Source organism: Pygocentrus nattereri, chromosome 14 (assembly GCF_015220715.1).
Source record: "Pygocentrus nattereri isolate fPygNat1 chromosome 14, fPygNat1.pri, whole genome shotgun sequence".
Taxonomy (NCBI): Eukaryota; Metazoa; Chordata; class Actinopteri; order Characiformes; family Serrasalmidae; genus Pygocentrus; species Pygocentrus nattereri.
Genome location: NC_051224.1, coordinates 31,553,724 through 31,697,902, shown reverse-complemented (window position 1 = coordinate 31,697,902; position 144,179 = coordinate 31,553,724).

The window sequence follows — 144,179 nt, the reverse complement described above, 5'->3', positions numbered from 1 at the left end:
GGCTGGAGGTTAGGGACCCAGCCTCATGACTAGAAGGTTGCTGGTTCGATCCCCAGAGCCGACAGCACATGACTGAGGTGTCCTTGAGCAAGACGCCTAACCCCCAACTGCTCCCCGGGCGCTGCGGATAGGGCTGCCCACCGCTCCGGGCAAGTGTGCTCACTAGTGTGTATGTGGTGTTTCACTTCACGGATGGGTTAAATGCGGAGTTGAAATTTCCCCATTGTGGGACTAATAAGGGTCTCTTAATCTTAATTCAGTCTGCTTCCAGTTTTGTAAATTGTATATATTTCTATCAACATTTATTCCTGCAATATTATTGAAGAAAAATGCATAATTCAGCTGAGGGACGTCCAAGACAGACTGAAACTGCCTTATACAGCTGCTTTGGAAAAGGGTTAATACACTGTTAGAAATAAAGGTTCATTCACAGGTGCAGGTACATTTTTCATTCTTCATAGTACAAACTATGTAAATGCACCCTCAAAGATACAATAGTGGTTTTAAGATCCAATTTTGTACCTTAAATACATTTTTCCCAGGTGAAAAAGTACATAGTTGTATGTTTTCATGGCCTAATGTTTTAAAATAAAACAATAAAATAAAAAGCCTGGCGATGAGACAGGGTGTGTGGAGTCAACACAACTTAGAAAATGGAATTTCAATGGATTGTGGTACAATTTTATTCTCTGACACGAGGTATGGTTAGTAAAGAGTTTTCATTGAAGGTCTTTAATAACTTTAAGCTAAAATGCCCCAGACTGTCTGAGAACAGGCAAAAGTCTAGCTTCTGAGAGTAGTATTGGACTAACTGGGTACTTTACGCATTACCTCTACAATCTCATCCCTCACTGACTTCTTGAGTTCAGTCATAACTGGAAAGTCAATTAGCTTCTTGATGTCATTAAAGGAATACATTGGTGAACACCATAAATCCATAATTTATCTTGTATTCTAAATGGAACTGATCAGCCAAGACATGTTTGGTATCTGACATTTGCTTTTTTAGCTTTGCATTGGAGCTGTGAAGCTAATATGGATAATGCTATCTATAAAAACAAACAACAAGATGGATGCGATAACTGTTTGTTGGCTACCTGACATAATTTTGTCCATGCATTTTTGTAGGCAAGTCTATTTGACATTATTTAACAACTCAACAGAGTTTATAGTTTAATAATTCAGATATGCAGTTAGCGCAGTGCTAATCAGTGAGGTATAATCTTCCATTGCCTGTTAGCAGCATTAGCCTCATAGCTCCAGAGCAAAGCTGAAGAACCAAACTTCAGACACCAAATATTGCTACCCTACATTGGGTAAGAGGACAACTAGGTACATTCGATTTTTGGCCAGATTATTATTATTTTAAGATGTCTCCTCACTGCTTTCTTTCTCAATGACTGGGTTTGGAGTCACTCTTTTCCTTCACTCTTTCCATAAGGCCTCCAGCCAGAATGCCTGTGTTTGTAGGCTCGTTTCTCGCTCGGCGATGACTCTGCCGGATCACCATCTGACTCAGCTCCAGACTGCCAGTGAAAGCCTTGTGAGAAACACCCTGTGAGAAAAGAAATACAGCAGCACATTTTTTGCCGGGTTCCCCTCTGAATGAGTGGGTGGTGATTCATGTTTTCTGAGTAAGCTCGGTCACTGGATATAAATAACGCCAGAGAAAAAGAAAGAAAATGGGGGAAAAAAATAAGTGCCAACTCATCGCTAAGCATTTCCAGTTGTGGTTTGTTTGGAGTGAGAGGGGTGATGCGGCCAATTGGACTGCCAGAGATGGCCAGTCATGGTCATTGCAATGACTCCATGCGAGAAGACTGTGCACTCCTTTGCCACTTTATTAGAAACCCTGACCTTGAAGCTATACCTTGTCGATGTATCATTAGAGACTTTTGTGAGCTTAGCACTAGCATATCATTGGTAATCCTATAGAGGTGCTAGTAGAAATTTGCATCATCATCATAGAGGTGTTTTTTCCTTGTTTTCGACTCATGTTTTCACATTTATGACAAACAGAAAGCTCTGTTCTAACATTCTAGAAATTAATATTCAGGGCTTGACACCGTAGCCAATGTCATCAATCAGCCAAGACATGTTTGCTGTGAGTTTTGCCCTCCAGCTATGATGTTGATATAGTACTACCTATTAAACTGGACAAAATACATTGCTTCACTAAAAACAGATGTAGCAGCTTGAAGAGTCTTGAAGAATAATTTTTTGTCCATATTTATTGTAGCATAGTGAAACTATCATTTTATCTTCATTTTGCTATGCTAGCTTACTAGCATTTCTAAGTTTTACAAGGGTTTTTTGGTAAATCATTCAAAATAGCAACTGCTAACAATTAGTACTCTAGTTCAGCACTGAAAGCACTCAAACTTTGCTTCCTTACTTATACACAAACCTAGGCTGAGACACAGTCGTGGGCTGGAGGTTAGGGGACCAGCCCTGTGACTAGAAGGTTGCTGGTTCGATCCCCTTGGCTGACAGTTCATGACTGAAGTGCCCTTGTGCACATAACCCCCAATTGCTCCCCAGGTGGATAGGGCTGCCCACTGCTCCGGGCAAATGTGCTCACTGCCCCTAGTGTGGGTGTTTCACTGCACTTTTGGGTTAAATGCAGAGGTCTAAATTCACAATGACAAATGGTTGTAAATTCTAATTCTAGAATAACAGTGTCGGAAACCATATAAGCAATTTCTTTTAGAGGTTACTTAACAACTTGATGTGGTTTGAAGTCCATGTATGAGGACTTAAGCATGCTCTTTGTACAATGCTAATTAGCAGTGGTGATCGAAGTACACAAATAATGTACTTGAGTTAAAGTAGAGATACTCAAGGTAAAATATTACTCCAGTAAAAATAGAAGTCCTCCCTTCAGACCTCCACTTGAGTAAAAGTATTTGCCCTCACATGTACGTATAAGTATTAAAGGTAAAAATGTCCAATTACCATTTTTGTAAAAAGACTTATTTCATTACCTCATTTTAAGTGAAAATACTCCAGTGTCTCTCTTGGTAAACCAATATTTTAATAGAGTTTCATTAATTAGTGACGCTGATGTCTATTAAAATTATTATAAGCACAAAACACTGAAGGTAAACAGTTTCCATCAGGTAGAACCGAATGGCTCTGAAATCACTTTTTGCGAAGAAGCAAAGTTTCAGAATAAGATTTATTTGTAAGTTACGAGTTTAAGTTTAATAAAAACACTTTAAACTCAGGATCACAAATCAGTTTCCTTTACTATATTGATCTCTGTTCATAAACATAAACTAGCCAAAACTAATTTACTATAAATTGAAATAGTGTTTGTATAAATTCAGAATAAAGAAACATGACAGAAACAACTGCATATGTGGACATATTTCTATATTGTGGTCTATTTGCACAAAGTTAGGTTAGTTCATCATTTTGGTTTAAAAATGTATAAATTTTATCCTGTTGCACTACCATTGAACTGTATGCTTGCACTGGGTAGCTGTCCAACAGGTCAAAACAAGCTCAAAACAAAGTGCGTGCTGTGCCCTGATTGGTGTTCTTGCTTCATGATTCTTTTGTTTTGACATTACGTTTTTATGCTCACATAAACTGAAAGGAACGACAGGTTATGCATAATGTAGTGGAGCAAAAAGCAAGATATTTGACTTTGAAATGTAGTAGAGTGAAAGTAAAAAGTCACCCAAATTTGGAAATACTTAAGTAAAGATACACAAAAAAACTACTTAAGTACAGTAACAAATTACATTTACTTAGTTATTGTCCTCCACTTCTAATTAGTGCAGCTATCTTTCATTACTTATTAGCTACATTATGGCCAGCATATAACAAATGCACCACGCTGTGACACATAGTGTCTACAAATTCACTACTTTTGCTTTTAACCCTCTCAGACCTGATATCATATGTGACATCAAAGGTCATCATAGATAAAAGAAAAAAATATATTTTGTGAATGCTGCATGCTAGAGCTGTTAGGAACACCTCTGATTGGTTGACAGACTCAACCCAAGGCATTGGTCAATGGCTAACAGCCCTGCTGACAGCAACAATAACTCTTTTCAACACAGAGAAACATAAATAATCACAAAAGATATTCAGTGTTGGATTTGTCCTTATGGGTTTTTACACAATCTTCAAAAAGACAGTGCAGTTTAAGGCTGGATTACAAAGATTCTGAAAGGGATCTGATTGTAACATAGCCTTTATTGAAATGGCAAAATGCTAGCCTTCCAGAAAAAATGAAGTCAGTGGCATGCAGCATTTATTCTTTTATGTATGATGTCCTTTGATGTCGCATATGACTTTGTTGACCTGAGAGGGTTAATGAAGGTATGAACACTGGCACCCACATTCAACGTCAAGGTGTGCTAGTGTTCAATTGCTCAATAGCAATGCAGCTTGATAATTTGTTAATAATCTGACTAATAGCTCAGCGGCATGGTGGCGTGGTGGGTAGCGCTGTCGCCTCACAGCAAGGAGGGCCTGGGTTTGATTCCCTGGCCAGTCGACCAGGGTCCTCTCTGTGTGGAGTTTGCATGTTCTCCCCGTGTCTGCGTGGGTTTCCTCTGGGTTCTCCGGTTTCCTCCCACAGTCCAAAGACATGCAGTCAGGCTGATTGGATGTGCTAAATTGTCCCTGTGTGTGAGTGACTGTCTGTGTCTGTCTGCCCTGCGATGGACTGGTGACCTGTCCAGGGTGTATCCTGCCTTCCACCCGAAGACTGCTGGGATAGGCTCCAGCACCCCCCTGTGACCCTGACGGAGAAGCGGCTTAGAAGATGGATGGATGGATGGATGGATGGATAGCTCAGTGTATACACCTCAATCAGAATACTGGTCTGTAGAGGAGACAAAGTTTATGCTTTGAACTTTAAAAGATGATAGTGGGTCGGGTGTCCATCTTCTGTCTCAGAACATGGTGTCTTCCTTTCACCCTTCTTCAATAAGTACATGTGAGGAACACTTTCCTGAGTCTGCCATCATTTTAAAGAATTCAAATGCACAAGTATTACTTACTGCTGCTCGTCTCACTCTGACTGGACTGCACTAAGTGGTTCTCTATGCATGCACGGAATCTGGATCAGATTACTTGTAGTGTGCATGTAAACAGAGATTTTGCCATTGGACTGTTGAGTGGAATATGCATGTAAACACCTCAGGCTTACTCTATACTTGGAATGTTTTCAATCGGATTCAATCTATTTATTTATTTTTTTAAAGTTACCCTTTATTAGTCCCACAACAGGGAAATTTACCTCCACATTTAACCCATCTGTACACCCAATGAATGCACACACACACTAGGGGGCAGTGAGCATCACATGTGCAGAGCAGTGGCCAGCCCTATCCACAGCACCCAGGGAGCAGTTGGGGTTAGGCGCCTTGCTAAACAGTACTTTAGTTATGTCCTGTCAGCTCAGGGCATCAAACTGGTGACCTCCAGCCCACAACTGCCCCAGCTTGTGCCTTTCAGCTTGAAAACAACATAAACAACATATTAGCAAACCAGGAGTAAACTGTGCTAAATTTGCTAAATTATATCATAATTTGTAAAGTGTAAAAGTGAACTTATACTTGTCCTTAATTGTGCTTTCATTATGCCACATTATGCGATGCTATGAGGTGCAGTGCAGTCAGTGTGTGGTTGCCTATGTGTAGTTGCCTTTAGCCATGTAGCTCCAGTCGAGAAGCAGTCTTTGGTTACCCAAAATATCTTCACTACATTTGGAGCTCAAAACTGTCTGAATTTGTTTTTTCAGCAAGCCATTGTCTTAATCCTTGGTGGAAACTCAGCACAATGAAACAGGGGTACTGTAAGGTCAATCGTTTTGATGAACAGACATGTTCTTGCTCATCCAACATCTGGAATTCCAGTCTTAAACAACAATCCCTTGGTGCATATCCATCACTCATGCTCCAAATCAATGTGAAAATTTGACAAATCCCAATGAGATTTATTTAAAATAGGCAGATCCAGCTGGTGCTCGATTTGTTAACACTGTGATTTGTGAGCCATAACCATTTTGATGAAAATACTCACACACCTGTTGGGAAGGCGTGAGGGTTTATCCCGGTGGTTTGGATTTCTGGAATTTCGGCCAGTGCTATTGTATACAGCAGGTGGGCCTATGGGCTAAATATTTGAAGAAGCAGAGCGTGAGATTTATTCTTAGAAAGGCAGGTGAGCCCATGGCCCGACCCAAAGTTTGGTTGATCTGACCTGGGGTGTTGTGATTGTGTGAATGTGAATCTGAGGGAACATTTATGTTTCACAGCATTCCTTCACATCATCCTGATGTATAGACTTGGAAGGAGCTTGTCAAGAACATCAGCTTGACCACCCTCTACAGCATCCCCTCCCTCTTAGTGAGGGATAAAAAAACAGTTCTGTGGAAATATAATCAACTGTTACTCTTACAGAGAACAGACTGAAATACTTCACTAACCCTAGTTCCAAAAAAGTTGGGAAGCTGTGAAAAATGTAAATAAATGTATAGAAAAACAAATCTCATAAACCTGTACTTTATTCACTACATAGTGGTGGCACTGCATTGAAAACAGGCATGATTATGTACTGGAAATCACTGCATAGGCTCAGACTTCCAGTAATCATTGTCTGTGAACACAGTTCACTATGCAATCCACACATGCAAGTTAAAGCTATTATGCAAAGAAAAAGCCGTATGGCAACACGATCCAAAAACACTGCCTCTTTCTCTGGGCCAAAGCTCATTTAAAATGGACTGAAGCAAAATGTAAACTGTTCTGTGGTCAGATGAAACCATGGACGTCCTGCAGACTCAAGAGAAGAGGGATCATCCAGCTTGTTATCAGTGCACAGTTCAAAAGCCTGCATTTCTGATGGTCTGGGGTTTCATTAGTGCCTATTGCGTGGGCAGCTTACACGTCTGGAAAGGCACTATCAATGCTGAAAAATATACCGAGGTTTTAGAACAACATATGCACCCATCCAGACAACGTCTCTTTCAGGGAAGGACTTGCATATTTCAGCAAGACAATGCTAAACCACATAAAACAACAGCATAGACGAAGAGTTGAGGTGCTGAACTGGGCTGCCTGTAGTCCATATCTTTCACCAATAGAAAAGATTGGGCACATCATGAAACAAAAAACCCAGCAAAGAAGACCCAGGGCTGTTGAGCAGCTAGACTCCTACATCAGACAAGAATGGGACAACATTCCTCTCCCAAAGCTTCAGCAATTGGTCTCCTCACTTCCCAGACATTTAGACTGCTGTTAAAAGAAAAAGGGATGCTACACAATGGTGGACATGGCCCTGTCCCAACGTCTTTGAAAGTGGGATTGTTCTTTGAAAAACTGAATACAATGACGTTCAACATTTAACACTGCACTGCAGCAAATCCAACTAAAAAGGATTTCTTTGCAATGAAACATACTGTTGTTCAGTGTTGCTTGGATACAGAACATATCCATGAAGTATAATGTGACGAACTAAGTCATGATTATGATAATATTTTGTCATATTACGCACTTAAATTTCCCTCCTCTTTGCAGTTTGATGTTTTTTGTACGAATGATCTCTCTGACATCTGCATCAGCAGTGTTGATTAAGTCCCAGACGCTCTGACTGCATAAGCAGGGCTCACCAGCCTTTCTGTATGTGTGTGTGTGTGTGTGTGTGTGTGTGTGTGTGTGTGTGTGTGTGTGTGTATTTGTGTGTGTGTGTGTCTTCCAGGACGGAAACGGGTAAATATTTAGTGTTCCCTCGGCATGTGACCCTACCAACCTCCTGACTGAAGAGTAACAGCCACCAGAGAACATTTAACTACTCTCTCTCTCTCTCTCTCTCTCTCTCTTACTCTTTCTCTTTTTTCTCATTCTCTAACTCTCATTCTCTAAATCGGTCTCTCTATTTCTCTCTGTCTCTCTTTCTCTAGCTCTCATTACTTTTAGCTCTTTCTCTTTTTTCTCATTCTCTAATCGTCATTCTTTCTCTCTCTCTCTCTGTCTCTCTGTATCATTCTTTTTCTCTCTATTACCCTCTTTGTCCTTTTCTTTTTCTCTTGCTCTCTCTTTTGCTCTCTTCTATTCAGTATTTTACCCCCTCTCTCTCTCTCTCTCTCTCTCTCTCTTTTCTCTTCTCCTTCTCTTCTTGTCTCATCTTTTCTTCTCTTTCCTTCACCTCTCTCTCTCGTTCGCTCTCTCTATATAAACAGTATGTGTTTATGTCTGAGATAGAATATGCGTCATGTGTCAGAGCTGAAATGATCCAGTATATAAAATGTGGAAATGTGCTTGTTTTGGCCTTGTTCTTTTCTAAGTCCATTTTAGGTTAATAGAGTGTTGGTTTATCTTAGAGAGAGAGAGATAGAGCGAGAGGGAGAGGAATGCACTTCCGTTGAGGTGATTTAAAAGGCCCTCAGTGACGCATGTGCAGGTTTGGAATTCCTGGGCATTCCTCAAGCGCGCTGACCCAACGCACGCACACAGGCTTTCTCAGAATGAGATGCTTCAAAGCTGTAATCTCTGTAAAACGCTGTAAGAGAGGAAGAGAGGGGCTGATTTACAGAGAATACCAACATTACCGTGGATCAGTCTCATCTATATCTGTGTCCTCTTATAGCTGACAGTATGTAATCAGGGCAAAACCACAGAATCTTCTTTTCTCTCACCACAAATGTAGCCAACAGCCAAGATGTGTTTGCTTCTTTAGCTTTCCACTAGAATTATGAGACTAATATAGTAAGTAATGGGAGCTTGTACTGCACCGTTTAGCATTGTGTAAACTGCACGCCTAACTCAGCACACATTTGTCTCAGATGGTGCCTCATTTCTCTTATAACTGCAGTGCAAAACTGAAGAAGCAAACATGTCTTGGCTCTTTCTCCTGAAATACTGCTATGAGGAGAGATGCAGTACTATTTCATAGAAATGTTAAAAAAAAGAAGCCATGTGGAAAACTCCCTTCTCTTCTCTTCTCTTCTCTTCTCTTCTCTTCTCTTCTCTTCTCTTCTCTTCTCTTCTCTTCTCTCTTCTCCTCTCCTCTTCTCTTCTCTTCTCTTCTCTTCTCTTCTCTTCTCTTCTTTTCTCTCTTCTCCTCTCCTCTTCTCTTGTCTTCTCTTCTCACCTTCTTTTCTCTCCTCTTCTCTTCTATTCTCTCTTCTCTTCTCCCTTCTTCTCACCTCTTCTCCTCTCCTCTCCTCTCTTCTTTTCTCTCCTCTCCTCTTCTCTCCTCTCTTCTCTTCTCTTCTCTTCTCTCTTCTTCTCTTCTTTTCTCTCCTCTTCTCTCCTCTCTTCTCCTCTTCTCTTCTCCTCTTCTCTCCTCTCCTCTTCTCTACTCTTCTCTTCTCTTCTTCTCTTCTTTTCTCTCCTCTCCTCTTCTCTTCTCTTCTCTTCTCTTCTCTTCTCTTCTCTTCTCTTCTCTTCTCCTCTCTTCTCTTCTCCTCTTCTCTTCTTTTCCCTCCTCTCCTCTCCTCTCCTCTCCTCTTCTCTTCTCTCCTCTTCTCTTCTCTTCTTCTCTTCTCTTCTCTCCTCTCCTGTTCTCTTCTTTACTCTCCTCTTCTCTCCTCTCTTCTCCTCTCCTCTTCTCTTCTCTTCTTCTCTCCTCTCCTCTCCTCTTCTCTTCTTCTCATCTCTCCTCTCCTCTTCTTTTCTCTCCTCTCCTCTCCTCTTCTCTTCTTCTCTTCTCTCCTCTCATCTCCTCTCCTCTTCGCTTCTTCTCTTCTCTCCTCTCATCTCCTCTCCTCTCTTCTCTCCTCTCTTCTCTTCTCTTCTTCTCTTCTCTCCTCTCCTCTTCTTTTCTCTCCTCTCCTCTCCTCTTCTCTTCTTCTCTTCTCTCCTCTCCTCTTATTTTCTCTCCTCTCCTCTCCTCTTCTCTTCTTCTCTTCTCTCCTCTCATCTCTTCTCTTCTCCTCTTCTCTTCTTTTCCCTCCTCTCCTCTCCTCTCCTCTTCTCTTCTCTTCTCTTCTCTTCTCTTCTCTTCTCTTCTTCTCTTCTCTTCTCTCCTCTCTTCTCCTCTCCTCTTCTCTTCTCTTCTTCTCTCCTCTCCTCTTCTCTTCTTCTCTTCTCTTCTCTCCTCTCCTCTTCTCTTCTTCTCTTCTCTCCTCTCCTCTTCTTTTCTCTCCTCTCCTCTTCTCTTCTTCTCTTCTCTCCTCTCATCTCCTCTCCTCTCTTCTCTCTTCTCCTGTTCTCTTCTCCTCTCCTCTTCTCTCCTCTCTTCTCCTCTCCTCTTCTCTTCTCTCTTCTCTCCTCTCTTCTCCTCTCCTCTTCTCTTCTCTCTTCTCTTCTCTTCTCTTCTCTTCTCCTCTTATTTTCTCTCCTCTTGTCTTCTCTCCTCTCTTCTCTCCTCTCTTCTCTTCTTTTCTCTTCTCTTCTATTCTCTTCTCCTCTCTCCTCTCCTCTTCTCTCCTCTCCTATCTTCTCTTCTGTTCTCTCCTCTTCTCTATCATCTTATCTCCTCTTCACTTCCCTTCTTTTCTCTTCTCTTGTTCTCACCCTCTTCTCTTCTCTCATCCTCTTCTCTTCTCCTCTTCCCAGTTTCCTTTATTCTTATTTCCTTTATTGTTAAATAAAATAAAACAAATCTTCTCCCATCTTCTCCTTCTTTTTTCTCTCCTGTTACGTTTTCCTCTGTTCTTTTCTTCACTTTAACTCTCTGCTCTTCTTCTCTGCTGCTGTCTTCTCTTCTCACCTTCTTTTCTGTTCTTTATTATCGTCTTTCTCTTCTTTTCTGTTTACATCTTCTTATCTCTTGTTATCCTTTCTTGCATTCCTCTCTATTCTCATCCTTCCTCATCTCTTCACTTCTCTCCTATTCTCATCTCTTGTGATTTATTTCCTTTCCTCATTTCTCTTCTCCTGTGCTCCTCTCTTCTTATCCCATCTTCTCTTTTCTTCTCCTTTATTCTGTAAAAGTATATATTTTTATCAACCATGCATGAAAATGCACAAAAATACTGTATGTGTTTTTTTTAAAAACACATTTTGGAATTTGGATGTATTCCCTATATATGTTCCCAATATATTCCCCATGTATGTGTTGTTTGGGTGACATCTAAGCGCATGATTTAATTACCGTTCACCATCATGGAGCCTCAGTTCATGGTAGATCTGTAGATTAGCCATGCTGGAAACCAAACGCCAGCTAAATATCAGCATCAACACACTGCCAGGCCAACACTGGTTAATCGATTTCCCACAGATCACCATAATAATATTGACTCTGTATGTTCGGCCTCGGTTTGGTTTACACCAACAACAGCCGCAGGGTCAGGAGATGATGGATGAGGCTCTAATGTAACGACCCCTGTAATGTATATTTACTCTCGAATGACATAAAACACAGCAGCATTGTTTCTTTTAATCTAAACAATGCGCCGAAAGAAATATCGTATCCTGTCCTACTCAGTTTAGCCCTGTAAACTTGCACCAGCTTATTAAACACAATCTACACAGGCTAATGAAGTTAAAGCACAGAGATCGCTTTCCATAAACATCAGGGGAAAACTCAACAAATCCGAGCTTTGTGCAATAATAGTGCGGATTTAATATTTAAGCTGAGAGTGAAGAAGTGATTGAGTTTGGAAGCAGTTTCGCTCTAATCAGTGCCGCTGTTCATCATGTTGAATAAACAGTCCGAGTCGTTTAGATAAACGTCACGTTTTTGCGAATTTAAAGTATTTAAAGTTTTTTTCCCCCCATCCAACACTGCAGGACTATCCAAATCAAATGGTGCAGGCATGTGCACTCTCAGTGACCTCTGTCCTTTCGGCAGAGGGTTGGTGGACAGCACATACATAAAGTTAACTGAGAAACGCCTGCTGTCTTTCACCTCTGCTCAAACTCTTCACCCCTCTGTTCCTCTAAGCAGAGAGATGTGTGTATGTTTTAAGCTTGGTTTTGTGTGTGTTTGTGTGACTCTGAGTCTGTTAGTGTGTCTCAGGAACATAGCTATGGTGGGACCTGAGGGGGCCTAGGCCCTTGCACTTGAAAGCCAGTCCCCTCCATATTTCTGATTGCGATGTCAATGAAATTGTTACAAAATGTAATTTGTCTTGTCCTCATGCCTTTATTTCCATCTTGAACAAATAAAAGTTTCTCCTTTCTCCTCAATTTCTCATTAAATAAATACTCAAAATAGAGAAAACTTACATTTTCTCACTCTTGAGAAGATAGCAAACAAACTGCAACTCAGTGTATTTCAACAAAGTTTCACTAAGCATAAATATTCATGAAGGCCGATCTCTGATGTGTAAGTCATTAAGGGACCGTCTAGAAAGTGCACAATTCTTGTTTCCAAATGTTAATAGGATAAAAAAGCTCATCTTTTCTATGTTACTCTCTCTCTCTCTCTCTCTCTCTCTCTCTCTCTCTCTCTCTCTCTCTCTCTCTCTTGTTCGGGTTAGGTTCAACTATCAAATTTAACAGTACCAGTCGGGCCTGGTTGAGTCAGATAGGGTCTCAAATTCACTGCTATGGGTTGGATTTGAGCTTCAATTTCATGCCCGTGCGGACCCCTAGTGTATGTGCGTTTAAGTGTGTGTGTGTTTGTGTGAACCATTATAGTTCTAAATCAAAAGTAAGTGTGTGTGTGTGTGTGTGTGTGTGTGTGTCTGTGTAAGCCTATGTGCGTGTGAACCATTCTAGCTCTAAATCAAAAGCTTCTGTAAGCTGAACTACAAAGTAATGTGAGATTTATAAGCGCTCGGCTTTGTAAGTGTTAAAAGGGTGTGTGTGTGTGTGTGTGTGTGTGTGTATTTAAACGTGTCGAGACTGTTAATGGCAGCTTTTGGTGTGGTGTAGATCTAACACTTGCGCAGAACGCGCCTGCATGTATTTGTTATTAAAGTTGGAGACATTAAGCGCAGTGCACCATCACTGTGCATTTGTTCTCAAGATGTTTATCTACAGTTACATATATCAGATTACTCACTTCATCTGTCGCTCTATTAACACTTCTATTATCTTCATATCCAACAGAGCTACATCTGATATCTATGCACAGTTTATAATCCCTACATTAACACAATAGATATCTTTTCACACCCAAGAACAGGGAAGTGCATTGAATGGCACAGAGTTCTGTGTTCAACTCTGTTCCTTTTCTCTGGGTATCTACAGTGACTTTTTGTTTCTAGCAGTATCTGAGCTCAGGACTGTCTTTTTCTCTAACCTATTGGTAACTAGCAAAGACACTTTCTCTAGATAGACAAAGCACTTCTTGTAAGTCGCTCTGGATAAGAGCTAATCTGCTAAATGCTGTAAATGTAAATGTAAAGTCTGACGTTTGCTTCTTTAATATTGCACTGGAGCTACGAAGCTAATGTTGGTAACAAGTAAGAACCTCATAGGCCAATGCGTATTAAGTAGACTACTTCTTTCCCCTACCATTAAATAGGCTGCCTGTAAAGCATTCCATTTCCATATTAACTGATATAAATCAATCCAAATGACAAAAAGACAGCCCAAGTAAACACAAAATACATTTTTCATAATCATTTCATTCATTTACGGAAAAATAATATCCAATGACATGTGGCCATACGTGAAAATAATTACGTATCTACTCAATCAATCTATTAATCAATGGAGAATAAATAATGTAGATCAATTAAAACTAGACACACCCAGGCTTGATGATTGCTAGTCCAGTTAAATCTAAACATCACTTAAATAGACCTTTTTCAGCAACGTGAAGTACACTCTTTTAAAGTTCTTCAAGGGTTTTTTAGTAAAGACAATGGTTCTATATGTGAACAAGAACACTCAAAGAACCATTTTCATGCCTAAATGTCGTTTTTACATCATGAAACTGTTCTTTAGATTGATGGAGGGTTCTATATAGCACCAAAAAAAGTTCTGCTATTGTTATGATGTCAAACTTGTAACGAAAGCATACAGAATTCTGCTATACAGAACTTTATGTAGACCCACATATAATATTTTCTCCCTCAATCTGAAGAACCATTTCACGATACAAAGAACCTTTTATACATGCAAATGGTTCTGTAAGAGTTCATGGCTCTATGTAGAACCATTGCCTTCAGTAAAGAACCCTTGAAGAACCATTTTTTAAAGAGTGTATGCTAAAAGATCTCGACAAAGTACACTATTCAGCAAGCAAAGGAAATTCTGGAAAGGATTTTCCAGCAAACTGTGGGGGTCCAGTGAACCAGAGCAAGAACTGTCATCTTCAAATTGAGAAACTTGGAACAGTGGTCAATCTTTCCAGAAACACAGCAACAAATCATTTGAGAGGTCACAAAAGAACCCAAATGAATATCTAAGGAACTGCAGGCCTTGCTCACCTCAGATAAGGTCAGCATTTATAGTGCCACCATTAGAAAGAGAGTGGTCAAAAAAGAGTATCAAAGGGAAAGTTGCAAGGCAAAAATCATTGCAACGAGTTGAAAGTAGAACTTTTTGGAAGATGGAAGTCTCATTACATCTGATGTAAAGCTAACACAACATTCCTCAATAAGAATATCATATCAACAGTGAAACATGGTGGTGGCAGTGTTATGGTGTGGGGTGCTTTGCTGCTGTAGGACCTGGGCAGCCTGCCATAATTGACCAAACCATGGATTCTGTTATTAACCAGAAAATCCAGCAGGAGAATGTCCGTTCATCAGTCTGTGATCTGAAGCATAGGTGCAATTGGATTATTCAGTGAGACAACAATCTGAAGCAGAAGAGCGAATCCACCTCAGAGTGGCTCAAAAGAAGCTAAATTAAGGTTTTGTAGTGGCCTAGTCAAAGTCCTGACTTGAACCCTTTTAAGAAGCTGTGGCCTTAAACGGGCACTTCACACTCGAAAGCCCTTCAAAGTGGCCAAATTAAAGCAATTCTGCAAAGAAGAGTGGGCCAAAATTCCTTCACTGCAACGTGAAAGACTGAAGTTGGCATGACCAGTTATAACGTCCAGGTGGAAAATATTTGTCAAACAGGTGATTACAGGCGTTACAAAAGTGTATGTAGAATGTATGAAATAAATGCAATCAAAACTCTGTTTTGTGTCTTCTTATGTTGTTAATGTCATATTTTGTATGAGGATCTGAAACCATTTAATGTGACAAAATAAAGACCATCAACTGGGTGTAAACACAACCCCACTTCCAAAAAAGTGGGGAAGCTGTGCAAAATATAAATAAAAACAAAATGCAATGACATGCAAATCATTTAAACCCTATATTTAATTGAAAGTAGTACAAAGACAACAAATCAAATGTTGAAACTGTATTTAATAGACAGAAACTGTATTTTATAGACAGTGGTTTTCAGAAGTGTTCCTGATCCCATGCAGTGATTTCCACTGCAGAATCATGTCTGTTTTTAATGCAATTCCACCTGAAGGCCCAAAGATCATGGCCAGCAAATACTGGTTTTTGGCCTTGTCCCTTGCTAACAGAGATTTCTCCAGATTTTTGGAAACTTTTAATGATATTATATACTGTAGATGATGAAAAACAAATGTTCTTTGATATTTTATGTTGACAAATGTTAATCTTGAATTGTTGCAGTGTTTGTCCAGATAGTCTTGCACAGAGTGATGAACCCCTCCCCATCTTAACTTCTGAAAGCTCTCTGAGATGCTCTTTTTCTACCCAATCATGTTACTGACCTGTTGCCAATTAACCACCAGGTGTTAGCATTACACAACTTTACCAGCCTTTTGTTTCCCCAGTCCCAACTTTTTTGGAAGGTGTTGCTGTCATCAAATTCAAAACGGGCATACATTTTTCAAAAAACTTCAAAAATTCTCAACATTCAATATGTTGTCTTTGTACTATATTGATTGAAATATGGGCTTTAAATGATTGGCATGACATTGCATTTTGCAGTTTGTATCCACATTTTGCAGTGTCCCAACATTTTTGGAAATAGGGTTGTGTTTTTCACAGGACTGTACAGCAGTAGAGCCTTGATTTATGAAATAGATACTGATAATTTTTGCAATATGTATGATTTCAGAAGTGTAAAGAATATACCATGTTGCAAGTAGTGAAAGATCCATTATTTTGGATGAGCTCCATTATGACTGGCCTGTGTGTGTAGTGTGGATAGAAGCTAACTGGTGAGGTGTGTTGTTAAGAAATCGGATCTATGAGCCATGAGTGTACAGTATGAGTGTGTCAGTAACTATATGACAAGTATGATTGTGCCCTGGGCCACAGTACGACTGGACCCCCTTACAACACTGGCACTTTCCCCTGTAATTGCTTTTTCACATCCCTCTAGAACGTGCATCATGTGCGTAGACTGACCGTTCGGTTCTCAGTCAGACTGTACCGATCGTCACGGCGACTCCGGGCTTTTCCCACTATTGTCTTGGATTCGGATATCCATAACGACAGAATAAACACGGAAATGTTCTTATAGCGGAGGATGTGACCTCCTATGTGGGAGTATTCTTCACAACAACCGGACAGAACATTACTCACTCATATCCAGCAGGCAGACTTCATCTAATGCTGCCACATCACATTCAGAGACTGAGGGCACTCAGGGACATTTTGCATTTAAGTAATCTGTAATTTAAAAATTGCTACATTAATTTGCCCTTTTACTTTTTTTTTGGATTGGTGGTCAGTTTGTCACTGGAGCTCTCTCTCTATTTCTCTTTCTCTATCTCTCTTGAAGTCCCCCACTCACTCACTCTCTTTCTTTCTTTCTTTCTTTCTTTCTTTCTTTCTTTCTTTCTTTCTTTCTTTCTTTCTTTCTCTTCCTGCTACTCTGTGTCTTTTTAATTCCCTCTCTCTCTCTCTCTCTCTCTCTCTCTCTCTCTCTCTCTCTCTCTCTCTATCTGATCTGACAGCAATATATGGTGCTGGCGCAGCTGGACTTTCTGCTGAATCAGACAGGTCATATCAATGTGTGTGTGTGTGTATGTGTATGTGTGTGTGTGTGTGTGTGTGTGTGTGTGTGCGTGATATCAAAGACACGTGTGATGTAATTCTGCAGTTCACCGAATCGAAATCAATATTTCACAAACATTCTCCAGGCTGAATGCTAGCCATTAACAGATTCCATGAAACCAGAGCAAACAAGCATCTGCAAGCCAATCGGCTCTCTGCCTTTTCGTGTCTGAAGGGATCAAGGGTAACAGGATCGGAAGTAAATGTGCGTGTGTGTGAGGTACAGGTCAACTTCAGGAAGGAAGTAGTTTATTCAACTGCTTTTAATGTACAACTCCATGTTATCTCTTTCTAGAACACACACACACACGCACACACTGTGTGCTGTTGCCTCATATAGTTAAACATTACAGGTACGATAGGGGAAATAATCAAGTCAGCAGGCACGGCCCTGAAGCTAACACAGTAGGGCCTTATTTTTAACATGTCCTTATTAACTTTAACTCACCATTGGGAAAAGCATCAAACTGGGGCAGTCATGGGCTGGAGGTTAGGGAACCAGCCTAGTGACCAGAAGGTCGATGGTTTGATTCCCAGAGCTGACAGCACATGACTGAGGTGTCCTTGAGCAAGACACCTAACCCCCAACTGCTCCCTGGGCGCTGCCGATTGGGCTGCCCATGGCTCTGGGCAAGTGTGGTTACTGCCCCCTTGTGTGTGTGTGTGTTTGTGTTCACTAGAGTGTATGTGGTGTTACACTTCACGGATGGGTTAAATGTGGAGGTGAAATTTCCCTGTTGTGGGACTAATAAGGGTCTCTATGGTAGTGAGGGGGCCACTCACAGCCAGTGATGGAGAGTAAATATATACATGCACTTCAGTACTGTTAACTTACTGTGTTTAAGTACTTTTTAAAAAATATCTGTATGACGTAATTAAGTCAGGGCAGCGCAGCCTTAATATGGTAAATGCACAAAACATATGCCTTAGCACTTTATTGCTGAAAAACCTTCAATAACAGATTCAAAGAAAGAAGGGCTAAGGATTTAAAGGAAACTATATGGAGTTTAGGAGTCTAAACTATATGAATCAGTTGACTAGGACATACACTATATGGACAAATGTATTGGGACACCTACACATTACACCCACAGGAGCTTGTATGACATCCCGCTCTGAATCCATACTCATTAATATGGTGCTCCCCCGTTGCAGCTATAATAGCTTCCACTTTTCTGGGAAGCTTTCTACAAGATTTTGGAGTATGTTTCTATTCATCCAGAAGAGCTTTTGTGAGGTCAGACACTGATGTTGGCTGAGAAAGTCTAGCTTGCAATCTCCATTCTAGTTCATCCCAAAGGTGTTAGATGGGGTTGAGGTCAGGGCTCTGTGCCAGCCAGTCAAGTTCTTCCACACCAAACTCACCTAACCATGCCTTATGGACCTCGCTTTGTGCACTGGGGCTCAGTCATGCTGGAACAGAAAAGGGCCTTCCACAAACTGTTCCCACAAAGTTGGAAGCGTACAATTGTCCAAAATGTCTTTGTCTGCTGAATCATTAGGATTTCTCTTTGGAAAGAGGCCATTAAGAGGCCTAAAAAACAACCCCATATCATTATGCCTCCTCCACCACACTTCACACTTGGCACAGTGTAGTCAGGCAGGTAAGGTTCTCCTGGCATCCACCAAACCCAGACTCTTCCAACAGACTGACAGATAGAGAAGAGTGATTTGTCACTCCACAGAAGACATTTCCACTGCCCCCGAGTCCAGTGGCAGCGTTCTTTATATCACTTCCTCCAACGCTCAGCACTGTGCTTAGTGATGTAAGGCCTGCATGCAGTTGTTTGGCCATGGAACCCCATACCATGAAGCTCTCAGGGCACACTTTTTGTGCTGATGTTAATGGAGGTATGGAAATCTGCAGTTACAGAGTCAGCAGAGCATTGCCGATTTTTATGCACTACACGCTTCAGCACTCAGTGACCCGCTCTGTAGCAGTACATGATCTGTCACTTTGTGGCTGAATTACTGTGGTTCCTAAACGCTTCCACTTTATAATACCACTCACGGTTGATCATGGAATATTTAGGACTGAAGACATTTAGCAAACTGACTTGCTGCAATGCTGCAAATTTTTAATTTTCACAATGAATAGACTAAAAGAAATGGCCCAAAATGACTTGGAAAAAAGTCCGGTTCCATTGACTTACATTCAAAGTACAGTAGGTTTTTTAGTCTTCTTCTGTAAAGTTACCTTTTCAGAGATACGAGGTTTTCTTCTGACAACAGTGATGTGTTTGCAAAGGCAGACTGCATGGCTAGATGCTTGATTTTATACACCTGTGACAATGGAACTGAATGAAACACTTGAATTCCATGATTAAGAAGTATGTTCCAATACTTTTGTCCATATAGTGTAGTTTGGCTAACAAGTATACAGGTTTGCGCATTAGCTATTATATTTGTCAGCTAATCTAGTTGAAGTTTTAACAAGTTGCAGCTCACGTTGCTTTAAAAGTTACTAAAGTTTCAGCTGGATTTTTTTGTGTGCTAGCCAGTTTAAACTGTGGTACAACCAACCATTCAAAGCAATTTTGCCTAATTCCTTTAGACAGTACATTTACTGAGTGTAGGCTATCAGTTCTCTCCTTGACTTTTGACTTTTTAAAACTTTTTAAATGGACTTTTTAACTTTTTTTTGAGACTTTTACTTCTTCAGCTTTCCCAGTAAAATCTATTATTTTTTATGTCACTACTTTTGGCAAAATACCGTTAAGTAGAGTCTAGATTTTCCATAATATACAACAGAATAGTTTCAGGAGTAAATTGAACCACTCATACTGCGACTTTGACAATACCTCTCTTAAATACTGCATGTCCAGTCGCAGCTTAGCACCTGCAGCTAGGTTCTCTGACATGCATTTAGAATGAAGGAAAATGCCGCAGCATTAAGTATTTTTAAATCAGTTACCCGGTATTCCAGCAGCTCTGATGGGGAGTGAAATTCGACCAATTTCCTTAATCGAAGACACAAGCTGGATGGTGAGAATAACGGACTATACTTTTACAGTACTTTTGTGCTTTGACTTGAAGAAAAATATAAAGAGAGAACTTATAGTTTTACTTTTACTGTATGTGGGTGCTTTGTCCACCACTGCTGACATTGGAATGCAGCCACCCTTAGCTAGTTTAGCCTCAGAGAGCTAATGCAGAGAGCTAGTGATACAAATGCTGTAATATAGAACATTTTTAAAAGATCTGGACATATTGTTCATAATTTTTTAAAATAATTACTTCTGTTATGCTTTGTTTAAAAACTGTGGGGTATTGCCTTTATTGTTTGTCACTGCTAGCTGTGCAGCCTTTAATTTACTAACTAGCAGGCTAGCAAAGGAAAGCTATGAAGCTGTAACAGCAGTCTTGTATAATGGAGTATATGAACATATGAACGGAGTAATTTGCTTCACAAATCTGAGTTTGAACATAGCAAATTGAATATTATGGTATTGAAATATTAAGCATTTCAAAGTAATATACTGCTATGGATTAGAAATAGATTTGTCTACCAATTTTTCAGGTTTCAAAACAAAAAATGGATCTGATCTCAATGATTTCTGGGTAAGTTCTGCTGCTGAAGTCGACACGTGTTCACTCGATCCCTTGTCCCTCCGAGAGCTCATCTAACAAACTTAGACCTAATATAGAGTAACACTATATGCATATCTTGCATAATCAAATCTATTTCATTTCTAAAATGAAAATATCTACGTATCTATTAATTTCACCTTAATTTTCTCTAATTCTAAACCTGGCCTTAATCCTAACCCTAAACTTAACCTCAAGCCAAAACCTAAACATAACCCCTCACCTGGTCCTAATCCCAACCCTAATCCCAGTACTGCGACAGATAGTTTGTCAATAATTCCAACATCTGTAGATCATCTGTTTGGGGCTGTCTAAATAAAGTAAGTCCTAATATAGTAATGAAACGGCCTTTAAGGTGATGCTGGGTGTTCCCCCAAACGGGAAATGGCCACATTGACGAGGGCTTGTTAAAAACAGTATTAGAACAGGCAGAAGCAGAACACACGTACATGCTTCACTCAAACACACCAATGCAGATACACACACACTCATTTACATACTGAAATGCAAAAGGATTATAAATATGCGCGTGAGATGATTAGTGAGTCTCTTCTCTTTCTTTCTCATTCTCTCTTTCTTTTTGACTCATAGAAAGGAATAGAGTTCTGTTCTGTTCTGCTCTTACAGCTTGGTTAATGAGTTACCGTGTTGTAGAAGCCCTTTGTCAATTCTCTCTCACTACACACACACACACACACACACACACACACACACACACACACACACACACACACACACACACACACACAATATATTACAACTTTACAACTACATATTAAATATTAATCTTCAGGCCTTCATCCAAAACCACATATTGCTCTACTATAAGTTGTGCACCACCATTAGAAGTCCATTCACTGTGTGCATTCACGGTATATGGCCTAGTATAGTAGTATCGTAGTAGATGCAGCCACTGGGACTCATTGTTTGTGGCAATGGGGACGAAAAATGATACCTAGCCTGCATCCAAAACCCAGTAGTATGTGGTTTTGGACGCAGCCTGGTTATCATTTTTTCCCCCTATTATACAGTGGCGAACCATGACTATTCAAAGGCATGACTAGTCAAAACTCAGTCAAAACATGGCCAATCTCTCAAGCTCCACCTCAACAACAATGCTCATTTTTGCTAACATCCCTTTGGTATTGTAGAAGTTTGTTAGTGTCAAGCTAATGATGATTCGCATTAACATTTTTTGGCTGTTTTGGATTAAATTCAGACATTTGAAACTTCTAAAAGACATTCTGTCTTACTTGAAGCTTGAGAAAAACATAAGTGCATATGTATCAGTGTCATAGTGATTCTTTCAGTATAGAGCTGCTGCTGCTGCTGTGATATTTTTGCTGTGAAATTTTTCTCATGAAAGCGAATGGGTTGATTCTTCTGGTGCTTTGTAATTGTGCTAATAGTTAATATAGCACATTAGGGTTTCTTTTCAGCTCCTGAAGTCCTAACCAATAGGACCACTTTTTGATATATTGGCCTAGATACCATGGCAATTTTTCTCTCAGTCTTTGAAGAATGTGGAAGGCCCTGAGGGTTACTCTCTGTTGTTATATTATGCTTTCTCTACTAATGAATGCACTTCTAATGGTGGTGTACTTTTTAGAAATACTATTTACTTTGGTGGTATGCCAGCTTTAGATATATTTAGCTGAAAGTAGAATCAGTGGTTGCATCCAAAACCTCATATAACCATACTAAACAGTATGTTGTAATAGTATCACCAGTTGGGGTGCATTCAGCAATGTAGTATGTGATATGTGGTAGCATTTGGTTTTGGAGGTTTCATTATTTTTTCTTTGGCACAGACAGTAAATCTTATTGGCTGCATTCCAAACCACATACACCTCTAGGTTGGGATGCAATGCAATATTTGTTATGGGAACATGCATTCAGAATACAGATATTGAGTATCTGCATTCAGTCCAAGAGTTTTGCATTTTTAGGAGAATACTTTTGGAATACTTACCCAGTCTTCAAAAGAACCTCCATCAATGCTTGAATATTTTAGAACAGATATTTACACTCGCCAAGCATTTGATTAGGAACATCTCCTTGTATCTTCACTTTCTGTCATTTCATCAGCTCCACTTACCATACAGGAGCACTTTGTAGTTCTACAGTTACAGAGTGTAGTCTGTTTCTCTGCATAATTTATTAACCCTCTTTTAATCCTGTTTTTCAATGATCAGGACCAGAGTAGGTATAAAATGGGTGGTGGATCATCCTCAGCACTGCAGTGGCACTGATGTGGTGGTGCTGTGTTAGTGTGTGGTGCACTGGTATGAGTGGATCAGACACAGTTGTGTAAATGCTTCAGGACTGAGAATAGTCCAGCAACCAAAATTGTACAGCCAATGGTGTCCTGTGGGCAGCGTCCTGTGACCACTGATGACCAACACCATCTGTGCAGTAGCAGATGAGCTATCATCTCTCACTTTACATCTACAAAGTGGACTGACAAGTTACGTCTGTCTAATATAGTCTAGAGTGAGTGGACAGTGTTTAAAAACTCCAGCAGCACTGCTGTGTCTGATCCACTTGTACCAGCGCAACACTAACACACCACCACCATGCCAGTGTAACTGCAGTGCTGAGAGTGATCCACCACCCAAAGTACCTGCTCTGTGGGGGTCCTGACCATTGAAGAACAGGGAGAAAGGGGGCTAACAAAGTATGCAGAGAAACAGATGGACTACAGTCTGTAAATATAGTGCTCCTATGAAATGGACATTGAGTGTATCTCCATTTTTGTCATTTTGTCATTTTCCAGTTTTTGACAGAATTTGAAAATACATGTTGTTTACATTGTTTGTAAATGTCATGAAGAATAGCCTACAGGAAATGGCCCAACATGTCTTGGAGAAAAGTCCGGTTTCATTGACTTACATTAAAAGTAAAGTAGGTTTCTTCCTTCTCCTCTAAAGTTATAATTTTGGAGATACAAGGTTTTCTTTTGACAACAGTGATGTATTATATATGAACACGCTGGACAATAATGATGGCCCAACTAAGGGACTTACCACCAACAAAACTATACCTTGGTTGACACACTATTTTTTATTAGAGATCCTTTTGTGAAGTTACGGTAAAACTAGGTGGAGTTTTGCTCCATTGGCTCTTAAATAAATCTCATTTTATGATAACAATATTCACACAGTTCAGTAGAAAGGACACATTTTTCCTTTGGGAAATCTTTCTGGTTCTTTAAACCAGTTAAAGTTATGAGAACGACATTTCGTGCCTTGCCTTTCAAAGCTTCCAAGAATGGTTTGTTTTTTGGTAGGAACAATAGACCTCCAAATTTGAGGATTTCCTGCAGTTTATTTATCCTGTCTTACAACAGAAAGTTAACACAGCAGTGCTGTCTGCCCACTGTCACGCTAAAGCCCGCTACAAATAAGTTAAAAATAAAACGCTAAATGGCTTCCAAGGATGCAGTATCTGCCTCCACCCCCCTATCAAACAACCAAAAAAGCACAAATAAACATGAACACACTCTCTTTTACACCCAGAGCCACAATGACCCACTTATATGGAATTTATCAAACACACACAAGCAGACAAACATATTGAGCTAATGTACTTATAAGGCAGGGCGAGTTAACACAAATCACTGAGAGGCCTTGATGTCTGTGCAAAATGGAGGTTTACAGGGCCACACGCACACTATATATTGCTGTACATAAGGAGTATGTAAGACGGTTGTCATGGCAATGGCTGCTGTGAACCACAAACTTTTATTAAGACCCAGCAGAACAACATTATCCAAATCAACTGTGTAAAATTCACATTTTATACATGTGTAAAGTCTTATAAACCTTGTGATGCTTAATATGTCATGAAATTTAGACTTTTTTACACTTCAGTTACAGCCTGAGGCTCAATATATACTTTGTGAAAATTAAAAGCAACTCTCATCTAATTAGCTTCGATATTAACCCACTATTGCACGATGTTGCCTTGGGGCAACAAATTCATTTCCTCACTTTTCGAATACATTTACTGACTATCAAATTGGTGGAAGTTTGAATACACAAAGAAAGCGGAGTCTTCCTAGTGTGACCTCGTGGTAGGTATTTTTAAATCTCTTTCTTGCATGATGTGGCTTGTGAATGATCCAGATCTCTTACGTCAGCTAACAGACGCCTGCCAGATCGCTTACATCAGCTAATAGACGCCTGCACTGAGCAGTGAGTTTATCACAGTATACATTAGAATAAAGTCATTTTCATAATTAAAATAAACATAAAAACAGTGAAAAGGAACAAGAATTTCTTGGGTCCATATTTTTCCTTGACACCTTCACAGCCGCCACAGAGACTTAATATGATCAATTACATCATGAGCACAATTTACTGAAGCACTGACTGGTCAATCCAGGAGTTGCTTTTTAACTACATATAATACTGGGCTTCCTCAAGGAGAGCTTTGATGGTTAAACTAACACACTAACATCCAGGAAAAAAAACAAACAAAAAAAAAATATATGTATATATATATATATATATATATATATATATATAAACAGTATTAATTAATATTCAATAAATTTTGTTTTTTGAAATATTAACATTTTTCTAAGCAAATAAACACAAACTACACAAATAAATAGATTAATATATATATATATATATGAAACATGGAATATCTTATAGAAGCATCACATGTCTGAGAGTAATCTAGAATGGCCAAAACATGTTGGATGAAAATGAAAGCCACTTCTGACTGCTTGAAAACCATTTGATTCGTTCAGTATTTTAGCATTGTCTTATAAAATATAATTTGGTGCAGTTGACGGTTAATGCCATTCGAAGTTCATTTATTCCAAAATGCAAATGCATAGCTCACTGCTAAAAACCTGACACCTTGAGTGGATCAGACCCAGCAGTGCTGCTGGAGTTTTAAATGCCTCAGTGTCACTGCTGGACTGAGAATAGTCCACCAACCAAAACTACCCAGCCAGCAGCGTCCTGTGCCCACTGATGAAGGCCTAGAGGATGACTAACACAAACTGTGCAGCAGCAGATGAGCTACTATCTCTGACTTCCCATATCTACAAGGTGGACCAACAGGTTAGGTGTGGACAATAAGTGGACACAGTGTTTAAAAGTGACTGAATATCTAAAGGAAGTAATCGCCTTCAATTCTGTCTAACAAATCTGCAATATGTGACCTAAAGGTCAAACACGTAAATCTCTTTAAAGCACGCTCTTACTACTTCCACATCATCCACTAGGACCTTTGCTTCTTCTGTGACCTCTGACCTTTTCTTCGTCTCTGCATGAGGGACGCATCTGTCTCCCCCTGGCAATGACCTTCGACCCTTGGCCTCGGAGGGGAAGCGCATACCTCAGCTTGATTAGGGTGATGTAATCCAACACCTGCGCATGGGGTCACTAACTCACTAACTCACACATGCAGGTGGTGGGAGAGCAACAGCAGAAGAATGAGGGTCTTGCAGTGTCTATTGAAACTGGAAGAGAGTGCACAAAAATGTTGTCTTTGAGAACTTAATTAAAACTGAGGATGAATGGGGGTGGGTGGGGGGTCTGGTGGGGGCGGTGATACTGAATTATCTTATTGATTTTCCAAGGAAAAATAAGTTGTCATCATCTACAGTGAACAAATTAATTCTTTAATATTTTAATTATTTAATATTTCTCAGCTTATTTTAGTGCATATTTCTATGTCTTTGCTTTTTTTTAATGTGCTGGAAAGAATAAAACATATAATATAAATTTGCCATAACTTTTTGCACTGACCATATTCTACTTTTTATTTCTTTAGCATGTTTAAATCAGCAAACAAGCTGTGATTGTGCAGTAAAGTGTGCAGAATTGTGCTCTCTGTAGAGGATGTGTCCTCATTTTCACATACAAAATCCAGAAATATCATTTGACTGGAGTGCCCAGTGTAAGGGGGAGCGAGGAGGCGGACGCACGTGCTGAGATAAGCGAGATTTATTAAGGGCAAATCCAGGGTCATAGTCGTAACAGTCCAGGTTCAGAGATCCAGACACCAGAATCCAAGAAGCAGAACAGTACAAAGACTACAAGTACAACACAACCAAAATACATCAAACAGAGATTCAAACAAAGACCAGTGAATACAAAGGGCAAACATAGCGCTCATATATGACAGACGAGCGACAGGTGAAAACAATCAGGGGCAGGGTCACAAAACAAGGGGCATGAACCAAAACAAATGCACGTGGAAGACTAAAACAAAAAGCACATGGAGTGGGAGGAGCCAATCGTGACACCCAGACTTTTCCTTATGTCAGCACATGCTGGGCTTATTATGTGTATTTATTATTATATAATGCAGGACGGATTATATGTATCGATAATATTAGTACCTGAATATTGTACCAGATATTTAGTTGATTAACCAAGCAATCTGAGTTTCTTTTAGGGGAACAAATCGAGCAATTACAAAATACTGACTGGTAAAAGATCAAAACCTTACAATTACATTTTAATTGCATTTGGAAATATCAATATCATGTGTGCAAAAGTCATGATAAAAAAACAAAAACAACAGAACTCAAAACCCATGCAGCAGACTGGGGTTCAGTTCCCCATTTAGGTAGCACCAATATAGGCTACACCAATAAGAGTCCTTGGGCAAGACTCCTAACACTATATATACATAACTCTGTAGCTTGATTAAACTGTAAGGTGTTATAAGACGCTATTAATTTTTCAGGAGATATTTCTGAGAGATATGAGATACAAGACAATCCACCGTAGGGAGGTGAAAATCAAAGGTAAGTGAAAAAACCATGAGTTTCCAAAAGAGAGTTCAAAAGAAAAGTTCAAACACATCTGAAACAAATCCACTGTTGGTGTTCTCTGAACAATGGACTGGCCACCCAAGAGTCCAGATGTGTTTGGGATTACTCAGATCATGAAAAGCTGTACATATATATGGACATACACAGAGCAGGCATAACTTTAGGACCACCTCCTTGTTTCTTCGCTCATTGTCCAGTTTAGTAGCTCCACTTACTGTATAGATGCACTTTGTAGTTCTACAGTTACAGACTGTAGTCCATCTGTTTCTCTGATACTTTGTTAGCCCCTTTTTACCCTGTTCTTCAGTGGTCAGGACCCCCATGGGCCCTCACAGGTACTACCAAATAGAGTAGGTACTATTTGGGTGTTGGATCATTCTCAGCACTGCAGTAACACTGATGAGGTGGTGGTGTGTTAGTGTGTGTTTTCCTGGTAGCTTATCTACTTCTGCACAGTCATCAGTGGTCACAGGACGCTGCCCACAAGATGATCTAGGCAGGATATGTTTAGTTGGTGGACTATTCTCAGTGTTTAAAAACTCCAGAAGCACTGCTGTGTCTGATCCACCCAGACCAGCATATCACACCATTTGACAGGTGTTGTCACAAAGCAGCTTTACAGAAAAAAACAAGGTCCAAGCCTCTATGAGCAAGCCAGTGGCAACGGTGGCAAGGAAAATCTCCCTAAGAGCAATCAAAACGATGGGTTGGGAAAAATGAGCTTAGCCCAAATATATTCAATTAGTCAATACACAATGAAAAATGAAGGGCCTTTAGTTTTGTAGTGAGAATGCAAAGCTAATGTAGCAAATACACCTTTCTCAAAAAGGGTCCTATACAGTATAACAAGGGATTCTTTGACTCTTTCTTTGAATGTGGCATATAGACCAATTTTTAAGTTCCTTTAAAGAAATTCATCTGGTTTTCCATCAAAGAGAAGAACCAATTACCCATGTAAAGAATCATATCTGTATTTAAATTGTACTGTAAGTGTTCATGGTTTTATAAAGGATCACTGTCTTTCTAAAAAAAACCTTGAAGAAGCTTACATGTCACTAATTTGCATCATGCAAATGGCCTAAAGGGCAGTCGTGGGCTGGAGGTTAGGGGACCAGCTTTGCAACCGGAGGTTCGCTGGTTTGATCCCCTGAGCCAACTATATGTGACTGAAATGCCCTTGAGCAAGGCACCTAACCCTCAATTGCTCCCCAGGTGCTGCGGATAGGGCTGCCCACCGCTCCGGGCAAGTGTGCTCACTGTGCCTTAGTGTGTGTACGTTCACTTGTGTGTATCATTCACAGATAGGTTAAATGCAGAGGTGAAATTTCCCTGTTGTGGGACTAATAAGGGTCTCTTAATCTAAAACATTGCACATTTGCTTCAAACCACATCAGGCTGTTAAGTAATCCTAAGATGCTTATCATTGCTATACAAAGAAAAACATGTATCTCCTAAATGGCAACTTTACAGAACATTCATTACTTTTAATGTAAGGTAATATGATAAGGTTTTATTCAAAGCTGTGTTTGAGCATTTCTATTGGTCCATTCATGGAATTCATGAAATTGTATAGAACATGTAAAATAGAAATAAAGTTAAAATAAGTTAAAATATAAAAATAGAAATAAGGTAGAAAAATAAAATTCACAAAAAATTCAGATACATATTTGGGTCAGGCACTTTTTGTGGTATCTGACACTGTTGATGATATATTGTTATGCAATTGCTAATTACTGGGATACAAGCTTCTCTTACTTATTAGCAACATTAACCTCATAGCTCCAGTGTGGAACTAGAGAAGCAAAAATGTCTTTGCTGATCCACTACATTTGGGGTAAAGAGGGAGCTGCTCCAATTTCATTCCTGGCTGAAACTTCACCCAAAAGACTTTGAGGAGGTATCGGTATTGTATAGGACTGGAAAACATAGCTGTGGATACTGCTGCCTTCATTGAGCTCAGATGTCTCTCTTTCGTTCTCTCTCTCTTTCATTCTCTTTCATTCTTTTCGGCAGACTCTTTTATTTTGGAGGGGAAATGTGTCTCACTATCATCATTACAGGGCAGAAACATCCTGTCATCTTTCCAGACATCTACACACATGAGGGGAAATCCAAGCCTTGCATCCTGACACACACATACACACACAAGCACATATATTTCAGCAGTTGCCTTTGATCCCCTCCCCAGTGCATTCGCCTGTGGGGTTATAGCCTCATCATGGATGCAGCCCTACCATCAAATCTGCGATCCAGCTGAATAGTTGGCATTCTCCTGGCACTGACGTTTAGCAGGGCATGTCGCTCCCTGACGCCGCTTTTCCTGTAAATGCCCCTTAAACATGGGCAGTGCTAGTTTAAGCTTTCAATGAGCACAAATCAAAGCATGTTTGATAGGAGGCCCACACACACACACACACACACACACACACAGACACACACACACAGCCTGCCCTCTTGAACATGCTGTGTGTGTAATTCTGCTTGGTATGCACAGTTCGGTTTTCACAGTGTCAGAATGTGCAATTAGAAAAATCCCAGTGTGGCCTCCCACCTGCAGTGCATAGCTTGTTTTCTCTGTTCTTAACACTTGTGAATATTCACTATTTTCTTGATCAGGTACATGTAAGAGGCCAGGGTTGAGGGCCTGATGTATAACCATGAGAAGAGCCATAAAAAAATGTACCTGGCTGAGCAGCCTCATCCAAGCCTTACATCACCAAATGCAATGCAAAGCGTCGAATGCAGTGGTGTAAAGCGCAGCCACTGGACTCCAGAGCAGTGGAGACATGTTCTCTGGAGTGACGGATCATGCTTCTCCGTCTGGCAATCTGTTGGACGAAACTGGATTTGGCAGTTGCCAGGAGAACGTTGCTTGTCTGACTGCTTTGTGCCAAGTGTAAAGTTTGGTGGAGGGGGGATTATGGTGTGAGGTTGTTTTTCAGGAGTTGGGCTCGGCCCCTTAGTTCCAGTGAAAGGAACTCTTAATGCTTCAACAGGCCAAGAGATTTTGGAAAATTGAATTCTCCCAAATTTGTGGGAACAGTTTGGGGATGGCCCCTTCCTGTTGCAACATGACTGCACAACGGTGCACAAAGCAAGGTCTATAAAGACATGGATGAGCGAGTTTGGTGTGGAAGAACTTTACTGGCCTGCACAGATCCCTGACCTCAACCCGAAAGAACACCTTTGGGATGAGTTAGAGTGGAGACTGTGAGCCAGACCTTCTCGTCCAACATCAGTGTCTGACCTCACAAATGTGATTCTGGAAGAATGGTCAAAAATTCCAATAAACACACTCTTAAACCTTGTGGAAAGCCTTCTTAGAAGAGCTGAAGGTGTCATAGTTGCAAAGGGTGGGCCAATATCACATTAAACCCTATGGATTAAGAATGGAATCTCACTCAATTTCATATGCGTGTGAAGGCAGATGAGTGAATACTTTTGGAAATATAATGTATGATTTGCTCATTTTTGAGAAACAAGTCAGAATTGTTCATAGTGATGGTCAAAGCAACCATGGGCCAGAATCATGAATGCTTTCTTAAGAAAAAAACTTGTGAACATTCTTAAGACAAACACAAAGAATATTCATAAGTTCATAAATTCATAAGTTCTCAAAAAAATGAAGAAGTTCTCAAACATTTTTCTTAAGAAATTCTCCATTGGGTCTATCTATGCATGTGCCTGAAGGAAAGATCCACATGTTTCCCAGTTTCAAAAAACTTGGGATGGGTCAGTTTAAGACTAGGCTCTCACATACAGCTATACTCTCTCTGTCTGCTGTCTTCTTGTTTGCTCTTGGGATATTTGGCTTAAGACAGATGCTTTAAATCTGACTCAGAACCCCAAAGGAAGCTGAAATGGTTGGGCTGTAAACATTAAATAATCAAAACGTTACTAACCAGTATTCTCACAGTTGATAAAAGTAGGCCAAGTTTACTTTAGCTCGGCTGTATTAGCAAGATACATCTGTTTTTGGAGAACATGAGAAAAGCTTTAGGTGTGTTTTGGTGGCTGATCCACATTGATTGCTTTCACTTTCAGGTTCATGATTATAATACCTCTTTGACCATCTGTGCTCATTTTTCCACTCTCCTTTTATTTTTTACACTTCCTACATGTGTATATCTCTCTCACTCTCTTAGTCTTCCTATCTCCCACTATCGTTCAGGCAGAAGTACAATACTTCAGTTATTTAAGTACAAGTACAAATATTTAGTGGACATTTTAACTTATGTATCTTGTGCTCTCTCTCTCTCTAATCATATCTCCTGCATATTGTTTAACCGCTTAAAAGGGCCAGTTTCATTTAAAGTTAAAGTTTTATTACACACTTCTATAACCTAAGAATAGCCAGTTTGCATTTAAGTTAATGTAATTGCTAAATAATAAGCCTTAGTATGTAATAAACCTGGGATTTGTAATGTGGAGCGAGGAGGCGGACGCATAGGCTGAGATAAGTGACTTTTATTGAGGGCAAATCCAGGGTCGTGGTCAAAACAGTCCAGGGTCAATGAGCCAATACAAAGAGCAGGAGGGACAGACATAATGAAAATAAACAGGTTACACAAACAACAGGGCCGGAAGATCAAACAACGTACAACACACCAAACCTCAAACCTGAAACATATCAACCAATCAGTACAAAGACCAACACAAACCAGACCAAACACGGGGCTTATAAAACACAGGTATAACGAGGGACAGGCGGAAAACAGATGGAAACAATGAGGAGTCACGAAACAAGGGGGCAGGACTGTGAAAACCAAAACAAATAAGCACGTGGACGATCAAAAAGTAAACAAAAAGGAGGAGAAGGAGGAGCCAATCGTGACAGTATTTTTAGGGCCTAAGCCTAGTTTTCAGCAATACGACAATATTTATAATGACTTACTGATGAAAATCCTGTCTAGTCTCAGACCCAAAAGTCTGGAACTAGTCTGGAGCTCTGGCTATAAGAATATTTGTGCTACACAGCCAGATGGAAAACTTCCAGACTCTAGTTCAAACGTTGCTCAATCAGTTCTGAATTCTGGACAAATATCGGCTGAGTTCGTCAGTGTGACGCTCATGGCCTGCAGCCTCTGGCAAACACCCGACCCAGGATGTGATGGGGCTTACTGGCTGGGATCATCCAGCATCCGGGAATAATCCGGCCCGGAGCGCTGGTACTGTAAACAGAGCAGACAAAGAGAGCCGGGACTGAATGTTTTTCCATTGGGTGAAATTCACCAGAGCACTACAGCACTGTCCCACTGACTGAGAGAGACAGAGAAAGAACAAAAATAGATCAAGGTTAGAAATGAAAGGTGGTGGCCTCATACAGACATTACATTGCTATTGATCAAAATTTAATTATCAAAATTTGGGTACACTCTGATCGATGAGATGGTACACAAAGTCATTCAATAAGTTTTGATGAAAAATGGTTCATTGGAGAAACACATCAACTCTGATTTTTTGCAGTGGTGGTGAACCAGGAGTCATATCTACAACACAAATATAGCCTTTTTATTTACTAGCCAAAACCACCAGGTAACCTACACATGCCTTCTGACTTCTTGTAATGCTGTTAATGATAAAATAGTGGTAAATCTGAAATATATGTCTATGTCTATATGTCTGCTCTGCATGTAGAATGTGGCCATAAATTAATTAAAGACAAATATGAGCCAAACCTTTCTCAAAACTATAGTAAAACAATGTAAACACAAAATATTTTGTAACCATTTCATGTAATACCGTTCTGTGAGGGAGCTTTTAGATGCCTTAAAACTTCAGACATGTGGTTCCTATCACCACCACTGTGAACAATTATCACATAGCATATTCTAGTAATCTAGCATAATGTAGTTTATTAAAGAAAACATGTGTTAGCACTTTCATTTTGAACTGTGCCATTAGACATAAAGGGGAATCCCACCAATTATTCAAAAGGTCTGCATAATTTTATCTTTAAACAAAATGATTCAGAGCAGTTTGATGCAAAATGTGATCTTTTTTGAGTTGGTTTTGCTCAGTAAGTCCACATTTGATCCATCAAAACAGTTTAGTCACTTTGCATTAAGCTTCATTCATTATAACCTATTAGTACAAGGTCTTGGAGGTCATTAACTGTAATAATGCACAATAAATTCTTGGTTAAGACTTTATTACTCAAATCGATGAGCATGCATTAACCAGTTAAATTTGTTAAGCACTTTTAATCCTCTAATCAATGATGAATAAAATATATTTTTTTATGTTGAACTTATTAAACCTATTAAACTATTATTAGTCTAGCTGTATAGTAATAAGCTTCAGAATGAGAACGCCTAAAACATATTTATGAATAAAATGCTGATTCATGCTCAGTGCTTGCATAATGAAGTTCTAAAGTGTTTGCAATTAATAAGGCAGTGATTATTAATTTGATATAGCAGAGAGGTACATACAGTGTGCTAAAGGCAAAATAGTCCCCAAAGAAAACTTATTTCAGAGATCTTTTAATTGAAAAGATTTGTTCTTACGTTCTTAGATCTGCAAGATTGGATGGTTTAAAAAGGAGGATATCGCTGTTGTCAGAAGAAAATCTCATATCTCGAAAGTGATAACTTTACAGGCAAAGGGAAAAACGTGCAGTACTTTACATGTAAATCAATGGAACCAGACTTTTTCCCCCCAAGTCATTTTGGGTCATTTGTTTTGGTCCATTCCTCATGAAATTTACACACAATGTAAAGGGCAATAGGCATTTTCAAAATATGTCAAACGCTGAAGAATGACAAAAACAGAGATACAAAGTTTTCCTCCCATTCACATTGGTGTCAAAACGATGATACTGATGAAGTGAAATGCAAGATTGTATTAGGTGGTGCAAGCAAGAGCCAAACAAACTGAAAACCAATGAACATGTTTGTGATTTGAATAAGCATATGTAGGCTAGCTTTTGCTTAGACTCTTAGAAATCATTCAGCACTCATATTTTCCACTGAAGAATCTTTTTACCAAATCTGTCTATGGCAAAGACCAACTTCTGCCTATCATTTCAATCAAATGTACAACATGGGCGCTGGCCTCCCCACAAGTTTATAAAGTATAAGATCCAAAAAAAGAAGTAACAGAAATTGGTTGGCATAAAAATCAAATAGACAAGTATGTTGCATAGTTAAATCATTAGCAGCAGCCATCTTGAAGCTTGAATGTTGCTTGTACTTTTCCATTTTTAAAGTCTATAAATCACAAAATCAAGTTTAATTGGGATTACTTAACAACTTTGAGATTGAAGTGGGTTTTGGTTTAAACATGCCACTTTTTGGAGTAGAAGCTTTCATTACTTGTTATCCACATTAGCTTTGTAACTCCAGTACAAGACTAAAGAAGCAAACTTCAAACACCAAGCAAGTATTTCAGGGCATTTGAGGTAAGGAATATTAAGTACATTTAGTCTATGAACTCTTCGATTTAACACTTTTCGGGCAAGCATGACCTACTGAGCGTGTGAGGAAAAAAGCAGGGGAAATTAACACCTTCCTCACGTTCTGGTTTTGTGCGTAAAGCCACAGTGTGTTGGTCTGATTATGCTGAAGCCCATTGAAGCCTTTGGCTGGCTACAGCGCCAGAAGGCTTCATAAAGTAAAGCCTCAGTTACCTTCATGAACATGTGCAGTATTAGCATTGTTTAGTGTTAGTAAACTGCCAGCATATTTGCTTAGATTTGCCTATGGTAAATGGTTTTTATAGCGGCCACAAGTTTGCTAAGATAAACAGCAAGCGTTATGGAATAACTCCCTCTCTCCCTCACTTTGTTTCTCTTTCTCTCTTTCTGAGTGGCAGGTTTGTGTGAAGCTTGTCAGTGCTGGTATAGGCCGTATGGGGGACCCTGCAGTACATGCTAATAGAGTTATTCAGCCCAGCGGAAACACACACTGAGAGAGTCATAGAGATGCAAATAGGCCATTAACACTGGCAGAGAGAGAGAGAGAGAGAGAGAGAGAGGATGAAGAGAGAGAGATCGGAGAAAAAGAGAGAGAGAGAGAGAAAACGACCCCAGGCCCAGTTCAAGAGAAGCATGCACTCCCTTTGCCATGTGGCGTTTGATACAGCAGGTTGGTGGGTTAGTGCCAAGCTTTTTTTTCTGCTGTCCTCATGCAAATGACCCCATAGAAACGGACAAGGGTGCAAGTGAAAAAGTGTGTTTGGAAAGTTGCAACTTTGTGCCAGACAGTAATACTCAAATTAGATGTTGTTTTTCTGCTCACATCTGCTCAGAGGCGGCTGTTTAGTGGCTGAGATGGCAAACAAGTTTATGGGATTGGCGCATTGGTTTATTAATATGGGACAAATCAAATGTAGTTTCTGGAATGTATTATACATATTTTGTTAAAACTATTTTTAGGAACATATCGCTGCTGATGGAAAAAAACTTTACAGGAGAAGGAAAAAACATACTTTACTCTTTACTCTATACTTTAATGTAAGTCAGTGGAAACAGATGTTTTTCTAAGTCACTTTGGGCCATTTCTTTTAGTCCATTCATCATAAAAATGTAAACAAAATGTAAAGGGAAATAGGCATTTTCAAATTATGTTAAAAACTTAAAAATGACAAAAATGGAGATACAAGGTTTTGTTCCGATAGCTATATATTGGGAGCTATAGCTATATATTGGGAGCGTGGTAAGTTCTTTGCTCACTTTGCTCAGTAAAACCAAAATTAGACACTTCAGTTACATTTTGTAATAACAGTAGTTTATTTAAAATGTCTATTCGCTTGTAAAATGTATATATGAAAAGTATTCACAAAACCTGAAAAAAAAATCTACCGGACATACTGCTGGCACTCATCAGCCTAATGTGTCTGAACAGTCAATACTGGCTGTGGCTTCTAAATCAAGATTTCAAGAAAAGTTTTGATTGGAGGTGTTGATCTGTAGCAAATGTATACTGTAGCAAAGTTATATTTTACATATATATATTTTATATTTTACAGACATGTACATTCATATACATTCACACTCAAACCTAAGGGGTCATGCTAATCTTCTCTGAGTATATGTGCTACCGTAGCGAAATTATGTTACTTAAATCTTTTGTTCGCAAACTCCAAACAGAAGGTTTTACAATTCATCGCTGTACCAAGTAAACCATGCATCTCTTAAATGATTACTTTTCAGGAAAAGTCAAAAATGTTCTTAATGTTTAATGTAATGTAAAATGACTTTTTTTGTTCTGAGTATATTTGTTGGTGCATTCATCATGTAATACATTTACATATAGAAACATATATAACATATATGGGACATATTAACATGTATAGGTAAAGGTAGAGGTCCAGAATATATATATATATATATATATATATATGTATATATGTGTGTGTGTGTGTGTGTGTGTGTGTGTAGGCAAACAGCAAAGTCCCGACATTGTACAAAAACAAATGTGTGTGTATGTGGGGTGGGGGGCGGGGGGTGCTGAGTACTTTTCAGCACCTATCTAAGTGCAACCTGCAGTTTGAAAACACAACAGCAACGCCTTTCCTCCATGCAAGGCCCAACATGCTGCATTTGGACACAGTTCAATACAGCACTGATCCAAGAGAAAGACAGAGGAGATAGAGAGAGAGAGAGAGAGAGAGAGAGAGAGAGAGAGAGAGAGAGAGAGAGAGAGAGAGAAAAGCTGCAGGACGTTAAACGGAATGTGCTTTCACAAACCTGACAGCTGGCAGCATTCTCTGTGTTTTTCAAGAGTGTGTGTGTGTGTGTGTGTGTGTGTGTGTGCATGACAGATCTCTACTTGAACCTTTTTACTGGCGCACACATAGACACACACACAGTGTAAGCACGTCAATCCCGCCCTGCTCGATGACAGATTTAACCTGGAGCAAGGTAACACGTTACTAAAACAGCCTCCGGAGAGGAAGAGAGAGGCCTGAAAAAACACACACAGCTGTCTCTCTCACACACGCACACTGGCAAGTGTCAAAAACATGACACAACCAAGGAGAAGTTATGTGTTATTGTTTCTGAAGAGGTCACACAAACCTAGGAGAGGCGCTCATCCCGGACGTATTGTGAACGTACTCCCACGTATTAGAGTCTGTGTTTCTATTTTGGTTCCATAACAATAGACACGAGCTGATATTTAATAATGAGGTACACTTTCAGAAAAAGTGGTAAACTGTTACTGGGGTGGGACCCCATCATGTCCCTGGGGTGGATACGTCTTCAGGCCCTTTACTTAGAGGAAATAATTGGGCCCTATTCCACTGCTGTTTAGTTGCTTTGGCTTCATGTGTCTTCATTCGACACCAGGCTTCCTATTTTTTTTTTAATCATTATTATTATTTTTTTTTTCTATTTAAAACATTAGACTAAGACCCAATCCCGTTTATTAGTTTACTCCTACCCTTTGTTTTCGAGTGTCTTGCCCCTTGGAACTGAATTACAATGAGTAGTGGAAACCTTCCCCTATGAAATGGAATAGCCCTCAATTAAAAAAGCACTTCATTACTTCATGAACGGGCAACCAGTGGTGCTCTGTAAGCGACCATGCCAGTCTGCAGTCATAGCAAAGGATTGTAAAGTTCAGCAACCTCACTGCTGGGTTTTAGGTAATCTAGAGCATCATATGCCTTCATCCACCTTTAATTCTTCAGTGATATGAAACGGAAGTCCGCCAGCTTCTTTGAATTTTCCTGTTCCACCTTAAATGAAGCTGCAGTTACATTCTGGCACTTCAGGCATCAATACTGGACTGTTTAAGGTGGAATGGGAACTTTAGCAAGCTATTTATGGAGACATTAGAACATTTTTTATGTTGATTTTTATGCTTGTTATGAAGAAAAGGACCATAATACATTGAAATGACATTAAACTAAGATGAATGCAATGGTTGTCGTAACTTTTTAGCGAAGAACCCACATTTGTGGGTTTCTTTGGTCGCTTGCGCAACCATCTTATCTGTTTTTATTCCCTGTTTGAGGTGTGTCTCTGAAAAACCTGTTTGGAGGGTCGTGCAGCCCTAACACTTCACCCTACCCCTCCATCTGAACAAAAATTGGTACACCCTAACCTTAGACATGAACAGGCTAAATGGAGGTCTAAGAGGTAGGGGGCAAAGGGTGAGATGGGACTGGGTTACTGTCCATACTGTCATACATTTGTGGATATATAAATGTCCCTGTACTATACCTTGTTTTCTGTGTATAACACGATATTCAAGGTCTTCAAATCCCTAAATCCCCCAGCAAATCTGTATCAATGGTTATGATCAAGTTGAACATTGCTGGTGAATGTGCTGTGCCATTTCATCTAAAAGTCAAAAAGGGGTTGATGAGCATGTCTTCTAGGTTTATTTAAAATTTTAAAAGACATTTGGATGTTGTAGCATGCACAGTTGCTGGAAATGGGTCTTGCTGCAAACAGCTCTTCTGTCCTATCCCAGAGATGACCAATGGAGTTGAGATTCAGGGACTGGGTAGGTCACTAAGCTGTCCATGTTTAATAAGCATATCTTATATCTTTTTTAGAGTTTTAAAAGACCTTTACATGTTGTAGCGTGTCATGGCATGGCACAGTTGGTGGAAATGGGTCTTGCTGCATACTTCTCCTCCGTCTCATCCCAGAGATGCCCAATAGGGTTGAGATTCAGGAACTGTGCAGGTCACTAAAGCTGTCCAAGAACCATTTGGAGATGTGACATTGTGCATTATGATGCAAAGTGTCCATCCAAGGGTATATAAACTGCACCCATGAAAGCAGGGACTCAGCAATGATGTTCAGAAATGCCATACCATTCAAATATTCTTCAGATATTATCGGGACCCTAAAATGCCAGAAAAACATTCGCCATATCATTAGACTACCATCACAGGCCTGTACTGTTCACACCATAAGGGATGGGTCTATGTACCCATGTTGCTTGCATCAAAATCTGTTTTTTTTCCAGCACCACGATGGAAAAGAAACCTGACCATTTTACTTATTTCCACTCTTCATGAGTGATGTGACATGACATGATGTGCTTGATTGTGGGCCACTGTTTACCTGGGCAGTTCTCATTGATCTCGGACACAGTCTGTTTACATCTACAGGACTGTTGATCACATAGTCATGCATGAGGAGCCAAACATGATGGCCATTCGGGAGATGCAAGAACTGGTACACCTATCTTGCCATGTTCGTGGGTAGTGTTGGCTGTTTGCGTGGTTTTTAAAACAGAGTCTACATTTCATCTTTTGACTGGAAGTGTTGGTTGAGTTGTTTAGTGGTGTTAGGGTTGAGAACTCTTGCCCACCATGACTTTGCCAGTAGTATGGGGATCTTAGATTAGATGGATGGATGGATGGATGGATGGATGGACGGACAGACAGACAGACAAACAGCCAGCCAGACAGACAGATACATAGATAGATAGATAGATAGATAGATAGATAGATAGATAGATAGATAGATAGATAGATAGATATTTTATTGATCCCAAAGGGAAACTGCAGTGTTTTGATAGCAGAACATCTAACTGTACATCAACTTGTGCTTCACTCTGGAAACTGGTTGGTTTTACATGTGTGTGAATCTGTTTCTGTGATTAATTCATGTGAAAATTGATTTGTATTCAAACCGACTTCCAATCATTTAAAGCAACATTTAGGTAAAAAGTCAAATTTCCATTGACCACAAATGTTGTCAACCAGCCAAAACAGCAAAGAGTCTGCTTCTCAAGTTTGCTTACTCAGCTACACTTGAACTGTTGGCTAAAGCACAAAACAAGCTTTAACCCCACACACTGCCATTTTATAACACTGCATACCCAATACATCACAAATTGAACTCAAACCACATCAAGTAAGTCAGACTTGTTGGTGTGGTTTCTGACACTAAATTACATCTTCAGTTTGTTTTCATATTGATGAAAATATGTCATGTAATATCAAAAAGAACATAAAAAATAATTCAGTAATCAATAATTCTATTTTTTGTTAGCTACATTATCCTTGTGGGTTCAGTGCAAAACTAAGGTACTTGAGAGATCAACTATGCCTTGGCTTGTGTGGGGTGAGGGTGAGAACTCTGGCAGTTTGATGGCAAGAAACATCTCTTTATATTTACAGCGAGAGCAAAAATGGGCAAACGTTAATCCTTTTCCACAGTAGCCATAAAATGCAATTTCCATCTGTTTTGGAGGTTGGACTTTTTAAAAAGAAGTGTGTCTGTCTTTGTGGTGAGGTATGATTCCACATTCCACTACACAGCAAAATTGGCATCTTATCAAATTGTATTAAATATAGTGAATATATCCAATATTTCTCCTGTTGAGATTGTTATAAACTTAATTTAAGATTAATGACCTAATTTTGACATTTTTTACTTGTTTTACATAGTTTTATAAAAAACACATCTCACTACATTGGCACATAATTTTACTTGTTGTAAGAAATGTATAATGCCAGTAATTTTACTTAATAAAATTACTTCAAACAAGTAAATAATGTGATAATAATAATAATGTAATAAAAAAAGTGCACAACCATTTCAAAATGAGAATTATTAGATATATTGATTAGATTTGAGATCAAGATGTAGCGCAAGATGCAGTGTAGTGGTCCTGCAGGAAAAAGGTTAAACATCTAAACAGGCCTTTTGAGATCTAAATTCTTTAGATGGCACAGTCCTGTTCAACCCTTACTGCTTGAAATCTGAATTTGTTCTGAAAACTAAAAATCTGTTTAAGGATTCTAAAGATTTTAAAGATTCTAAGTATTTTTAAAAATCTGGTCTGCTGCTCAGTGCACTTGTAACACTGGGTACTGGGTAAGATTTGAGTTGGGTTGGAGTCTCAATATAGATGTAGCTCGGCTGTTGGAACATAAATCTGTGATCTTGTTGGACTGTGTAACCAGCAACCCCAGCACTCTGGACTGGGCCGACTCTAATCAGACTCTGATCTCTGAACACCGAGCTCAAACATTGCTTTTTTTCAGCTGTCTCGGCCAAGAGCATATCTGGAGCCACTGGATTTAATTGATTGGCTGTAGATCTTATTTACGCTAACTGATTTCTGTCTGTGTGTGTGTGTGTGTGTGTGTGTGTGTGTGTGTGTGTGTGTGTGTGTGTGTGTGTGTGTGTGTTTTTGTGAACTCTGAACAACCCCAGCAGAAAAACAAGAATGGTTTTAAGAGCCAAAGTGCCATGGTAAGCTTTAAACATCAAGACTCCAGACCATTATTTGAGCTCTAAATACCCCAGATGGTAAAGGGCTCTTGAAAACCTTCATTTGTTTCCGACAGCTCAAGAACAGTATAGAGCTGGACTAAAGATCAAGTAAACTCTCATAAGTCTGGAGCTAATGTTGTGTAGCTATGCATTCAGTTTACATAAGTAGTGATTGCAAATAGCAACATATGTTTTTTTTCTCATAGAAAATAAACGGTGGAACTATGTAGGCAGACGTTTGTGCGCCTCACTTGTATCATTACAATACAAGTACGCTTGCAATATCATAGCATTGTTGTGGAATACCATAGTAACTGCCTAGGAACATCTTAGCAACCATCAGGAATACTATAAAAACTACCTTGCAGCACCCTAGCAACCATCAGAGATACCATAACAACCAGCTAGTGACCACCCGGGATACCACAGTAACCACCTGGAATACAAGGGCAACTACCTGGAATACCACAGCGATCACCTGATACATAGCCTCCACCTGGCAACACCCTAGCAACCACCTGGGAGTCAGGAAATGAACTATTCTACTTATTTCAATGCAATAACAAAGTTACATAGTAAACTACATTTACGTATGATTTACACTCAAATCTGCATTTCTAACTTTTCTGCTTGTTTCTATCTTAAAATAATAACTTTTCATCAAATTAAAATGATAGAATCAAATATTCTAATATGTTCTACTTACAGACACATGGTGTAGACTGAAAGTTTCTTCCTTTTTGACAGAATTTCTTCATTTCTTGAGTTATGAGTAACAAAAATGTACATCTTGTTTTTATCAACAGCAATTACTGCAATCTACCATGAGTTAACTGTATAAGTCACTCATTACATCTACACCAACCTGTTCTTGAGTGCTTAGCAATTTTTGAGCTTCTCCTTTGGTCTCAGGAGGAGTTCTAACATTAGATCTCAGGTGCCACATTTTAGGCCTTGTATACACTTGGCACTAAAACACATCCTGCATGTGGATGATGACCATATACTCATTTAAAAGACAAGTGTAACCATGTTTGTGAATGTGATTGGATCTGTGCATAATTTAAATGTAGTCCACTTGTCTACATTTATATGCTGACATCACAGCTCTTCCCACAATGTAGAATATTGTTTACCGCCTTTCTCTATTTTTAGGCATATGAGTATGTACTGACATGTATGTTCATGAATGTGAAGGGTGAGTACACAGTTCTGCCACCACACCTGGCTGCAATTTTAACACCTATTTTCCTTTAATATTACGAACTTCACATGTGTCCTCTTAGCAAATGCGCCATCTTTTCCTTTTCTTGATCTCTTGACTAAAAAAAAACCCTCTTAATGTGTATAATTTCATGGTGCATTATAAACTTGGCTTTTCTCACTAAAACACCTTAAGTCTTATTGACTTAAGCATCACAGCGAACCCCCCCCCCAAAAAAAAAAAAATTAGTAAGAAACTTGAATATGATATAGCAAATGTTGTGTTTTTTCTCTATTCTTTTTCTGTATTCCTATATTCATTTTTCCTTTTTTTAAATGAGAGAAAATAGTTTGCATTGCTTTTAATATTACTTTAAGGTATTCCCTTAAAACTGTAAGCATGTGAACCCAAACAACAAACTGTTATGAGGCACAAGTAAGAAAAAAAAAATATATATATTAATAATTAGCTTTAGTCTGATGACAGCTTGTGAAAGGAAAAGTCATGTAAACTGGAAAATGTTACTCAAAATAATCACACAGGTAATGAGATTATTATATCTAACATTATCTGTTGATTTCTGAATTACTTTGTATAGCATCATCATTGTGGTAGTTAATGAATATTCATGCACACAGGTTATGTTTACGTGCAAAGAGCCAATCTGATTGAATATATTCTGAATATAAATTACACATGGGGTGTTTATATGCTCACTACTGTATTCAACAATCTAAAGAACAAATTTACATTTACAGTATTTAGCAGATGCTCTTATCCAGAGCGACTTACAAGAAGTGCTTTGTCTATCTAGAGAAAGTATCTACTTACCAGTAAGTTAGAGAAAAAACTAGTCCTGAGCTCAGAGTCACTGTTGCTACCCAGAGAGAAAAGAACAGAGTTGAACACAGAACAGTGCAATACAATACAATACAATACATAAGTGCAGTGCAATACATTACAATCAATACTTAATTCACTGCTCATTTAAGTGCTGTATAAAGAGATGGTTATGGACATGGGTAGAGTACCACTTTGTGAACATGTTACCATGACAATGACCATCCCATGAATACAGTCAGAGTGAGATGAGCAACAGTAAGCAGTGCTTATTTTTCTAATTACTTTAAAATGATGGCAGACTCAGTAAAATGTACTTCTCATGTACTTATTAAAGCAGGCTAAGAGGAAAATGTGTTCTGAGACACATAAGCCGGACGTCCCACCACCATGTTTTAAAGTTTAAAACATAAACTTTGTCTACTTTTAAGTACTTTCTGATAGGGAATGTAACCGGATACAGACGTTTACATGGTTATTATTCTTGTACTTAACTGTTTATTTACAGGATTACCCACCTCATTCAATCAGATAGAAATTGTATTCAGAATGGCCTCAGTCAGACTAGTCTATTTGAATATGAGGTGTATGCATGGACTTACTAGACCTGTAGCAAATACTGATCAGTTATGAGTTGCCTTTATAAACGCTTTGTTTTATATGTTCTTGCAGAAATGCATAGTGTTGCTATAGTCTATATTGTCTGGCTGTTTGTCTTAAAGACGTCAAAGTCTTATGTTGAGCTAAAAAACCCATCCAAAACTATCCTGGACCTTATAGCTGGTTATGGCCATGCCAGTAGCTTCATTTGAAAAGGGAACATGTAAATGCATTGTCTGTTCACTGGATGTTGATCTCAGCAACCCAATTGGATCATGGAGAATGGAGGTTTATGCCAAGTGTAAACAAGGCCACAAACATGTGGGAAAAGTACGTTTGGAAGTCAGCAGCTTTCTTACTCAATTACTTTCACATACACTTGCAGCGTAATTGCACTTATTTAGGTGAAAAGATTAATATGTTTATGTTGGTTCATTGCAAATACCTAAAGGCACTGGCGCAAATTCCTACTAACTCTAGTAATGGGGCAGCGAGTTTTCTTCTCCCCATTGCTCCAAAGTTTTGATGTTGTTGGTCTGGATTTGCATGTAATCAGATGTAATCATTTAGCATTAATCAGTGCTGGGCCTGCGGTTTCTGACAGATAGAGGATTTAATACGTACCAGCTTGAGGAACCAGTGCTCTGCCAAGACTATAGAGAGGGAGATATACTGAGAGATATGGGGAACAGAGGACTAGAAAGAAAAAAAAGAAGAGAGAAGAAGGAGAGATAAGATGTATTTGATTAGATGTGTAATGTTAAGGTTTCTTTGCCTGATAGTGGTTTCAGTTTTTACAGTATCACATCGCTGTCCAAAGAAAAGCTATGTATCTCCATTTTTGTTGATTTTTATTATTCTATATTACTATTATTACTATTATTCTAATTTTAACACACCAGCTGTTCTTTACATCGTGTGAAGATTTCGTGATGAATAGACCAAGAGAAATGCTCTAAAATCACTTCTAATTTACATTAACTTGCATTGAAAGGTAAGAGTGTTTTTGCTTTCTCCTGTAAATGTATTATTATTATTAGTAGTAGTAGTATTATTATGGCGATACTTTTTTTTGGACAGCAACGATATGTTGGTGTGGTCAGTATATTTATTTAATGTTGTTCACTATTAAATCGAGTTTTGCATTGAGTGTGTTTTATTGTTAATGAGCGTAGTTAGTTATGGTGGTTTTGTGTTGTTTCTAGCTGTATTAGTATTTGTAGTATTTGTAGTATTTAGTATTGTATTTATTACTAATATGCTACTATGAATACAAGGGAACCCTACACTTTAAACAATTATGGTTCTTCAAAATTTCTTTAGTAAAGAAAGTGGTTCTGTGTAGAACCTGGAAGGCTCAAAGAACCCTTTGTATGATTAAAGGCTTCTTTGCACTGTTAAATGGTTCTTCATTTTGAAGAAGAATGTGCTACAGCTGTAAGCATGTAACAACAGAAGAACCTTTTTTGGTGCTATATAGAACCCTTTTCAAAAGGTTCTCTATAGAACTATATAAAACACATTCTCTATCAGTCCAAAGACACGTTTAATCATACAGAGAACTATTTAATCATACAAAAGGTTCTTTGATTGTTCATGGTTCTATATAGAACAACTTCCTTAACTAAATAATTTACTAAATAAGTATGTAGGTTTTCTAAAACACCTTTTTTCACACTGAATTGCACCTCTAAAATGGCTTTTCCGTTCATACATTTTTATAACAAACCAATAAATACTTAAATCCTGTGCATTTCCTGTATTAAACATAATAGTGTATCTCATAAGCTGAAAGTTGTTTCTTAGAAGCTTAGAAGCTTGAAATTACCAGTGACCTTATCTGAAAGAACAAAGCACTTCAATTGAATTGATTGTTGCAAATAAATCTTGGTCTTTGTTGAGCTTTGGTATTTTCATTCAGACCTTAAAAGGCTGGATTCCCCAAATAAAACAGTTTATTTTAAGTGACTTATTAGTAGAAATTTCACTAAGGGGCAGTGAGCACACTTGCCCGGAGCAGTGGGCAACCCTATCTGCAGAACCCAGAGGTTAGGTGAATTGATCAAGGGCACTTCAGGCACCTACTGTTGGCTCTGGGGATTGAACCTGCAATGTTCCAGTTGCAAGGCTGGTCCCCCCAATCCCCCAACTAGCCTATGACTGCTCCCAACTAAACTGTGCAACCTATTAAATATTATTTTAAAAAACACAACATCACTTATAAGGAGAGCAAGAACATTTATTGTCGATTATATCTAAAATGGAACAAAACCTGGCTCTTTGAATGCTTAAAGAGGGGCAGTTGTGGGCTGGAGGTTAGAGAGCTGGCCCTGTGACCAGAAGGTTGCCGGTTCAATCCCCAGGGCTGACAGTCCATGACTGAGGTGTCCTTGAGCAAGACACCTAACCCCCAACTGCTCCCCGGGTGCTGTGGATAGGGCTGCCCACCACTCCGGGCAAGTGTGCTCACTGCCCCCTAGTGTGTGTGTTCACTAGTGTGTATGTGGTGTTTCATCCCATGGATGGGTTAAATGTGGAGGTGGGATTTCCCCGGTTGTGGGATCAAAAAAGTATCACTTAACTTTATATATGTAACATATTCATAAGCTAAGAAGTATAGACATTTTCTAAGAACAAAGTAAACTAACAACAGCACAGAAACATCTTAAAATTTGTCGCTCTTTTGTTGAATTTATTGAGATACCTAGCTAGCTTAGAATGGAAGGCTAACCTTAGCAGGCTAGCTATGTATCTGTCAATATTCTTTCAAGTAGTGTTAACTAGCACTGTGTACAATTTAGAACCAGAACAGAACCATTCTGGCTTGACTTTTACATCTAGAATGGTACATTCCAGCCCATTTCCCTGGATATTGAGGTAGCTGAACAATGTTCCCTTCAAAAAACTCCCTTCACTGGCTTCCTGTAGCTGCGCGCATCAGATTTAAAACCCTAATGCTGGCCTACAAAGCCAAAAATGGACCAGCCCCTACCTACTTGATGGCGATGGTGAAATCTTGAACTGTACCACGAGCCCTTGGAGCTTCGAGTACAGCTTGGCTTGACACGCCATCCTTCAAGGTGCACGGAAGACAAGCGTCGAGAATGCTCTCTGTACTGGCACCCAGGTGGTGGAATGAACTCCCACTGGCTGTCCGAACAGCAGAGTCTCTTGCTGTCTTCAAACGTAGACTGAAGACTCAACTCTTTACACAGCACTTAAATGAGCACTGAATTATAAGCTGCACTTATTTTATTGTACTGCACTGTGTATTGTAGTTTACTGTACTGTATCTTATTGTTATTTTATTGCATTGAATGGCACAGAGTTCTGCGTTCAACTCTGTTTCTTTTTCTCTTGGTGTCTGCAGTGACATATTTGTTTCTAGCAGTATCTGAGCCTGATCTTTTTCTCTAAGCTATTGGTAACTAGCAAAGATACTTTCTCTAGATAGACAAAGCACTTCTTGTAAGTCGCTCTGGATAAGGGCGTCTGCTAAATGCTGTAAATGTAAAATGTAAATGTAATGTTGTAAATGTTGTTGGTCAGCATGGTGTCCATATAAGCATTTAGCATGTGGTTCATGTGGTTATAGTGGTATCAGCACTGTTAGTTATTACTATAGACAATAACTGTAACTGTACTATAACTATAACTGTAACTGTACTATAGACAATAATCTATTTCCTGTGTTAAGTCAATGCTGTAGTGGTAAACTGTGGTATAAAGTTATATGTTTTTAGGCAGGGAGTCAGAGAGGAAGGATGAAAGGAAGTTCCCTGATTAGCTCCATGATAGCAACACTGCATCTGTTAATAGAAGTTTCAGATTTATTGTGGATGAATTTGTTTTTACTCCACTGTTGGAACTTCCTGAGTGTTAAAATCATATACGGTTGAATTTCACAACATATCACACAACCACACAAACAGCTTGCACCCGATAACCTCCAAATCGCTGGCTCCTATCCAGTCACCCTCTCTGCCCACCTCTTCATCATCATATAAAGGGTTTTATTTCCCTACAGGTTGCTGCTTGTGAAATGATGAATGATCCAGTAGAGGCAAACTTGCAAATATTTGTTGATGCAGTAGTGATAATGCTGTTTAGAAAAACAGGACGAGCACCTTTTCTTCTCTCTGTCAGCGTTGATGTCCTTTCAGGACAGTGTTTGCCCAGTTCAGCAGGACAGTCCAGCACACAATAGGTGTGGACTGGCTTCTGTTTCATCACAGAGGTTATTAAAGCCCATGAGTCCATGGCCAGTGGTGGTGTTGACATCTTCCTGCTGAGAGGTATTAAAAGACTACAGGGAGACAAATATCATCATGATGACACTTTTATGGTGGTGTCTATTGGAGGGAGGATTGGTGGCCAGCCAGTTGGAAGCTTGTGTGGTGGGTTAGTTCGAGTGAAGTTAAATGGTGTGGTTAGACAAGTTGACGTGGTGAGATTGTGTAATAAATTAGTGTGAAATGTTAGCATGTTAAGTAGGCCTTAATACATCCATACACCATGAACAGATTAGAATACATTGATTAAAATACATGTTAGGCCAGAACTACTATATAGTAGTATATAACTATCCATCCATCCATCTTCTAACGCTCCTCTGTCAGGGTCGCGGGGGGGTGCTGGAGCCTATCCCAGCAGTCTTCGGGCGGAAGGCAGGACATACCCTGGACAGGTCGCCAGTCCAACTCAGGGCAGACAGACAGACACAGACAGTCACTCACACCTAGGGGCAATGTAGCATGTCCAATTGGCCTGACTGCATGTCTTTGGACTGTGGGAGGAAACCGGAGAACCCGGAGGAAACCCACGCAGACACAGGGAGAACATGCAAACTCCACACAGAGAGGACCCTGGTCGCCCGACCGGGGAATCGAACCCAGGCCCTCCTTGGGTGACAGCAATACCCACCACGCCACCGTGCCGCCCCTAGTATATAACTACTATATTTCAAAACTACTATAATACAATGTCTCAGACATCAGGCTGAGTATTCATAACCATTTAGTGTAATATGTTTCTGTGATGTAGCTTCTAGAGGCCTTAAACTCTTCAGACATCTGGTTCCACTGGTATCACTACCTCTGTGAACAATTCTGACTTACTAGGTTTCTATAGAATTAAACATTTTGAACCCGACTAGCATGAAAGACTTGCATCTTAACCATTTAATTATGCAGAATTTATGAACAATCGATAGAGTTCCCCTTTCAGTTCTTGTGTTTACGGTAGTTGTAGTCCATCAGGTAATGTGGTCAATATAGAACAAATCCAGATATTTGTAAACAAAGGACCTCCTAATGTACAAAATGCCCATAACTTATGTACACTAGCCAGTACATGACCAGCAAACATAGCTTTGAACAGCTGTACAAGCATCACATTTAAATGTTTTACACTTAAATACAAAAAAGTTTACTTAATTTAGAAAATATGTGCTTCAGTTGTGACAATATTTGAGGTTACACACTGATTTTCAGAATTTGGGACACATTCACTTCAAAACAATGGGATCTAACTGCTCGCCATGTGGCCATGAGGAACAGGGATGCAGGCTTTCTTCATGCTCTAAAATACAGGGGTGTGGCTAAAATAAGGTTCCACCTATGGACTGAAACTCTGTGTTTTGGTAGTGATATGAAAACACAGAACAGCATTTTTTGAACAAACAATTTGGGACAACCTCCTACTAAGAGCCACCTCACAAATGATGATTTTGTTCATATGTATTCACATATTTGTTCACACTTATTACAATGTCTATTAATGAGTTTAAATAGATTTTATGTCTGAATGCTTGTTTTTTTATTTATCTATTTTGCTGTGGGACTGAGGTTCAAAATAATTTGAATCGTCTATATACAAATTTTTACAATGGTAAATATACAAGAGATTAAAACACTACAGTACTACAGTGCTAGACTAAAGTTTTGTTAAGGCTTGTAGTATGTAAGTCAGAAATTCAGTGTGGTTAGTGTGGCAAGTATTTTGAGTCATTGTGGTAAAGTTAGTACTGTTAGTGTGGCTAGTGTGTTACGTTAGTGTTGTCCGTGAATGTGGTCAGCTTGGTCATACGCCAGTTAGCAACAGCAACATGAAAATGTTTTAGTAAGGTTGTGTTGTAGTACTTTTCTATATATGAATGATGCAAATGACTTTAAACATTAATCATTTCCTCATTATGATCACAGTATATATGCATGAGCGTTTGAGGAGCTGTTCAGCTCGGCTTAAAAGGTTTATATGATGTAATGTCAAGCAATTGAACTGGCTTCAATTAAAGTAAAATGCAAAATAAATAGGTTAAATAAAAAAAACAACAATATTATCTGTTAACCCAAACCTCAATATCACTTCAAGTAAACTTCTGCCCTGTTCCACTCTTTATAGCACTAGAATATTCATGAAGGAACTAAAATATATCGACCCACTGATCTAATTGTTGTCTAAGGAGGGTTTACTTATCCCAAAAGTAGCCAATCAGCCAAGTCATGTTTGGGGACCGAAGTGTGTTTCTTTAGGATAGATTCAGAAGGTACAAAAAGTGAGTTGCTATTTTTTCCCTTTGGCTTTTGAAGCCTCTTTTGGGCTGCACTGGGCTGCATTGGGCTGTGTTGGGCTGTGCTTCTCTGTAACAGTTAGTGATAGCTAAAATGAGCCAACTGTATTGCTTATTAATTATAGAAAACATAGGTAAGATAAAAACTTAACTGAAGTCTCAAGTGCTACACTGACACAACCACCGCTATGTTAGCTAGCTATTGTTATCACGCGTACAGGCAAAAAAAAAAAAAAAAAATACTACTATTAACTAGAAATTTGCCAAGCAGTCCATTAATTTAGAACTTTGAGGATAATGATCCCAAATGCACAAGTAAATTTGCCAAGAAATGAATCAAAAGGGAGGGTTATGAAAAGGTCTTGTCAAAACCCAGATTAAATTCCCATTGAAATGCTGTGGGGGGATTTGAATGGGCTATACATGCAATAAATCCCTCAAAAAAAAAAAAAAAAAATAGAATTCAGCATAGTGGAAAGGGCAAAAATTTCTCCCAGATATAGAAAATGCCTACATAAAATTGTTTCTGCCAAAGAGGGTAATACTGTTTACTGAGACCAGTGAGATACTTACTTTTTCAAAAGATAAAATCACAACTCAGTTAACTTTTTCCAAGCCCAAATCGACATTGTCCTTTGTTCTATTATATGATAATTATCTATACATGCTGTTGAACTGTAAATCAATCAACCAACCTTGATTTAAACTTTTGTTTTAAATTCAGTCTATGTTGAGCTGAGCATTATACAAAAACAAGGAACATACAAGAGGAAAAGGTTTGTAGGACAGGTTTAGGGATAAATTGTGAATACATAACAAGCCATATGAAGCTGTCTAGTACTTTAACACCCCCAACATAGACTGTTCTTCACATGCCATACTGATAGGTGCAGACAATTCAGGGCCATTTAGCCCAGCTGGAGCCATATTTCTCAGATCAACATTAGGGTTGAGGGGTCAATTGTGAATTGATTTTTTAAATTGAACTGTCAATCTACTGTATTCATTTGCGTGAGCATGATCAGGATAGGGCTTTAAAACCACACACACTTACACACTAGGGGTTGCACGACTATTCATGTTTATTAGTCTACTAGTCAATCAAAAATGTAGTTGACTAGTCAACAAGTCTGTGACATCTGTGAAAAGTATTTTCACAGTACACTGCTAATAGGGGCTTGCTCTAGTGGGAGGTGCTGCAGCTTCAGGTGTGAAATGTTCACTGCAGAAGATTTTTTGCTTTGATTTGTTTATATTTCGGTGCCACCTTCAGCCTCACTCTTCCCACAGAAACACACAGCTTGTCTGATGTGAACGACACGCTAAAATCAACGCAGCTCTCAGAATTTCATCTCTCACAGGCAATTTCAACTCATTCTGGTATATGCACTGTCCAGTGGGAAGCGAAAACCAAGCTAAATGCTAATAATATGTTATGCTAAACAGTCTTTGATGGGATGTTTTGCATGTTAGTCAAACAGCCTTTTCTTTTCAAATCCTACCAGGTTTAACTAGTGAGCCTGTATTTCAGTGCAGTTTTTCACAGCTTACAGTGGCATTGGGTTCATTTAATGTAGTATTTTAAAAAATCAATAAAGCACTTTGGGTTTTGTGTTTAGCAAAAAAACTCACCAGCCTCCTGTATTTCAGGCATTGGCCTCAACTAGTCAACTACTGCCGAGAAGGGCAACTAGTGGACTAGTGGACACACACACACACACACACACACACACACACACACACACACACACACACACACACACACACACACACAGCGTGGTCCAGAGTTTGGTTTGGGTCAAAAGAAAAGCAGTGAAGTGGAAATTATGGAACATTCCGGAAGAACCCAGCTGTCCCAGACTACTGCACAGCTGCAATAGCTCTATTCTCTAGACATACACACACACAGTCTCTATTATTACGCACATACTTAGCTGCTATTCCCCACACATAGTGAAATGAAAAGAGTAAAAAAATAGTAAAAGTAAAAAAAAAAAAAAAACTGGATTGCTCTTTGCATTCCAAGAAGCTGTGTGCTTCCTCATGTTGTCATCGCCGTAGAAACCCAGAAACTCTGCATGATCCATGACTAGGCCCGTGACAAGCTCTGACTCGATTGCTAGTCTAAACTAAAGACCGCAGAAAGTACAGAGCAATATAAATCACTCCCCCACCAGGGAGATGACTAAAGGAATAAACCTCATTAACCCTGTCTTACCTAAAGTGTCATTAATGATCTTTCTCTTTCTCCCCTTGAAAGCCCAGGGAACCTAGATTCATGTTTCCTTTCTAGTCTTGCTTTTGCGGTCCTTGGGGTTGCATAGACTAGTCAACTAATAAATCCAGCAATCGGTTGACTAAATGAGGACAGTGTTTGAAATATGGCAGTAAAAGCAGGCTAAAAGAGAAGAGAAATAAGTTTTTCTGTTAAATATGAAGCTCCAGGGTGCAGAAATACTCCATGAAAGGAAACCAATTCCATTGCAAGCTTCATCAGGCGGCAGGAAAATATAGGCTTGCAATCCAAGTTTTGGGAACTGTGATAGGAAAGGGTATAACAACACCCTACATTACTGTGTTTTGAGTACGTTAGTGTGAGGTGGATGTGGACAGATTCACTATTAGTGAGGAAGTTTAGGTTCAGCCAATTACAGAAGGTCATTAATTCATTTTTAATTATTGCTGTCAGAGTGTAAAAACTATATGCATTGCAGATTGACATTGGATTTGCAAACAAACCACAATTATGACTGTCGGTATATTCGGTAAATTATATATACAATGTAGATTCATACTGTATTTGAAAATGATGGAATAAATACTGTTAGACTGTAAAATTACACACACTGCAGTTTCTTACTGGACTGAATTCACTCCATATTTATTCCTGTCAGAGTGTAAAAACTACACACACTGTAGATTCACACTGGAGTTGCAATCAACCCACAATTATAACTGTCACTCTAAGAACTACACACAGGGCAGATTCATACTGTATTTGAAATCTCTCTGGAATAAATACTGTCAGACTGTAAAAAGGACCACCACTGCAGATTCAAACTAGATTAAAATCACTCCACAATTATTACTGTCAGAGGAAGTTCAGGTTCAGCCAATTACAGAAGGTCGTTAATTAATTATCAATTACTGCTGTCAGAGTATAAAAACTATAGGCATTGCAGATTCACACTGTATTTGCAATCAAAGCACAATTATGACTGTTGCTCTAAAACAATAAACAATGTAGATTCATAATGTATTTGAAATCCCTCTGGAATAAATATTGTTTACAGACTGTAAAATTACACACACTGCAGATTCATACTGAGTTAAAATCAGACTATGAAACCTGCCCATGCTGAAGATTCATACTGGATTAAAATCAGACTATGAAACTTACACACATTGCAGATTTATACTGAATTAAAATCAGACTATGAAACCTGCCCATGCTGAAGATTCATACTGGATTAAAATCAGACTATGAAACCTACACAAATTGCAGATTCATGCTGGATTAAAATCAGACTATGAAACCTACACACATTGCAGATTCATGCTGGATTAAAATCAGACTATGAAACCTACACACATTGCAGATTCATACTGGATTAAAATCAGACTATGAAACCTGCACATGCTGCAGATTCATACTGGATTAAAATCAGACTATGAAACCTACACACATTGTAGATTCATACTGGATTAAAATCAGACTATGAAACCTACCCACATTGCAGATTCATACTGGATTAAAATCAGACTATGAAACCTGCACATGCTGCAGATTCATACTGGATTAAAATCAGACTATGAAACCTACACACATTGCAGATTCATACTGGATTAAAATCAGACTATGAAACCTACACACATTGCAGATTCATACTGGATTAAAATCAGACTATGAAACCTGCACATGCTGCAGATTCATACTGGATTAAAATCAGACTATGAAACCTACACACATTGCAGATTCATACTGGATTAAAATCAGACTATGAAACCTGCACATGCTGAAGATTCATACTGGATTAAAATCAGACTATGAAACCTACACACATTGCAGATTCATGCTGGATTAAAATCAGACTATGAAACCTACACACATTGTAGATTCATACTGGATTAAAATCAGACTATGAAACCTGCACATGCTGAAGATTCATACTGGATTAAAATCAGACTATGAAACCTACACACATTGCAGATTCATGCTGGATTAAAATCAGACTATGAAACCTGCACATGCTGCAGATTCATACTGGATTAAAATCAGACTATGAAACCTGCACATGCTGAAGATTCATACTGGATTAAAATCAGACTATGAAACCTACACACATTGTAGATTCATACTGGATTAAAATCAGACTATGAAACCTACACACATTGCAGATTCATACTGGATTAAAATCAGACTATGAAACCTACACACATTGTAGATTCATACTGGATTAAAATCAGACTATGAAACCTACACACATTGTAGATTCATACTGGATTAAAATCAGACTATGAAACCTGCACATGCTGAAGATTCATACTGGATTAAAATCAGACTATGAAACCTACACACATTGCAGATTCATACTGGACTAAAATCAGACTATGAAACCTGCACATGCTGCAGATTCATACTGGATTAAAATCAGACTATGAAACCTGCACATGCTGCAGATTCATTCTGGATTAAAATCAGACTATGAAACCTACAAAAACTGAAGATTCATACTGGATTAAAATCAGAGTATGATACGTACACACACTGCCGATTCATACTGGATAAAAATTCCCTTCCCAGTTGTTACTATCAGACTGTAAAAATGTTGCACACTACAGATTCATACTGGATTCCAATTACATTGGTAATTGAATTGGTTATTGAATCATATGACTTCCCCATTTGTAATATTTAGTCATTTATGCAATTTTATGAGAATTAACATAGGATACTTGGGCAAAAGATGACAGTAACAAAAGACTTTGAGTAAGAAGCACACACACACACACACACACACACACACACACACACACACACACACACACACACACACACACACACACACACACACACAGACTTGAGTTTATAATTAGTGGTGGAAAGTGACTGACGCTGATCACAGGTGAGTCTGGAACTTACAGACAGAGAGCCAGAGGGGTTTCCTGTGTTTGTGTGTGTGGTCTCATGGTGGTATGAGCCAGTAGCCCTTGTATAACACACACACACACACACACACACACACACACACACACACACACACACACAGACCTGAGCAATTGTTTGCAGTATTTTAATCTCAGGATTTTGTATAAGTATCTTTATAGCTTGCAGCTAAATCTGCCTTGAGGTCATATTTGTGTTCATCTTAGCTGATTAGTCAAAATTAGAGGTCTGCATGGGTGTGGAATTGGAGTCCAATCCTGAGCCCTACCTGCAACTTTGTAATCTGACCTGATCAGGCCTGACCAGCGCTGCTATATTTGAAACTCATACAGAGATAGGTTTTCACAGACACTGACATACCAGACATTGCTTTGCTATTAAGTGCTTGAGATAAATGACAAAACAACCCTGCTGGGACAAACTGGTACATTACATGTCTGTTGGACAGTGGAGCAGAACTCTAGTAGTAGTGTAATACAATACAAACTAACCCTCTAAAATAATACAAATATTATATTTTAACTTACTGTAACTCAAGTACATTGTTATATAATGAGTTACGATTTACATTCTACAGAGGCTGTACCTAAGCCTATAGTCAAGCTTCAGCTAGATGGGCATAAAGTTTGTAGCAATGGGCTGTGGAACAGTGGAACTGTGTTCTCTGGAGCGATGGAGCTCCATCCAATAACTTTGGGACCAGCTGGAGTTATCCAGAACTAATCGTCCTGAATGCAATCAAATCCTCACAGCAATGTTCTAACATCTGAGTAAGGCCTTCCTAGAAGAGTAGAGGCTGTTACTGCAGTAAAAGGGGGAAACAACTCCTTATTAATGCCCCTGACTTAAAAATGCTGGATGAAGAGGTGTATACAAACATTTGGATATTCAGCATATGTTGTCGTAATGAGGTTTACTAAGTGATTTTGGGCCATTTCTGATGGTTTCTTCATCATTACATGTTCACCCAAGGTAAAAAGCAGTAAGTGTTTTCAAACTGTAATAATAGACAGGCATATAGGCACTTATAGGCATTTACATGTCAATAATACATGTGACATTGTTCTATGTAAGTACATATCAATAATTATTACAAATAAATTCTTACACACTACTAATAAAAACAAGATATTATTTTTAAAATGATATTTTTAAAAAATAGACACATTAATAATAAATTGGTGACATTAATGCACATAGATACTTACATATATAATACATGTAGGGTGTTTTATTATTATCTAGAGATACCTACTTATCAATAGGATGTGTGACAGTATTATTACATATAATTATTATTGTTACATGTATATAATTACTTACATAACACAAATGGGACATATTATATATAAGTACTTGCATAAAATGCAAATGTGGCATGTTGTTACATATATGTACTTTCCTATATACAGGATATATTATTACATATGGGCACATGTAAATACATATTAATAATACATGTGTGAAATACAGTCATTACAAATTAATTCTTACATACTATTAATAAAAATTAGTTATTGTTTTATATATAGATATATACATATCAATAATAAATATGGGGTATTATATTTAAAAAAGACACATTAATAATGCATTTATGACATTATTACTATATTATTATATATAGGTACCTTATATGACACTATTATTACACATAGATACTGACATTTAATGCATATGGGATATTATTATACATAGGTACTTACATAATAATACATATATGACATCATTATTACATGTAGATAATTACTTATATAACACACAAGACATATTGCTTTGTAGGTACTTGCATAAAATACAAATGTGACATTTTAATCATGTCCTGACACTGTATGAAAACAGATCTGTGTGTGTGTGTGTGTGTGTGTGTGTGTGTGTGTGTGTGTCTTGCATTATCAGTTACTCACAAGCGTTTACCCAGAGTGGGGAAAGTATGTGAGGTGGGACACAAAAGCGCGGTGCTGATCAAAAGCAGCATTAGAAGTGACTTCTCCTTCTCAGCCATTGTGAAGACGCTAAAGCTGGCCACCCTCCCGCCAACCTCACAATGCGGATTTTTCTTTCTAATTAAAGAGTCTTCCCTTCCCATCCCGCTCCCTCCACCCCTCCCCTCTCGCTTACCCCTCCCCTGCTCCTTTCATTCTTTTAGAAGTTAGCATGAAGTGTGTATGGAAGATATTATGGCCGAGACATCAAACGGCCGACACAAATCCGCACTGATAATAACCATGACAGCCGGCCAAGGGGGACCGGACACCCCTGTGGTGAACACACACACACCTACACTTACAGATACACTAACACACAGATACACACACTCACACACCTAAACACGCTAAGACACAGACGCGCAAGCATACGCATATATAGCTCTGTGCGTCAGACCACCCTTCATTTATTTGATTTCCAGTCAAAACAGCCATTAAGTGTGAGTTATTAATTAAAAAATGTCAGCAAATAACAGAAAACATATAATTACCAGAACATGATGCAGGAACTTTCAGTATGTAGTGTGTCGGTACTTTGCCTTTGTTACAGTTTCTGTTCTTTTCAAAATAGTTCTTTTTAGCTGTACAAACAAGTTTATAGGCATATTTTTCATACTTCCAAAGTTTAGATCTAGAAGTTGGCACATTCAATGAAATTGAGGTTTCATAGTCTGATTGAATTTTGTGAGAACAAACATTACTCCAGGGCTTCTGGAAGCCCTAGACACGTCACTGACTGTGAGTCCGAGTGGTAGCTTGACCAGTATGTTTCAGTCGGCAGCTCTGTGACTCACTCAAGCTCACTCTAAAACTTCTACATGGTAAATGCCAATTTGTCTGTTACACACTTCAATAAAACATGCAATGTCTTTTACAAGCTTCAAACATCTACAGAACAGCCACAACTGTTCATGAACATCAGCACTAAGAAACCACTGGAATCAAATAATGCAGTTTTGACATTTATGCTCAAACTGAAGGCCTGGCTCTAATAGTTATGGTTCACCATGAAGTAATAGCATCTCTTATGTCTTCAACAAACAGGCAAAACAGTGATTACAAACTTTTGAATGTGGTATTATTCTAAGATGCACGCATATACATTGATCCTTATTCACTAAAGTTGTGCAAAAAAATTAAGAGTTCGCTTTAATGATGACATTCCACAACAACTGCCTCTGATGATGTGAAAACAAGCGGAGATTTGAATGCAAATTATGAATCAGCTTCAGTGAGTGAAATCAAGCGCAAGCTTGATTTACATCTCATTTACATGAAGCACATCCTCATTCTTGCATTTGGTGGGGAGGCAATAACACAAGTGCATTCAGTGGCTTGTGAGCCAATGGCTGTGCACGTAGGCAGAGACTGCAGTTGAGCAGTCAGTACTGACCAAACTTTATAGTTTTAAAATTACAACAATTGGAAAGAATAAAATGTAAAATAAACAGAACGTCTTAGTTGCAATGTGATTATTTTCCTAAAATAACATATTTAAACACTGTATTATTATAAGTATATGTATAGTTATAAGATGCTTCTGTGCTATTTTTACATTTTGGGGATTAATAATATTAAATAGTACAGCAGAAGCACCGTGTAGTATGTCTTTGAATGGAACATAGAATAGATGCAGCATTTGTTTATACCAATGTTCATATAAAATAAGCACATCCACTTGTACTGGAGTGGCAAAATTTTACCTATTGCACGATATGATTTGACCATATGCAACTTTGATGAATAAGGGCCAGTGTGTGTGCTTCTCTGTAAAGCTTTGTTTAAGGAGGTTCAGCTTGGCTCGTCCCTTTGAACCTTGAGTTGGTCAGGGACAGAGCTGCTCTAAGTCATAGGCCTCCTTCTATAAAGGGGCTTATCCCCTTGTCCTGCAGTGTGTTTGTGTGTGTGTGTGTGTGTGTGTGTGTGTGTGTCTGTGTGTGTATGTGTTTTGTTCTTGCATCAGCAAAGCCCACAGCTGTGGCCCTCAGTCATTATGCAGCCCCAACACACACATACGTACACACACCCCAGTGTGGTGGGCTACGCTCCCCTCTATAGGATTACACTCCCTTCTTATCCTCTTCTGTCATCAACACAGGAGTCACAGATCAAAGCCAAAAGCAGCACGAAACAATCCAAAGTTCTGCTCACAGCAAGGTCGGGGTCAATTCCATTTCAATTCAGTTTCAGTTCCATTTCAATTGACTTCTTCAGGCTCCGCCCACAGATGCATTCTTCCATAGGCACTGTTGTGAGGTTGGACAAGCTTTACAGAATATTCAGATTAATGACAAAATGTTGTGCAAATTCATCCAAATATGTAAATTTTGGAGTTCATTATTAAAAAGACATGCTGAATGAAACCATCACTACATCTGTTGTAAACATGCCCATTTCCTCCTATTGGGCACCCAAAACAGTAGACTCTAGTGTCGATTATAGTCTATTATAAAATAATCCTCCTTTTAAGTAAAATAAAGCTCTGCTGATCACGTTTTAACATTAAATTGTTAAACCTTGCCACTCTTTAACCCCTGAAGGTTGATCACATAGCAACTCAGACAAGAATTTTGCCTAGCTAGTAGCTAACGAAAAGACAAAGAGAAAAAAATGAAGATGAACATTGAAAATTTGGCGACGGATGGATTCATTTGAGTTCATAAACATTCTATCTGGATACGTTTAATCTGCAACAAGAAACTGTCAAACACTAAAAAGCCACGTTTCTTGTTTGCCGACTTCTCATTTGAATATTCATGTTCCACCTTAAATGGCACAGTAGTTACGTTCTGGCACCTCAGGAACATTTTAACTTGGAATGGGAAAATTCTAATGAGCTGCTGGCACATGAAACTTCAGCCTCGTAAAATATTGAAAGTTGAGAGACATTTTACGAGAAGCTATTCTACTTTTAAGGAAAATATTTCTGCCAGAGATGCAAAACAAAAACAGCAATAGTGGAGTGTTTTTGTTTATATTTTTCGCCTATGCTAGCATATTAGCACACACAAAGACATATTTACAGCTAAGATGGTAAAATGAACATAAAATGTTGAGGCTCCCAAAGTGGCTAGATTTTTGCTGAAAGGACAAAATGGCTTTTCTTAACATTTGCATTGCTGACCCCTGGTCTAGTGTGAGATTTTTCAGTTTAAAGGTTGGAAAACTTCCTTCTGATGATGTATCTTGAAGGTGAGAGGAACTTGTGAAAAACTACTTTGAGGTAGATTTTGGGGGGCTGTTTAACCCCCTCAGGTCAATGATGTCATCAAAAGACACGCAGATGAAGGAAAAAATATTTCATGAGCGCCGCATGCTGGACATGTACTTTTATTCCACCCGGAAGGGTAGCATTGCTCTGGCAACAAGTCAGGAACACTCTGATTGGTCGACCAGTCAGGAACACTGCCCCTGATTGATCGACAGACTCCACCCAAGACATCAGTGGATGGCTAACAGCCTTGCTGACTCTATTCAAAGCAGAGAAATGGATAAATAATGACAGAAGGGTTTGTTGCAGTTCAAGGCTAGATTACAAAGCTGCTGAGTGGAATGCAATCACAACAGAGCCCTCATTTAAATGGGAAAATGCTAACCTTCTAAGAATAAATGGAAGTATCTAGCCTGCAGCGTTCCCAAGATTTTTATTATTTTATGTACAATGTTCTTTGATTTTGCAAATGATATCGTCAACCTTAAAGGGTCAAATGTGATTTTTGCTTTAACTGGTGCCTCGAAATCTTGTTCAGTGAGGTAATACTAGCCTCGTTGTATTTATTAGCCTGCAGCTCAGTGGCTAAGCTAGCAGTCCAGATTGGTTGACAGGTTGGTTAACATTCCCAATCATTGTGTAATGCATTGGATATTATATAGAATATGGCATAACACAAATCACATTAATAAATACTAGCTGTCGTCTCACAGCAAGGAGGGCCCGGGTTCGATTCCCCGGCCGGGCGACCGGGGTCCTCTCTGTGTCAGGTTCCTCCAGGTTCTCCGGTTTCCTCCCACAGTCCAAAAGACATGCAGTCAGGCCAATTGTGTAAAATGATCAAATTGTAAGTCACTCTGGATAAGAGTGTCAGCCAAATGCCGTTAAAATTGTACCATTTCTATTCGGCTTTTATTTCCATTTCAATGCAATTTCAGTTCTGTTTTAATTGACTTTGCAACCAGTTACTCTTGTTATGTCTGTCAAACTTTTATTTCAGTACCTGTAGCACCTGTAGCTTGTGCTAACAGCCTATAAAGTAAGATAAAATAATATTCAGAAGCATATAGGTGATTGTTGCCTCTGAAAAAAATATTATTGAAAATGTATTAATCAAAATGCAGGTTAAATTTGATGTAAAACTACTGGGGCATTTTGCTTTGCATAATGGAAAAACACTGTTCGCCCACTTCAATCAGTAACTAAATCTGAAAGCATTTGAAAAGCCTCTGTCTTGCATTTGTGAGTGAAACCGAGAAGTTGTGTAGTGTTTCCACTCCAGAAATGAATTTGCGAAATGCACCACAACTAGAATACGCTGTGTAACTTTTGGCAGCAGAAGGCCAAAGGTCCTGTCGAACAATGTTCAGTTAGTGTTTGGATAATGTGTTTGGTGGAAAAGTATTTTAATTCACAGAAAACACAATCTCTCTGCACCGTAGTTAGACTCCAAGCACTCCCAGCTGGCTGAAATATGCCTCACTTTAGTCACACTTACCACCGCAATGCTCTACGCAACAGATGTCTCACACAAACACACATTCACACACGTTCATTATGCATGTGCTCACACCATTATCCAGATGTTCCTCTCCGGCACTGAGTAATATCTACTTTCACACCATTTCAAATTTCCAGGAAAAATGAAATGCCCCCAAGTTAAACACAGAAACTGAAGCCTGCTCTGCTCTGTTTTTACTTGCACGCAGGCCACATCCACACTTAAATACAGAGATGTGTTGTAAAGCTTCATTAGATTTCACAAATTACAAAGCACATTAGATGAAAATCCATTGGTCAATATTAACCAAGAACCACTAAATCAAAAGGTCCATTCCATAAATAAACATACGCAAAACATTTGAGACATCGGTGCCAAATTGTCATGCCAATTTGACATTTTTGTCTGGAAATCGGTTTTTAACTTCTAAACATTCTGCTGAGTTTAGGCTGTTGAGTTTTTTCCACTGTGCTTGGTAGATTTTGGATAGATTTTGGAAAGTTTAGCCACTGGGTTAATGTCTTTTCTTTGGCTATTTCCACTTTATTTTATAGTTTGTGGGTAGTTTAGCTACTGGGTTTATGTCTGGATATTTTGACTTTTGCTTGGTAGTTTTTGGGTAGTGTAACCATGAGGTAATGTCTTTTTTTGGCTATTTCCACTGTGCTTAGTAATTTTTAGGTAGTTTAGCCACCATGTTGGTGTCTTTTCTTTGGTTATTTTCACATTGCTTGGCAGTTGTTAGGTATTTTGGGTAATTTTGTTTAGTAATTTCTACTGCAATTGGTAGTTCTTGGATAGGTTATCCACTGAGTTAGTCTTTTCATTGGTTATTTTCACTTGACCTGGTCCTTTGTGGGTAGTTTAGCCACTGGGTATATGTCTTAGGTTATTTCCACTTTGCTGAGTAGTTGTTATATATGGACAGTGATGAGTAGGTGGTTAGGTAGTATTTACTACAATGTATTTACTTAAAAACTGATATACACAAAGTAAAACTATGTTACATGCATATAATATAAGCTTCAAAAGGTTGCTGCTTGTTGGTGTTAACATAACACTGCAAATGCCATAGAGAGTGAGTTCCATAGCTAGCTGAAATTAGCCTTATCTTAGCAGTAGCAATCAAATATGTACAAAGAAAAATAACACTTATAAAGTGAAACATATAATGACAGAAAATCCAGGAATGAAATTATCCATTGATTTATTTACGTTACTATATTTTGTGCCAGGTGAGCTTGCATGTTCTTGGGCAGCTAGCAAGTATTATCTAGCCCTGCTAAACTTTACAGCCAGTTAAGTATGAACTTGTTTCATTTATCCTGGTTGATAGATTTATTAAAATAGCTCAGCCAGCTCTTCAAACAAAATTAAATTGCAGTGAAGATGAAGCTTTGCAGCTTCAGTGCCTAATTGTACAGTAAATCTGATGATAAATGTATCTTTACCATTTTTTTACAACGATATGACTAAGAAATAAATGAATGTTTCCTCAAAACCTATCATAGATTTCAGTATAAAGCTTCACAACACATTTCCAGAACTGCAAATCAGCCTTAACACACATGACTCACCTCACAAAGGCCTTGATAAACACCTCACGTGTTGAATCAGGTGTGTTAGCATGGAGAAAAAGCACAAACACAACACAGACTGCAAGTAGGATTCAGCGTGCAGCGCTACACTGTGTGACTGAGTGCTATTGGGTGGCTGAGTCTGAAGCTATTCAGGTTCACAAGGAGGTTCAGTGTGCAACTGTGAACTTGGCAGGGATCTGTGCGTGTCTACAGAAGCCATTTAGTGTTTCTGCAGCACCAAACCGGCCGAGATCTGTAGCGCAGGTGAGATCCAGGCTGCATGCACGATTACCCAGATGGCCCAGATAGCTGAGGGGAGATAAGGTACCTGCATGACAGGCAGGGAACACCTGCAAAGGTGCCCTCAGACATGCAGGCTATCAAAGTGCCAAATTTTTAAACACGGACACACACGCACATACTATCAGAGTGACAAATCAGCAGCTTGATAAGCACCAAGTAGGAAACGGCAGAACTTACCAGTTCAAAATGTGTAAGATACATCACACTTATAGTAATAAAGCTTCTACATAAGGCCATATAACTACATACAAAGCTACATAACAATGGTAGAGCCCTTGTAATGTGATATAGAACCATTTTTCAAGGTTCTTTAAAGAGTTATTTACAATAGCTTCTACATCAAGAATATTTGATAACATCATCATAACAATAATAATAATAATAATAATAAATAATAATGCAGTGAAATAACAGTGGTTGGTATGGTGTAGTTGTTAACATCTCAGCTTTCTATGCTGGGTATTCAAGCGCCCTACACTATACTAATAAGAGTCCTTGGGCAAGACTCCTAACACTACATTTGCCTACCTGTGTAAAATAGTCAAAATTGTAAGACTCCCTGGATAAGAGTGTCTGCCAAATGCCATAAATGTAAATATACCAACCGTCATAATCGTGCCGCGGCAACATAATTTGAAGGACTCCACTTTTATGTAAGTTTTTAAGTTTTTGCATAATTGCGTTTTCAAGATGCAAAGAAAGTTATTGAAATTGGTTTGATGTGAAGTCCTTTGCTTTTAGATTATCACAAAAACATTTTAACTTAAAATGAATGAAAATACTAAGAAATTTCATTTATAGTAACTTTGGAGCATTCTTTTGATCCATTCATCATGAAATATTCATGCAACATAAAAGAGTTCATATGGTGAAGAAAAAAAAAAATCTGAAAAAACTGGGCATACATGTTTTTTCTATGAATATATTTTATTGCTTTTTGACAGTGACAATTTGTAACACCCTGCATCTCCACAAATTTAAAGTAAAACCTACTCTGCAAAGAAGAATTAATATATAAATACGATGCAGAAACGCTGCCAACTTCTTTGGGCCTGAGGACATTTAAGCACACTGAGGTAAGCGAAAACTGCCCTGTGGTCCAAAATCTGAAATTGTTTTGGGAAATTATTGACACTGCTCCAGGATAAAGACCACCATTTCAAAAGCCAGTATCTGTGATGGGGTGAGGCTACATTAGTGTACATGACATGGGTGACTTGAACATTTGTGAAGGCACCATTAATGCTGAATGATAAATATAGCTTTTGGCAATGTATACTGCCATCCAGATGATATCTTTTTTACGGAAGGCCTTGTATATTTCAGTGAGACAATGCCAATCCACATTTTGCATGTACTGGAGACCCCAAACAATTGAACACATGAAATCCTTTATCAAGCAAGAATAAGAAAATATTTCACTATAAAAACTGCAACAATCAGTCTACTCAGTTCCTACATGTTTATAGTGTTGTTAAAAGAAGAGATCACACAATACAAAGGTAAAAATGCCCACATCCCAACTTTTTTGGAATGTGGTGCTGGCATCAAACTCAAAAACTCATTTTTCAAAAAATCAATAACATTTCTCAGTTTCAATATATCATGTTCACTTTGTATGATTTCCAATTAAATATGGGTTTTACGTGGTTTGCCTATCATTGCATTCCATGTTTATTTACATTTTGCACAGCATTCCAACAATTTTGGAAATGGGATTGTACTTGCTAGTGCTCCAGTTGGTCATGTGATAGTGCTTGGCATCTTCTTCTTCATCCAAACGAGTGAAGGATGTGAGGAAGTTTCTTTAGCTTCAGCTGCAAGTGTTTCCAAAGACCCTCATTGGAATCATAGCACATAGTAATAATAGCAGGTATGCCTGCTTTTGAAAGCTGGAAAATAGGAAAAACATAAGTAAAATCCATCCCATAGTTTGGTTCATTTGACATTACAGCCTCATACACACAGCGTTTAATCTTATTGCCAATGTTTTGTCCATTCTGTTTGTGTCTATTGTAAACCGTGGCATCAGTTGAGCTGCTTCCATATAAAGTTCTCAATCTAGAAGTATAACTGATCTTAATGTGCACAAATATTCAGCTTTGGTCTACTGTATGTTTACCTACTATGTAAATTATAAATTGACTAACAAATGTGGAGGGTACTTTGAAACAGCAAGCCCAGGTTAATCCACTCAGAGGTTTGCAGAACAACTGGTGGAATATAAACCTTCTTCCATAAATACAGGATGAGAGAAAGAGTAAAAAAATGGAAAAAGATGAAAGAGTGAAAGAGTGAGAGAGATATCTAAAGAGAGCAAGAGAGAAATAAAAAGATAGAGAAAGACTGAGTGACTGCTATCATGTAATATCTCACCATTGTAAAGAGCACAGCTCTTGATCTGTAGTGTTTTATGGGGGTTCACACACACACAGATGTGTGTGTATGTATGTTCAGTGTAGATTTGTTATCAGGAGGGTTTGCACACTCACTGAAGCAGAAAGTAGATCCTCATCAGACACCCTGATGTTATTAGGCTTCCCCCCCTCCCTCTGTCCTCTTTCAATAACAGGTGTGCCTATTCATCATCATTTGTTTAGTTCAAGTATGTATGGGCCAGCATGACAGTGTGCTGTGGAGAAATTTTATTATAAAGATTTGATGATGGACCCTTATAGCACAGTTTCTGCTGTTATGGGAAAGCAATGTTTATATGTCTTTGTGTTTAGTTATTATTGCGTTATAGCTATTTTATAGATATGTTGTAGCTATAACAGGTCAGGAGGCAGGACCAGCATTCAAGATGTTTTCAGTTATTATTTCTATAGGCATTTTTGTTTGCAACAAGAAAACCCATATTTACAAGCTTCAATTTAAGCCAAAGGTGTCTTTTATAAAATGATGCTTGTTTTGGCAAAAATCTTCACTAAACCTCAAATCGGAGAAAGTGCAATTTTAAGCAATGGCTTTTTAATGTATTAGCCCTTGAAATGGCCTGGACCTACTGGCAGGCCCAAAGCTTTATTACACACTTCTATAACCTATGAATAGCTCAACTAGTTTGAATTGGAAACCCTGTAGTTACTGAGTAATAAACCTCAGTATGTAATAAACCTGAAAATTGAAGGGGTCAATATCTATGGAACTTTATCAAAACATTTGTACTTCAGTTTTGCCCAGTTTATTTATGCATATTTTAGGTTTACACCAAAACAGTTGTGATCAGTGCTACTTTGACCCTACAACATTGTAGATAGCAACTAAATCAACCCATAAGCCATACTTTTTAGACTGAAGTAGAGCAGCATGGAGCGGAAGAAAAGAAGAGAGGTAAGCTTTCTCACTGAGAAAGGCAAAAAGTTTTCTTAAAATCTTAAAAATCTTAATCCTTGAAACAATTTGAAGTTGTAATCGAGGGTTATTATAAGATGACAAACTTGGCAGAAGGTCTGTGTGTGTGTGTGTGTGTGTGTGTGTGTGTGTGTGTGTGTGTGTGTGTTTGTGTGTGTGTGTGTGTGTGATAAAGAAAGAGAGAGAGAATGTCTGTCAGGTAATTCTATGGATGACATAAAATGAATTCCATACAGACATGCAAAGCTAAAGAATGTATTCATACGTTATCTTGGTTGAAGAAAATCATGGATTGAAGAGGTGATGTTTTTAAATGCCCACAATCACTGAGAATGACATTCCTTGTGTAAATGCAAGCACTATGTCACATATAAATACACTGCCAGAATCTCCAAACTGATCCAAATTCAGTTCACTGAGATTTTCAGTTTTGTCCAATTTATAAATGCTATCAAGTACTCTACCGTAATTCAAAAAGACATAGAATGCTATATTGGAATTTGTAAACATCATGGTGTTGTAGCAAAATTAAAAAAGACATATAGTGGTATTTGTAAGTTATATAGTGCTGTAGTTAAATTTGTAAAAGTTATAGAGTGTTGTCGTGAAATTTGTAAAAGTTATAGAGTGTTGTCGTGAAATTTGTAAAAGTTATAGAGTGTTGTCGTGAAATTTGTAAAAGTTATAGCGTGATGTAATGAAATTTATAAAAGTTAAAGAGTGCTCTAGTGAAATCTGAAAAAGACATATACTGCTGTAGTCAAACGTGTAAGTTTTGAATGCTGTAGTGAAATTTGTAAAAGTTAGAGTGCTGTAGTAAAAGTTTTAGAGTGCTATGGTAAAATCTGAAAAAGACATACTGCTGTTGTGAAATTTGTAAGTTTTGAGGGCTGTAGTGAAATTTTAAAAGTTGTGTTCAACTATACTAAAATTCTTGTAGACGTTGTAGAAAACTATAAAGGAAATTGTCAAAATATGGTACTATATAACAAAAATTATTCAGTGGATTTACTTAAAAAAGTAAGTAACCCAATTACTCTCAAATTTTTTATTCACTAAATGTCAAATAATAAAAAACAAAGATTGTTGTTCTTTTTTAATTATTATAGTTCAATGAACTATTTTTTTATGTTTACTAGTGTTAAAACACTTTCATTTTTATAGGTGTTATAAAGAAAAAGTTGCTGGCTGCTGTAATAAAATTGGCAAAAGTTGTGGATTGCGATAAGATTAGTTGAAATTGTAGCGTTGTAATGAAATGTTGAAAAAGTTGTGTGATGCTATACTGACATTTTTGAACATTGCAAAACTTGTAGGCTGTTATAGGAAAACTTGTAAAAGTTGCCGAAGTTGTAGGCTGCTTTAGTAAAATTGGTAAAAGTTGCAAAAGTTGTAGACTTCTACAGTGAAATTGGTAAAAGTTGCAAAAGTTGTAAGCTGCTATAGTAAAATTTCTAAATGTTGCAAGAATTGTAGATTTTCATGGTAAAAGTTGTAAATGTTGCAAAAGTTGCAGACTGCTATGGTAAAATTTCTGAAAGTTGTAAAAGTTGTAGTAAAATTTGTTAAACATTTGAAAAGTTTTAGGTTGCTTAAGCAAAATTTCTCAAATTTGTAGGAACATTTGTAGAAGTTGTTTGTTGTCAGAAAGAAATATGAAAAAAATCTAGTGTTATAGTCAGTTATAGATTATTATATTATAGTGTAATTTGTTGAGACTGTGAGAAGCAACGCGCAACTCTTAAAAAAAATTCTGAAAGATGCAGCACATCTGGGGGTGCAGTTGATTTGTGCATGTGTGTGTGTGTATGAGATGAAGAAGAGTATTATGGGAATTTCCTGCCAACTTCAGCTAAACCTCCACAGTTCCAGGAATGTACTGACATCTCTCTCTCTTTCTCTCTCTCTGTGTCTGTGAGAATCATTTCCTGCCTGGAGGAAACTCAGAGATAAGAATGGCAAAGAATCAAAAACACACCATGAGGTTCAAGCAAGCAGTCTCTCTCTCTCTCTCTCTCTCTCTCTCTCTCTCTCTCTCTCTCTCACTCACACACACACACACACACACACACACACACACACACACACACACACACACACACAATCTGTTCAGGTCCAAAACAATGGGCAATCAAGCCTTTTTAAGAAAGCATAAAATGTACAACTCTTTTATGTGGGCTTGTGTGTGCATTTGAGTGTGTTTTATGTGTACATGTGTAAAATTTAACCAAGACTGAACTTTGGAGGGGTTCTTAAAATATCCTTGGAGATTTCTTTGAAGAGCAGAGAGCGAATAGCTTGCATGTGAGTGTAAATATATGTATGTGTGGTTTTATGTGCCTGTATACAGTGTGTATATGTGTGTGTATGTTAGAAGGCTCATTAGAATGTCTGCTGATTGCTGTTGTCTGTGTAAGAATGAGGGGAATTCTGCCCGTTCCTCTGGATGGAGAGACACAGATAAGACCTGCCTCACACACAGATACATATACATACACATACACATTCACACACTCACACGCATTCCACCATAAGAACACTACACTAACAGTCAAACAAGGTGGTGGTAGTGTGGTTTTCTGAGGCTGCTTTGGTTCTGTATGACCTGGATGACTTGTCTTAATTGATGGAACCATAAATTCTGCTCTTTATCAGAAAATCCAGAAGGAGACTAGTTTGGTCAAGCTCAGTTGGGTTATGCAGCAAGACGATGATTCAAAGGACACAAGCAAGTCCAACTCTGAATGGCTTAAAAGAAACTAAATTAAGGTTTTGGAGTAGCTGAGTCAAAGTCTTGAACTGAATCCCACTGAGATGCTGTGGTAAGACCTTAAACAGGCAGTTTATGCTTGAAAACCCTTGAGTGTAGCCAAATTAAAACAATTCTGCAAAGAACAGTGGGCCACATTTCCTCCACAGTGTTCAAGACTCAACATAAGTTATCGCAAATGTTTGCAGTTGGTACTGCCAAGGGAGGCACAACCAGTTATCGGGTTTAGGGGGCAATTACTTTCTCATATGGGTGATATAGGTTTTGAATAATCTTCAATAAATAGAATGATCATTTAAAAGCTGCATTTTGTGTTTACTCACATTAACTTTATCTTATATTGAAAATAGTTGGATTATCTGGAACATTTGGATGTGACAAATGGGCAAAAATAGAAGAAATCGATGAGAGGCAAATACATTTTCACAGCCTTGGATATGCAACCTGAACAGTCTTTGTATGGACGTTATGGTCCAGTGCATGCAGTCATATGGGGAATACATGGTAGCCTGTGAGCGAAGACTGATGAACATAACGAATAACCAAATTTCACGAATGAACTCATGAACTCCACCCGGAAACATTAAGCTGTAATCTGTTAGAAAGTTAGCAGTATGCCATGCTATTCTGAGCTCAAGCTAATCGGCATCGGACAGAGACAGTCACACTGTATGCGAGTGCAGATGACGCACAGGAGCTAGAGGACCAACCTGATTCTTTCTAATCAGCTGTGTCAGAAAATTTCAGGTTCCTAGCGAACTATGAAAGAAATGGATATGATAAGGACGGTGTGTCTGTGTTGTTCAACAGTACGGTAAGTGTGTGGCAACACATCGGATATGTTGACAGGTATTCTCATTCGATGGAATTACGTATATGTACCAATAACCAGTGTACTCATCTCCAATGACTCATTTCCGCTGCTTTAAAGCATCCTCAAGATGTGAAAGCAGACAGGGCCAAACAAAATGATCAAAGCAACTGGCATTTACATTTTATTGGCTATGCTCTCATGTTTAGTAGTAGAGGAACCCTCCTTCAGGTATTCATGAAAAACGTCGTTTCAACATTCTATCCCCTACACACATAAATTAATCAGTGGTCTCTGCCCTTTACAGGCATACAAAAGTGATGACTAAGCATGAACTGTCCATTACACCCACTGCTGGATGCACCCACTATCAACTGTTGGATGGATTTCCCTCCTTTTATGCTTTTCTTTACCAGTCCTTCATATCACATCACTGTTCAATTCACAACAAGCTGTACCAACTGCCTCAGGGGAGACTACACAACACTAGGTCGAGCAATATGTAACATGCTGCTGTTTGTTCAAAATAAATTAAACGATTTTTTGTTTTTCTTGCTTTCTGTGTGTGTACATATGTCCAATAATGATATGAGACATATATATTTACACACATACACTTACTTAGAATTTAGATTACAATTAGGAGTAGAACTCCTGTACATTCATGCAGAGCACACTGAGCTTTGAGGTGGATGGGCTACAACAGCAGAACACCATGTGAGGTTCCACTTCTGTCAGCCAAGAACAGAAAGCAGAGGCAGCTCAGTCCCAACTGAGGACTAGAGGAACATAGCCTGGTCTGTACATGTATGAGTATCTACATGAAACAATGATAATGTCTATGTATTATATTTATGTAATGTACTCAAACATAATTCTAACTTTTTAAACCAAAACACCAAATCTAAACCTAACCTTACCCTCAGTAATGAAAAAATCATTATTTTTATATGGATTATTTTGTTGGTGCTCTAGGTTGGTCTTAAATAAATCAAGGCATTATTTTCCTGAAAGTATATGGGAACACACACACACACACACACACACACACACACACACACACACACACACACACACATGCATGCACAGATACTGCACTTGAGATTATCTCCTCTGTTAAACCCAAAAGGAAGTGAACTTGCGCTAACACTGTAAAAACCATCTTGAAATAAAAAAAAATAATAATATTAGGGTGGACAACAACAGTGGGTGAACTAATGAATATGCAAATGAACCTATTTCTTTCTGCTTAAAATGTTAAGCTGTGTTGACTGATTCAGTGACACTATTCAAACATTTATTTCCTGATGTAGAGCTTGATCTTGATCTTCATGGTAAGACTGGGTGTGGAGTCACTGAGGTCATTCCATTGCAAAAAATGTAGCTATGTTCGTCATACTTTTTCTGATTGCCCTCTATAGCATATCCACGGAAACTAAAATTGCTACCAAGCCTCTGTTGAAACTTCAAAAAAGTCAAAAAAGGTACTGTAGCTGATAACAAAAGCATTTCAGCAATGTTTTTAAATTATGTATCACTGCTTTCTCATTGAAACAAGCAGATCAATTCTGTTGAAACCTTCACCAGGGATTTTTGATTATGATTTCAACTTCATGAAAAGCTGCAGTCTCGTTTTGGGCATGTCTTCATATTTTGTCCATCAAAAGAAAAGAAACATGTTCATGCCAACCTGAGTCAGATGATAGAAAATGATATAGAACGAGTGCAAATCAAATGCAAATGCAATTGATTTTGTATTTTTGTTGGTACGTTTGAATTATGACTAATACCTCTAGACCTGGAGATTGGAATTGAGGTTAGTCTTAGATTAAGTGTTAAGTTAGGCTAGTAAAAAGTTAAGATGGATTTAGCAGATCAATTTCTGCTAATAATAAAGCACCTACAAAGCAACTACAGTGGACCTTTTATTTAAAATGTTGTCAGATTTCTCTCTATAAGGCCAAGCAGGACCTGGTACAGCACTAAAACGGTCACTATCAGATAAGCAGCATTTAAAGCTTTAATCTCTGAGAGATAGGAGTAAAGCTCCACTCTTTCTTCAGATCTAAAAAGTAAAAAGTGTTTCTATCCATCCTTCCACTGTGAGAAGACACCTCAGTGCTGTGGGTCTGAAGGAATGTGAAACTGCCAAGATGCTGTTACTGAGAAAAAAAAAAAAAAAATGAAAACTGGAGATCTGAGATGTAGCATATGTTTTTATGAAGTGATGATTAGTTTTTAGAAATAAAAGACAACAGTGTGCAAGGTGCAAAATACACCAAATTGACCTCCTGGACCATGAAATAAATATTTTAGGGAGTCCCTGAAAAGAAACTTATTATGACATTATGCTGTCCCATAGGGGAAAACAGATACCCAAACACAAATTCAGGGAAAGATCATTTTTTAGCTGCTTTACCTTCAATCGGCGAGCTTCTGTCTTTGATATTCTTAACTAACTACAGATGCAGCATTGGTCTGGCACAGGGTGGCACTGTAGAAAATTGGTTTACCCAGTTAGTCCTTCATATTCTAGCAACTGTAAATATGCCCAGGATACTCTGAGAAACTTTACAATATGCTGTGGCATATTTGTTAATCTGAAAACTCATCCAATTTCCCAAGATTTTGGTGGAAAGAGTGAATTATTAGTCATTTCTCAAACCGAAGACAATAGAAGAAATGTGTAAGATCTCAGTTAATATGAGGGAGTCTTCAAATCATGTCTACAACCATCAGTCAAGGATGGTGCAAGTTTGTACAAATACTGGTACAAACAAAATTTGAATCACACAATATATTCTCTAAAATATTTGAATGATGAAATGGATTCTACAGCAAGATAATGACCCTAAGCACACTGGTGAGAAGATCAAGACAACCTTGTCCCCAAAGAAGCTGTTGGTGTTGAACTGGCCAGTCAACATTTTTAAAAGTGTATCAGATTATTTGGATCATGAGAAGCAGAAAATCAAACCAACTTCTAAGGCCAAACTTTGGAGATGTTAAAAATATCCCTGCAAATTTCTTAAAAAAACAACTGGGATCAACTGAGTTGCTGAATTTCTTACTATGAGGGCTTTTCTGTCAGAGTGACAAGAAAGATGTGGTGTGTGAATGTAGTTTCTTAGCAGTTCAAAGCTGTCATCACAGAGTCTCGGGTCTGAATGCTGAGTGGTGGAAGAATGATGCCCGGTATTGATGTTCTTGAAGTTTGGAGATGGTTAAGCTTTGTTCAGACTGAAATTTGTCTTCAAGACGGCAAAAATATTATCACAAACTTGCATTCTCTTGGATTTAAATGGTTGGAGCAGATGTTTATATTCAGTACAGTGTTCTTTATTACTGTTGAAGCTGATTTGGCAGCCATTGCAGATAGGAAGTGACATTTTGGAGCTTCTTTCCAGATGTTGGCATTATTTGAGTGAAACTGTTATTTTAATATTTCTGCATCATTGAATCATTGAAGATTGTTTGGCAAATAGCTCCTCTGTGTTTTTTTTGCATGAGCCAAGAAAAAAAGAGTTCCAGTACTTTATGTGAAATCTAAATTTCAGCAATGCAGATGTCAAAAACTGAAATTCTGTTTCTGAAATTCTGGTGACTTTTGATTATTTATTAAACAATTTATTAAACAATTAATAAATGACAGCAAGTGCCCTGTCATTATTGGCACCAAGAGTACTGTAAGTTGTGAGGTGGAGCAGCTTCAGATCTGACTTCCAGCACATCTGACAAGCACTCGATTTGATTGATATCTGGCAAATTTGGAGCGGAGGGCAACACCTTGAATGACCTTCATTATGGCCCTCAAAGCCATTCCTGAACAATGCTTGCAGTGTGGCAGGGCATATTATTCTGTTGAAAGAGACCTTTGTCAGCATGGAATACCATTGCCATGAAAGGGTGTACCTGGTCTGCAATGATATTTAGGTGAATGGTACATTCACATGAATTCCTGCCCAGAGGATCCATTGCCTCTTCTGATTGGTTTTATTCCCAAAGTGCATCCTAGTGCTATCACTTCCCCAGGCAAGCAGTGCACATGTACCCAGGTGTCCATGTAGCATAAAGGAAAAAGGGACTCATCAGACCAAACAACCTTCTTTCATTGCCCCAAAACTGGGCCAGTTCTGAATCTTCCATGCCCATTGTAGGCTTTTGATGGCGGACAGGGGTTAGTATGTGTATTCTGATACAGCCCCATATTCAGTAGGGTGCAATGCACTGCGTGTTGACAAATTCTCATTGCCATCTTTAAAAAAAGAAGATCAAACATTTTGGTGCCATTAAATCTAGAATCAGTGCCACAGTGATGAGCGAGCACCTAACCAAAGCTGGAATAACCAACCAACATATGACACCCCTGAGTATCCCAGGGTATTTTGTACAATTATCGACTCTTTATTTTAAGCTTTGTTAAGCCTGATGCCACTGAAATGGCAAAACAGTATTACAGTCAGTATGTGAAATACCACTGGGTATTCAGGGGGATCCCATGTTGACTGGCTGCTCCAGCTTTGGTTAGGAGCTCACTCACCATAGTGGCACTGATGCTAGCTTCAATGGCACCAAAATGCTTCTTTTGGAAAGGCTCTTTTCTAGTTTGCTAATGAACTTTTCCATTCACTGAGGTCTCTTCATGTGTCTTCAGTTTGAGAAATTAGTAACAGTTCAATCTTTGCACCAAACTGTTGGGAAATTGGGCAAGTTTTTAGATGTATAATGTTTCTAAGAGGTATCCTGGGCATAGTTACAGTTGCTAGACTATGAAGGACCAACTGGATGAACCAGTTTGGTACAGCGCCACCCTGAGATAGACCAGTGCTGTAATTAGTGAAAAATACCAAAGGTAGAAGCTCACAGATTGTAGGCGAAACAGGACAACCAGTGATCTTGGATATTTTTCAGGAACCCCCCAGGGATCCAGTCATACATAAGGCAGGAAACGAAAGGTTTTATTTATAACCCACATCAAGGTTTGTAGTCCTCATCAAATCAGTTTCATTCTGATTTTTCCCAAGTTGATTTAGTTTCCCCTCCTTAGTCTGAGTCAACATGTGACTCTAGTGCGACTCAAGGCAGAGTAACTGACTTGAGTCCACATGTCTGGAATATACTCTTGTTTTTTCCTCTTTTTTGCCTTTCTTTGTACCTTTCTTGTCCTACTGGCTTTGCCCAGTATTTGCTTTTGCTGTTTAAATCTTTTTTGGCCTAACAATGTAAATTTTTGCAAGAAAACTTCAGACAGTTTATAAGGCAGGTAGCATGAACACTGCCAATTGTTATCTTTTCAAGGTTGCTGAGAATAAAAGATGAGTGCTCAAGATATTAATATTTATATTTCCATTTTTTCTGCAGTTTACTTGAATTCTCTCTCTCTCTCTCTCTCTCTCTCTCTCTCTCTCTCTCTCTCGCTGTCTCCTGGTCTTCATCAAAACCATGTTGGAGAGAAAACAGGATAATGGAGGAGCAGAAAGCCAGTAATTTCTTTTTGACCTCTCCAAGCCAGACAGATTCCTCATCTGTTTTTCCATGCTGTTCATATGCAATGTTCATCCTCACTGCTCATGACTTACTGACTGTTCATGCACTGTTCATAACAGCTACCAACAGCCCTGCTGCAGAATTACGGCAGTAAAAAATAAACATCTCTGCTTGAATTGAACCAAATTATTTTAGTTTAATATAGAGCAAGCAAAAATTGAAGAAAGATGGGATAAATTTGTTCTGCATAAATTGTTTAATGTAACTGAGTTCAATTTCCTACCTCTTCAGTCGTGAGTCTCAGTTGCTGCTGTCTGTAATGATGCAGTTCTGGAGATTCAACACATGGGTCCACTGTTCAGAATCAGAACCCTTTATTATCCTTATAATAACATTTATAATCCTTTATTCAGTGAGTACTGAATTTCAGTCAGGAAAAAGCATTCAGTGCTACTTATTTCACTAAGAAACACTTTGTGTGTGTGTTTTGAGTGGCTTGTTCACAAACTCATGTTGTGAAGATCTTTCCACGCAAAGCATTACATTTTAAGGTGAAGGTGAGGTCAGGGTCAGGGCTCAGCTAGTAAGTAAGTTTAGGTAAGGTTGACAATTCACAGAAACAAGATTTTGATGTTCTGTGTGTGTGTGTGTGTGTGTGTGTGTGTGTGTGTGTGTGTGTGTGTGTGTGTGTGTGTGCGTGTTTAAAAGAGAAACAGGTGTATAGAGAGAAATAGTGTGTAGGTGAGAAAGAAAGAAATAAGGATATATATATATATATATATATATATATATATATATATATATATATATATATATATATATATATATATAGTGTGTGTGTGTGTGTGTGTAGAGAGAGAGAGAGAGAGAGATGTGAGAGAGATAGAGAGAAAGGCAGAAAGAACAAAGGGGAGAGAGAAAAAAGAGAGGAAGTGGAAGAATAAAGAGATTGAGAGAGAGAAAGAAAGACAAAGACACAAATAACCAAGAGAAAAGGAGAAACAGAGAGACTGTGGGAGAGAAAAGAGAAATGAAAATAGATGAAAAATGAACGAGAAAGGAAGAGTGAGCGGAAGAGTGAGATAGATAGATAGATAGATAGATAGATAGATAGATAGATAGATAGATAGATAGATAGATAGATAGAGAAAGGGAGACAGAGAGAGAGAGAGAGAGAGAGAGAGAGAGAGAGAGAGAGAGAGAGGGAGAGAGAGAGAGAGATTCCAGCAGCACATGAAAGGCCTCTAGGTTGCCAATGCATATAAATCATAAAGAGACCAGCAGAGAGATAGGGTGGGCGAGAAAGGGGAGAGAGAGAGGTAGAGTGGGAAGAAAGAGAGAGGGGAGAGAAAGGGGGATAGAGAGAGAGTTGGAGAGAGAGGGAAGAGAGAGAGAGAGAGAGAGAGAGAGAGAAAGACAGCGTCAGTGTCTGCTTTTAGCCTCATCCTTTGATGTGAAGGTTGAAAGGGATGAAAGAGAAAGGTAGAGCGTCTTTTTATTGTGGTTGGACCTTTTGACTGCTAAAATATCTTCCTATTCTCTTTTCTTCTCTCTCGCTCTGTCTCTCATGTCATTTGACGAATTCTGAAATTTTCGTTAGATGTATTCAGTACATCTTCACATATACGTGTGGATTTTCCAAGTTTTAAAAACTTTAAAACTTTAAAAAGTTACACATCTGAATGTGCTTTCTTTGCTATAGTAAATTACTGGATGAACACACTAGAGGACATTTTCCAGTACTGTGCTGCCCTCTGCTGGGCTTTTTTTTGTTAAGTTCCACGTACTGTGCCATACTTCATCCATCTCTACCTCAATAAAAATCTATTTAAACATATCGTCACCCCTAGCTAGTCTACACAGAAGAGAGAGCAAAGAATCAGCAAAGAATGCTTTAATCAGGCAGTGTGCTTTGAGTGTTCATGGTTCTATATAGAACCATTTTCTTTACTAAAGAACCCTTATAGAACCATCATTTTTAAGAGTGTACCAGGTGTACTAGCTTTGCTCCCTGTACTATTAGATGTATTAAGAGAATGGTGCGCTATCTTTTTCTTCTTTGATATGTATATATTTTTTGTATTTAAATTCTATGAGGGGGCTACGCATCTCAGATTTTCACTCACTTTCCACCTGTGTAAATGGGATGTGACAATAAAGGTGATTTGACTTGATTTGATCATTGTGTTTTTTTATAATATTACAGTTATAACTCTAGACAGGTAGTTATGCTGAAACAATATGGTATTAGTGCTGTAAAATATTAATTCACGTTCTATTCATTTCTTCCCTGTTATATTTATAAGTGATCAGACACACTGTAAAATACAAACTTGCTTGTTTCTCTTACTGCATCTCACATCAGGTTCTTTAAAATAGTATGCCTAACTACACTGGAATAATGAGAATTTTTTTTTATTATTTATAATATTTATATTTGATAGAGTGAGGAGCTCGGTCATCCAGGAGGAGCTCGGAGTAGAGCTGCTACTCCTCCGCATTGAGCCAGCTGAGGTGGTTCGGGCATCTGATCCAGATGTCCCCTGGACGCCTCCCAGTGGGGCGTCCCAGGCACGGCCTACCAGGTCAAGACCCTGGGGTCTTCCTAGCACTCGCTGGAGGGATCATATCTTCAAGTTGGCCTGGGAATGGCTCGGGGTCCCCGGGAATGAGCTGAAAGAAGTTGCGGGGCACAGGGTCGTCTAGGATTCTCTGCTCTCTCAACTGCTACCATGACCCTATCTGGACTAAGCAGTTAACAATGATGAACGAATGAATGAATGTTTACTAACAAGTAGAAAATTTGCATTTTTAGGTAATGACAACTTACTACCATTGTATAAACCTATTATTACCTGCTTATTATTGATCTGTAAAGTCCTGCCAAAACATATGTGTCATTTGGAGTCAACAGCAGTACTGGACTGCTATCAAAGGGGTGTCAATTTGATATTACGTTTGATTGGTCCAAATTTATATTGTGTCTCTGATAACTGTGTAGTTACACATGAATAACATATGCAATAACAATGTAACTACTGAAGCTGTAGATAGAGATATACGTTTGCTTCACTCAACCTCACTAGTTGCTTGGTCCTGCTTCAGCACATCTGCCATCAATGCTCTGCTTGGGAGAGGCCTTGCAGATGCAGGATGACCATGTCTTGTTCCTATGCTCACTCATGCCAGTTGTGGTCCTTTGTAGAAGATTAATAAAGTCTTCAACTGTAGGTGTACCTGGGTTGCCAGAGCTATTCATACTTTGTGCAACCAGAGTTAGGTATAAGTGCATTTACTGTGCTAACTGAGCTGCCTACAGGGGTTGACCTTATCGTACAGAGCCCCTTCTTTTTTTTGGCTTTTTCCCCCCTTTTTATAAGCCCTCAGAGCAGTTTACACCTATTTTCACACATTCACAAATACCCACCATTTATATTAATACAAACAAACAAACAAACAAACAAAAAACCACACCTTTAAACAAAACAAATAAATGTGTCGGTATGGTGGCTCACCACTGTTGCCAAATTCTGCAGGACTCCCATCACCCACTTCCTTATTTTCTTTTAGGATTATGTTGACAGCTGTTGTGAGTTTAGAAAGGCCCTCCAAACACTGGCAACAAATTTATTAAATCTAAGGAGTTTAAGTGTGAATTTAGATTTGATATATATGAGCTTGCATTTTAAAATGCTACCCTACGCTCTTAAAAGTTCTTAAAGGGTTCTTTAGTAAAGAAAATGGTTCTATATAGTACCATAATGGCTCTATTATGCCCCAACTTGCTGTATTTGGAGTGAAAACCTGCAACATGTGTCCTGTCAGGATAAGATTGGAAACGTCTGGTGTAATTTGACCTATTTGGTGCATGAGCTTGATTTATTCATTGAAAAAAAAAAAAAAAAAAAAATATATATATATATATATATATGCAGCATAAAATGTGCCATAGCTTTTGCACAGGGCACATTTTATGCTTTATTTTTTCACCAATAAGCTAAATTAAGCAGATTTTGTGTTCTCTGTAGAGGATGTGTGAACTTATTTTTACTTTTAAAATGATAAAAAAGAGAGCAAAAAGTCAATGTCATGTGACTGAATGAAAACTGTCTGCCTGGGCTACCCATAGAAACTCACTCAGTTCAAAATATAAACATCTCTCTCTTCCCCCCCCGCCTGGAGTTATTGTCCAGAAAAATCCCAGAAAACATCTCAAGAATTTCTCCAGGGGCAGTTTTTACACTTCAGGGACCCCATCACATGAGCAACCTTAGAGAGGGGGGGAGGGGGGGGGGGGGGGGGGGGGGGGGGGAGAGACAGAGAGAGACAGAGAGAGAGAGAATTTTATACACATGCACATCAGTGTGTGCATGTCTTCTCTTACAGTTTACTGAGAGGGTGAACTTGTGCTCTGTGGTTGCTTGCAGACTCAGCAACTCCATTGATTTTTGCTTGACACAAAGTCATTCACAGTTATTTAATGTGAAACGAATCATTGTAGAGAAATGTTCCAACTCAGATTTCTTTACAGTGGTGATGAGAGGAACCAGGGGTGACAACGTCTACAACACAAATATTGCCATTTTATTTATTATCCAAAACCACCAGTGAACCTTCATGTGTGTCTTCTGAGTTTTGTACGTGACATTGATCATAGTCAAATAGCAAATCTGGAAAAGCACATTTTCTTTGATTTTGCCTCACAAGGCCGTAGTTGTACATACACCCCTCTGCCATGGATGGCTTTTGAAACATATTATAGTTTTATGCCAAATCCTTACCTCACAACTTTAGTGAAACAATGTCTCCGACAGCAAGGAACAAATTCACAGCCACATAATGTAGAAACTTTCCATGAGGGAGCTTTTAGAGGCATTAAACTCTTCAGATGCCTGGTTCATATTAAACCACGTGAACAGTTCTGGCTCAGTAAGTTTCTTTAGAACAGAGCATTTCACATCAAATCAGTCACTCTGAATGAGTTGATTTAAATGCAATCATTTAAGTAGAAGAGTGCTGCCCCTTTGAGGCCTGTGCAATAGTTGGAACATGCTTTGTTTGTGTGATCTCCAACCAAATTGCCATTAAGTACTGTACATGTTAATTTTTCAGCATCAGAAAAAAGCAAAAAAAAAAAAAAAATCACTGATGTCAGAAGAAAACAGCCATTTTTGACCTTTTTCTGTTTTTGACATCATTTGATAATACTTATTGCTCTTTACATTGTGTGCGAGTTTCATAATGCCTGGACTAAAAGAAACGACCCCAAATGATTTGGTTCCAGTGACTTCCATTAAAAATAAAGTATTTTTTTCCCCTTCTCCTGTAAAGTCATGTTTTGGAGACACAAGGTTTTCTTCCTACAACAGAAGATTATACAGAAGCCTCAACAACTAAATGTAACATTTTTCAATATTTAGTGCAGTTGTGTGAGTCATGAATTTGATGATACTCGACTCAACAAAATCAGAAAAGACTTGGGACTCGACTTTAAATTCAACACCAGAGGCTCAGATTCAGACTTCAATGAGCTCCATGACTCTTAATGTGAATGGATTCGTTTCCTGCCATAAATCTGATATACAGCAGCGTCATCAGATGTCTGTCACTGTGATTATGCTTGGTTGGTTTTATTTTGGAAGACAAGAGAAGCGTTAGAGTTCAAGTTCACCTCCATAAGCTGGAAACTCATGAAGCAAGAATGGTACCAGTAAGCTGTCGCTTAAACATTTACGGGAGAAACTCACCAGATGAACTGACCATTTTCCTCACGGTAGCAAAACAATAGAAACACAGCTCTCTCTGTTTGAGAGATTTTAACAGATTCTGTGGGTAAAGCAAGCACAACATCCACCATGAGACTGAAGTTGACTTTTTATTGGAACATAACTGCTGCACCATTGAAGTTGGAGCGAAAAACTGAAATTAGAAGCTGCTGGCAAATAAAAAGTCAACTTCAGCTTCATACATTCACCATCATTTTGCCATCTTTTCTATAAACTTTGAGTTACAAACAGCTCAGACGTTGTAGATTGTGTTGTCAATTAAATTCAATTTTTTTTTAAATCATGTTCAAAAGTACTTTTAAAATTATTTTATGTTTAGATGCTGCTCTTTGTGTATACCATTATAACTCTTGTAGTTCTCGGTCTACCATGGATTTCGTTGGAAGAGTGAAATAAATAAATACATTTAATACACAGCTACACACTACTATGCAGTCATTTAAAGGCTATAGTACTATTACCCTCATTTTAGGTGTTCAGTGTTGAAGTGCACACTGACTTATTTAGGACTTGATGCTTGACATGAGACTTGCCTGTATTGACTTGAGACTCAACCGTCTTGACTTGGGACTTGACTCAGGACTCGTCAAGACTTGAGACTTGTTACTTGCACCTTGGTGACTTGGTCCCACCTCTGATGTAATGTGTCCATTGTTTGGCCTGGGGAAAATCAGCAGGGATATTTTCCCACAGCTGTAAAGTTCAGGCTTAGAAGTTGTTTGTATTTCTTGCTTCTCACAATCCCAAGCACATTCAGTGATGTTGAGGTCTGGGCTCTGTGGTGGCCACTCACACATTGTTTTGGAAACACTAACAGCTTCTTTGTTTATTCCATTTTCACAGTGGGTGGTGCCGTCACTTCACAGAAAGAAGGGCCTGGGTTTGATTACCTGGCTAGATGACCAGGGTCCTTTCTGTGTGGAGTTTGCATGTTCTCCCTATGTCTTGGGTTTCTCCAACATTTCAAAAACATGCAGTCAGGACAATTGGAGATGCTAAATAGCCACCATAGGTGTGAATGTGTAAGTGGACAGATGACCTGCCCAGGGTGTTTCCCGCCTTCCAACCGATGAACACTGGAATAGGCTCCAGCACCCTATGTGACCCAGAAGGATAAGTGGCTTAGAAGATGGATTGATGTCTTTTTGACTACACATCAATTCAGAAACACAACATTGATTTTTCCTGTAGGGAAAGACAGAAAGAGTTAACATAGTAAACCAATATGAATGAATGTGCTTACTGGTAAAATGAAGCTTCTTGTTATGTCTTTTATGTGTATTGTGTTTATTGCGCTGAAGTTGTGTTTTGTTACTGTTTGTTTTGTGTCATTCCTCACTAGCCCTGGGGAATTGTCTGCTTTAACTAGATGAGGGTGGGGCTACGATCTCCACACCCCAAAATTCCCACACAGAGATGGAAGGTAATTTGGCCTTCTGCTGTTGTAGCCCATCCACCTCAAGGTTTGATGTGTTTTGAATTCTGAGATGCTTTTCTGCTCACCACAACTGTGCAGAGTGTTCTGAGGTACTATAGCCTTTGTCAGCTCAAACCAATCTGGCCATTCTCTGTTGACCTCTCTCATCAATAAGGCACTTCTGTCCACAGAACTCCTGCTTACTGGATGATTTTTTTTCTTTATTGCACCATTTTGAGTAAACTCTAGTGAGTATTGTGCATGAAAATCCCAGGAAATCAGCAGTTATAGAAACACTCAGACTCAGTCTGGCACCAGTAATCATGAAACAGTCAAAATTACTGAAGGTCACATTTTTTTCTCCATTCTGATGATTGATATGAACATTAGCTGAAGCTACAGCAGAGTTAATTGGCATAAAATGATAAACACCATCCTTTAAAAAAAAAGCTGACTGTGATGAGTTATTCTTAATAAACAGCGCGTTCTATACCTTAAATGGGTTTAGTCACAAAAGCCATTATTGTACATTGTCAAAGCATTGCAAGTTTACATTTTACAGCAGAAACAGTCAAATGCCAGCAATGTCTACCAACAGAACCTCATAAATCCATTCAGCAAATCAGCATGCAGTGTTCAGGTAAGGTGACATAACTCCTCTGTGAACCGTTTAGGCAGAATCTCAAATGGCTCCTTTCTCCCTACAAACTGCAGTACATAGGTCTTAAAATAATGTCTGCACTGCAGAGCACAGTCTAACGAATTCAGCCATGTGGGCCCAATTTATACTGGATATAAAATGCAATATTTGGATGTAAAAGGCAAATTTAAATAACTCCCATTCAGCCTTACGGTTTTCTGAGGTATGATCTTATAGATGTTTGTAGTAATTATCTGCACTTCACTACTTGTTTTATGCATAAGAATAAACATTGCGACGGCACGGTGGTGTGGTGGGTAGCACTGTCGCCTCACAGTAAGGTGGGCCTGGGTTCGATTCCCTGGCCGGGTGACTGGGGTCCTCTCTGTGTGGAGTTTGCATGTTCTCCCCGTTTCTGTGTGGGTTTCCTCCGGGTTCTCCAGTTTCCTCCCATAGTCCAAAGACATGCAGTCAGGCCAATTGGACATGCCACGTTGCCCCTGAGTGTGAGTGACTGTCTGTGTCTGTATGTCTGCCCTGCGATGGACTGGCGACCTGTCCGGGGTGTGTCCTACCTTCCACCCGAGGACTGCTGGGATAGGCTCCAGCACCCTGATGGAGAAGGGGCTTGGAAAATGGATGGATGGAATAAACATTGCACCTATAAGAAACTTGTATGCATTAAATGGCACTGTTTAACTCTGAAAAAATGAAATAGGCACTGGAGTTGCAAATAGATGAAGAAACAGAAAGAAAGAAATTTAATAAATTTTAATTTTGTAAGCTATCTGTATTTTGTTGGTTTTACCTCAGAACAAGTGTGGTTTGATTGATTTTTACCTGGACTGCCATGCAAAAATACATAAATTTTGAAAATGTATTAAATAAAAATAAATGATGTTTTTGCAAATTAATCTTGAAATAAGTAAGATTTTAGTTTGTACTGACCATTTTGCCTGGCCACTCATCTGGACAGAACTGTTTTCCGCCATACTCCTGCATAGCTGGACTTGGACACACCAGTGTGTCAGGTGACTATCTAGCCTTTGCTGAGTTGAAGCAGGAAACACAAACAATCTACTGTGCAACTTGGAGGTATAAAATGGTGTGGAGCTGGGTGAACACGCTACACGCACACATACATTCAAGCAATACGCACACGGAACCTTTTTATAATGAATCATGGGTTGTTGTGGCTGCTGTTTTAGGCCTCCATGGGCTTTGGACACACTTTTTATGCTATAGTGCCATCCAGAGGACAGACAGGAGGCAACATGATTTTTTTACATTTACTCCTTTACACAATCCCATGTCCCAAAAAGGTAGCACAGTATGTGTAACACTAATAAAACAAAGCTGAGATTAGTTAAATTGTGCCAAAGCACAACATTATGTTTTACCTTATGAACTTCATTGGTTTTCCTTTAAATGTGATGCCTGCAACATGTTTTAACAAAGTTGAATCATTGTGCTTGTCCTCTAATTGAATATTGTCTTTCTGCTGGTTGGCTCCGAGTTGAGACTTTCTCTAGCTTAGACTCTGTTAGTTACAATGCTGTCTTGTACAACCCCAATTCCAATGAAGTTGGGACGTTGTGTAAAACAAATAAAAACAATACGATGATTTGCAAATCCTTTTCAACCTATATTCATTTGAATACACTACAAAGACAAGATATGTAATGTTCAAACGGACAAACTTTTTTGCAAATATTCACTCATTTTGAATTTGATGCCTGCAACACGTTCCAAAGAAGTTGGGACAGGGGCATGTTTACCACAGTGTTACATCACCTTTCCTTTTAACAACACTCAATAAGCGTTTGGGAACTGAGGACACTAATTGTTGAAGCTTTGACGGTGGAATACTTTCCCATTCTTGTTTGATATACAACTTCAGTTGCTCAGCAGTCCGGGGTCTCCATTGTTGTATTTTGAGCTTCATAATGCGCCACACATTTTCAATGGGAGACAGGTCTGGACTGCAGGCAGGCCAGTCTAGTACCCACACTCTTTTACTACGAAGCCACGCTGTTGTAACACATGCAGAATGTGGCTTGGCATTGTCTTGCTGAAATAAGCAGGGATGTCCCTGAAAAAGACCTGTATGTACCTTTCAGCATTAATGGTGCCTTCACAGATGTGCAAGTTACCCATGCCATGGGCACTAACACACCCCCACACCATCAGAGATGCTGGCTTTTGAATTTTGCGCTGATAACAATGAAAACAATCCAGACAGTCCTTTTCCTCTTTGGCCTGGAGGACACGACGTCCATAATTTCCAAAAATAATTTGAAATGTGGACTCGTCAGACCACAGGACACTTTTCCACTTTGTGCCAGTCCATCTCAGATGAGCTCGGGCCCAGAGAAGCCGGCGGTGTTTCTGGGTGTTGTTGATATATGGCTTTTGCTTTACATGGCAGAGTTTGAACTTGCACTTGTAGATGGAGCGACGAACTGTGTTCACTGACAATGGTCTTCTGAAGTGTTCCTGAGCCCATGTGGGAATATCCATTACAGAATGATGTCGGTTTTTAATGCGGTGCCACCTGAGGGATCGAAGGTTACGGGCGTTCAATGTTGGTTTTCTGCCTTGCTGCTTACTTGCAGAGATTTCTCCAGATTCTCTGAATCTTTTGATGATATTATGGACTGTAGATGATGAAACCCCTAAATTCCTTGCAATTGCACGTTGAGAAACGTTGTTCTTAAACTGTTGGACTATTTGCTCACGCAGTTGTTCACAAAGTGGTGAACCTCGAACAACTGAGCCTTTCAGGGACGCTCTCTTTATACCCAATCATGACACTCACCTGTTTCCAATTAACCTGTTTACCTGTGGAATGTTCCAAACAGGTGTTTTTTGAGCATTCCTCAACTTTCCCAGTATTTTGTTGCCCCTGTCCCAACTTCTTTGGAATGTGTTGCAGGCATCAAATTCAAAATGAGCAAAATTTTGCGAAAAACAATAAAGTTTATCCGCTTGAACATTAAATATCTTGTCTTTGTAGTGTATTCAATTGATTATAGGTTGAAAAGGATTTACAAATCATCGTATTCTGTTTTTATTTATGTTTTACACAACGTCCCAACTTCATTGGAATTGGGGTTGCAAACCTAGCGCTTAACTGTAATTACTAGTTTCAGGTGTGGTTTCGGGTTAGCCAGTGGTGTGAACTGTAGGGGCTGGGCTATCAGTCACAAGGCTGATAAATTGAGGGGGTATTCTGCTACAGACAAGCCTAGTGGTCTGTATTGTTAAGTGTTAGTGGTCTGTAGCAGCTCTCATCCATCTTCAACTGAGATGTGTCTGCTTAATTTTGGCTAAGTATCACTTCATTATCCTTCATTACCTCTTTATGTCCTAATTACTCCTGTTGCGTCCATCATGTGCTTTACAATACCTTTTCACTCATCCCACAGATCATGTAGAACCACTCATTGTCACAGGACCTGTAATTCCAGTAACCTTACCTATCCCCCACGGTCATCAGAATCTCAGACCAGGGTGGCAGGTGGGCTTTGGAATCATTAATCAGCTATGCAGAAGACAGACTTCATTTCAGCCCTTGCATCTTTCCATTCACTGCACTTTCTGACGGCGACCTGGATTACTCCCATGAACTCAGTGACTCCAACAGCCCTGTCCTCTGCCTTTCACTTCTCTCATTCTCCAAGACACAACCTACACTCCACTCCTTCCTCATCTATCGCTTAAACTATCCTGACCATTCTTCCCCATCCTGCTTCATTTTCCTCCCTCTCACTGAACACAGCTCACTGAATCACTCACTCCCTGAATACAGATGCTTTCCTTTCTTCACTCTAATCTGCAATTAACTTTGTGTCCTCTCTCCTTCAGGCCAGCAAGATCAGGTGTCCTGCGCAGCAACCGGCAAGAACTAAGGAAGCCTGAGAGAAGGTGGAGGAAATCACAGCTTGACTCGGATCTTCACTCCGACCAATCTCTCCTTTCCAAGTTCTTACTTGAAGTTACTGCTGCAAAGTCATCTTTCTACAGAGGGAAACTAGAAGCATCAACATCTGATCCACGCAAGCTCTTTAGCATCTTCTCTCTCCTCACAGACGCCCATGTTGGCTAGCAACCCTGACCTTAGATGGCTGTGGCATGACCTGGACTGAACTTGAGATTTCCCAATGATTGGGATTATTTAAAAGTATTTATTTAGAATACATTCAGCTGCAGTAACACCCAAAGTTCTCTTCAAAACCTTTACAAGTAGCTCCTGCAAGGCACAGTTGCTGTATTAGTGATATGAATAAAACATTACTTTGTAATATTTTTTATTTATAAGTCATTCATCATGGCTTGCAGTAATGAAGCTAAATATTGTTTTATTTCAACAGTACAATGTTCAGTTTCATATTTATTATTCTTTAATGTTACCAAACTTTGGCACTGCAAATGTACCATGCCAACCAATAAACCAGCCTAAACGTAAATGTATTTCATGTGGAATTCTGTGGCCAAGTCTTTAGGCAGGGGGTAAATACTGCTGGTATATACCCACAGCCACAGAATGGCCATTCTGTCCTTTTAATTTCCCTTTGGCCTAATATTTCATTATTCAATATTTCTAATACTGTATAGTTTTATGGCTTCATCAGCAAGGATGAAATGTACCAAATCCCTCTGTAGCTTATAAAGTAAAATTTATGAAGCCTTTTGGCAAAATCTCAAGTTGTGATGTCAGAGGAGTCACATAGCTCCCTTTGGGCTCCTTCCGTACCCAGAGCAAAGAGAGAACAATGTGTTAAAATGACACTACATTACAGGGAAACAGGAGCATGAACAGAGAGGAGGAACCTGAAGCTGAAGGCAAACATCACTAATCCTAAATGCTAAACTGGGTCTTCTGATGGGAATTTTAAAAGAGGTCTTTCCAGTAAGGGTTGAGCGTGCTGGGAAAAATGGTAAAATGGATATTACATAAATTCTGCTTTATTCTAATGCAAGCCATTTGGAAATATCTCTTGTAAAATATTGAAAAAGTGGAGATGCTTCCATGTTCCATGTTGTAAAATTCCATTCACTACAGTCTACAGCATTAAACTCACTTGGCCCACATATAGCGTTTTCTGCTATATAGAGATATAAGGTTCCCTTTGGAAGATATGGGGGATTAGTAACATGTGGCATTAAAATATTAAATTGGCGAGAATGGAACGGAAGCATGAGGAACAGACCAATATAGAGCTTTTGAAGCCATTTGTATTAAAACAAACCACAATAAAACAGGAATGCTGTGATACCCAGTACCAAGAATCATATTGGACTGCAACAAAGAAAAGAACAAATCAAAACCTAACCACGCTCGCCTACTCAAACAAAAAATATTTAGCTAATCTAAAACAAAAGGAAACCAAATCTAATTACTCTAAACTTCACTAGCCAGTAATCAGAAGTACTGTGGCAGTGCCAGTCCTCTGACCTAGGGAGCTAGACAGAGTAGAGATCTATGTGGTGCGAATGTATAGGCGTGCCCCTCAACTGTTTGAAGCCCCAGGTGGTACAAACAATCTTTTAACAAAGTTAAAAGTGTGCAGGTAAAATATCACGACTAAAGTACGTCTCCTAACATTAAAGACAACGTCTTACAAACTAAGGTAAAAGAAGCTCTGGCAAAATACCTAAAACAAAGCACACTCCCAACACAAGAGACTAAAATCAAACTAAAATAGCACCTCTCTCTCTTCAGCCTTCTGGAAGGCATCTTATAAAACATAGGCTCCTCGTCCAACTGCACCAGCCAGGCCTCTGATTGGTTCTCACATGACTGGTTCCAGAGCAGGTACCTCTGTGAAGGAAGAGACAAAGAGAGAGAGAGAGACACACACACACACACACACACACACACACACACACACACACCAAAATACGTGCTTACACGCAACGATAACAAATGTGATGTTTAGGTTTAAGCATACAACTATGGACTATGCGATTATACTGGAGATAAAGAAAAAAAAAGTTTAGGTTTGACTAGCTCTATAGTCTATTAAAGTAATAGGTCATTTTAAACGTTAATAAAGCTGTTAGCAGAACAGTTGGTATAGAACTATGGGATTATAATAGAAATTAATAAAGTTGTGTTTAGGACTGGTGAGCAGGACAGCCGAAATAAAACTATGAGATCCTTTTGAAGACTAATAAAGCTATGTTTATGCTTGAAGAGCAGGTCAGTTGGTGCAGAAGTATAGGTTTATTTTAGGGACCAAGGCTATTTTAAGGTCTAGTTAGCAGAACAGTTACTGTAGAGGTCCAGAACTTGATTGGAGATTAGTAAGACTGGGACAGCACAGCAGGAGGGTTAATGTAGCAAGAATGTGCCCCAAAGTGGTCAATACTTTCTGGAGAACTGGAGGCACTTCCCAGGAAAAACCCAATACTGGCTGCCATATGAACCTCGAACTGCTGTTGTAGTTCCACCATCATCCTGCAGGTCGCAGTACTGCATTGTGTATGGCGGAACATCTGGCTCTGTCGAGAGAGGAAGTGAGCGACTGGCATTAGCTCATTCCCTCTTTGGTGAGGGCTACATGGAAAACTGTGCTGACAACAGGGACAACCCAAAGGTTCCTTCCTGCTTGCCAGAGACCGTAATGACAGACACCTTGACTGGAAACCAAGAACTGCTTGTTACACATGGCCAGTAAAATGGGCACCCCACCAAGCTCTGTGTTAACAACAGCTGAAACACATCAAGAACTGGAGCAAGAAGTGTATGATCACTGACTATGTGCAGTTGGAGATGATCTGTTTTGCTTCTCCAACTTTTGGATCCATGGATCCTTATATATATATATATATATATATATATATATATATATATATATATATATGCATTGTTGCTGTTGCACAACAAAAGCTTGTATCTCCAAAATAGTAACTTTGCAAGAGAAGGGAAAACATTCTTAACTGTGCTGTAAGTTACTGATCTCTGGATAAATTTGGACTACTGCTATTAATCCATTCCATCCATCCATCCATCCATCCATCCATCCATCCATCCATCCATTTTCTAAGCCGCTTCTCCGTCAGGGTCGCGGGGGGTGCTGGAGCCCATCCCAGCAGTCTTCGGGCGGAAGGCAGGATACACCCTGGACAGGTCGCCAGTCCATCGCAGGGCACTATTAATCCATTCCTTATGGTATAATTTTAAAGGCCAGTTTTTGCTTGAAAGGGCGTAAAGAAGGAATTGCAAGGTTTTCTTGCAAAGGCAATATTTAATTTTTATTTACTTCATAGATGAAAGCAAAATAAAGTGAACTTTTACAGGCTATGCTGCTTCCTGGTATAAAACTGCTGAGGAAAAGGTCAGTCTTTGGTCTCCATGTCCTACTTAATGCAGTATGGGCCCATTATAAAAGAGATGAGTTCTCACTTTTGTCAGCATTCCTACACTCAGATGCTTTACACATATGGATTATAGGCCTGTCAAGCTTCTCAAATGACTCATACTGTCAGCATACTGATAGGTATGAAATGTAAAGACCGAAAGTTTGAGACATTCACATGACCCCATCTGAACTGGACTTAGATTTAGCCTGGGACTCACATTGACACTGACATTATAAGTTTGCACTTCCTGTTTAGCCTGAAAACTCACTACAGGGAAAATTGAGCATTGTGGCCAAGGTTGCCCAATCTCCCATGGGACCCAAATTCATTTGAAGACTGAACTGTTTAGCTCAGGATACAGGATGATGCTAACAAAGATATGCTCTAAAAGCCCAGACACACATATCGCTGCTGTCGGTTCAAATCCTCATATCTCCAAAGTAGTACATTTACAGGAGAAAGAAAAAACTTACTTTACTTTTAATGTAGGTCAATGGAACCAGAGATTTTTTCACATAATTTTAGCCCACTTCTTTTGATCCATTCATCATGAAATTTACACACAATATAAAGAATAACAGACATTTTCAAATTATCTCAAAAACTAAAAAACAACAAAAACTGAAGGTACAAGGTTTTTTTTCTGACAGCACCATATGCTAATACACAGGTGGCAAACTCAGTTCCTTCCAGGTCATATCTTCGCAGAGATTAATGTCTTCTCTCTTATAATGCTCTAAATTCAAATCATGAGGGATATGTTAATTAGCTAATGGGTTGAATCACATGTGTTTAATGAGGCAGAATGCCAAACAGGACTGTGGCCCAGACAGATGGGTAGCAAACATGGGCAGAACTCAGTTTGAAAACTATGTGCTGAGATATTAATACACCATACTTTATCTTTTTTTTTTTACAATTTTATAGCTTTCCTCACAATTTAGTCATATCCTTTTCCTTTTGCAAGTCAAGTATCACATGATATTACCAAGATAGGATGGTGAAGGCTTACACATGCTTCTTCTGAGACATCTGAAAGGCCACATCTGTTGGGGTTGCTGCTAACAGAATGTCACTGGACAGCTCAACGCATTTGGAGGAGAACACTAACTGTCATCACATCACATCATGTTACATCAGCTATCAGATGCCTGTGTTTGCAATGCGGAGTGAAGCAAGTTATGTGCTCTTCATCTCCTGGCCATAGACGGCTGTAGTATTGCTGGAAATCAAATTGCCCCATGACAGGGTCAACACATAGACAATGTGTGGGAATCATGTCACAATAGTTCAGGGATTTTTCAATTCAAACACACCAACTAAGCCTGCTAACTGCTGAGTTGGACAAAGTGTGTTCGAAAACCTCCAGGAGCTGTAACCTGGATGCCAGAGCTAAAGCATCTAAAAACTACTAAGGGCCTGTCACAGGCTGGTAGAGTGCACCAAAAGCCATATTTATAGCATATCACTAAATGTCTTCCAACAATGTACAGCACATCCAAAGTACAGCCAGTACAGAGTGACGTATTCAAACCCTACTATATTAATCAGTGTAGCCTTTTAATTGAAGTTTAATTTAACCTTCATTGCTTTTTCTCATCTACCACTATAGAAGCATGGACAAAAATAGTTGGTTTAGTGGGGCATGATCCCCTAAATGGGCCTAAGGAAGTCTTCACATATGGCTTAGACCCGCTTATGCCCTATGCTCAGTGACACTGACGCTAAAAAGTTGACCACTGCCTTCATCTTCTCTCACATCGATTACTGTAATTCACTATTCTATGGCCTTCCAGTTAAACTGATCAATGATCTCAAGTACATCCAAAACTCAGCAACCAGGGTTCTTACCTCCACCCAGCGCACAGCTCATATCACTCCTGTTCTTCGACAGTTGCATTGGCTTCCTATTAGTTCTAGGATTAGGTACAAAATCCTTCAAGGCTTTACATGGTCTGGCTCCGACATACTTTTCTGATCTCATTTCTTTATACTGTCCCTCTCGTGCTCTCCAATCTTCTAATTCTGGACTCCTCACAGTTCCCTCAACAAACTTTCTACTATGGGTGGCAGATCTTTCAGTGTTGCTGCTTTCAAACTCTGGAATTCTCTACCTTTCACTCTTCGTTATTGCTCTTCTCTGTCTTCCATCAAATCTCAGCTAAAAACCTTCATTTTTTCTTCTCTGTAGTTTTCGAGTTTTTTTTTGATACTATGTAAAGTATCCTTGGGTTTGTGAAAGGTGCTATATAAATCAAACTTATTATGTAAGAGTCAAATATTGGACAAATATGTCTGATAAATACATAGCAGTATAAAGACAATTGTGACTATGCTATCTGTTTACTTATAAATATTAAAATATTTTAATGCATGTGTCAGGAAACAATATTTACATGTATTTAATGCTTAAATGATTTTTAATAATTTTACTGCAGTGTGCATGCCTTATGTATCTGTTATGCAATTTTAATTTCCTCAATAACTAGTATGTGAAAGAAATAAATAAAGTACATAAATACCTTATGTTGTACAAGTTAGCATATATGAGTAATCCATCTAGAAAAAATGTTTTTTATAATATATTATTAGACACATACATGTGTTATATACACTATATTGCCAAATGTAATTGCTCCTCTGCCTTCACATGCACATGAATGAGTGACATCCCATTCTTAATCCATAGGGTTTAATATGATGTCAGCCCACCCTTTGCAGCTATAACAGCTTCAACACTTCTGGGAAGGCTTTCCACAAAGTTTAGAAGTGTGTTTGTGGGAATTTTTGACCATTCTTCCAGAAGCGCATTTGTGAGGTCAGACACTGATGTTGGACAAGAAGGCCTGCTCTAATACATCCCAAAGGTGTTTAATTGGGTTGAGGTCAGATCTCTGTGCAGGGCCGTCAATGATTTGGAGGGGTGAGTGAATACTTTTGGCAATATAGTGTATGTATTATATATATATATATATATATATATATATATATATATATATACAGACATACAGACATATGGCTAAAGTATATGTCCAATGTTTGAAAATTGCCAATTTCAAATAAGTTGGGATATGTATCACATACATGTCCATATGTGAAATATATAAATTGGTAATCTATATATGCTAAAATATGTCATATATTTGAAAGCCATATATAATCATATATCAGATTTTTATATGGGGTATGGTACAAGTATTTCTGTTAACAAACAGTGATTTCAAAATCCAGGACCTAAAAAAAAACATTAGAATTTCAGGCTAATTACATACAAAAGCTTATTATTCAGTAACTACAGAGACTTCAGTGCAAACTGGTTGAGCTATTTTTAGCTTATGGAAGCGAATATATAATAATTAATAATCTTTGGGCATGCTGGTGGGCCTTGGCCATTTAAGGGGTTAAAATTGTCTAAATTTGAAGACCTCTGGCTTGTGTCACTTGGGAGTCCTGAGACATCTCTTGTTGGGACTATTTTCAGGCAATACATTTTGCCCACCATGTGCATGAATGGCCTTTAGTTAGTGTACGGCCTAGATAGTAGCATGAATTCATCTCACATCTTTACATTTAAAATCCCAAAGGCATCAATAAACTCAGCAAATGACCACAGTTTGTCATTTACAAGTGAAAAAGTACTCTTATCCTGGAAAAACATGGTGGAAAAGACTTTTGGGTCAGGTTAGCTCGTCATGACTTCCATGTGCTCAAACAGCATGCCATCAAATCATTTTGGGTAAATCAAAAATAAACCAATCTAAAACAATGATAATAACTTTGTAAATGCCGAACTCTCCATCATCCATTTGTTGATTCGCAGATGGTTCAAAGTCAACAACATAAAAGCAACATTTATCCCACGCTTCTATCAGAACAGCTAAGAAAACATTATTTATGAGCATTTGCCTGGTGCTGTGGCCTATTTTCAATGTAAACAGTTTATTTTGAAGCTTGTTGCTGGTGTGCAGATGATTTTAGTTTCATGGAGTGGGCCACAAGTAGGGGATTCATAGCTGTTACAACTTGGCTTTTCTCAGCCTAACTTTGCGGAAGGGAGTCATTTGAATGAAACCAACCAGATAGAATACAAGATAACAAACCATCTTCGGTCATGGATTCAATCTGTGTTTGAATTTCTGATGCATCTGCATTCAGTCTGGAAGAGGCGAAAGGAGCGCAATAAATTATGAGGAGCTTGAAGAGAACAGACACATTCTTGACTCATGTTCTTGGTCATATTTGTCAGACTTCTCTAGGATGTGCTTTTACTTGCGCAAGCAACTATACAGATAGAGGAACCTGATCCTGAACATGCATTTGTGAAATGTGCCTTTATTGATTACTGAGTGTCAGTTACATCTCTGGTTTGCACTTAAGTTGCATCTTCACTTGATTGAGAAAGACTAAAGTTCTTGACACATCTCCTCATAGGATTGCCATGATAAAACCAATATGATATGCAGTATCTCAGGTAACACTTTACTTGAAGGGTGTCTACATAAAACATTCATAACGTCTCACACAAACTTCATAACATGTTAATGAATGTTTAAATCAACATTTATAAAGTATGTACGGCCGGGCGACCAGGGTCCTCTCTGTGTGGAGTTTGCATGTTCTCCCCGTGTCTGCGTGGGTTTCCTCCGGGTTCTCCGGTTTCCTCCCACAGTCCAAAGACATGCAGTCAGGCCAATTGGACATACTACATTCCCCCTAGGTGTGAGTGTGTGAATGACTGTCTGTGTCTGTCTGTCTGCCCTGCGATGGACTGTCCAGGGTGTATCCTGCCTTCCGCCCGAAGACTGCTGGGATAGGCTCCAGCACCCCCCCGCGACCCTGACGGAGAAGCGGCTTAGAAAATGGATGCATGGATGGATGGAAAAAGTATATTGTTTTCAGGAAAAATGCCTTCAGGCAGTCATTGACTTCAAAAAATATTGAAAGATGTATTATGTATTAAAATGACAAGATCATTTATAATAAGATTTGTCCAAATACTTTTGAACCTCTAAAAATACGAAGGCTGTGTATGATAATAGTTGTAATACCTACATCATTCACCTGATTTAGAGTAAAGACCAACAAATTAATCCCGAAAGTCTTTGAGCTCATGCTCATTATTTCATTTAAACTCCGATATGCTCTCTTATACAGCTAAAATCGCACATTTTTTGTTGATGTCCAAATATTTATGGACGGTAGGCAAAATACAGCAGAAACATAGAATTAACCAATTTAACCCCTTTAAAATCCTAGGCTTATTACATACTAAGGCGTATTATTCAACATTTACAGGGACTTCAGTGCAAACTGGTTTTCTTGGGTTATAGAATTAATACAATAAAACTCTGGGCCTGCCAGTGGGCCCTGGCCATTTAAGGGGTTAAATAAGCAGTCAGAAGTGTTGAAAAAGTAGAGTGCTGAATTGACCTATTCATGCCCAGCACACAAATGCATTCTTTCATAGCTACTGTTCTGCGGTTAGCCATCCTTTGTTCAAGCTTTTGGCAAACTGTGAAACTGCTTGCAGTGTTGAAAAAAGTATTGAACTTTGAATACATTGTGCACATACTGTAGCTTATATTTGTCTTTTGAACCAGTTTTTGTTTATAAGTTAAGGTGAATAAGACCAATCACTAAACACATACATGTAAATGCAATGGTTTTATGTAAGAACTGTTAGATTGACATTGGCTTGCTTTTCGAAACCTTTGAGGACTCTGTCTTAACCAGCATTCACAAAGGTGATTCTACAACACAAACAGCCATAAAGCACAAGTATTTATTTCTGGACAGGGGAAGTTGGCACCTACTCTGTCAATGCCAGCGGCAGGATGAAAGCTCTTGCCTGTGATGAAAGTAAAGAAAACAGCGGTTCTTCAGAGGACAACCTTTTGCATTTAAATATGGAGGTGCAAAAGCAAGAAGGCAAACTGTGAATTTTCTCTGAAGGTACACATTCATCAATAGGCTTAATTTTATGGAAGCTAATAGAATTTTTTTGGTCAACCTTGGCTGAAAAAGGCTTGAAAGTGGGTCAAGTAGGCTACAGACCACTGTTACCTTAGCAACAGAGCATTTGTTGCCACAAAAGTCAGCACAGAATTCAGTAGATCATTTTTTACATGTAGACTGGGGCCATTTATGGTACTGGAGTAGCTCTGCTTTGCACATTTTGGTGCTTTTCTGCTTTAGCACTCCTAATTCAACAAGAAAGAAAGTTAACAAGCCCTTCCTGAGTTAAAGTGGGTGTCAGAGCAGGAAAAACACTAAAATGTGCAGTGGGACGCCAGGACCAGGGTCAGTCACTAGGGTTAGGTATGTAAATACAGCAACTGTAGAGTAGTGCCGTGATTAACACATTGTTTTATGATAGTTTTAGTGAGTGGTTAATTTTAGCAAGTGGTTAATCATGTCTCAAAAATAATGTATATTTCTGGAGGCAAAATTGCAGAAAATCCTTGTAGACAAAGTTGTTTATTTGGGGATTAGTTAACCTAGATTAACCATAGTCTGAGTATTTTATCTAGATTTTTCACAGCCTGAGTGTCTAAACCTGCTATTATTAATCCAGGTTTAGATACCCAGACTGTGATTGCTCCAGGTTTAGTCACTAAGGCTGTCATTAATCCAGGTTTAGATACTCAGGCTGTGATTAATCCAGAGTTAGATACTCAGGCTGTGATTAATCAGGTTTAGATACAAAAGCTGTGATTAATCCAGGTTTGGATAGTCAGGCTATGATTAATCCAGATTTAGATACTCAGGCTGTGATTAATCCAGTGTCAGATACTCGGGCTGTGATTAATCAGATGTAGACACTTAGGCTTTGATCAATCCAGGTTTAGATACTCAGGCTGTGATTTATCTAGACTGAGATACTCAAGCGGTGATTAATCCAGGGATAGTGTAGTGGTTAACACCTCTGCCTTCTACACTGTAGACTGGGGTTCAATCCCCCACCAGGGCAAACACCCTACACTACAATAAAAGTCCTTGGGCAAGACTCCTAACACCACCTTGGCCTACCTGTGTAAAATGACCAAATTGTAAGTCGCTCTGGATAAGAGCGTCAGCCAAATGCTATAAATGTAAATGTAAATGTTTAGACACTCAGGCTGTGACTAATCCAGGGTTGCATACTCAGGCTGTGATTAATCAGATTTAGACACTTAGGCTTTGATCAATCCAGGTTTAGATACTCAGACAGTGATTAATCCATTAAAAATTAGATTAGAAAAAAAGATAAAAAATTGCTCCCATACCAAAAACGATGAATAATATATATATATATATATATATATATATATATATATATATATATATATATATATATATATATATATATATATATATGACAATACAATTTGCATGTTTATTTGTTATTGCTTTTGTGTTTTTGCTCTCAAGACATGCTATTCCAACCACTAGCATCTAAGTAGTTTGTTAGGCTACCTATTTGGATTACTATGTAACATTGGAAGAGACACTAATAAATGCATATGCAGTAAAGCCCAATAAAAAATAATGCATTTGTCAGTGAAGGTATTTGTTATGTAGATCAATACAGAAAAACATAAGTTTGTTTCCTGACTTCTCAATGCACTTCAGGCTTTGTTAATGGATGTGGCTGCACTGTGCGCTAGTTTGGCCAATCCTTAGTGCCACTGGCCTGGACGGTCCAACAGAGAGATACATACAGACGCTTTGACTTTTATTCCAATTTAAGTACAGTGATCTGAACTATATGTTTCCACTGAAAACAAGTTTCATTAGCTCCACTGTCATCTGTTAGCATCAGGATCAGTCACATCCCACTTCAGACTCTGAGCTATTATGTGGTTTCTGGCAAAATGCACAGCTATCTAACATAGCCATCTCTCATCCTGAAAAAACCCCGTAAGGCACGAGCTACTCAGTATTACTCAAAACATGCAACGCTAGATAATTTATTGGTGCTTTAGTTCTGTAATCAGCGTTTTATTCCTCCCAAACCAAACTTTCCACCACCAATCAATATTAGGCTGATGTTGAAGGATATTTCCACCAGTTTTTCAACATTACTGCATAATTCAGTGGTTGAGACGTGAACAAAGTCATTCAGAGTGGTCTGATGTGAAGTGGCTCATTGTACAAGAACTTCCATCCATCCATTTTCTAAGCCGCTTCTCCATCAGGGTCACGGGGGGAGCTGGAGCCTATCCCAGCAGTCTTCGGGCGAAAGGCAGGATACACCCTGGACAGGTCGCCAGTCCATCGCATGACAGACAGACAGACACAGACAGTCACACCTAGGGGCAATTTAGCACGTCCAATTGGCCTGACTGCATGTCTTTAGACTGTGGGAGGAAACCGGAGAACCCGGAGGAAACCCACGCAGACACGGGGAGAACATGCAAACTCCACACAGAAAGGACCCCGGTCACCCGGCAGGGGAATCGAACCCAGGCCCTCCTCGCTGTGAGGCGACAGCGCTACCCACTACGCCACCGTGCCGCCCTACAAGAACTTCCTCAATTGAATTTCTTTACAGCAGTGGTGAGAGAAACTGGGGGCAGTCTTTACAGCACAAATGTAGTCGTTTTATTTATTTTTTGAATACAACCAATGTGTCTTATGAATTTTTACATGTATTGTGCAATGTCTGTTGAAAATGATTTGCTTTGGAGACTTTTAACTTTGATCCTCTCCACTATAAATAGATCAAAAAATGATTTTTTGACCAAAATATTCTCAAAAGTATTGCAAAACTGGTCTCAGACAGCAGCATTTTCTTAACCATTTCATGTTATAATTTTCCATGTGGGAGCTTTTAGAGGTTTAAACGCTTCTGATGTCTGGTTCCTATCACCACCACTGTGAACAATACAGAACAATACAAGTTTCTCTAGAATGGAGCATTTCACAGCAAATCAGCCTGAATGACTTTGTTTAAATGTCAGCCTTTTATTTACGCAGACATTTTGAAAAATATGGAATTCCTGTTTGAGAATGTGTTCCTTATCTGATGAAGAGGGTTTGTAGTAGCTCTACTTTGCACCAAATCATTGCAAGAACCTGTATTAAAGGTACCATTCATTTAAATTGACATAGAATAGATTTACCACTGCCTACTAGATCTTAATCATTGCAGACATTAAACATTTCTTCCATTAAAAGGTTCTTTTAGACTTCCTTCCCACTGACTTACCTTGGTACCCCTGGTCATGTTTTGTTGATTTTCTAAGTGAAAATAAGTATTGAGACACACCTCTTATTGAGATGCACCTCTGAAAAATCACTAAAATTGAGAAAAAATGGAGCAGCAATATATAAGATGTTCCCACAAAGTTGAAAGCATAGATTTGTTCAACATGTCTTGATCTGCTTAAGATTTCCCTTCTCTGGAACAAAGGGGTCTAGGCCAACCCTTGAAAAACAACCCCATATCATTATCCCTCCTCCACCAAACTTTACAGCTGGTACAATGCAGTCAGGCAGGTAATGTTATCCTGGCATTCACCAAACCCAGACTCGTCCATCATATGGAAATATATTCTGTGAATTAATGCTTCTCTGGCAGTTTGATGAACGAATCTATGCTTCCAACTTTGTGGGAACAGCTTATATATCACTGCTGTCAGAACCCAAACCTTGCATCTTTCAGCTTTTGACATAATTTGAAAATGGCTGTTGCCATAAATTTCATGATGAATAGACCAACAGAAACAGCCCAAATTGACTTGGAAAAAGGTCGAGTTCCATTGAATTACATTAAAAGTCAAGTAGGTTTCGTCCTTCTGCTTTGAAGTTGCCGTTTTGGAGGTTTTGTTCCGACAGCAGGGATATATAAAACTTTTTTTCCAATATATTGTACCTAGATTTGTTTGAATAACATATTTAAGTGTGTTGTCTGTAGAGGATGTGTTAGAACATCAACAAAACATGCAGTCTGATCAAGGCTATTAAAACGTTTGCCTGCAACTATAGATTAGACTCTGGCTATTTCAGTTAAATGCCCAAATTTTGCAGTATTCTTTCAGTATGTGTATTTGTATTGTTGGTATTTAATGTGCAAATATATTATCTTCTTGTGTATTCAGTTTTATTCCTGAGGCCCACTTATAACATTTGCATGATTTTATGCATAAAAAAAACATCAACTGATTTTTCCATGATCATTTTCTAATCTCTCTTCAATGCACCTTTAAGAAGTATGTAAATACAACGGATTGGCTGTCTTATATTGCACCCCATTCAAAAAGCAGTCCTGACTGGAACACTCCTTTTAACCTCAGTATGGAGAGTCAGGGCTAAACTGCTGTAGGCTGAATAGGTTGGTGTATAACATTCCAAAAACCAATTCAAAATGGGCTTATGAATTCAAAGTGAATCACTGAGGTCATGCTAATCTGTGTTGTTTAGCCTTTGTTTCAACAAGGCTTGTCTGGAAGTGTGAAGGCATATTTGCTGTAGTGCAGATGAATCATGCATGTGTGACCTATGGCAATAAATCCAAGCCTGTGTGAAGTATTCTGGTCATGTCTGGCTCTTCAGTGCGCAGTGCAGCCCAGCTGGTTGTATTTCATATTACACAGCATGACAGCACGTTAGCGATATGCTTTAATGGCTGTGATCTCTGGAGACAGGCCCTGACAGAGAGCTCTCTGACCTCACTGACCCCATCGTGTGGCACTTTTTGATGAGACAACAAAACTAGAATGGTCCCTGTCTGTGATCCCCTAAACACAAAGGCTTGTATGTATTCTTCTCTTTGGGGGATGTTTCCACAGCCTCTGTAGCTAAATGCTGCTGTGCTACACCTAAACCAACACCGACCTTATTGGATTAGATTGGAAATGTACACAGTTTCTCCCTTTACCCAAATATAGTTGATCTGCTGAGGTAAATTTGATGTGTAAAGTGAGCATCTTTACCAATGTTTCTTCTGAGGGGTATTAATTGGGAATTTGTCTATTGCTTTGCTACAGTAACAACCTCTGCTCTTCTGGGAAGGCTTTACATTGCCAGTTGGAATATTGCTGTGAGGATTTGATTGCTTTTTACCAAGCATTAGTGAAGTCGGATACTGATGTTGGATGATTAGACCTGGATCACTCCAACTCATCCCACATGTAGAGGATGGAGCTCTGTCATTTCAGAGAGCTTTACTGCTTCACAGCCCAATGCTGAGGCCTTTATACCATTCTCAGTGACTACTGACATGGGACATAGTGACCTTAAGTTCGTGTGTGGCTGCTCCAAAGCATCCCATTCTATTGGTCAACACTTTTATATGGAGATTATTCAAGCTTCGCTTCAGAAATTGAATTAATTCACTAATTATAAGGAGTGCTAGGATATTTTGGCACAACCGGGACAGATTTACTAAAGGAGGCGCAAATTAAGTGAAGCTTATTAGTCCCACAACAAGTAATTTCCACTTTCACATTTTAACCCATATATGCAGAGAAACAGGACATATACACTAGTGAACATACACACTAGGGGACAGTAAGCACACCTGCCTGGAGCAGTGGGCACCCCTATCCATTGGGGTTAGGTGCCTTGCTCAAGGTCACTTCAGTCACATACTGTCAGCTCAGGGGATTGAACTGGCAACCTTCCAGTCACAAGGCTGGTTCCCTGACCTCCATCTCATAACTGCCCCCATTACCAACAGTCTGTAATGCAATGTAATGCTAATGACATCATGGCACTGAACATAATGGATTCTGTCATGATAATTAGCAATAATAATACCATGATGCTGTTATATTTCTGGATAAAATCTGTCATGAGAACTCAACATATCACATTTGCCATCACATGTTTATGGCTTGGTTATGTCAATGTTATATCAGGGTTTAAGTTAAATTTGACCCAAACCCAATAGGTGACAAGCATGAATTTCTCCAGAATGGCAAAGATGCCCAAGTGAAGTACTACTCTGATCAAATATTCTAGTATGTGAGCAGAGTTGTCTTTATGCTATACTGCATTTCAAAATGCAATGTTGTAATTTGAGGAGGACGTAACCATTTGGTAGCCCCGAACATTTTTAATAGCTCTGGCTTCAGACTTATATGGATATTTAAATGAAGTGAAGGAAAAAATATTTTTTTCAAATGCTACTGCAACATGGAAGCCTCATGACTTTTCTCTGCTGGTCTTGAGGTAGGTTTGCTAACTTTGGGATAACTTTGGGATAACAGTGAAAACAGTAACTTACTAATGTAAGTCTAAGCCAAACAGTCAGTACAGCATTACCTTTTCACACTCATACTTCTTATTCAGCCAAACTATCTCACATTACTAACTATGAATGTAATTAAGATTAACACAGTTTACCGAACAAACGAATCCAAATCTGACATTTGAAGAATTTGTTGCTAGCTTTGGACAGGAGTGGAAACACCATCTTCACTCTGTCATAATATTTGGTATCTTTTAAAAGTCAACCAGGCACATGTTTAGACCTAAAATATATCCAACTAGCAGTGGTTGCTGAGCAATGATTGCTGGGCTAAGAAAAACAGGATGGGTCTTGAAATTGATCTGATTGGCTCAGGCTCTGATGTTGCCAGTCTAGCCACATCTCTTCCCTTTAGTGATGTGTGAATTAGTAGAGAGTTTCAGTCGGCACATGTCAGGTTCAATACAACCTCAAATACTGAGCCTCAAATACTGAGGCAAAACAACTTGAAACAGGTGGTTAGCCTGTAGTTTGCATGTCTGCTTGCTAGCTAGCATAACAATAAATCCAACTGACGTTTTGGTTGGCTTTGAAGGAAGGTAATCTGTAACTTATTAAAACTTTGACTAGATTGTCTGAAAGCTAAAGCTAAATTAGCTCTTTTATCTCTTTCCCTTAAACATCACATTTATCACATGTAGCGCTTCACTTACTCCCTCCTACTAAAGGACTAACATGAAAGGCTTGTTTCTTGAAGCATTATCCAACCTCCTCTGATTTCTGTCTCTAGGCTGTGGTCATGATGACTCAGGGGGTTTCCCATAACTAGCTCCAGGGCCAGAGAGACTTTAACTTTCCTGCCACTCTGGGGTAATGCTCACATTTTTGGCATTTTCCCCTTAACCAAATGATATTATTTGGACTAGAATGTTGGTGAAGTAATTGGCATTTGTTGCAGACAGTTCACTTATTAAAAAAGAAGAAGAAAAAAAAACCTAACCAACTATTTTGCATTGCAGTGACTACAGATGCCAAAGTAATGAAACAATACTCTCCAACCCCAGCACTGCTCATGAATGTGGTAAAACAGAAAGGCAAAATCATCACAAGGTTGGAAACAAAATGTTTTATTACATTGATTCAAGTCAACATCAAGTCATGAGTCAGTTAAGTATTGCTAGAGTCGCTAGTCGCCGCCTCTGCTAGATACCATATTATACTATACAGTACCAAGCAATATAGAGTATATCTCTGTTGTTGGAAGAAACCTTGTATCTCCATTTTGGTCATTTTTCAGTTTTTGACAAAATTTAAAAATACCTGTTAGTCTTTACATTGTGTGTAAATTTCAGACCAAAGTAAATGGCCTAAAATTATTTGGCAAAATGTCTGATTCCTTTGATTTACATTAAAAGTACATTTTTCCTTCTCCTGTAAAGTTACCGTTTTGGAGATACAAGGTTTTCTTCTGACAACAGTGGTGCAATATGCAGTATACCATGCAAAATATGCTAGTTTGAACACAGCTATTGTCTTTGTGGCAGCACACAAATGCCTTAAATTATTGGAGAAGCCTCACAGGAACAAATCTGACTACAGCAGCAAATAAGTGAGATTACTGAATAAACCCAACATGGTTAAAGGCAAGTGTGTAATGATTCAGGCATGCATGGGTTTGCACAATGCTAAGAGGTTCTGCAAGCATCTCTTGTTAGTGCGAAACTAAAGAAGCAAATCTCAAACACAACACTTATGATGTAGCTGATTGACTACATGTGATGGGGGGCCCTGTGTAAATGTGATCTTTGGCCTATTAAATTTTTTTCCAACAAAAGTTGCCATTCTTGAAAACACTGTCAGTGTTCTGCTTGTGGGGAGCAGGCAACATTGAAATGTTCTTGTTTTCCATCATTTTGGGAACGTTTGGTCCCCACAAAACTCTCACACACTGCATCACCCCAGTCGTTCAGTCTTTCCACAGCAGTGGAAAAACCCAAGTCACTGACTTTTGCCCTCAGTTCAAACAACTTATGATGGTTTAAATCAAACTTTTTCTGCACTGCTGCCCATTTCCCAGTACCTATTATTCTCTTCTAGATGATTCAGTACAGGAAGGCCACAGTGAAGGCTGTGCACTCACTAAACCTCTTTTCACCTCTGCAGCTGCTGTTCTACTGCCTTCATAACATGAATTACCATCACTACAGAACAAGGTTTCCAAGTCCAAGAGGTGAACTGCCCAATGCTGCACATTTCAGTGTTTTTTTTTCTGCTCTAACACACCTGACAAAGCTTACAACCCCTTTGATAACTGAACTCTCCTTGCTCTGCCCACAAATACTCTCCATTTTAGCTACTGTTGCTAGATCAGACAAGCTTTACAAAATGTTAGCTAAAATTCCATTCAACCTAATGAGCTTCATAAACTTTTTAGGCCTTAATTAGCTTCAGGTCAATTAACGCCAACTCTGAGCCACCCTTCAAACCATGTGCTTATGGTCAATAACCATGTTCTCCTCTAAGCATTGAGGAGATTTGAAAATGAAGCTAATTGATGCCTACAATGTAGGAGAAGGTTATAAAATAATATCACCTTTTACCACCTTGAAATTTACACTGTCTGAAATGCTGTTTTGAAATGGCAGTTGAGGGGAACTGTGGATGACAACACAAAATCTATAAGACAGAGATAGATAGAACTGTTTGTACACAGGCAAGAAATATGATAAAAAGGATCTGCAGGAAGGTTTAGACACAGAAGTGGTGGTACTTGCACAATCAAGATCATTAAAGAGTCTTTAGAATGACCCCTTACATGTGACTTTGTCTGAAGTGTGCAAAAATGTTTATGGCCACAAGGCATGTTTGGAAAAAAATGAGCAGCATTTGATGAAAAGAACACCTTGCCAACTGTTATGCATGGAGTAGATTTGTTGTACTGCTGTATCCAGTGGGACAGAAAACATTTCATGGGTAGATGGAACAATAGATTCCACTAAATATCAGCAAATTCAGGAAGCAAATGTGACAGTCAAGAAATTGGAGGAGTCTTGCTTCTATAAAGACAATGATCCAAAACATACCCCAAAATCTACCATGAAATACATCAAGAGCGGAAGATTGTCTTCTTACTTAAACTATATAAACTATATAAAAAAATATATCAGGCTTTAGTGTAGGCAGCAAAAGAGAGAGTGTATGTTAAAGGAATAAAATAAAAAGGGAATCCCATCAAGGTTAGAAGGGATGTGTAACAGGGGTCCCATCAGAGATGCCTTATTTCCTCCTAATGTAGTCTGTATCATTCCACTCATGCACTACTGAGAGCAAGAGAGTGGAAAAAGACTGAGTGAGGCAAGGAAACTTTAAATTTAGGGTAGGATGGATAGCGAGAGTAAGAAGGATGGACTGGATTAGAGAATAAATGGAGAAAAGTGTAGACGGGAACGGAAAGAACATAAGGTAGTGGGGAAAAGGCTTATCTTCTGTTACTGACAAAAGCAAACAATGAAGTTTGCTTTATTAGCAACCCTCATATATATTATCTACAATACACATATATTATCATATTTTTTCTGTCCAAGACCAAGTGAAAAAAGTAGTTACTTTACAGAGGAAGGCAAAAATATTATTTACCTTTTAATGTAAGTAAATGTAAAGGCATTTTATTCCAAGTAATCTTGGAGGAGTTCTATTGGTCCATTCACAAAAATGTAAAAGACAGCTGCTGTGCTCAAATGATGCCCAAATCTCATTTATAAAAGAGTTTTTCTAAAGAAGCATCTTTATTTTTCACAATATATAATCATGATTTAATGTTATATATTACCGTTCCAGTAGGCTGAGACCTCAAGGACGTCCTTGGACCCACTGGAGGGATTATATCTCCAAGTTGGCCTGGGAGCAGCTTGGGGTAAGCAAGCAAGCAAGCAAGCAAAGTTTATTTATATATTTTACAACAGGTGTTGTCACAAAGCAGCTTTACAGAACAATCAGTATTACAGAAAGAAAAAGAAAAGAGAAATCCAGGTCCAAGCCCCCATGAGCAAGCCAGTGGCGACAGTGGCAAGGAAAAACTCCCTAAGGGCAAGAGGAAGAAACCTTGACAGGAACCAAGACTTAGAAGGGGAACCCATCCTCCTCTGGTTGACACCGGATAGCAAACAGTGTTAGTATAAAGTATGAAGTACAAAGTGGGAAAAACAGGTGGGCAGTGGTTAATTTGATGAGTTTATGATTAGCAGCAGCAGCATCTGTGGGTGAGGATTGCACAGCATTGTACAGCAAGAAGCTCAATAGTGGTCAAGCTGGTCCAGTAGGCTGGCAAGCAGTGGCACCTGATCAAGACAGAAAAGGCAACATTATCAGACACACAGGGTGGGCAGCTGTTCAAATCGGCAAAGAAAGGAAAGAAAAACACAGAGTCAGTTCTGTAATGAGTGACTGATCACAGATTACAGTATTAACAGAGCAGCAGAGACTCTGGCAGGTCTAGATCTGACAGGCAAGACTAAATACCAAAGGCTTGACTATACAAGTCAGTTTTTAGCCTAGACTTAAAAACCGAGGCTGTGTCTGAGTCCCAAACATTAACAGGAAGATTATTCCAAAGCTGGGGGGCTTTGTATGAGAAAGCTCTCCCCCTGATGTAGCTATATTAATTCTAGGTACCAGTAGTAGGCCAGCACCTTGTGATCTAAGTAGGTGTGATGGTTCATAGTAGGAGAGAAGTTCACTCAGGTACTGAGGGGCGAGTCCGTTTAAAGCTTTATAAGTCAGTAATAGAATTTTATAATCAATGCAAAATTTAACTGGTAACCAGTGTAGGGCTGATAAAATTGGGCTGATATGGTCAAAGTTTCTGGTTCTTGTGAGGACTCGGGCTGCGGCATTCTGGACTAGCTGAAGCATGAATGAACTTTTCTGCATCCTGTAGAGGGAATGCATTTCTTTAGCAATATTGCAGAGATGCAGGAAGGCTGTTCTAGTAATATTAATTATATGTGCATCGAAGGAGAGATCGGGGTCACGACACCACGACACTATCACGACACCAAGATTTTTTACAGATGAGCTTGATGCAACTGAGAAATTGTTAAGTTTAAACATTAAGTTAGCACAGAGCCCCGCTGGTGACATCCTGTAGAAATAGAAATTATGCAGACACGCCTTATTAACGCGTGGGAACGAGATCCTAATGCGCGGCCATGACTTAGTAAGGCGTGGGAATGACATGATTAAGTCGTGGCCATGACTTAGTAAGGTGTGGGAATGAGAACGTGGCTTACAAAGTCATAGCCACACATTAGGATCTTGTTCCCATGCTTTACTGACTCATGGCTACGAATTAACCATCTCATTCCCACGCCTTACTAAGTCATGGCCACGCATTATTTTTTATTTCTACAGGATGTCACCAGCGGGGCACAGTTTGTTTCTAGCTGCTTTTGGACCAAGAAGCAGGACCTCTGTTTTATTTGAGTTAAATAGGAGAAAGTTACTCAACATCCATTTTTTAAAGTCTTTTATATAGTCCTCAATCTTGCTTTAGTTTAATTTTTAATTTTAAAAATTAAAAATTAAAAAAGTTTAATTTTATCATACAGTTCGCTTGATATATATAACTGAGTGTCATCGGCATAGTAGTGGAAATTTATGCTGTGTTTACTAATAATGGTGCCTATATATATATATATATATATATATATAGTGAATAATATAGGTCCTAAAACAGAGCCTTGTGGAACACCATACTTTACTTTTGCAAGGACAGATGATTCACCCTTTACATTTATAAACCAATAGCGATCAGTGAGGTAGGACCTGAACCAGGAAAGAGCTATTCCTCTTACCCCTGCAAGGTTTTTTAATCTATCTAGTAAGATAGTGTGCTCTATTGTGTCAAATGCTGCACTAAGATCAAGGAGGACTAGCAAAGGCACATTTCCTTCGTCAGAGAATGATAAAAGATCATTTACAATTTTTACTAATGCTGTTTCTGTACTGTGATGTGGCCTAAAACCAGACTGAAATTTTTCATGTATATGATTCCTATACAAATAGGAGCTTAATTGTTTTGCTACAGCTTTTTCCAAGGTCTTAGATATAAAGGGGAGATTCGCGATAGGTCTAGAATTTGACAGTTCGCAGGGATCGAGGTTAGCTTTCTTAGTCAGTGGTCTAATTACTACTAGTTTAAACGTTTATGGGATGTATCAAAGGCTAAGAGAGGAGTTTATTATTGACAGAATAGGCTTCATTATTTCATAATTTCCTTGAGTAAACCTGTAGGAATCGGATCAAACATATAAGCAGAAGATTTTGCTGAAGAAACCATTTTAACTAGTTCATTTTCTTGAAAACGATATCAATATTTTCAAGATTTAGACTGGCATTATAAGGCAGCAGGTTTGCAGAGTTTAACTATGTGTTCTGAATTTTCTGCCTAATTTTTTCAATTTTATCACTAAAGAAATTCATAAAATCATTGCTGCTATAGACTAATGGCATCTGGGGTTCATTAACTGTTTTGTTCTCTGTTATTTTAGAAACTGTGCTAAATAGTGGTCTAGGATTGTTCTCATTGTTTTCTATGAGAGAGGAGAGATAGGCTGAGCGTACTGCAGTAAGAGGTCTTCTATACTCTATAAGGCTCTCCTTCCAGGCGGACTGGAACACTTCTAGTTTAGTCAGGCGTCATTTTCACTCGAATTGCAGTCTGTTTTAAACTCGAATATGATCGTTATACCAAGGGGCGAGTTTTTTCTGCTGTACTATTTTGGTTTTTAATGGAGCCACGCTATCTAGAGTAGATCCAAAAGTATGCTCTAAGAACTTATATCTAATTCGGTAGGATTAGATGAACAGCTGACAGAAGCTGATAGTTGAAGATGGTTTCTGATAAAGCTACCAGCTGTGGAGGAAGTTAAGGTCCGCCTAACATAATAACATGGTGATGAATGCACATTACCACTACAATGAATTTTGTATGGGATTAAATAATGATCTGAGACTGCTGTGCTCTAGGAAAGAATGGCTAAGTTATCTATGTCTACACCAAAGGTCAGAATGAAGTCTAAAGTGTGGTTGTGGTAGTGTGTGGGCCCTTTTATAATTAGGGTGAAACCAATGGAGTCTAAGATAGATATAAATGCCTTACTTAGTGCGTTGTGAGGATTGTCAAAGTGGATATTAAAATCTCAGACAATTATGATTTTACTTTAAAATGTTATTAAACTTGATAGAAACTCAGAGAATTCCTGTAAGAACTGAGAATACAGCCCAGGCGGCCAGTAAATTGTAATTAATAAAAAATTTTATTTGTTCCTTGATCATGTGTATTAAGTAAAATATTTCCCCTGGAATGAGCTGGAGGAAGTTGCAGAGAACAGGGTCATCTGAGGTTCTCTGCTCTCCCAACTGCTACTGCAACCCTGGATTGGATTCAAAGTGGTTTAAGATGATGATGATATGTATTTTTTCATATGAAATCAATATACAATATATGAATATTTATGTCTTAAGTTGATTAATTCATGCTAGCAACAATACTGAACAGACCAATTGGTTCCATATTGCCAAAGGAGTTAGACAAGGTTGTATACTATCCTGTATGCAGAATCTATAATGAGAGAAGCAAGGCTGAACTAAGATGATCACAATTCAAGACTGGTGGATGAAACATCAATAAACTTCAATATACTGATGATACACCACTTAAAGATGATTTAAACACTTAAATCATGGAAAACCTGAAGGCCCTTATAAGGAAAGTAAAAGAACAGAGTGAAAAGATGGGACTTAAGATCTTGTTAAGCCATTAGGAAAGACCCCTAACTTTACAATTGATGGAGAAGATATAGATATGATTACTTACCCAGATCAATTACTAACAACAAAGGATCTGGCAGTCAAGAAATATGGCACAGGTTGGCACTCCGCAGAAAATGGAGAAAGGACTTTGGAAAGATTTTCAAATGCAATGATTTGTTGCATTGTTAGAATTGTCCAGGCATCAACATCAACATCAACATCATCAACTTAAACCACCTAATCCAGATCCCAGATGAGAATTCCAGATGAACCTATCCAGCGCAACATCCTCCAGCTCATTCCAGAGGACCCCAAGCTGTTCCCAGGCCAACTTGAAGATATAATCCCTCCAGCAGGTTTTAGGATGACATTGAGGTCTCATTCCAGGACGTGCCTAGTAAACCTACACCAGGAGGTGGCCAGGGGGCATCCTGATCGGATGCCTGAACCACTGCAACTGGCTCTTCTCAATGGAGGAGTAGCTGTTCTAATTTGAGTTCCTACTGGGTGACCAAGCTTCTCACCTTATCAAGCAGAGTGTAGCCCGCCACCCTGCGAAGAAAGCTCATTTCCACCGTTTGTATCTACAATCTCATTCTTTCGGTAAGTGCCCACAGCTCATGACCATAGCTGACAGTTGGGATGTAAACAGAAAGCTTTGCCTTATGGCTCAGCTCCCTCTACAGTCTGGTACAGTGACCACATTACTGCTGCCGCCTGTCCCAGCCTGCGGGCAATCTCATGATCTCTCTTCCCATCACTCATGAAAAAGACCCGGAGATACTTAAACTGGAGTGGATATGCCATGCCATCGTTTTCCGAGATAGAAAATCCTATTTGAGACATGTTCTGAGAGGAATTAAGTAACATGAAAGGACTATTATGCTTGGAAGTGGGAAGAGGAAAATTAGCAGTTCTGAAGCCTAAAGACCCAACCAGAAGACTGCATATTTTGGAGAAACACTAACTATATGGTCACCAGGAGTCAGCATTGACTTGATGGCTCTTAATAACAAGAATAATAATAGCAATAGAATTTTACACATAAGGCAGATATAAATGAATTTATTAATGACATTGCTGAATAAAATTATTATCATTATCCAAATTTAAACAGCTACAATATAATCACAGTACAGCAGCATATTTTTTGCTGTCTTTATATAAGCTCTATGTGTCTTTTTGCAAATTAGGGTTCAAAAGTCGGAGCCAACCATTACTTTATTTGTTTTTAATACAATTTATGAACTTTTGAGGAGATATTTCTGAGGAGATTAGATAGGGAAGGAGAAAGTCAAAGAAAAATAACAAAGAGTCCAGGCCTCAACACCAATTGCTTGGATCATGAGAAGCAGAAAATGCAACCAACTTCTAAGACTGAGCTTTGGAGGTTTGAAAAATATTCCAGCAGATTTCTTTGAAAAACTAAAAGCAAGTCTCCTGAAAAGAATAGTAGCATGCTAAATGAAGAGTTACATGCTAAATACCAAGCAAAATTATATTAAATTTAGTTTTAATTAAGTTTAGTTTTACATTCTGACTAACTAGTGTTTAATGGCTGCTTAAGGGTGGTCTCAGACTTTTACATAGTACTGTTCTTCATTAAGCACCAGCTTTACTCATCAAACACCATCATTCTACATCAAACACCAACATTGCCCACCAAACATACCATACTGCTCTTTCAAAACCAGAAAGAATCCTTTGTGGTTCTCTCTTGTGGAGGATTTTGTGAAAGCTCATTCTCCAAAGAAGAAAACATCTTCATAATCTTCAGATAATACATCTACAAGCCCTACAGATACATTTCCACCACTTAGTGGCAAAAAGAATGGGGTTTTACTTAAACCGAGGCTGCGTGACGCTGCTTTAAGTGAATTAGTGAGTGGGTACTGAGTCAGAGCGACGGGAGGCCTCATATATCGAGCTCTATCCCACAGCAGACTTAGCTTCTCATTACAATAATGCACTTCCTCTGTCTGCGGAGTGAGCCTGACTCAGCACTTTCTCTCCTGAAGCTATATTTCTGCTGGCTGCCGCTTGATTGATCAAATTTAAAGTGATCTATTGCGAGGCGTAGGACCATGAGTCAGCAGGTTTTACAGCTGGGTTAAATAGGACTGCTTGTCCTATGGCCATCAAAAAGTCCTTTAATTGAAGAAAAGCCACATGCAGATGGAACTATTATGCAAATGCAGCTTTTGGATAGACCTAGGGGTGTGCAACTAAGACAGGGAAGTGCATTGAAGGCTGACATCAGTGAAGTATTTCAATTGAAAATACAGCCTTTTGCTGAGTTTGTGAATGTTGTGTGATGGGTCAATAATGTGCAAAGTCAGAAGTCATTAACGTCTTATAATGCACAGCGTGTTACTTACAGTGAATGTTTGCTTGCAGTGTCAGCCAAGATTCCATGTAATCAATACATAGCAATAGGCCCTGCCCTAGAAACAGATTGCAGACTGTCCCATCCAGCACTGCCGGTCTTTAGCTAAGTCCAACTTTACTCATCAAACACAATTATTCTAAATCAAACATCAACATTCCCCACCAATCATATCATTCTCCACCAAGCAGCAACATTCTCTGACAGCCACAAACATTCTCAAACATGCTCATTCCCTCAACTAACTCCAGTGCTTTCCAGCTAATGCTATAACACAATCATTTCCCAAGCAAACATCACCATTCGCCAACAAACACCATCATTCTCCAAGAAAACATCACCATTCCCCAACAAAAGACATCATTTGCCAAGTAAAATATATCATTACTTAAATACCATCATTCCCCTACAAACACTATCTTTCCCCATTCAACAAACGCCAACGTTAATCAAACACCACTTCTCCACAAACATCATAATTCCAGGCAAATATCATTCCCCAACAGATGATATCATTTACAAACAATGTAAACATCCCTAAGTGAACGCCTTAATTCCTCCACTAATGCCAACAATTCCAAAGCAAACATTATCTTTTCCTAACAAGTACCATTATTCTAAAAGTAAATATCATCATTTCCCCAAAAAATCACTACTCCCCAACAAAAACCATCATCCCCCAACAAAATACCAATGTTCTCGAAAATCGTCATTCAAAAATGGCAACATTCCCCAACAAAAGCCATCATTTTCCATCAAGCAACACCATTCCCCACCAAACGTAATTCTCTAGCAAATGCCATAATTCATCTAAAACAGCATTATCCATCAAACATATTCCCAATTATTGCCTAAAAAAACATGAACATTCCCTAACAAACTCTGCGTAATTATTTTGGAATATTTAAGTATTCCAAAAACTTTTGAAGAGTAAGATGGAAGTCTAACTTGCAATATGTATTTATAATATTTTTTTAATCAAACTTGAATTCCATTAACAGAAATTGACTGAGCTTGAGAATATTTGTGGATTCTAGATGTTCTGTTCTCTTCTCACTGTGATGAAAAGGCTTAGCAACTTGGCTGCAATGCAGTTCAGACAGTTTCTTATCATATGCTAAAGGCTAAAGGTGTGGAGATGACAGCAGTTTAGATTTTGACCTCAGGTGACTTTCACCTTGAGCAATATGTCTGGCTCCCAGAGCATATATAATATTCTACTGACAGCTGTTGTCTGTCATCATTAATAATGTCAGTGGCATATATGTATGTATGGTGTGTCTATTTAAAACTTGCCATGAAAACAAAGGCCACACTTGTCCCTCAGGGTAACCTGCAGCTCCTGTGGTGTGGAAGGCCTGAATGATGCCATCCTATCAAACAGATTGTACGCAACAAGAAGCAGTCATTCAGTGAAATCAGTGAAGTTAAAGGAGCTTCCTAAAGTTATGATGGACAGTATTACTTAACTACATGTTAAATGGAAAAATACCCAAATACATCCTTGGAAATACAATTGGTTTGATAATATAGAATCGGAAAATTCATAGACAGGTGCAAGACTTCTTTCTGATGAAAACATTCTGTAACAGCCACAAACATTCTCCAACATGATCATTTCCTCAAGTAACTCCAGCACTCTCCATCAAATGCTATAATTCCCCAACAAACACCATCAATTATCAAGCAAACATCACAATTCCCCAACAAAATCCATTATTCCCCAAGCAAAAAACATAATTTGGCAATGTTGTCATTTGCCAACAAATACCATAATTCCCCAACTAAACATAACCATTCCTCAAAAAATGCCAACATTAAGCAATCACTACTTCCCAACAAGCATCATAATTCCAAGCAAATATCATTCCCCAGCAGAGGCTATCATTTCCAATTAATATAACTCTCAAAAAAGCCCTCATTCCCCAAGAAAATCCCATCATTCTCTAAGCAAACATTATTATACACCAACAAACATCAGCATTCCCCAATAAACATCATCATTCCCAAATTGTATAATTCTTGCCACAGAAACATCTCTAAGTGAACACCTTAATTCTTCCACAAATGCCAACAATTCCAAAGTAAAACAATATCTTTTCCTCACAAGTACCATTATCCTAAAAGTAAAAATCATAATTTCCCAAAGAATATCACCATTCCCCAACAAAAACCTTCATTCCCAAATAAAATAACAATCAATACAAGACTTCTTTCTGATAAATTCGTGGAAACAACTCTGCTGGAAGCAAAGCACAGAGATGTGTGTCAAAATCAGAAACATCTGAAAGTTAGAACCTTGACAAGAAAATGGCTTTGTTTACATGGAAAGATTTTTCCAATCCGATTGAATACATTCCGATTACACATTAACACTGAGCTATTTGTATGCACACTCTATTAAGCAATCTGACGGAAAATCTTCATTTACATGCTCACTACAAGTAATCTGATCGAAAATGACGCACATGTCTGGAGAACCACTTAGAGTAGACGCTACTGTGACAACAAACATCACGTGAGATCCAGTCCGAGTGAGATGAGTTCTCAGGTGGCGCACTTGTGTTTTTAATTACTTTAAAATGATGTCAGACTCACAAAAAATGTTCTTCACATGTACTTATTAAAGAAGGCCGAGAGGAAGATGTCGTGTTCTGAGACACATAAGCTGGACCCCTGTCCCACCCCCATCTTTTAAAGAACAGAGCATGAACTTCGTCTCCTTTGTAGACCAGTTACTGATCCCACCATGTTGAATGGTATACATTTTTGCCAGAGCCGGTTAATGAGTTCTCTGCTTTTGCTGTGACGCAGAACGCTCCGATTGCGAATGTAATCGTATATGTATGTTTACATGGCTATTATTCTTCTATTTAATGGATTATTTACAGGATTACCCACCTCGTTCAATCGGATACAAATTGTATTATCCAACTGCATGTAAACATGGCTAATGACCCCAAACATACAACCAAAATAACTCAAGATTGGTTTCTAAAACAGAGGGGGAAGGAGTTGCCTAGCTAACCAATCTCCTGTCTTGAACCCCAGTGAAAAGTTATGAGGGATTTTGAAATTGTGAGTATAATAGAGGGACCCTCTGAGTATAATAGAGGAACATAATCTCAGGAAATTGAAAACATTTTGCCAAGAGTATTGGGCAGAATTCAAATCACAATGCGGCAAAAAAGCTTATAACTTCTCCACACAGACATCTTCAAGCTGTAATTGCCTCCTAAAGTACTGAATAATTTGTGTAATAACTATAATTCAAAAGTTTAGAAGTTTCTGTTTTCTTTTACAGTTTGTACTCACCATTGTAATAGTACTAAACACATTTGTTGCTGCGACAGATATAAAATGATTTTTAGTGTGGTGCTACTGCTCTACAGTTCAATAGATTTCAGATAATATTTAAGCGAAGAAGAAAAAACAAAACAAGAAATAGTACAAATAGTTTAGAATGAGAAACAACGCTGTAGATGATTTGACAACAGTTTAGATGGCTGTATAACATTCAGAGTAGAGTTATAATGAAATGTTCATCTAGAATGCCTTGTTTTGCAAGTGGCGATCTCTGCCAGATAACGTTTCCAACTATATTGTTCATCATTTAATAACCTGATGCTGTTTCCAGAAACATGAAATGTTAAATAAAACACTTATCAATACTGTCAGATGTCTAGCTTATAGAATTTCATGCTAAAGTGTGTAAGTTATTGCTGAATTAAATTACTAGGTAATATTGCTTCATAACATTGACATAATCATGCCACAACATGCCATGGAAGATATCACAGTGTTATGAATTGTCATGATACTTTGTCAAGTAATAAATCAGTGTCCTGTTTCCATTACTAGTGATTGTCATAACAAATGTTTGATGTCATGAAGGCTAACTAGAGCGTACTTAGCAAAAATGCGAGTGAGGCTATTATCGCAACATTTTGATACCTGTCATGACAGATGTGTTAGCAATAGTTATATATATATATACAGCTGCTGTTGGAACAAAACCTCATATCTCCAAAATGGTAAGGTTTTGTTCCGACAACAGCGATATATTTACACAACAGTTAGTTCCAGACAAACAAGCAGATTGGTTGAAAAGCACTCTAACCACGTTATTTAGCCATAACAGTACGTTTTTTTAAAACACTGTATCACTCCACTGGGATGCTGTTGCTAAGTAATGACTTTGACAGCTGTGGGAGACACTCACGCCATTTAAACGTTTTTGCTGTCATCACCACTGAGCAGCTTTTCAGTCGGCAGCTGTGACAGAAGAACAACTAAACAACCTGGAATCAGCCAGAAATGAACCCAATGCCATTCACCAAACAAAATGAGCTGTAAGATGCTTTACAGACTGGCTGGAATGAAACAACATAAATATTGGTCCAGCAAAAATGGACAAAACTGAGCTGAACTTGATATTGTGGCTGTTTTAGGGCTCAGTCTGTACTTCACAAGGCAAGGCTTACATACTAAATGCCAGATTCATGGCCCAATTCATTTATTTCTTACTTTATTTATTTAACTGTTGTATTAAAGCAATAGAACACTCGAAGCCATCAGAGATCAGAGTTGTTGCTGTTGCTTTGCTGTTTTGCTAAATGCTGCTGTGTAAGGAAGCTTTCTCTGATGGATTATCATTGTATAGAAGTATACATCCCATCTTGGGATTCTGTCAAGTGTGAAAAATAAGGCCGTAAAAATGTACAAATAGGACGTTTATATTGAACAGCATTTGTTATATATCAGGCCTTTATTTTGTTCAGCGGTTTGAACAGTATGTTTGTGTGTGTGTGTGTGTGTGTGTGTGTGTGTGTGTTGTTTGGATTCTGTTGAACTCAAAGACCTGCTGTAGGCCTGGCTCAGGGCCACGCTCTAATGAGGCCAGCACTAACACACACACACGCACACACACACACATACACACACACCCGCACACACACACACACACACACACACACACACACACACACACACACACACACACACACACACACACACACTGTTGTTCCTGCTTTTGTTAAAGATCTGTGTGTTAGTGTCTGTGGGTGTATCTGTATTTATGTGCCTGCTTTTAAATGTGCATGTGTGTGTGTGTGTTTGTGTGTGTGTGTGTGTGTGTGTGTGTGTGTGTGTGTGTGTGTGTGTGTGTGTGTGGAGGGAGACTGCACGTGTCCCTTTATCCTTGAAAAGAATATCTGGGGACCACCATAAAACATTCTGAGCTAAACATTTGATGTTCTGCAGAAACTCTTCACACATTCGAATTTTGGATTTTCAGAGATTTTATAGTTCAATGACACTTTATTATACGGTCTGTTCACTGTATCAGTGGATGATTATTGATCTCTATCAAATAAAAACAGCCTAAAAATGTGTTATAAATGTTAATAAGGTCTGTGATTTAGTTATAACTGCTGAGTTTTACACTGATCAATTGTAATCTTTCAGTTGCAAGCGAATGCATTACGTGTTTGGATGTTCTGTTGATCAGAATTCATAAACAACTGACAATTAACTTTACAGTGATTAGCACTTTGTTGATAAATGACATTACATTTTAAATCCCAAGCCTTTAGAAGCAAGTCAAAAGAGCTGAGGAAGGAATTTGTCACCTTTTGACAAGGATAGTCAAAAAGAACCAGTTGAACAGTATTATATGTTACAATCTGTTAACTCATCATTTAAAATACAATAATATAAAAAATTTAAGGCAACCAAACTCACTTTTGTACACCTTTATTTCCAGAGTTGGGACACTGTGTAAAATGTAAATAAAGACAGAATGCAAAGATTTGCAAACTATTATATTACATGGAAAATAGTACTAAGATAACATATGAAGTATTGAAACTGAGAATTTTGCCCATTTGAATTTAATGCCAGCAACATATTTAAAAAAAGTTGGGACAGACTAAACAAAACACCTGGTGGAACATCTCACATGTTATTAGGTTAATTGGTAACAGGTCATGATACATACATCACTCTGTGAAAGACTCCGCAGGCAAACAGTAGAACAATTTAAAGTAAGACAAGTAAAAACATTTTCTTGGTATGTAATTTAAAAACATAATTTAAACTTTTCTATTCATTGTTATGCCTTTTATTTTGAAGAAATATGTATCATATCATTGTAAGGTGACATGGTTTGGTTGCCCTGAGGCAACATTGTTGCCACAATGCAACATTAAGGGGTTAATATTAATGCAAATAGTCTCAAATCTAATTTTTATGTCATCAATTTAAGTGGGTTTTAATGTAGAAATCCATGAAAATCTCTTTTAATTACATCAGAAGACCATTTAAAGTAGCGCTCTTGGTATCAGGATATACATTTTAGTATAACTTCAAATCCAATTGAAAAAAAAAATAGTATTTTTGTCCATCACTAGTGTATATGTGTTTGATTGTGTGTATGTGAATGTGTGTGTGTGTGTGTGAGAGCATGTGTGTGTGTGTGTGTGTGTGTGTGTGTGTGTGTGTGTGTGTGTGTGTGTGTGTGTGTGTGTGAAAAGCATAATAATTGGAGCATCTAAAGGGCAAAGCATTCAGCAGCTCATAAATACTGATGGATTTCTGTCACAGTCACTTTGGGGGGAGGTGAACTGTTCAATAGAGAGACATAGACCACTACAAATAAAGGTGTGGGTGGGTGTGTGGGTGTGTGTGTGTGTGTGACTTTCTGACATGAAGCAGTGTGAGGTGAATGGAGCAGGTGATGGCCTATAAAAGAGAGACAAGTTGTTATTTATGGCACTCAGAGCAGTAGCTTAGTGTTTATTCCAGTAGTGAAGCAGCTGTTCCAACCTACACAACATTAATAACCATGATGTTATTTCAATTAAGAATAATAATACTATTAAAATAATAAAATGATTCCTTTTTCCTCTATTTAATTGATTTTCGTCTTACTAAGTCTGCCTCAGTGTAAGACGCTGCCAAAACAAGCTACTTATATATGATATCTCACTCCAGTGAAACCAGTTCAGCCTCTGATTCTCAAATTTATTCCATAGGTAAATATTAGTCGTTAAAGAGTGGTTAAAGAATCACTTATATGAACAATTATGAACAATTTAGCAGCAACCTTTTTTTGTTAAAAAACTTTAAATAGATATTTATAGTGTGTGGATCTATATACACTGCTCAAAAAATAAAGGGAACGCTTAAACAACACAATATAACTCCAAGTACATCAAACTTCTGTGAAATCAAACTGTCCACTTAGGAAGCAACATTGATTGACAATCAATTTCACAGCTGTTGTGCAAATGGAACAGACAACAGGTGGAAATTATTGGCAATTAGCAAGATGCACTCAATAAAGGAGTGGTTCTGCAGGTGGGGACCACAGACCACTTCTCAGTACCTTTCTGCTTTCTGGCTGATGTTTTGGTCACTTTTGAATGTTGGTGGTGCTTTCACACTCGTCTTAGCATGAGACGGACTCTACAACCCACACAAGTGGCTCAGGTAGTGCAGCTCATCCAGGATGGCACATCAATGCGAGCTGTGGCAAGCAGTGGTTGGGATAGTGTAGTGGTTAACACCTCTGCCTTCTATGCTGTAGACTGGGGTTCAATCCCCACCTGGGCAAACACCCTACACTGTATCAATAAGAGTCCTTGGGCAAGACTCCTAACACTGCCTTGGCCTACCTATGTAAAATGATCAAATTGTAAGTCGCTCTGGATAAGAGCGTCAGCCAAATGCCGTAAATGTAAATGTAAGAAGGTTTGCTGTGTCTGTCAGCGTAGTGTCCAGAGGCTGGAGGCACTACCAGGGGACAGGCCAGTACACCAGGAGACGTGGAGGAGCCGTATTTGTCTGCACAAATGGTTAGAAACCGACTCCATGAGGATGGTACGAGGGCCTGATGCCCACAGATGGGGGTTGTGCTCACAGCCCAACACCGTGCAGGACGCTTGGCATTTGCTAATTCACCACTGGCGCGCTGTGTTCTTCACAGATGAAAGCAGGTTCACACTGAGCACATGTGACACACATGACAGAGTCTGGAGACGCATTGGAGAGCGATCTGCTGCCTGCAACATCCTTCAGCATAACTGGTTTGGCAGTGGGTCAGTAATGGTGTGGGGTGGCATTTCTTTGGAGGGCCGCACAGCCCTCCATGTGCTCGCCAGAGGTAGCCTGACTACCATTAGGTACCGAGATGAGATCCTCAGACCCCTTGTGAGATCATATGCTGGTGCGGTTGGCCCTGGGTTCCTCCTAATGCAGGACAATGCTAGACCTCATGTGGCTGGAGTGTGTCAGCAGTTCCTGCAAGATGAAAGCATTAAAGCTATGGACTGGCCCGCCCGATTGAGCACATCTGGGACATCATGTCTCGCTCCATCCACCAACGCCACATTGCACCACAGACTGTCCAGGAGTTGGCTTTAGTCCAGGTCTGGGAGGAGATCCCTCAGGAGAACATCCGCCACCTCATCAGGAGCATGCCCAGGCGTTGTAGGGAGGTCATACAGGCACATGGAGGCCACACACAATACTGAGCCTCATTTTGACTTGTTCTAAGGACATCACATCAAAGTTGGATCAGCCTGTCGTGTGTTTTTCCACTTTAATTTTGTGTGTGACTCCAAATCCAGGCCTCCATCTGTTAATACATTTGATTTCCATTGATGATTTTGTGTGATTTTGTTGTCAGCACATTCAACTTTGTACAGAACAAAGTATTCAATGAGAATATTTCATTCATTCAGATCTAGGATGTGTTATTTGAGTGTTCCCTTTATTTTTTTGAGCAGTGTATATATATATATATATATATATATGATATTACATTTTTCAATCACTAATATTTCCCACTATTACAATACATACAGTTTTTGGACATTTAGACTAGCTAATTAGCAAATAACATTCATTATATAGTATTATATATATATATATATATATATATATATATATATATATATATATATTTTTTTTTTTTTCTTTTTTACACAAACTATGAGATAAACAAGAACAACAAACATTTTAACATTAGTATTACAAACATTAACATTAGTATTACTATTTGTATATTACCATTGATAATAATTATAATTATTATTTCTGGACTGGCGACCTGTCCAGGGTGTATCCTGCCTTTCGCCCAAAGACTGCTGGGATAGGCTCCAGCACCCCCCCACGACCCTGACGGAGAAGCGGCTTAGAAAATGGATGGATGTTCTGTTCTTTTTGTTGACAATAAACAATTGTAAATAGACAGTTATAGTATATCATGACCATCCAATATTACAATTTAACCTTGTTTCACAAATACTATAAATTGTTGTTATAAATTGTTAATAATAATAATAATAATAATAATAATAATAATGTAATGTGTAATATATTATTGTTAACATTTTCCTTTTTTTCTTTCTTAGCACATTGTGTACATTAGTACATTTGTGTCTTAGTTTAGCACTATTTTATAGTGAGTATAAATGAGCACTTAAGCATTTCTTTACATCTGAACACAGACTGTGTGTGAGATTCCACTGAGAAAATGTATTCATTTATTCCATTTTCAGCCCAGCTACATCACCACCCCCCTCGCTCTGGCAGGTGTCGTCTCTCAGAAGCAGAAGCCCCCAATCATCGCATTCTAAAGCTGTATAATTGAGCACACACACACACACACACACACACACACACACACACACACACACACACACACACACACACACACACACACACACACACACACAGTGTCAGCCCTCTCTGGGACCTGATCAAATGAACTGTCTGAATTTGAAGACCAGTCTCATATTTATTTTAATGCCTCACACACACACACACACACACACACACACACCAGACCAACATCTCAGTTCTAAGGTGCAGACCTGTGTGGTTCACTATCATTATTCTTATTTTGTTTGATTAGATCAGTCCTCATGAACCAAAGCACCAGAGACTTCAGTGCTTCAGTGTCTCATTAAATGCTCCTGTGCTAACTGACATAGGTTTTATCTACTGAATTCAGAGTGTTGGATGAAGGAAAATGTAAGCATCTGCAGAGCTGTGGTCTGGTTTAGATAGTTTGTTTTTATGTCATTCTACTCACCTAGACTCTGTTTATTCGCGACAGTAAATTATTCTGTAAGAAGGTTAACTCCATATGTAAGATTTAGACACTATTAAGACAACCTTCAAGAATTCAAGGAAATTAAAATTTTGCATTTTTGCATTACACACACATACACACTTTCTAAGCCACTTATCCTTCTGGGTTGCACTGGGCGGAAGGCAGGAGACACCCTGGACAGGTCGCCAATCCATTGCAGATACACTATATTGCCAAAAGTATTTGCTCGTGTGCCCCACTCTTTGCAGCTATAACAGCTTCAACTCTTCTGGCAAGGCTTTCCACAAGGTTTAGGAGTGTGGAGAATTTATGACCATTCTTCCAGCAGCGCATTTGTGAGGTCAGACACAGATGTTGGAAGAGAAGGCCCGCAGTCTCCACTCTGTGGACTCTGTGTAGGCCAGTAAAGTTCTTCCATACCAAACTCGCACATCCATGTCTTTATGGAGTGCAGTCCAACATGACAGGAAAGGGACATCCCCAAACTATTCCCCCAAAGTTGGGAGCATGAAATTGTCCAAAATCTCTTGGTCTGCTGAGGCATTAAGAGTTCCTTTCACTGGAACTAAGGGGTGCGGAACAACTCCTGAAAAACATACCCATACCATAATCCCCCCTCCACCAAACTTTATACTTGGCACTATGCAGTCAGACAAGTACTGTTCTCCTGGCAACCGCCAAACCCAGACTCATCCATCAGATTGCCAGATGGAGAAGCGTGATTGGTCACTCCAGAGAACAATAATTGTCCCAACTGCTAGAAGAAAAAACATCCTGTGTCAAGAAATACATACATAAACACCTCCCATTGCTTATGGTCGTAGTCAGTCATATTTTCCCCTTTTAGAACTTCATGGAATGTAATCAACCAATATTTCCCAAGTGCTTCAAATCATGTGCTCAGCAAAGAATGCCCAGGGCCATCTTATTTAAAGCCAGCAACATTTAGTGATTTTGCAATTTGCCTGCTGAAAAACATAGTCCTCTGAAAAATGTCTCTTGAATCATGAGCTAAAGCTATATTTTTAGTCTGTTTCTGACCAAATAAAACACTAAACAACTCTTGCAACACTTTTGTAGTACCAGTGCTAGCTTAAGAATTTTACATACAACCTTGGCTTATTTCACATGTTCATTTTGGGTAGTGATATCAAACATTATTGCATCTGTCATGGAAATCCATGACAATGTAGAACATCTGCTATAACATATTTATGGCAGAATTATGTCAGTTATCTAGCAGGGTTTAAATAAAGTTTTTGATTTTTTTTCTCAGTGATACTACAGTAAATGGACAGGGTCATCTATGAAAGACAGGCAAAGACTGAATCGACACACATAGCATACACAGGGCAGTGGAGCTTTTCGCTGTACTGTGTGCATGCATGAGTGTCCATGTGTGAGTTGTATTTGGAAGCAGGCCTGAACTGCGTGAACACACGGCCTCATTTCTCAGCTAATAAACGACAGTCCAGGTCTTGCAAGAGAGCAGTGTTTAAACCCACGCTAATGTAGGTCACTTTCCGTCCTCCGATCTGCTTACTGAGCTCTGAGTGTATGTGTGTGTGTGTGTGTGTGTGTGTGTGTGTGTGTGTGTGTGTGTGTGTGTGTGTGTGTGTGTGTTATTCTCAGCTCAGCCTGAGAGAGATGGAAACTTTTAACAGGCTCATATGGCTGTAATTAGTATCCTGGCAAGAGAGAGAGAGAGAGAGAGAGAGAGAGACAGAGAGAAGAAGTAAAACTCAGATATGCTTCTGTATGTTGTCTGTTAAGTGTTTCAAGTGCACATCGGCTTATTCTGTGTGTGCAGTTGTGTGTATAATTTGAACACCCCCAGCCAAATGACATGTTTTGTTGATTTTCTACATGAAAATAAATCAACATCCTCTACAGAGAACACACTTAAACAGGGCATGTTTCAGTATATTTTAGTGTTTTAGAGTTAGAATAATTTTTCACAATATGATCTTTTCCCAGTAAGTTAAATTCTGTATAAAACAGCAATAAAATGTGACAGTACAGAACAGTATATGAGAAGACTTCATTTACAGGCTGTTACAGACAGAAAAATGACACCAGCAGGTTAACATTACCAGTTTAACAGTACCAGTTTAGCATTGCCACCAGCCCATTTCAGCAGTTTAACATTACCAGTTTTCCATTACGACCAGCCCATTCCAACAGTTTAACATCACCAGTTTAGCATTACCACCAGCCCATTGCAGCTGTTTAACATTACCAGTTTAACATCACCAGTTTAGCATTACCACCAGCCCATTCCAGCAGTTTAACATTACCAGTTTAACATCACCAGTTTAGCATTACCACCAGCCCATTGCAGCAGTTTAACATTACCAGTTTAACATCACCAGTTTAGCATTACCACCAGCCCATTGCAGCAGTTTAACATTACCAGTTTAACATCACCAGTTTAGCATTATCACCAGCACATTCCAGCAGTTTAACATTACCAGTTTAATTTTACAAGTTTAACATCACCAGTTTAGCATTATCACCAGCCCATTGCAGTAGTTTTACATTACCAGTTAAACATCACCAGTTTAGCATTATCACCAGCCCATTCCAGCAGTTTTACATTACCAGATTAACATCACCAGTTTAGCATTACCACCAGCCCATTCCAGCAGTTTAACATTACCAGTTTAATTTTACAAGTTTAACATCACCAGTTTAGCATTATCACCAGCCCATTGCAGCAGTTTACCATTACCAGTTTAACATCACCAGTTTAGCATTATCACCAGCCCATTCCAGCAGTTTTACATTACCAGTTTAACATCACCAGTTTAGCATTACCACCAGCCCATTCCAGCAGTTTAACATTACCAGTTTAACATCACCAGTTTAGCATTACCACCAGCCTATTCCAGCAGTTTAACATTACCAGTTTAATTTTACAAGTTTAACATCACCAGTTTAACATGACCAGTTTAACATCACCAGGTTAGCATTACCAGTTTAGCATTACCACCAGCCCATTCCAGCAGTTTAACATGACATCAGTGGAACAGCCTTTATAGCATAATCTTGTGAATGGTATTACTACAATTCAACTCACAGTAATGATAACTGGCAATTCATATCTTAATGATCAATAATTTGTAATATACCAGTTTATACATTACACTGGTTGGCATTCATCTGAGGGTCATTTATATATATATATATATATATATATATATATAATTTTCATGGTAAAACCATACCTATAAATCCTCCTTCAATCTGAAGAACGACTGCTCCTTGCAAAGAACCATTTAAGCATCCAGTGGTTTGATTTAGAGCTCACAGTTCTATATAGAACCATTGCCTTTACTAAAGAACCCTTGCATGGAGACCAGCCTCCGTGCTATGCCTCTGTTCCACTGACCCTCAGATCTCAGCTGTCACTACTAAAATGTTGTATTCTATTGATCCTATGAGGGAAATTTGTCATTTTATTGCCTAACTGCAATTAACAGTCAACATGAATTATTGGCATCATTCATGAAAACAAGCTAAAATCAATATATTACACAAACCACACATGCAGTGAGTGAGAAATAATGAATAATTGGTGAGTGGATAGATAGATAGATAGATAGATAGATAGATAGATAGATAGATAGATAGATAGATAGATAGATAGATAGATAGATAGATAGATAGATAGATAGAAGGAAAAAAGCCTACATTACATTTAATGGAACCAGGCTTTTTTCCAAGTAAATTTGGGCTGTTATTTTTGGTCCAATCATCATGAAATTTACAAACAATATAAAAGGCATCAGGAATTTTCAAATTAGGTCGAAACCTGGAAAATGATACAAGATTAAAGGTTTATACATACAAAAACATTATACTTGTCCTTGCTTTAAAGTTTTAATCTCTTTACGAAGTACAAATTTGGAAGTACAACCTTCTTTCTTTCTTTCTTTCTTTCTTTCTTTCTTTCTTTCTTTCTTTCTTTCTTTCTTTCTTTCTTTCTTTCTTTCTTTCTTTCCTCCACTCAGTCAGTGCAGATGACAGTGGTGTTTGGTGTCCATCTGCAGTCACTGCGTCAGTATGCGGACAGAGCGGCCGTTTGTTTTCGTACTGCACATGCTGAGCCACATGCTCAGATAAACATCATACGCCTCAGATATGTTCAGCTCGGTTGACAAATCCTCAGTGAAGGCCGAATGTAGACACAATATTCTGCTACAAATCACTCAAAGGATGTATGGTATCTTTGATATCGCACCAGAAACACTTCTGCTCTGCATCTGAGAAGCTCAGAAGTGTGTAAATTCCTCCTGCAGGACTGAGCACAGATGCAGTCTCCACAGATGGTGTGGGTGATTTCCAGGCTTGACTCACTGCCAGTAGCTCAAACAATGTGAGAGAGAGAGAAAACCACTCACACACAAAAGGCACTTTAGTAGGTCAAGTATGCACCTTCATGGGCCGGAGTCTGCAGACAAATATTTCATAAGCTGACAGTGTCGTTATGCAAATCATGTCTAAGCACAACCACCCAGAGCTGAGAATTTGCATAAAAAAAAAATAAGACCAACAGCTTTTAAGCCTTTAAAAGGTTGAAGAAAGGAGCTGTAAAGTTCCTCACTCTCATAAACATACTTACATTTTAGATGAAGAGTAGTTACTTAAATATTTATAGAAATTACAGAATAATTTTTAGTAATTACTGAATCATTTTTATTAGTTCTGAAAAATGCACCATACTTAATGAAAAAAAAAAAACTTCTACAAAGTATTGAACCATGTATAGTTTAGCTACTGAATAATTTCTAGATGTTTTTATTTAGTTATTCAGTCATTTATAGCAGTTATTAAATCATTAGTAGTAGTTACCTAAGCATTTATCATAGTTTTTGAACAATTTATTGAAGCCATTATATAATTTATACTAAGTTGCTAAACACATAATAGTAATTACTGAATTATTTATAGTAGTAATTCAATTATTTATGGTATTCAATTATTTCAAGTTTTAGTTCATTTAAAGTAGCTATTGAATTATTTACAGGAGCTATTAAATAATTCATAGCAGCTATTGAACAGTTTAAAGTAGCTATTTAATCATTTATAGTATTTACCAACTGATTTATTGCAGCTACTGGATACTTTACAGTAGATGGTCAATAATTAATAGTAACTATTGAACCATTAGCACATAGTAGCTATCGAATAGTTCATACTGAATAATTTATAGCAGCTAGATAATAGTTTAAAGTAGGTAATGAATTATTTATAGTGGCTACTGAATGATTTATAGTAGGTATTTAATAATTTGTGGTAGCTATTAAATAATTCATAGTAGCTATACAAAGTTTCTGCACTTATCAATTATTAAGTGCATGCAAAAGCACTTAATGTTGTTGTTGTTTTTTTTTTTTACAGTATTGAACTTTATTTATGTATTTCTTGGTCAACTTTACCACTTGTCTGGGATAGTAGCTGTGGCGTGCGCCCATCCACCGGGCTTGAATGGTGCCTGCGAGGAAGGCGGGGCCTGAGCTCAGAGCAGGGATGATGCCCACTGAGATCAGGGATGGAGAGGAACACTGCTAGTGAGGGGGTGGTGGCAGTGCTGCAGCTCGTCCATCTGGATCAAACATGAGGTGGAGTGAGGCGGCCTCACTGCAGAACAGGGGGTGAGGACTGGCTGCTGGAGTTCCAGACTTGCCTACCACTTTCGTGCCTTTTGTTGCCATCACCGTCCCCTGTCTTGCAGCTGATGTCCTCCTCCTGCCATCTCTCATGTCCCTCGGTGAAGTTCTGGATTTGTGCTCCGCCCCCACTCATTTGTGTTTCTCCCCCCACCATCCTTGTGGGGCTTTGTCCTCACTCAGACTTTGGGCCCTGCCTTCCTGACAGCTCTTGTGGTAGTCACCGGGGTCCTGGGTGCAAGCACATGCCACAGTATCCTACACTAACAACTAGCTCAACTTGGGTAAGCTCCCACTGATAGTAAAAACAGTCGGACAGGGTGATGCTGTGTTCACTTGTTGCCATTTTAAAAAAGTGTTCTTTGCCTTATTGTGGACTTGGTGACATTACACAACCATTCCAGTAGCATGCAGCCCTGAAAATGAATGAAAATGTTTTATTATCAAAGAAGAGCAGTGAAAAATGGGGCACTGGGAAGGACTAGGCCCCCTCATGTAGATGTCAGGCCCACCCATGGTTACACCCCTCTTGTGTGCATGTTTTGATGCAAAGGGAAGAGTCAGTTAATGTGTGTGGCTCTCATTTTGTGGTGTGTGTGTGTGTGTGCATGGTTAATGTGTTCATATGGTGACTATATTTATCACTGGGTGAGTAACCTGATAGCACCGCACCTGTTCACCCTCAGCCAGGCAGCAGTAGCTGAATGGATAATGTTTCAGAAATCATATATGTTTCATAACCCATAAAGCAATAACAGCTTTATTTTAGCTCCTTATGACACACAGTCTGAGTGTTTGGGACGCCACCTGCATTATGTGGCCCTGTTATTCAGGCCTTCATGTGGTTTAAATAAAACCCTTTAATAGCATTTTGTTTTCCTGCTGAGGTCACTCACTATGAAACCACAGTCTGTTTTAGAGTGAGCACATGGGTATATGAGTGTATGAGTGAGTGCATGAGCGTGGGGGTGAAACAATAAGTATGCCAGCGCATGAGTGTGTGAATGTGAATTTTAGTGACTGCTATGCAAATGCTAGAGTTTGAGAATGTAAGTGCTAGCATGCGAATATGTAAGTGTGAGCGCAAATGATAGTGAATGTGAGAAAGCAAGTGTCAATTCTGACTTTTGCAAAAATGTGCAGGACTGGTAGTATCCAAGTGTCTGCGGTAGTGATTTGATGAGGGCAAGTGCAGTAGATCGAATGCTAGAATGGAAATGTGAGAGTGCAGATGTGTGAGGACAAGAGTGTAAATGCTAATGTGTGAGTGTAAATTCACAAGAGTGTGAGTGTGAACGCACAGTTGTGTGAGCAGACGCAAGAGTGCAAACGCAAAATAATGTAAGATTGCAAATGTAAGAAGGCAATGCTAAAATGCAAGCAACTGTATGTCAGTGCATAAACGCAAATGTACAAATACAGCAGCACAAGCATGCAAGCACAAATGCAAGAGCGCAATGCGGATGCAAGATTGCAGTGTGAGACTACAAATGCAATAGTGAGAAAACTAAAATGTAAATGTAAGAGTATAAAAGTGATACTCAGGGTGTGAATACAATCATAAAAGTGTGAATGTGCAAGAGTGCAATTGCATACAGTGCATCCGGAAAGTATTCACAGCGCTTCACTTTTTCCACATTTTGTTTTGTTACAGCCTTATTCCAAATTTAATTATATTAATCTTTTTCCTCAAAATTCTACACAAAATACCCCATTGTGACCATGTGAAAAAAGTTTTCTCGAGAGTTTTGAAAATGTATTAAAATTAAAAAACAAAGAAATCATATTTACATAAGTATTCACAGCCTTTGCCATGAAGCTCAAAATTGAGCTCAGGTGCATCCTGTTTCCACTGATCATCCTTGAGATGTTTCTACAGCTTAAATGGAGTCCACCTGTGGTTGATTGGACATGATTTGGAAAGGCACACACCTGTCTATATAAGGTCCCACAGTTGACTGCATGTCAGAGCGCAAACACCAAGCATGAAGTCAAAGGAATTGTCTGTAGACCTCCGAGACAAAATTGTCTCGAGGCACAAATCTGGGGAAGGATACAGAAAAATTACTGCTGCGTTGAAGGTCCCAATGAGCACAGTGGCCTCCATCATTCGTAAATGGAAGAAGTTCGGAACCACCAGGACTCTTCCTAGAGCTGGCCGGCCGTCTAAATTGAGCGATCGGGGGAGAAGGGCCTTGGTCAGGGAGGTGACCAAGAACCCAATGATCACTCTGTCAGAGCTCCAGCGTTCCTCCGTGGAGAGAGGAGAACCTTGCAGAAGGACAACCATCTCTGCAGCAATCCACCAATCAGGCCTGTATGGCAGAGTGGCCAGGCGAAAGCCACTCCTTAGTAAAAGGCACAAGGCAGCCCGTCTGGAATTTGCAAAAAGGCACCTGAAGGACTCTCAGACCATGAGAAACAAAATTCTCTGGTCTGATGAGACAAAGATTGAACTCTTTGGTGTGAATGCCAGGCGTCATGTTTGGAGGAAACCAGGCACTGCTCATCACGAGGCCAATACCATCCCTACAGTCAAGCATGGTGGTGGCAGCATCATGCTATGGGGATGTTTCTCAGCAGCAGGAACTGGCAGACTAGTCAGGATAGAGGGAAAGATGAATGCCGCAATGTACAGAGACATCCTGGATAAAAACCTGCTCCAGAGCGCTCTTGACCTCAGACTGGGGCGACGGTTCATTTTTCAGCAGGACAACGATCCGAAGCACACAGCCAAGATCTCAAAGCAGTGGCTTCAGGACCACTCTGTGAATGTCCTGGAGTGGCCCAGCCAGAGCCCAGACTTGAATCCGATTGAACATCTCTGGAGAGATCTGAAAATGGCTGTGCACAGACGTCTCCCATCCAACCTGATGGAGCTTCAGAGGTACTGCAAAGAAGAATGGGCAAAACTGCCTAAAGATAGGTGTGCCAAGCTTGTGGCATCATATTCAAAAAGACTTGAGGCTGTAGTTGCTGCCAAAGGTGGTTCTACAAAGTATTAAGCAAAGGCTGTGAATACTTATGTAAATATGATTTCTTTGTTTTTTAATTTTAATAAATTTTCAAAACTCTCGAGAAAACGTTTTTCACATGGTCACAATGGGGTATTTTGTGTAGAATTTAGAGGAAAAAGATTAATTTAATTCACTTTGGAATAAGGCTGTAACAAAACAAAATGTGGAAAAAGTGAAGCGCTGTGAATACTTTCCGGATGCACTGTAAGTGTGCAAAAGCTAGCATGCAAATGTGAGCGTGTGACTCAGAGTATAATACATGAGAGTAAACATGCTTTTGTGTGTGAGAGTATAAATTTACATTTACGGCATTTGGCTGATGCTCTTATCCAGAGCGACTGACAATTTGAACATTTTTACATAGGTAGGCCAAGGCGGTGTTAGGAGTCTTGCCCAAGGACTCTTATTGGTATAGTGTAGGGTGTTTGCCCTGGTGGGGATTGAACCTACACTAACCAACCAAAACATACTGTAAATATAAGAATGTGAAAGTGAAAATGCGTATGATGAATGGAAGAGTACAATGCAGAACTGTAAATGTAAGAAATGAAATGTGAGAGTGCTGTGCAAGAAAATGTAAGTGTGTAATGCAAACTTTGATGCAAACTTGCAAATGCAAGAGTGCAGTGTGAGACTTAAATGCAAGAGTGCAGTGTGAGACTTAAATGCAAGAGTGCAGTGTGAGAGTGCAAAACGAGACTGCAAATGCAAAGGCGTGAGTACAGTGTGAGTGCAATGTAAGGCTGTGAGTGCAAAAATGCAAATGCAAATGTATATTGCAAGACTGCAAATCAAAGTATTGTGAAATTGCGATAGCAAGAGTCCATATTCAAGCATGTAAAGGCTGCACAAGTGCAACAGACTGAATTTTGAGAGTGCAAATGCTGCGTGAGAGCATGAATGTAAAAGCATAAATGAAAAATGCGAGTGTCCATAATAAGAGTGCAAGTGTACCATACCGAGTCTTAAGAGACCTTGTGATTGAAATCCTGTATATGATACTGTAATCCTCGTGAAGTCACTGAGTTCATCGCCTCAAATTCTCTGTTTTGGGGTCTCTGCCATTCTCCTCTGGTCTCACCTTGGCTGAATTTACGGCACTCTGTGGAGTCCAAGCTCTCCTGTTTCCTCTTCCAGGATTCCTCCCTCGCTCTGCGGGGGGCAAGGGAAACATCTGGAATTTCCATCCCTCGCTGTCTACAGCAGCGCAATCCAATCTGGATGGACGGGGCGGGGGTATTTTTATGAGTGTTAGAATTGAAGGACTCACCAGGAGGGCAAATATAGACATTGTTTATGGAGCTTCATGACACGACTTACTATCAGCACCAGTCTAAGGCTTCCTCATACAGCTCACTGAAGGGGGCATATATGTCCAGTGTGGCCCAGAGGGGGAGGGGTTCTTTTTCTGAGTCTTGTCCAGGGTCTACCTCACATTTTTTAAAACTTATTAATAAAATATTTATATTCATGCTTTTGATGCATTTTTGCTCTGCGTTCCTCTGGATTATTTTCCAGTGATTTAGCTCTGTCACATTTCAGGCCAGCTATAATTCATTCAGATGAATGGAGGTCCTTAGTCTCCCCTGTATCTTGCTGATCTAAGATCAGTTCTGGACGGATCTTTTTCAGTCTTTGAGCCCTCTGTGGTATACGCTGAGTGTACAAATGCAGCTTGTTGGTATGAGCAACACATTTAAAATGCAGTTTAACACATATGTTTCATGGTAAATTATATATAATGATCACGATAGAAAAACACTAGTAAATCTGATAACACTGAACACTGATAACATCTAAAAACTTTTGGTAGCTGCAAGGGTCTGAATTTGAGAGCGAAAATGCTGCGCGAGTGCATCAATGCAAAGTGCAAGGGTCCAAATTTGAGAGTGCAATTGCACTTTACCAAAGAAAACGTGGATAAAGGAAATCAATGAAGACCAAACAGCTAAAGAAACAACAGCTTGATCTCAACCAAGCAAGAACATTAGCCATGGATCATAAAATGGAGAAACGTTATCAATCAAATACTGCAGCACCCACAGCATCATACTGTTTACGAGTTTGCCTTCGTCCCGATGCTAGCTAGGGACTGATGATGATGATAGGTACTTTATGATTATGTACAGGTCATTATCTGTTTTTAAAGGGATTGTGTATACTGGACAGTGACATTTGTGTTGCAACATCAATTAAAAGTATTATTTATAGCACATTAGTACAGCTTTACTAGAGTTTGGTTAGGTGCTTATGAAACAAGTGTGTTTACATGCACTTAATAATCCAATAGCCGCAGAAAATCAGCTATTGTCAGTAATCCAATCAATACGTTTATATGCACTTGAGTAATCAGATAATGGAAAACTCCGGGTCTACATGAATCAGACAGTAATCGGATTTTTGTTTTGTAACCGGCCAATTAACTCTAAGAAAAAAACATGACATAAACGTAACGTAAAACTCACACTCAAACTTTTTTTTTTAAACATCTTCTTCTTCTTCTTTCGGCTGCTCCCTTTAGGGGTTGCCACAGCGGATCATCTGCCTCCTATCCATTGCCTCCTCTACTTTCACACCAACCATCTCCATGTCCACCTTCACTACATCCACAAACCTTCTCTGAGGTCTACCTCTTCTCCTTCTACCTGGCAGCTCCATCTCCAACATTCTTTGCCCAATATATCCACTATTCCTCCTCAACACATGTCCAAACCATCTCAACCTGGCCTCTCTGGCTTTATCTCCAAACTGCTCCACCTTCACTGTCCCTCTGATCTGCTCATTTCTAATCTTGTCCAGCCTTGTCACTCCCAACGAAAATCTCAGCATGTTCATCTCCGCCACCTCCAGCTCAGCCTCCTGTCTTTTAGACAGAGCCACAGTCTCCAAACCATACATTATAGCAGGACACACTACTGTCTTGTAAACCCTTTTATTTTAAACATCATGCTACTTTATTTGAAAATATGAACATACATCATCTCGAAGACTTAAATCCTTAATTTCGCGTAGTTGGTTTTTGTGTCTTTACTGCCGTCTCACAGATGTTGACTCAAATGCTGCTTGCTTATTTCTGGTGCTGTGTCCTGTTTTCACACATTTTCTGTTTTCACACATGTGCAAACTGAGAAATCTGAAAGAAATCAGAGTAAGATCTAGCTCAGTTTATGGGATTTCTTAATCAGATCTCTAGACCTTACTCTAATGCTGTTTACATTACCATTTGAATAATCAGATAACTGCATAAATCCAACTATGATCAAATCATGTAAGCACACTCAGTGTTACCAAGTTTAAAAGAGTTCTATGCACATTTATTAGTATTTGTGACTCCAGGCTATAAAGACAATGTTCCCAAAAGTTTCTCTGGATTTTACTTTATCTTATGATGCCCTGCATGTATCAACCTGCTTTGAGTATGTTGTAAAAATATGATCAAGAATTAAAACTTATTTCAAAACTATCACAAAACAGTGTCTCTGGGTATTTGCGCTTGTCTATTAGCTTCCAGTGAGGTAGCTTAGAGGCATTCGACTCTTCAGACATCTGGTTCCTATCACTACCACTGTAAACAATTCTGACTCTAATTTTCTCCAGAACAGAGCATTTCACATCAAATCAGTCAGATTGTTGAAGCCCCATCCAAATAAAGATGGAACAAGATGGAGTCTTATATGGCAAGATATGTCTGAGCATTTAAGTTTTTATTGTTGTTAGGAATTTAATATGGTGTGATAAATTATGATATGGACATGCCACCACCATAGAACTAATTTTTTTTTTGGAAAAAAAAAATCAATTTAACCCATAACCCATGGGCTTTTTTTATTTGCCTATGGTAATATCCACAAATTAGAGATTAAAACTTGGGATTTTCCTGTAAATTCATTATTGGTCAATGATGTAAATAAATGGGGGGGGGGGGGGGGGGTGGCGATGTATTAGGAGCTCTACTGTCCACAAATGCAGCATTATCCTGCTGGAATTCAAGGAATCTAAAATACTTTAACTCCCACTCCATCCATGAATTCATCAAGATATGATTTAATTTATCATACACACACACACACACGCACGCACGCACACACGCACACGCACGCACACACACACACGCACGCACGCACACACACACACACACACTGCAGTATTTGTCTCATCCAACAAATAGTTCAACAATATTTAACCGACATTCTTCCTCTTTATCTCATTGCCTCTCTCTCTCTCTCTCTCTCTCTCTCTCTCTCTCCCTCTCCTTCATGTCTCACAGTTGTCTAAAAACATAAATGTATCTTTATCTTTCTATAGCTTTTAAAGAGTGAATGTGTGTGTGTGTGTGTGTGTTATTAAAAGGTCCATTAGCTGTTGTAAGACTTCATTTTAAGGTGTACCAACATTTGAGTTACACACAGACACAGAGAGAGAGAGAGAGAGAGAGAGAGAGAGAGAGAGAGTGGGAGGGAGAGGTAAAAAAAGAAAGTGAGAAAGAGAGGTAAAAAGAAGAGAGAGTGAGGTAAAGAAGGAAAGAGTAAAGAGAAAGAGATTAAGTGAAATTGAGAAACAGAGAGAGAGGTAGATAGAGAGAGATAGAGAGAAGGAGAGAGAGAAGTAGCAACAGAGGTAAAGAAGGAGAGTAAAGAAAAAGAGATTAACTGAAATTGAGAAACAGAGAGAGAAAGAGAGAGAGAGATGTGCAATCTTTTCAATATGATTTTAGAGAGAGAGAGAAAGAAAAGAAAAAGATGAACTGAAATTGAGAAACAAAGAGAGAGAGAGGTAGAGAGAGGGAGAGAGAGAGAGAGAGAGAGAGAGAGAGAGAGAGAGAGAGATGCACAGTCTTTGCAATATGCTTTTAGCTCTTAGTTTTCAACTTGCAGAACAATCTGTGGACTAATCAAACATGACGTTAAAGTTTCTCTGCTGCAACTATCAAATGAGTCAAAGCATTTGAGTGTTTTTAGAGCAGAGGTTTGTCCAAACACTGAATGACCGTTACCGTAATGTCCTTACAACGCACACAAACAAACTCACTCACATTCCCTGATGCAGATGCTGGAGCTGATCTCATCTCTCTGGATGTTGACCTCAGAGTTTAGATGTAGTAATTTCCCTTGAAGCTCTTCAGGGGTTAGACAGAAGGCCTTAAACATTAGATTAGCCCCTTTCAAATCCCAGGTTTATTACATACTAAGGCTTGTTATTCAATACCTACAGGGACTTCACTGCAAACTGCTTGAGCTTTTCATAGGATATAGAAGTGTATAATGAAACTGGACATGTTGGTCAACCTTGGCCATTTAGTGTGAGACCTATTTGAAGGGACAAAAATGTCATTCTAGGACTTCTGTAACCTGAGATGCACAACTGACTTTAAATATAAGCAGTAGCATAACCAGGTTTTAGTTATTTGCTTGAAATGGAAAACATCAGCTCAAGACTCTTTACTGAAGAAGTCTGTAAAACTGTAATATAGAAGGTAAAGTACAAGTTTCTATCTGTTGTAAGCTTCAGATAAAACATGAGATGTTTTTACAAGCTATGCATGTCCATGTTTAATGAAAAACACCAAAAAAGGGGGATGTTCACAAAGTAATAACATATTAACATAGTTTTAGAAATTCTATAGGGAGGCTAGCAGAAATTATAGCACAGGTGTTTTTTAATCATTTTTTTTAACAAGTTTTGACATTTATGACCCAAAATGAAGGCCTAGCAGCAATTTTCATGGTGCTAGATGAACATTAATCAGGACGTCTAATTAAAATCTTATTAAGGTCCAAAAACTAGGGGCAAACTAGGGAAAGTAATTGAAGGCTGTACAACACTGGCATTGTGTTTTTATGTTTAGTGCAGTAACTGTCCATTTTTCTATTTCATTGAGGGATGAATTTTTAGAATTCCTGCAAGCCGCTGTCCCAGTTCTTGAGGTCAGCTACACAAGGCTGAGACTGAAGCTGTTAGCTGCCTGAAAAGTGCAGAATGACAGTGAGATGACGGTTGGTCCTTTTCACATGCTCTACACCATGCTGGTGCACAGTTAGGGACTGTAATGCATCCATTGATGAATAATTTGTGATACCCATCCTCTAGACATTCATCAGTGGTCAGCTTCTGACCACAGAGCCACTCTTAGCTGAATATCTTTGAGTGATGAACCAATCTAAACCTAGTGACACTAAAAACTCGAGTTGGGTCTGATAGACTCATACTAGCAACACACACACACACAAATGCCACTACTATCACGGTGTCACTGCTGTGCTGAGAATGGTCCATCACCAGAATAATATCTAGTCAATAAACATCTTGTGGTCAGAAACTGACTTATGAAGAATGCAGGAGTAGAGGTGCTGATGATAAACTGTCCAGCAACAGTCTGTATTGTCAGGTGTCTGGGGTGGCCCCATCAAAAATCTGTTAGGCCCTGTAAGTTCCCTGTGCTCTCACTCACCACCTCCAAGTGTATCACCGATATATGGATCATTCTACTAAACTGGTTCAAACTTAGAGCTCAAAACACATTTTAGACTTTTAACCAACTTTAGAGTAAAATCCTTGGCTCAATACCTTGATTATGTTTATTTTATTACAATCCCATTTCCAAAATAAAGTTTGGACACTGCGCAAAATGTAAATAAAAATACAATGGCACAATGTGTAGATCCTTTAAAGCCTATATTTAATTGAAAATAGTACAGCCCCATTTCCAAAGAAGTTGTGATGCTGTGCAAAATATTAATAAAAATGAAATGCAATGATGTGCAAATCATTTAAACCATATATTCCATTGAAAATAGTACAATGACAACATATGAAATGTTGAAACTGAGAATTTTTGTTTTTTTGAAAAACATTTTCTCATTTTGACTTTGATGCCAACAACACAGAACAAAAAAGTTGGTACGGGGCAACAAAAGGCTTTTAAAGCCTTAAAGCCTTAAATTCTTAAAAAAAAAAACTGGAGGTTGATTGGCAACAGGTAAGCAACATGATTGGGTATAAAAAATAACCCCAGAAAGACTGAATCTTTCAGAAGTAAAGATGAGGAGGGGTTCATCACTCCATGAAAGACTGCATGAGTAAATATTGCAACAATTCAAGATTAATGCTTCTTAACATAAGTTAACAACGAACTTTTGCTTTTCATCATCTGCAGTACATAACAACATTAAAAGATTCAGAGAATCTGGAGAAATCCAAAAAACAGTATTTGCTGGCCTTGATCTTTGGGCCCTCAGACGGCACTGCATTAAAAACAGACGTGATTCTGTTGTGGAAATCATTGCATGGGCTCAGGAACACTGCTCTACTTGCTGCTACACTGTTTTTTCACCGTTTTACTCAGTTTTTTTCTACCTCAGTAACTGCTGTGTTTATGTATGTCATCTGACTGCGTGACTCACAGATCACAGCAGGTTAAATATCTCTGCACCTTATTCCACGACCTCATGTCCGGAATGAGTGCTGTGTCGGTGCTGCACCGTCCTGTCTGTTTACTGTGTCTAATGTCTGTTTAATTTATCATATTTTTTGTTTCTAGTTTAATTTTTTGTTTGCACACAATGTCTGCACGTTTGCACTTTGTACTTTTTGTTCTTGACTTGTTCTTGACTTGACTGGACTTCTGAAAAACACTGTCTGAGAACACTGCATCCACAAATGCAAGTTGAAACTCTAAAATGCAAAGAAAAACTGTATATAAACAGGATCCAGAAACACCGCCAACTTCTCTGGGCCCGAGCTTATTTAACATGGACTGTGGGGAAGTGGAATAGTGTCCTGTGGTCCAACATTTGAAATTCTTTTTGAAAATCATGGACGCTATGTCCTCTGGGCTAAAGACCACTCAGCTTGTTTTCAGTGCACAGTTCAAAAGCCACTATTCTTGATGGTTTAGGGGTGCATTAGTCCACATGGCTTGGGTGATGTGCACATCTGTGAAGGCACCATTAATGCTGAATGACATACACATGTTTTGGCAACATATGCTGTCATCCAGATGTCTTTGGCATAATGGGCATATATTTTTCAAAACACAGTAAAATGTCTCTGTTTCAACATTTGATATGTTGTCTTTGTAGTATTTTCCTTTAAATTTGCATATCATTGCATCCTATTTTCATTTACATTCTGCACAGCGTCCCAAACTTTTTTGGAAATGGGGTTGTAAAGCAAACAATTGACTCTTCCATTTTATCACCACCAATGCAATAACAACACCTCCTAAACATTAACAAATGTAGTGACTGTTTCATAATTGAGATCTTTAGCTAATTCTGAGCTTCTTTTCACAGATCTCAATATCATTCAATGTGTTTTGGATTACTCCGATCATGAAAAGCTGAAAATGCAACCAACCTCTAAGACTGAACTGTGGAGGTGTGGAAAAATATGCCTGCAGATTTCTTTGAAAGCCTGTCTTGAAAATAACAGGCATAATAAAGAGAAATGGTGCACACATTAATCATGACTTAGTTGTGGATGTTATGGGGTAGTTTTCTGATAAATGTATGTTTTCTGTTTCCAGATGCTGAAAAATACATAAATCAATGAACAAAATTTGATGCATGTTTTGACTAGAAATCAAATAAATAAGGGCTATTTTCTAACCTTTGCATAGCATTGTAGTATATAGTGGACCTGTAATGTAAGTGGAGCTCGAAAAGTAAGTGGAATTACAAGATTACAGTAACTAATGAAGTGCTTGGCAGGCTTAGTCAATTAAAGACAGAGACATTTTCTTAGCACAAGCTGTTATGTAAAAATGTTAAACAAAGCTGGTTAGGTATGCAAAATTCTTAAAGAATGCTTCAGAAATGTCAGCATTAGAATTTGACCTCTACTTTCCACACACAGTTTTGCAGTAAAACACAGATACACACACACTCTGTGTTTATGTAATGTCTTAGCTGATGTCCTCGCACTATGCTGAGGTCAGAACGAAGGGACGGCCGTTAGCTTGGGCTTGTGAAAATCAGCAAATGTCTGATTTTGTGGCATGTGAGTGCAGAATGTGTTTGGTGACCACTCTTGGATCCTCTCATGGCAAGTGTGGCGTAAAGGCCCTGGGCAGTGACGTCCATTCAGTGTGTAACAGGAGCAAATGGCTGCTAGCTGATTTTCACATTTCCGAACAAAAACTGTGAAATTTCTGCCTTGCTATGTTTTGGTGTAAACAGAGGGCCAGCTACCAAATCTGATTGGCTGAGCTTCATTCAAAGCCATTGTAAAATATTCAATATACATTTACATGTCTATAAGCATCCATATTCTGTATTAACGCTCTTTAAAGACAGAATAATGGTGGTCTCGTCTTTGGTAGCCTACTCTTAATGTGTGTGTACATTTCATGCTGAAAAAACTTTGCATTACTCATTGAACTGTAATTATTAAACTATAAATAAGTATATGGACACTCCATAACTGAGTTCAGACATTTCAGCCACACCCCTGATAACAGGTATATCAAATCAAGTACATTGCCAAACAATCTCCATCCATAACACTGGCAGTAGAATGGGTCGTACTGAAGAGCTCAGTGTCTTTGTCATAGGCTGTCACCTTTGCCATGAGTCAGTCTGTCAAATTTCTGCATTGCTAGATCTTCCTCAGCCAACTGTAAGCGCTGTTATTGTGAATTAGAAACATCTACAAGCAGCAACAGCTTAACTATGAAGCGGTAGACCATGCAAACTTGCCAAGTGTGCAAAAAACACCTACCTTCTGCTGCATAACTCACTAAAGAGTTCTAAAGTGCCTCTGGAAGCAACATCAGCACAAGAACTGTGCACCAGGAGCTTCATGAAATGGGCTGAGCAGCTGCACATAAGCCTAAGACCACAATGTGCAATGCCAATTAGCTAGCTGGAGTGGTGTAAAACAACCAGCACTGAACTGCCACAGTTTCTCTTTGATAAAATATCTAGTAAAGTGGTGTACAAAATTTGAAAGATTAATTTTTATCTCAATTTTAAAGATTCATTTTTATTAAGGAACACATATGTAATCAACATTGACCCTCGCTGAAAGGATTAATGGATTTATATCAAATGAAATCACAAGAACAATTCAGGCACATATCGGTTAAATGTATTAACATTGCTATGGAATGAATTACACTGGTTGTGTAATTGAGTGTCAAATTTTTCACTGGTTTCAATGGCAAAAAAAAAAAAATCCCATATCAGAAAAAGTAACAACACTGTACACAGAACAATACATTAGTGATTAAAAAATTTTCAAACTATATTTCCTCTTCTATTTACAAATACATGTGATATGGATCGAAAGTTTAGAATCTGCATTTTCAAGAGAATTCATCTGCTGGTTCGATGAGCTGTGAGTGAAAAATGCCTGAAAATTGTATTTTAAAGTTATTAGAAAGTTATTAGCTGTTGTTGGCCATAACTGCAAATTCTAACTATAATACTGCTATAGAGTGCTTTTGATATCTAGAATTAAAGTTTGGAGAGTGGAATAAAAGTGTGACAGCCTTAAAAATCAGCCTTAAAAATCAATCTATATGTACTACACTGTTTTTCTGAAGTAAATGGTCTTGTCTGAATTCCTTTATAATTACACAGACTGGAACACCCATAGAAATTTCTGATATATTTGCATTTATTTTTAGTTTTAAGACATAGTTTTCCACTGTAAAGCATTTTGAGCTACTGCACATATGAAAAATCCTCTATTAATAAAGTATTGATTATGGCCTTGTTGTTTGCCCATTAAAGACCAAGTTACACTTATAAATGGTTTATTCATGATGCACTAAGCTTTATTTATTTTGACCATTATTAGTATGTAATTAGAAGCTTGTTGTTTGAAAATCACAAATAATTGCATTATTATTTGTATTAATGCAGAAGAAACACTATAAGGTCTTTGTATTTAAATTACTGAACATAAATTATCACATAAA